The 123,116-nt window shown below is 38.6% G+C and overlaps 11 protein-coding genes, 2 long non-coding RNA genes and 3 pseudogenes across 14 annotated transcripts in view; 4 read left to right on the forward strand and 12 right to left on the reverse strand.

The window, feature by feature from the left end:
• The first annotated feature begins 10,171 nt into the window (after positions 1-10,171).
• On the forward strand, positions 10,172-11,780 carry LOC137720890 (transcription factor bHLH36-like). The gene is made up of 3 exons (XM_068460011.1): positions 10,172-10,620; positions 10,776-11,150; positions 11,278-11,780. Exons 1-3 carry the CDS (start codon positions 10,321-10,323, stop codon positions 11,350-11,352), a joined length of 750 nt encoding a protein of 249 aa, XP_068316112.1. The 5' UTR covers positions 10,172-10,320; the 3' UTR covers positions 11,353-11,780.
• Positions 11,781-13,363: 1,583 nt separating this feature from the next.
• On the reverse strand, positions 13,364-17,517 carry LOC137720891 (receptor-like serine/threonine-protein kinase At4g25390). 2 transcript variants are annotated; one of them, XM_068460012.1, is made up of 2 exons: positions 15,490-17,517; positions 13,364-13,763 (listed from the first exon to the last, which is right to left on the reverse strand). In XM_068460012.1, the coding sequence occupies exons 1-2, from the start codon at positions 17,394-17,396 to the stop codon at positions 13,745-13,747; spliced, it is 1,926 nt and encodes a 641-aa protein (XP_068316113.1). In that variant the 5' UTR covers positions 17,397-17,517; the 3' UTR covers positions 13,364-13,744. The 2 variants fall into 2 exon arrangements, with proteins under 2 accessions (XP_068316113.1, XP_068316114.1); XM_068460013.1 differs by lacking the exon at positions 13,364-13,763 and adding an exon at positions 14,268-14,585.
• Positions 17,518-22,322: 4,805 nt separating this feature from the next.
• LOC137720780 (disease resistance protein RPV1-like) lies at positions 22,323-27,530 on the forward strand (annotated as a pseudogene).
• Positions 27,531-29,200: 1,670 nt separating this feature from the next.
• LOC137721133 (uncharacterized) lies at positions 29,201-37,118 on the forward strand. Its single transcript, XM_068460246.1, has 3 exons — positions 29,201-29,370; positions 29,729-29,971; positions 35,654-37,118. The coding sequence occupies exons 1-3, from the start codon at positions 29,201-29,203 to the stop codon at positions 37,116-37,118; spliced, it is 1,878 nt and encodes a 625-aa protein (XP_068316347.1).
• Positions 37,119-37,500: 382 nt separating this feature from the next.
• On the reverse strand, positions 37,501-40,027 carry LOC137721134 (probable protein phosphatase 2C 75). Its single transcript, XM_068460247.1, has 4 exons — positions 39,566-40,027; positions 38,875-39,261; positions 38,166-38,283; positions 37,501-37,892 (listed from the first exon to the last, which is right to left on the reverse strand). The coding sequence occupies exons 1-4, from the start codon at positions 40,025-40,027 to the stop codon at positions 37,501-37,503; spliced, it is 1,359 nt and encodes a 452-aa protein (XP_068316348.1).
• Positions 40,028-41,447: 1,420 nt separating this feature from the next.
• LOC137721562 (uncharacterized) lies at positions 41,448-42,817 on the reverse strand. Its single transcript, XR_011066653.1, has 3 exons — positions 42,519-42,817; positions 41,915-42,344; positions 41,448-41,829 (listed from the first exon to the last, which is right to left on the reverse strand). It is a non-coding gene; the product is annotated as an uncharacterized lncRNA (long non-coding RNA).
• An 8,880-nt stretch (positions 42,818-51,697) lies between these two features.
• LOC137721136 (disease resistance protein RPV1-like) lies at positions 51,698-54,912 on the reverse strand. The gene is made up of 4 exons (XM_068460249.1): positions 53,935-54,912; positions 53,597-53,814; positions 52,205-53,375; positions 51,698-52,030 (listed from the first exon to the last, which is right to left on the reverse strand). The coding sequence occupies exons 1-4, from the start codon at positions 54,910-54,912 to the stop codon at positions 51,698-51,700; spliced, it is 2,700 nt and encodes an 899-aa protein (XP_068316350.1).
• A 4,048-nt stretch (positions 54,913-58,960) lies between these two features.
• LOC137720130 (TMV resistance protein N-like) lies at positions 58,961-60,571 on the reverse strand. Its single transcript, XM_068459141.1, has 3 exons — positions 60,108-60,571; positions 59,454-59,954; positions 58,961-59,367 (listed from the first exon to the last, which is right to left on the reverse strand). Exons 1-3 carry the CDS (start codon positions 60,560-60,562, stop codon positions 59,289-59,291), a joined length of 1,035 nt encoding a protein of 344 aa, XP_068315242.1. The 5' UTR covers positions 60,563-60,571; the 3' UTR covers positions 58,961-59,288.
• Positions 60,572-61,940: 1,369 nt separating this feature from the next.
• On the reverse strand, positions 61,941-63,337 carry LOC137721138 (disease resistance protein RPV1-like). The gene is made up of 2 exons (XM_068460250.1): positions 62,850-63,337; positions 61,941-62,463 (listed from the first exon to the last, which is right to left on the reverse strand). The coding sequence occupies exons 1-2, from the start codon at positions 63,335-63,337 to the stop codon at positions 61,941-61,943; spliced, it is 1,011 nt and encodes a 336-aa protein (XP_068316351.1).
• A 1,554-nt stretch (positions 63,338-64,891) lies between these two features.
• Positions 64,892-67,318, forward strand: LOC137720131 (uncharacterized). Its single transcript, XR_011066468.1, has 3 exons — positions 64,892-65,092; positions 65,428-65,668; positions 66,970-67,318. It is a non-coding gene; the product is annotated as an uncharacterized lncRNA (long non-coding RNA).
• Positions 67,319-71,290: 3,972 nt separating this feature from the next.
• On the reverse strand, positions 71,291-76,008 carry LOC137720129 (disease resistance protein RPV1-like). The gene is made up of 5 exons (XM_068459140.1): positions 75,043-76,008; positions 73,867-74,956; positions 73,398-73,718; positions 71,930-73,309; positions 71,291-71,833 (listed from the first exon to the last, which is right to left on the reverse strand). Exons 1-5 carry the CDS (start codon positions 75,519-75,521, stop codon positions 71,363-71,365), a joined length of 3,741 nt encoding a protein of 1,246 aa, XP_068315241.1. The 5' UTR covers positions 75,522-76,008; the 3' UTR covers positions 71,291-71,362.
• Positions 76,009-84,641: 8,633 nt separating this feature from the next.
• On the reverse strand, positions 84,642-95,834 carry LOC137720809 (disease resistance protein RPV1-like; annotated as a pseudogene).
• Positions 95,835-96,701: 867 nt separating this feature from the next.
• On the reverse strand, positions 96,702-107,411 carry LOC137721140 (disease resistance protein RPV1-like; annotated as a pseudogene).
• Positions 106,815-113,714, reverse strand: LOC137720808 (disease resistance protein RPV1-like). Its single transcript, XM_068459915.1, has 5 exons — positions 112,818-113,714; positions 111,581-112,685; positions 111,100-111,432; positions 108,097-111,011; positions 106,815-107,996 (listed from the first exon to the last, which is right to left on the reverse strand). The coding sequence occupies exons 1-4, from the start codon at positions 113,294-113,296 to the stop codon at positions 108,510-108,512; spliced, it is 4,419 nt and encodes a 1,472-aa protein (XP_068316016.1). The 5' UTR covers positions 113,297-113,714; the 3' UTR covers positions 106,815-107,996; positions 108,097-108,509.
• Positions 113,715-116,656: 2,942 nt separating this feature from the next.
• LOC137719994 (subtilisin-like protease SBT1.3) lies at positions 116,657-119,392 on the reverse strand. Its single transcript, XM_068458984.1, has one exon. The coding sequence runs from the start codon at positions 119,247-119,249 to the stop codon at positions 116,898-116,900; it is 2,352 nt and encodes a 783-aa protein (XP_068315085.1). The 5' UTR covers positions 119,250-119,392; the 3' UTR covers positions 116,657-116,897.
• A 3,658-nt stretch (positions 119,393-123,050) lies between these two features.
• Positions 123,051-123,116, reverse strand: part of LOC137719630 (3-ketoacyl-CoA synthase 5-like) — a 1,969-nt gene continuing 1,903 nt past the window's right edge. The window contains exon 2 of the mRNA XM_068458672.1: positions 123,051-123,116. This exon is cut by the window's right edge and continues 663 nt beyond it. The gene's annotated coding sequence lies outside the window, so the exon portion shown is untranslated.

Genomic DNA, 123,116 nt, shown 5'->3' on the forward strand with positions numbered 1-123,116 from the left:
AGCTCTCTCCACTTCTCTCCTCCGGTTCTCCCTTCTTCTTCCTCCTCGTAAACCCCTTTTTCTTTTCTTCCTCCATTTCTTTTCCAACCATCCCTAATAATAAATATAATAATAATAATATGAAATGAATGAAATAATAAATATCAATCCTTACCAACATACTTTTGGAATACAGTAAGGTAATCGTTCATACGCGTCGTGAACTAGCGATCAACGAAAATCAATACCCTCGCTACTGGGGTATTCTCGTAAATTCACATGTTAAAATTTATAAAATTGTAAAAATTAGGGACGGGTTATCACAAGAAGGGATGGGTGAACACCCAGAATTTTTTTTTAAATTTTTTAAAATTTTAAATATTCACGTGGGCCTATATTGACATGTGGCGTCCAGTCATTGCCACGTGAGCACCACGTCATCAGTTAACGGCTGATTTAACAGCCAGACTAACAGATGTACGAGACTATCCCAAAATTAACACTTTAGGTATGACTCTGGGAGGAAAAAAAAACTTCATGTACCAAATGTTGAAAACCACGAAACTTGAGAGTAGTAAACTGAGATTTACCCTAACTTTTTAGTATCTTATATTTTAGGATTTTTGCCATTAAATGTTAGTTGTTGTATCTTTGACGAATAATCTGATAGTTAAAACTCTAGAGTATAAGTGGAAAAAATATTGAGGTTCCACCATAAAATCAACTGGAATATGGGGAGTAGCCTTTGCAAGGTTCATTCTTCCATCGACGTGAGATTCATTCTTAACAATAAGATCTTCCAAAGCATATTAGAAAATTCCTACATAATGAGCGAAAATTAAATACCCAAACTGAAGATGATATTTACATATTAAGAGACTTTGTATCTTCACTTAGTCTGTAAAGTTTTCTTTTTTATATTTGAAGTGAGGTTGACTTTGTGGTTAATTTGAACGAAAAAAAAAAAAAAAAGTTGTTCCCTTATGTATATGTTTCCAAAGCATGAGAACATGACTTAACAAGAGAGGTTCAAAGTTGACTTAACAAGAGGTTTAAAGTTGAAAACCAATTCACAAGGCCCATGTGATAGATCACTTGCATGATGACGTTGTCATAGCCTCCCTTCCTAGTACTAGGCTGAATTAGGAGTGGTTTGGTATGGGATCCAAATTGAAAATGGGGTTCCGAATTTCAAACCAAAAATTTTTGGAATGAGAATTTGAAGACCAATTCTGAACTTCCAATTTCGTTATTTCAAATTTTCAAGATTCTTGAAATGTTTTCGGTATTTCAGGATGGATCGGGATTGGATTTTGGGTTTTGGGTAGAAATTTGAGATTTTGGTTTGTGGCCTAAAATTTGGCCGGGCTTTTGGCTTGAAATTTTGTTGCCCAATTTCATATCAATTGAAATTTAGGCTTTTTACCTATTACCAATTTGAAATTTCACACAAATTCATTCTTACCAAGTCAAATTGATGTTCCAAAGTTTCATACTACTTAATTTCATACTTCTATTTCTAATATAGTCTATTATCAAATTACTTAAATTCAACATTCAACATGCATGCAACTAAAAAAAAAAAATATATATATATATATATATGTATAGATTTTCGGTTCGGTTCAGGATTCTTGAACTATTGAATATGTAATCCCAATTCCCGTACTGAAATGCTCGGTATCGATTCGCTATGAATCCCAAAATTTTCGGTATTATTTGTTTGGGAATTTTTCGGTAAGGGATTGATTTTTTTTTTATTTGATTTGGAATTTTCGAAAAAAAATTCCAGCCTTAGGCTGAATCGATGGTATGAAAACGTTTGATTAAACGGCCGAATTGAACTTATAATTTGTTAGTTAGGTGCCATATAAATCCCTCCAAATTCAGAACCCAAGTTGACATTGATTAGAATTTAGGGCTGGGCACGGGTCGGGCCCAATTTTGGAGGAACCATACCTTACCCGTTTTAAATAGTAATGAGGCGGGCATGATCGAGTAAAAGGATTTTGAGTTTGGAAACCAGACCTAACCCGGCCCGTTTAAAACTGGCCGATTCGGCACGAGTCCAATTACTTTTTTTTTTTTTTTGGTTTTGATACAGAGCTCTAGAATGTTCCACGGTTCCAGATTGCTCCCTCTACTCACACCAGTAGCTGAACGATGGTGAATCACTGAATGTGGTGGTCCCCATCTCTCTTGTTCATATATCCCAATCCTAAATCAAGGTCTCTGTCTCTCGACTCTGATATGGTGCAAGGTGAGAAGATAATTTGGGTAGAGTTTCCTCAATGCCATCAGATAACACTCTGGCCAAAACTGGTAAATCAACGCCGTGGAAGGAATAAGAGTCGGAAAGTAAGAAAGCGGCCTCAAATTTTTCTTTGAGGCCATCACACAAATAGCATCCAGGCTTGGAGTAGAGAATGAGTGCTCATGAAGGATTTGAAGAAAAAGAAGAAACAGCAAAAGGGGTGAAGACTCACCTCACCAAATGAACACCAACCAGAAACTGATAGACTTGCAGATCGGTTCATGAAGGAATGCGTGAACTACACATAACACGTAGATCGACATCAAGATTTTGTGATTAGCGAGATCGATTACGATGCCGCCCGTGGACCTGAGTTGCAGACGATGCAGATGTTGGACCTGATTTGCAGACAGTGCAGTCGTTGGAGTTTCACGCGTTGAAGTTTCAGATGATGCAGATTGACATCAAGTTTATGGTGAATAGGAATTTGGGAGGCACCGTCGCAGTTGAGCAGGATGAGGAAAGAAGGAAATAGTGTGGTGTCAGGTGGTGTTATTTTGTTAGATGGCGAAGAGCAAACGAAGCGAATGGAGGCTTTAACAGTTCTATGGTGGAGGAGATGATGTCGGAGTGGTGGTGGTCACCAGGGCCCAGACTTACGACGTCAGTGATGTTGGGATGGTGGAAGGGATGATGTCGGGGTGGTGGAGGGGATGACGAAGCGAGATGGCGAAAAGGAATCAAGTTGAGTTCGAGGACTGCAGACTTCAGTGATAGAGTCGAGCTCGAGGAGACCTAGGTCTTAGGGTAAAACTAACGGTTCATATTAGATGTAGGTTACTCTTCAATCTCATCCGTCCATTACAATTACAATCGGGCCGGGCCGGGTACCTGTTTTTCTATATATTTGGACTCGGCCCGCCCCTAAAATTTCAAAGCCCCACCCCGCCCCACCATGTTTCTCTTTTTAAAAATTAGGAATCGGCTCGTACCCGCCCCAACTCGTAGTTCCTATACCCATTTGCACACCCCTACTGGAATTCACATGGTTGATAGTTGGTAAGGATTACAAGTTACAAGAATTCAATTAAATATTTGGATCATGGGACTCGTGGGTATCTCATATTATATATAAGTACCAATTGGTTTTGATAGTTTTCTTTCATTTTCTCTGTAGCCTTTTCTACCCCATTTATGCTATGATAGGGCTTGCAACTATGGTTGAGAGTATGAATTTCATATTGGAGAAAGAATGGACATTATATGTGTTTATGGGTAATTGGACTACTTTATATGTTACCAATTGGTTTTTATGTTGAAACTTTGACTCTTTTATGTTATCGGAGCATGTTGACTCATGTGTGAAGCTCAACAGCCACATGTGCTCCACATCACTCAATTTGTATTGTCCACGTAGAATTATGACTCCTTGTATTGATTTGTGTAAAGTATTAAAATATATAGGGTTATATCAATACCTATTTAATTAGGTAGGAATCCTACACTAGTAACAATTGAAGTTTACATTCCTTTAATACATGCAATAGCCCTTCCCGAAAAACTGAACGAGCCTGATCAGACAAGTTTGGAACAAATTAAGGACACACCATGCCGAGATTGACGAACATAAAAGAACGCCAAACGAGATCGTGCAAAATAAAACAAATCCAGGCAGTTTCGACATAAGCAGGAGCAAGAGCATGGTATTTTGATTCACCACTTGATCAAGACACAATAGGTTGCTTATTAAAGCACCGAGATATGAGATTAAAACAAAGATCAACCAATGGTGAAACGACGAGTGTTTGGACGGTGGACCCAATCAGCATTGGTAGGCATATAAGGTAGCATAAGCCAGCCGAGGAGTCAATGTGATGCCAAGTTTCAAAGTACCTTTTACATAACGGAGAATTAGCTTGGCGGCAATCATAAAAGCAGTGTGAGGGTAGCCCATAAACTGAGCAACAATATTGAGAACAAAGAAAATATCAGGTCGAGTGAGAATGAAATACTGTAAGGAGCCAAACAACTTACGATACAGAGTATAAAAGCCAAGTCACAAGCATACTTAAGTTGATTGATGTGAAGTCCAGTGGAATTTCGTATAACCTATAAGCCTAAGAAATAACTGAGGGGACCCAAATCTTTGATGTCAAACTGTAGGCTAAGAAAAGTAGTGAACTGAGAAATAAGAGCATCAAAACTGCCAGTGGTAACAACATCATCAACATAGAGTAAGAAATAAATAGTGACGAAGACATTGTGAAAAAAAAAAAAAAAAAAAAAAAGCGAAGAATCAGTGTGACCTTGCCAAAAGCCAAGACAAAATAAGAAGGAACTGATCGGGTGGAACCACCAACAAGGAGCTTGTTGAAGGTCACATAAAAATTTCTAAAGATGAAAACATAATGCAAATGAGCGGGATCGACTAACTCTGGAGGCTGAGACATTTAAACATCTTCTTGAAGATACACATGAAGGAATGCAATTTCACATCTAATTGTCGAAGCGGCCACATGTGAGAAATAGCAAGACTCAAGACAGTGCGAACGGTGGCTGATTAGGCAACGGGGTTAAACACTCGGAATAATCAATGCTATGACATTGATGGAAACCCTGAATGAAGAAAGTTGATGTTCCACTATAAATATATTGGAAGTATGGGGTGTACCTCAATTACTCATGAGTACATGCAAGATTACTCATTTTTCCGATGTGGGATTCACACTCTCTATATGCCTTCTTACTTGTGGCGAATTTAATTTTTAAGCATAGCACATGGACAAGACAAGTTGGGTGACGTGGAGCATGTGTGGCCGTTGGGCTTCAAATATAGGACAATCTACTATAATATTATCTAGAATTCTTACTCCTTTTATTGATTGGTGTAAACTATTTACAATATATAGAGAGGTTATATCAATCACTATTTAGGTAGGAATCCTACACTAATTAGAATTGGAAATTACATTTCCATAATACATGCAATAATTACCAAGAAGATTCCAGATTACATAACTTTATAACAATCCACGTGGTGGGTTTGAAAATTTGTCACATGTGAAAGTACGTGTTGAGAGTTGAATTTCATGTTAGAAAAGGAAGAAACCTTACATGACCTTACATCTGATTTTACTTACCATATTGTCAATTAGTTTTTATAAAAGAACCTCAACTTTTTTATCTGCAACACTCAGTGTGGGAGTATGTATCAATGAAGGCTATTATCCTAACCAACAACTAGGAGGGTCATATTGTAAAACCTTATTTGTGAATATCAATGAATTCTCGTTAATATTACTTGGCCCTCAAGTAACTTGAATATCGAGTTACTTGGCATACAAATGATCTTAAAATCCTAATAGAGTAAGAATCGTGCAGTCTTAAACTTAAACTCTGTGCCATTAATTTATCGTAAACCCTATTAAATCTGACATAAATTGATATCATGATGGGACATAATTGATGTGATTATGATTTGATTAATATCTTTCTTATAATAGGCTAGACAAAGAGAAAAACATATAAGTAGAGGCGTCTCTACTCTCACACATATCGTTCTCTCCATTGCTATACCCTATTCATAAAGCATAAAACACCTGAGTGTTCAGAGTAGAAGACTTTCAGTCTACTGCTTATCATCATACTGATACATATTTGTCTACATCATCTACTGTAATCCTATATACATGTTGATGATTTAGTTTAATGTCTTATACATGTAATGCTTTTGTTTAATGTATGATACATATAGCGCCTCAAATCGTGATGATTTAAATATACATTCACAATGGAAATCTCAACTGTTGTTGATCTGTAATATATTCATTCTTATATACCACAATAAACAATACATGTTTGACATTTAATAATACAGTTATATCGTGGAAATTTTAAATTACAATATTTGCTTGATAGTAGTCAACATTTTGCTTTTGATCAATATAAAAGTGGATTCTATGAAGATATGCTCACAGCATGCTGTCCCATTGTGCCCATACCAGAGAATCAATCAAGAACATGACCTAGTATACAAAGTATAATAATATAATTGATTAAAAATCTTAAAATAATATTTTTAACTAATTATATTATTAAATTTAATATACCGGATCGTATTCTTGATACACTAAAAAAAAATCTTCAAGGCAAGTACGTGGGACATCGGATTGAATTTATTTTGAGGACAACAAGATCTTGCGGCCCATTTTAAGTTGAAGGGACTATAGGGCTTGCAACGGGACCCTGACAAGCTTACTTAATTTGGTAGGTTACTAGAGCACTAGGGCCCATGACTAGGCATTTTCCATCAAGAGATGGTCGAAGAAATCCTAAGCGCATGATATCAATATCGATCCCCTTTGTAGGTTTTAAGCCTCTCTCTCTCTCTCTCTCTCTCTCTCTCTCTCTCTCTCTCTATTTTTCTTGTTTTATTTTTACTTTTTACAGAAAGTAATGCATATGTCTTTAGCATTACCTTGGCGGCTTGGCCCGTCAAGAGATGGTCGGAGAAATCCTAAGCGCAGGATATCAATATCGATCCCCTTTGGAATCTTTTGTAACCAAATGAGAAAAATTAATAGACATGTTTTGTCTATGGGATAATCTATGATTTGGTATGATAACTATGCTTTGATGACAAACAAAAAGTCTTAAAGTGGACAGTACCACCTTATATTACATCCCATCAACTTGTTGGATACATCACAAGACCAAATCCAACTCATGGTCTAAAACCTATAATTTCCCTTCTATTCCCCCCAATCTATTCCAACCCTAATTCTAATTTGGGCCTAAAAATAAACATAATAAAAAAAAGGGCTAGAAACCGGCCAGGATTTAGCCCAGAAAATGATGTGGGCCCCACCAGCGCAAGTGAAACTGGGCAGTTGGAAGGCAGACGCCCCCTTGTGACGCGCCCAAGGTAGAGACCGGCATGACCCCACCCACATGGGCCTGTCGGCCACCTGCGTCAGAGAGCCAACGGCTAGTTTCGTGAGCAACGATTGAGATCAACAGGCCATTGGTTGATCCAACGACCTACATTCCTTTTTTTTTTTTAGTTTTATATTTATATTTATATTTTTATTGAATCCAACGGCTGATATTGAATATAATCAAACAGTGGGGAAGATTATTTCATGGTGAAGCCGCATAGACAAATGATGTCAATGAAGGTGTCGATTCGTTGACCCCAACTTCTTCTTTTGCAAGGCCCCTGGGAAGAGATAAGCAAAAGGAAGCAAAGAGAAAAGGGAAGTTCCAAGATCCGATTAGTGCACAAATTGTTGCCGGATTTGCAAGATTGGCCAAAAGTCATAGCTCTTGGGAGGAAGAAGCGGTCCGAATGGGTTTGGCCATTACGCACGAAAGGGATAGAAAGCAAGAAAGGTTCGAATGTAATTTCATGATGGAGGACCTCAACAAATACACTCTAGAGAGGAAGAAGTTCTTATGTGATAAGCAAAAGGAAATTTTGCGAAGGCATTGCCACAAGGAGTATATTTCAAGATGATGATTCATCTCAAGGCTATATCCCAAGTCCACCATCAAGTCAAGATGGTGGATATCATTATTAAGTTTATATAGTTTATGAATTATCGATTGTATTAAGTTTATGTGGTTTATTAATTGTAGTTTGTATTAAGTTTCATGTATCGATTTAGTGATTTTCAAATATTTATCGGAATTTAAATATTTTAGGTTAAAATGTTCATAAAATTAGTTTAGGATAGTCTACATAATTTTTTTTAAAGTTAATTAAAAAAAGAGCATAAATTCATTCTTTAATAATCTGGGGCTAAAATTTTAGGTCATAATGGTTAGAGCAGAAAAACCATTTCTGGGTCAAAACCTAAATTTTTTGGGCTAAAAATTTTAGGTTTTAAGCCAATGGTTGGAGATGGTCTAAGACTGAACATTGAACAGTAGTAGTCATCGTTGTCTTTCATTTAATTATAGGAGAGGACAACATAAAACCCATCAAACCCACGACTCCAATAATATGGATAATATAGGTAGAGAGCATTATTAATATATCATCCTAGCGTTAATCATTATTTCTATGGTCTTGTCTCCGAGTGTAGAAATTTGATCATAGAGAATTAGAGTTGCAATTGCAACATGTTCATAAAGAACATAATCTTGCAACTAACAGGTTAGTCAAGTTGAGTTTAAATAGCGAGATGGATTTTCAAGAGCTTGCGAAGCCACCTCATTGTTTAGTTCAAACTCTTTCAAATGATTGCTCTAGAGTTGCTAGAGCTAGACTAGTTGTTCCTTTAGTGTTTCATTTCTCTTTTTCTTTCATGTTACTGAGAAAAAAAAAATTATATTAATATATAATTACTTAAAATTTAAACTCCAATAAACAAAATTACGTACTTTAATTGAGCAAATAGACTATATCAAATAATAATTATACTGAATGATCATTTAATTCCTCATGAAGGAGACATGGAGAAAACCTAGCTTGCTCAATTTACAATCAATCATGACAAGTTGCCTATAACCAAGTAGTAATCTTTTGTAACCAAATAGGCACTTAGCTGATCCAATTATGTCTATATTGCCCATAACCAATTAGTCATTGTTTAGAAACCAATAAATTAATGACAATGAACTTCAAAAGTTTTGTTCTTTTAATTAATTATCTCAATGTACTATCCTTCTGTACCCAACCCTTCAAACCTAAAAATTGTTTAATCCTAGTGAGCTCGAAGAAAAATTATTTAAACCTTGCCTGTCTACCACCCGAAAAGGCTCAAAATTTCGTGTACATATTCCTTGTACAGTGTACTGATTAAGGACGAATTAATAATTAATTAACAATAATCAAAATTCTGAGTGCTTCATAACAATTATTCCCTCGCATACGTTTATATATCTCGCAATTATAACCACTACAATTATATATTATAGTAGATTTGATGCTTGATTTTGTCAGGAAAAATAAATAGGGAAGCAGCTAAGCTGTTTCTCGACCATTACAATACTATTTTTTCAAGATGCACAGTATCAACAACTCCTTTGGCCAACTCATAAAGTAGAGCTCAAAGTCAAAGTGATCTTCTTCTTGATACTATTGGTAGTTATGCTGTATTATCAAGTACTGTTTTAAAACATGCATGTTTTAATTATCATCCATGTTATAATTAAATTACATACTTAATTAACAATTTATGCATTGTATCACATTTTCCAAATGGGTGAGATGAGATATGGATATGATGAGCTTCCTGTCTTTTGGGTGCGTGTTTTCACATAACGCTTACCCTAGCTCGCTAATAGTTTTATCTTCCAAAAAGAATATATCAATCAAAATTCCTTCTAATTAAAAACAATAAAAATTAAGGGGTGATGCTAAAAAAGACTATCATTTTAGATCATATTTTATAGATCACATGATACACGATTGATAGTTTCTTTCTTCAAATCATTAAAAATAATATTTAATTATCAATCGTCACATCGTGTGGTTTATAAAATGGAGGTGGATTGCCTGCCCTTTCATTTTCATACTCTCCTCATGCCCTTCTGTTTGTGTAGTCACGGTTAAGCCATATCAACATTTTATATTTCTATTACTTTTTGTTTTATTATTTTTATAAAAAATTAATATAAAATGTTAACGTGGCTTAACCGTGACCATACATCACATGAGAACATAAAAAGAGTATGAAAATGAGAAGTCAGACAATCCACCTCTTTGTAAAATATGGTCTAAAATTATTGTTTCCTGACATTTTAAAACATTTTTATGAGATATAATGATCATTCATAAGTGACTTTCAATTTTAAAATATATATGATTTAGGTATGTGATCCCACCAAATGTGAACGCAATTACTTTTGTACATAAGAACAGTGCCCACGAGCATAATTAAAAATTTTAAAGTGGCCGGTGAGGTCACTTCTTCTTTCTCACCTGTACTCAGTCTTCTTGTATCTGAAGAGAGTGTCAATCTTGAAGAAAAGGAATCTTTGGCATCTGAATTAGGCCCATCAAATATTGCTCATATCTAGTTCTTTAATCCTCCATTGCAAAATTCACAGAAAAAAGCTGTTCAATCTCTTTATTTTTGGTAATGTTTCCTTTACACCAAAGCAAGAAGCTGGTCTTCCAGATTTCATCTAATCCTCGTCATCACCATGATCACACAATTTCAGAAGATCGTAGAGTTCCGGAGCATGGCAACATGGGAAAAAGCCGGCGACGGAAATTAGCTGTTACTTTGGACTATATGATGGATGATGATCACAAGTCTAATGATCATAACAAGAAGAAGAAAATGTTTATGCACAGGGAAAGTGAAAGGCAAAGAAGGCAAGAAATGGGTATCCTACATGCTTCACTTAGATCCCTACTCCCTCTTGAATTTATCAAGGTTTAGAACCAATATGTGCCCTCTCTGTCTCTCTCTCTCTCTCTCTCTCTCTCTCTCACACACACACACACACACACACACACACACACACAAACACATGGTTAGCTGAAAGAACGATGACTAGGGTTGCTGACATATATTCGTTGCGAAAGCAGGGAAAGCGTTCGATATCAGACCACATGAACGAGGCTGTGAATTATATAAAGCACCTCCAGAATAGGATCAAGAGATTAGACGCCAAGAGAGCTGAACTGAAGAAGGTCTCCGATCGAATTAACTCTAGTACTAGCACGGACGACCATGGTGGTGAAAGTTCCCATGGGGGATCGCCAAGCTGTTTCACAGTCCACCCATGTTGCGGTGGAGTGCAAATCGTGATCAGTACTGCCATCGGCTTCAGATCTGGAGAGGAAGGGTTACGCTTCTCAATTTCTAGGGTTTTAGAAGTGCTTCTTGAACAAGGGCTTTGTGTTGTGAGCTGTGTCTCCTCCAAAATAGATGACAGACTCCTTCATACTATCCAGTCCGAGGTACTCTATCAAGTACTCCTAATTTATTGGTCAATATTAGGTTTAGGGTTTTGTGTGTAAGTATGTATGTTTGAAGTTGCTGTTTTGTGCGTGTGTGTGTTTAATTATTTAATTTTTTTTTTCTCAGGCGAATGATCCAGAGAGTATCGATCTTTCTGCGCTGGAACATAAACTACATGAAGTGCTTCCACGATGTAAATGAATATCCGAGTAACTTAATAGCTGTGTTGATTCATTTGGCCTTGGACTCCCCCAGTATGCTGCTCCCAATCTTAATTTTTGTTTCCGAGAAAATTTGAGCATTGGTCCTTGGACTTTGACCCAATTGGAGATTTGGTTTTCGAACTAAAATTCCATATGTATTGGTCTTTGAACTTGTCACAGTATAGAGCAATGATATTTTGGGATCAAATTTCAGTAACCAATACTTCAATTGGGTCAAATATCATGGACCAATGCTTCAACTTTCTCTTTTATTTTGGGATCAAATTTGGTGATGACTCAAACGTAAATTCTTACAATTTACTATGTGTTATTTTGTTTAAGTACTTACTGATATCGTTTCAGTTAGCTCTACTTGAATATAAATATGGGAGGGATGCAAAGTCTTGTAGAAGAACCTCAATTTGACCGTGCAGCGTGTATATGTTTGTGTATCTATCTGTATATTTGTGTGTGACTTTGATCTATTATTGCTGTCAAGTTACAAAATATCAGATTACAGATTTATTTTCGGGTATTATTTTATTTATGAAGGACAAGACTACAATTATAAATGGACCTACATATATCATCAGATTGATATTTCTGGAAATGACTTATTGCTTCTTGCATCAAACTTATAGCCGACCTCTGTCTTAGGTTAAGGTTAACGGTTTGTGCTCTTTGCTCTGAAGGGCTTTTCATGTGCTCTTCGTTGAAGGCACAAAGCACCCACTTTTAAGTGGTCGATTACTTCTATTGCCGTGTCCATTAATCGAAGAGCATGAACATAAAATCTGTCGCTAACCTAAGACATCAATTTAGCTACTGTTGTTGTCCAGCCGACTTCAAGGGCATGCGTGTATATCATTTCATTGCCTTTTCTTTTTTCGCGAACTTCATTAAACCACAACTTGTAGGAATTACAATGATGGGAATACAAACTGAAATTATTTAAACTACTAAAATTATGGTAAATTCAAGTTACATGTCTTTTTCATCACTAAAAGAAGCATGAATAATATTACCAATACGTTCCTTGCACCTTCTAAAATCATCATAATTTTTTCCCCCACTAAACTGCAGTGGCGGCAGCTGCACCGGTGGGCCTTAGCTCCCTCCATCTATTTATATGTGCAAGGGCTCGATTGTTTTAGCATATAGATCCCCAAGTTGGTTGAACACTCGTATGCATAAGCCCTTAAAAGTCTAAAAATATAGAGTTTCTAGACTCTTCAAACCATTATTTTCTTTATAAGTACAAACCCCAAAATAATTATCACACTGCCATTTTTTCACCTAATCCAACTCTTAACATGCTTATCTCGATTCCATTCATGATTATATAATAGTACAAAGTTATTTTGATGTAATTTTTACAAGTTAGGAATTGATTTTCGTACCCCTTTCATTTTTCAGCCTTTGAATTTTGATTATAAAAAATCAAATTACGAAAACAAAAAAAAAAAAAAAAAAAAAAATTGTGCAGAAGAAAAAAATAGGGTATGAAAATCACTTTCGAAGAAAGGTCGTTTAATCAACACCTCGTTTGCGACTTTCCAGAAAGCCAACTTAAGGGCCCATAACTACCAACTACAAAATCAACATGCCATTGGGCCCATAAGCCCCTGTTTGCATTGCCAAGTTTGGGTCCACTCCATGGACTTCCATTGGCTGCCATTTAGCAATTTTTATCTAATGCACATAACCACATTTTACATACACATTGAATAAAAACCGTTAGATTAAAATGGACGGACAAGATGAAACTTTAACCTACTCACCCAAACCCATTCACTCTCTCACTGTCCGACCCTCCTTAGTCTAGATAATATTGTTCAATTAAAAATTTATATATATATATATATATATATATATTAAGGGGTTAAATTTTGGCTATTTATAATTAAAACAAATCCAATAACACAAGATATATAAAACACTGAACGAAAAAAAATTATATTTCTCATTATATTGATATTTGAAACACACAAAAAAATTACAGAATTGTCTGAATTGGTTTCCCTGCAATCAATAAAACATGTTCAAATGACAGAAATGTTCATTGCTTCCAGTTTCTTTCCCTGCCATCAATTACATCGGTTCTTCGCTGTGAGTCATCAGCAAGTCCATCCATGGCCTCTCAGAGAGCTACCTTGGTTAACATTTATCAAAGATAGAATCCCACTTTGCAGATCCATGTTATTAGCTTCACAAGGCACCTCAGATCTGTCGATACTCGATAAATGAGACATTCGAGATGATAGCGTAGTCGGAAACCTGCTCATGGTCGGAAGACGGAGAGAACCCTCCAAACCTGCTCAACTCTTAAACCCCTTCCCCACATATTTCATATCCTTTTCTCTTATTTTAGCTACTTACTTGACCACAGATCAGAAGCCACCGAGCTTACTTGAAAAAATTGCAAATAAGAGCATATACAATTCAGATGAAATGCTTGAACAATTCTTATTAAGCAACACAATATTAAGTTAACTACATTTTCTTTAAAATGTAAGCGTCAATCTTTGCCGGGTTTTTAGTCAAAATGGTCCTTGAGATTGACATAACTCCTCACTTTAGTCCCTAAGTTTGTCTACCGTCAATCATTTTGATCATTCCTTGAAAAATCTCCGTTAAATGGAAAAGCAAGTGGAAGGGTTAATTTGACAAAAATACCCTCAATTTTTACGGAATGATCAAAATAATTGATAGTGGACAAACTCAAGGACCACTTCTATTGATTTTCAATCTCAAGGACCAAAGTGAGGAGTTATGTCAATCTCGATGACCATTTTGGCTAAAAAGCCATCTTTCTCTGTATGCATGTGAAATGTTATCAATGATCTGTATAAAGGCCATGGGAAGTATACTAAACTATTCTACAAGGAGTTGTCTGCAACTGCAAGCATCATGTGCGCATGGTGACAAAGCTCAATCATAAGATGGGCAAGTGAACAAATAATTAGTAGCACAAATGATTCATAGGCTATACATATCACTTCTGCTTGTAACAAGCTCTACCTGTAATAAATTGTTTTTAGTAGACAGAACTTCACCGTAAAGTCTTTATACGTTAAAATATCAAATTCTAGGCTTCAAGCTGGCAAAGGTTGAGTTGGGTCAGTTGACCTGTATATCTGTATTCGCAACGAACCAGCTACGGGGTGAAGTTATAAGCAGAATCTTTGATTTGTACGTTCAAGCTAAAAGAATCACCATCAGCAAGCATACCTTGGCACCGAAAGAAAGAAATCACTTGTGGAGGACATGATCTTGAAACATAGAGACAACAAAATGTTTACCCAATTTCTCAGTAATAAACATGCCAAATCTCTAAACTAGAGCATGTCTAAGAAAATTGCACGAGTGTCGTGCCTTTTTCTGCACAACCGATGAAGCTGTGCAGGAAAAAAAACCTACTTACTAACCATCTTAGAAACAGGGCCAAGCATCGTCACGGGACAAGTTACATCCATTCTCCGTCCACGTTTGCATTTGTATTGGCCTTTTTCGGTTTTTCCAATACCCGGGTTTATCTGAAATTTCTCCCTCCCAATCATTACCAACTACCAAGGTGAAAAATGGAATATATGCAAAAGGTATAGCCAACCTCCAAAAAGCTGGAGACAGGAACCACAACTACCCTGGCCAAAATTTCAAATGATGATAAAAAGCAAGTTGCTTTCTTCTTTGTTTTCCCTTTCCTTTTCTTTAAGGGGGGAGGGGTCAACTAATCGAATTTCACTAAGCAGGTAGTAGTTCAATTTCTAGGAAACCTATTCAAATGAGTAGGGCTGGCCTCGTTGTTAAAAGCACGGGGCCGGCCTCCGAGAAAGTAAACTCGAAATTCCTGAAAGTCAGTGCAAGAGGAATGTGACAAAGTGACAGTGTTTCCATCTTTACACCAAACTATGATTACATACGAAATCGAAAACAGTTTGATTTGTAGGCCTACCAGTAAAGACATGAGCAAAATAAAGAAATTCCGATAATTCAAATTCATTGATGAAATCATAAGTTAATACAAGTAAAAACTGTTCCTTTTCCTTTCTTTCGATACACAAATCATCCACAAAGAATGACGAAGCAATGATCTATAACGAAAAAGACACAAAATCATACATTAGAAACTCACCGGACATTCGCCTGAGACTTAAATGGGAAGCGTGACTTAGCTGAAGTGGATAATTCACGCGGTAGTTTGGGTGGCTCCAACTCACCGGTAAGCATCCCCACAACCTCCTTCATCGAGGGGCGGCGAGAAGGCACTTTTTGCAAGCAAACCAATGCCACGGTAATGCAAAGGACTGCTTGTTCTTGATCCAGAGATTGAATGGACTTATCAACGAGATCAACGAGCTTCCCTGAGCGGGCAAGATGGCGCGCCCACGATAACAAATTCGCCCTTTGGAATTCGGACATAGGCGAATTTGTGACCTCAAGTGGGCGCCTTCCGGCTATAAGAACCAATAAAAAAATCCCAAAACTATAAACATCCCACTTCTCAGACGGATCACCACCATCACCGTATTCAGGGGCAACGTAACACACTGTCCCTCTCATGCTCGGAGTACTACTCATGGCGCCACTCTTTGGAATCTCCCCGGAATCATGGCTACCATTACGCCGCATTCCGTCCAACCACCAATCAATACTACTCACACTCCCCCAACTCCTGCTCCTACTCCTCTTCTTGATCTTCTTCTTACTCTCCGCATACAATTCCTCATCGCGTGACCACCAGTTGTCATCATTGTCGTCAAAGCTCATTCCTTTCGGTTGCTTCTTGTCCTTCTTTTTCTTCTTCTTAGCAAGCTCATCACAGTACTCCTCCTTCCACCATTCCCTGGCAGGCCTTTTCCTCTCCTTATTCGATTTCTTCACATTCTTTTCCTCGTCCATCGACACCCACCATTCCAATCTCCTCTTGTTCTTCCTCTTCTTCTTAACTTTCCCAACCGTTTCACTACTCGAACAGGAGGCAGTAGTTCCAACCGGCCTATCAGTCCCAATCTCATTCCCAATCCACTCCATCACATAGTCCTTCACTCCACTGTCCTGCCTCCACCACCAATCCTTATTTACCCTCTGTTTTCCTCCCTCCTCCAAAGTCCCCCCTGGAGACACCGGGGACGGTGGTGTCACCGAAGTCTCCGGCGAAACCGAAACAGGACCCTTCGCTAAATCCTCCGGCGACTGATCAACAGCCACGTTCAAATCATCAAACCCAGCGGTGGTCACACTCTCAGTTTCCTCCACCACCGACCCATAGTCGCACCCGCCATTGCTCTCAAGCTCCTCCTTCGGCACGTCATCAATCTCAATCACAACCTGATCCTCCGATTTCAGCCTAGCGAGCCCGAAATCGGCGATCTTGGCGGCGAAGTCGCCGTCCAGCAGCACATTACTGGGCTTCACATCGCCGTGAATTAACGGCGGGTCCAACCCATGAAGATATCTGAGCCCTTTCGCTACATCAACGGCAATCGAAAACCTTTTTCTCCACTCCATCAATTCAGGGCACTTTCTCTTCAGCAGCGCGTCCTGCAAATTCCCGTTGCTCATAAACTCGTACACCAGCACCATACGCCGCCGTTTCGGGTCGGAGGAAAATCCGAGGACCGAGACGACGAGCGAAGAATCGAGCTTAGAGGCTAAAAAGAGCTCGTTCTGGAACTCGCGCTCGCTCTGTAGCGAGCCGGAGTCCATGAGCTTGACGGCGACATCTTGTCGGGTGTGTGGGATGGTGCCGAAAAACACGGAACCTGAGCCGCCTTGGCCAAGGCGGCGGGTGGGGGAGAAGGAGTCGGTCGCGCGGCGGAGCACGGAGTAGGAGAACCGGTGGGGGGGCTTGGAGTCGGATTCCGGGGTGGTCCGCTTCCGGGTGATTTTTCGGAAGCAGACTACGAGGAAGAGGAGGAGAGAGAAGGCGGTGGTGGCGGAGGCGGCGGCGATAGGGTTGGGGAGGCGGCTGCTGACCCGGGGTTGGGGCTGAGGAGAAGCTGCGGGCGATTGCGATGGGGATTGAAGGAATTGGCGCATCGTGGGTACTACCAAAACGACATAAAGGTGGAGACTTTAGAGTTCGTTGAAGAGATCACTCTGCGAATTGCGACAGCGAGAGTTGGAAGGGAGAAGAAAATGAAAGTGCTTTGAGTTGTTCAGCCGTGTTTAATGTCACTGCAATTTTTATGTCTTTCCGTTTTGGTGCGGGAGGATTTTATTTATCTTACTTTTCCTTTTACTCGTCACTTGTCACATTTTACTTTTTCCTTTCCAGCGCAGTTGGCGCCCCGGCGCTGTTGAGTTATTTTGCCTTCCACTTTGTATTGGTTTTAAACATGTTTTCTTTTTAATAAATGATATATTTTTTTGTTCGTTGATCTTTTTTATTTTATTTAATCTTACAATAAAAAATAATATTGAGATGTGAATGCGTAAATAATGATGTTGAATTTCTCCTTTCCTATGAACAATAGTATTTTTCTTACTATTTGTAAACTAAATTTTCAGCTAAATAAAATTTTGACTTATTTACTTACTTATAATGATAGTCAAATAACGCGTAGAAACCAAGAACAATGTTTCTGAAAAAATTGAACCACATCTTGTTTCGTTGAGTAAATATTTACAAAAACAATGGAAAGTACTAAAAAGTATATAAATGCGACAATAAAATGCATGATTTCATACTTAAAAATTCATGAACTAAAGTTATGGAGGTAGTTAATTTCATCCTCATTGTTTCTCACTTATATGTTGATGCTATATATCAAAATAGTTGTAATTGGAGAAGCCAGTCCTTCTCTTCGACGACAACAAGTCGATTTTAGTTTGGATGATTAAGTAATTTGTGGTCAGATTAGAGGTTGTGATGGAGTTGAGTCAATGGGGTCGACAGAATCTGCTATGCTGTTTGGAAGGAGGGGAAGAAGGATGGTGATTGGTTATAGGTTCAAATGGAGGGGTGGATGTTTGGTCAGCAAGACAGGATGGTGTTTGGTGAATGGTTATGATCTCATATTACATGTGTTAAATTTTTATTGGGTCACGCAGGATGGTCGGTAGATTAAGTATTTTTCCGTGAGTAACTAAGTTTTGTCCATTTACGATTACTTTGTGATGAATTGATATTTTGGCATAGCTCGTTTTAACTTAATTTAGATTACATAAGCTTGCTTGTGTGATTGACTTGCGTACCTTGAGCAGATTACAAACCCATTGAAATTGCCCAAAATCTCACCCACCCCCTCCAAAAAATAAGTTTTGTCTAAATGATCCTCCAAGTTCCCAACTACTCCACCACATTAATTTACACTAATAATTGTTTCTTACACGACTCTTACATAATTCTAACGTATGTCGCATGGTTTATTTTTATTTATTTATTTTAAAAGATAACTAGTGACAAACTATTGGTTTTCTATCATTTCTTAACCCGAAAGAGGCTAGTTGGAATATGACACTGTTTATTTGATTACTTAGAACTGTTATTCAGACTCTTAAAAAACTCTCTTTTTATGTTAATGGACTCGACCTTGCTTAAGAATCTGAATAACAATTTGCAAGTTGAGAATATTTTTACTCACCATCCTCACACTACCACTTGATGCCCATGGACGGAAAGTCAGAGGCCAATGCTCATGAGCCCTTCTCGGACTCATCATCAATGGACCTTACACATTTCCAAACAACAGAATCTGCTAAGTTTTTGGGCCTCCAACTCCGAAAGCATACGTTTGCCAACACACCACAGTGAATAATAAACCAATTTTACAAAAGAAAATAAAAATTTTGATTCATCGACTTCCCGGGTGCCAGTTTATCAGATAATCAACACCTTGACATTATATGCTTGCTAAAGGCCTAGGACCAAAAAAAAAAAAAAACAAAAAAAAAAAACGAAGAGACAAAAGCCGAACAAGATGACACATTGCAGACGATGATTCCGAGGGAATAAATTCCTTGTTAGAAACTTGGAGTTGATGGTTCCAGGGATGAAACATGAGATATAAATCAATTTTGTGCTTCGCATTGCCACTAGTAGGCTAGCCGATCACCTTTCACCAGCTGCACTCAATCTTGTGCTTGCTAATGGCTTATCCTTCTTCTTCTTCGTCTGGCCCTGCCCGCTGTTGGAAATATGATGTCTTCCTTAATTTTAGTGGCGAGGACACTCGCAAGATCTTTATCAGCCATCTATACAAAGCTCTGGTTCAGTATTCAATCAACACCTTCATCGATGATGAAGAGCTACGAAAAGGCAACAACCTTTCGCAGCTGCTGTCTAGCTATTAAGGGCTCAAGGCCTTCGATTGTAGTTTTTTCTCAAAACTACGCTTCTTCCACATGGTGCTTGAAAGAACTTGTCCAAATCCTGGAATGCATGGATACACAGGAGCAGATTATGGTGCCCGTTTTTTACCAAGTTAATCCAAGTCAGGTTCGTAAACTCGAGGAAGGTTTTGCAGAAACTTTTTCTAAACATGAGCAGGATTCTAACGCCAGCATGGAAGAGGTGCGGCACTGGAAGTTCGCTCTAACTAGGGCAGCCAATCTATCTGGCTGGGATTCGCGAGATTACAAGTAACTCTCACTTCTTTATAATCTAATTAATTAGTTTTAGGCTTTTAGTTTAGCTAAAATTAATTGTTTATACTGTTGATACATATCTATGATGCTAGTAAAACATATAAATGATGTAATCCGCCTAGATCTATGCCATCTGTGAAAAGTTAAGAGCAACTGATTAATACAATAGTCACAAACATAAAAATTGACAAATATGCAGAAATTTGTATGCAGGTTAAAGTAAATTCTAACTTGATTTGAAGAACAAAATTAAGTTTTAGCTCAGTGTGATCAGTGTGTCAATACATATTTTGCTAGCGGCCGTAGGACATTATGGCTTGCTCTGACTCCTTTTTTATACTCCTTTTGAAATTTCATAGGGATGATGCCATGCTTTTTGAGAACATTGTACAAGATACTTTTAAGAAATTGATAAACATCTCATCAAGTGAAAATAATGGCTTGATTGGAATGTATCCGCTTACAGAAAATGGATTCACTATTATGTCCTGAGGCGGGTGGCGTTCGCTTTGTCGGAATATGGGGTATGCCCGGTATAGGCAAAACCACCATCACCAGAGCTATGTATGACAAAGTTAATCATCATCACTTCGAAGGTCGTTGCTTTCTTGAAAATGTCAAGGGACATTTTCCGTCAACTGATGCTGGTGAGGCATCACTGGACATACAGGCAGAAATTCCATCTCGTATCACAAATACGAAGGTGGGGAGTTCAGAGATTTAAAGAAATGGTTTCCAGAAGATGATGGAAAGAGTTGGTACGAAAAAAGTTTAAATTGCCCATGATAATGTGGAGAATTCATCCCAAATTGAACCCTTAGTTGGAAAGCAACCTTCATTTAGTGGCGGAAGTCGAACCATTATAACAACTAGAGAAACAGTCGCTAAGTAGATTTGGTGATCAGATATATAAGCCTGAGTTGTTAAATGAAGATGATGCTCTTGAATTGTTTATGCAGTATGCTTTGAGTACAATGCAGTCCACAAAAGAATACATTGATCTGTCAAACCATTTTATATTTATTAAAATGTGCAGCTATGGTCTTTTTTTCATTAATTCCGTTAGAACTTCCGTCAAAATATTCAATATTATAAGCTATACTCAAGTCAAATTCTTTCCTCGTTTCCTTGATTCCTTCTCCTAGCTAAACCATCAACTCTTTAGGGTTACCTAACTACTTGACAACCATACTCATTACAGCCCGTAAACATAACAGTATGTTTGGATGAGGGAAATAAATTTAGAATTTGTAAATTGACATGCACCAATTCCTTTGTTTGGATTTATAAACATAAAAATTTAGAATTTACGCGTGGAAAAAAAAAACATGGAATTTGGGACCTTCAATTCCCAAGTTTAAATTCCATGTAAATAGGTATTATTTCTCAATTTCTATGATTGAAGGTTTAAAAATAACAAATTCCGTATTCAATTCTATTGTTCTTTTATGTTAACCAAACAAGAAGATTTACAAATTCTAGAAAATAAAATTTCGTCATTTCAATTTCTGTTATTTTAAAGTTCCATAGTAAAATTAAATTTCTTCATCTAAATATTGTGTAAAGGTAAATAAGATTTATGGGACATGATTGGTTTCTAATATTTTGATCAACAACTAGCCTAGCCACATGATTAGATGCTCCCTTCACATTATGTTTAATTAATATAACATATCGATGTAACTTATTTCTTTGTTTTGTATTGGTAGGTGGACTTCAGCCAAAGCTGACCCTTAAATTACAACAAACAATGCTTTTGAATTTTAAAGCGATCATGGTTAAAAAACAATCTGGATTCTAGTTCCGGAGCACCGTCATGTCCCTCTCAGCGAATAGCGATAACGTCCTTGTCCCGACAGTTTATACATATACCGAAAATATTAATCTAGTTACCTCAGTCATCAACCAGAACCATGCACTTAAACTTGGCATGAAATTATCAGGCTCCCTGTAAATTTAAAGTCCCAAATAGTAAACTTAATAATAATATGGAGGTAAAAGTATAATTAAGATTTATGAGACAGCTCATTAAGGGTTGTTACATGTGGTTGCAACTTGCAAGTTATTGCAAAATATCAATGTTATTTTATTTATTTTTTTTTTTGTAAAACGATAGATTAATCATTAATGGAGTTCAAACTCACGCCGTCATGTAAGGACTTAACATTTTTCACTACAGTGTAGTAAAGGGCACTTGCTCAATCTTATTTTTTTGAGAGTTTTAACGAAAAACTATATTTTTACACTAAAAAGTTAATCTTAGTACTATTCACTTTATCTTTTATTTTGTCTTTATTGTTAAAACTCAAAGTTTTCAATTTCTGTTTTTTCTTTATTTTCTCTGAATTGTAGTGGACTTTCGGCCAAGTTGACCGTTTGTTTATGCGAACATTCCGAGATGCCCCCTTGAAGATGCATCTCCTTCTCCTTCACCGAGGCAACTCTTCCTTTCGGATCATTTTCCAGAGAGAACCGTGAAGGAGTTCAGTCGTTGAGCATCCATCTAATCCAACGTCATTTTGAAAGTCGATCTTGTTCTTCTCAATGGCTTATCCTTCGTCTTCTTCATCTGTTCTCGATTGGAAATATGATGTCTTCCTCAATTTTAGAGGCGAAGACACTCGGAAGACCTTCATCGGCCATCTGTACAAAGCTCTAGTTCACAACTCAGTCAACACCTTCGTTGACGCTGAAGAGCTCAGAACAGGCAACGACCTTTCGCAACTACTGAAAGCTATTAGCGAGTCAAGGCTTTCGATTGTTGTTTTTTCTCAAAACTACGCTTCTTCCACATGGTGCTTGAAAGAACTCGCCCAGATCCTGCATTGCATGGATCAGAAGCAGCAGATTGTGATCCCCGTTTTCTATGAAGTAGATCCTTCTCATGTTCGTAAACTCGAGGGAAGTTTTGGGGAAGCTTTTTCTAAGCACGAACATGATCCTAACGCTGACATGGAAGAGGTTCAGCACTGGAGGTCCGCTCTACAAAGAGCTCCCAATTTATCAGGCTGGGATTCACGAAAATACCAGTAACTCTCACCCCTTCATAATCTTATTAACTTACTAGTTTAGAAATTTAGCTAATTTCATGTTTTGGTCTTCTTAATTTTGAAGAAAATTCTTATTTCGTTTATAGACTATAATTCTAATTTTCTTTGTAATTTGTGATATTATTCATACGTAAATTGTTGAAATGTTAATGTTAAATTTGTTATTAATGTTAATACAACTAGAACCAAAAGATTTCCTAGGTGTTAGGATGGCCACATTGATGAGCCTCTCAACCTACTGTCTAGAAAATTGAAGACTCACCAACTCTCTACAAACTCTCCACCACCACACCTATCTATGCCATGAGAAGGGAAGAGGAAACTGATTTAAAAAATTATCGCAAATGAAAGGTTGATTTGTAATCTTTGGAGCCACTGATATAGATCTCGCGATGAAGAATTCAATTGTTTTTAATTTACTTTTCACGTGGGACGACATCATTTGTATATTTTCTACTTCTTTCAAGATGAGGAAAGGGCAGGTTTTACTTACTGCATGTTTTTCAAAATTTGCAGGGATGATGCCAAGCTTATTGAGTTGATTGTAGATGATATTTTTGATAAATTGATCAACAACTCATCAAGTGAAAAGAACGGTTTGGTTGGAATGGATTCCCGCTTACAGAAAATGGATTCACTATTATGTCATGAGGTGGATGATGTTCGCTTTGTTGGAATATGGGGTATGGGTGGTATAGGCAAAACCACCATCGCCAGAGCTATGTATGACAAAATCAATCATCATTTCGAAGGTCGTTGCTTTCTTGAAAATGTAAAGGGACGTTTCCCGACGATTGATGCAGGTGAAGCACCATTAGATATGCAGGCGGAAATTCTATCTAGCATCACGAATGCTAAGGTGGGGCGTTCAGAGATTTTGAAAAATGGTTTTCAGAAGATGGTGGAAAGAGTTGGTAAGAAAAAGGTTTTACTTGTTCTTGATAATGTGGAGAATCCATTCCAAATTGAAGCTTTAATTGGACGACAACCTCCATTTGGTGGCGGAAGTCGAATCATTCTAACAACTAGAGATAAACAGTCACTAAGTAGATTTGGTGATCAGATATATAAGCCAGAGTTGTTAAATGACGATGACGCTCTTGAACTGTTTATGCAGTATGCTTTCAGTACAAAGCAACCCACAGGAGAATACAATGATCTTTCAAGCCAATTCATAAAGTATGCCCAAGGTTTGCCTTTAGCACTTAAAGTCTTGGGAGCTTTTCTCGATAACAAAAGTGTACTTGTGTGGAAAGACGAGTTAAAGAAGATAGCGAGAAACCCGCACCTGGGAATTCAAAAAGTCCTTCGAACAAGCTTTGATGGACTAGATGGTTTACAGAAGGAAATATTTCTTGATATTGCATGTTTCTTTAAACAAATGAAGAAAGACTATGCAACAAGGATTATGGAGGGTTGTGGCTTCCATCCCCATACCGGATTAGACGTTCTAATTGGTAGAGCTCTTGTAACTATCTCATCTGACGACATACTCGAGATGCATGATTTACTGGAGGAAATGGGTTGCGAAATTGTACGCCAGGAATCTATAAGAGAGCCTGGGAGGCGTAGTAGGTTGTGGAGCTATGAAGACGTTCATCATGTGTTAACTCAAAAAACGGTGAGATATATAGGATATTCAACTTTGACCAACCAATTCATGAGAAACATGCACTAGCTTTATAATCTTAAATAAGTTTACATTCACTCAATTTGCCAGTTTTGGTTTTTTAGGCTACAGAAGCAATTGAAAGCATGATTGTGCGTTGGCCGGACTCAAACAATGTGGTAGAATTAGATGCAGCTTTTGTTAAAATGACGGAACTAAGACTACTCAAAGTCCACTCATACAACTTACCAACAAAAAAAGACGCCTCAGATGTTGCTCAAGAACAATGTGAGGATTTGAGGTTTCTATCTGGAAAGTTAAGTTGTCTCTTCTGGCCCAATTGCCCCCTAAACTCTTTGTCATCCAATTTTAACCCGGAGAACTTGTTGACCTTGACATGCAATATAGTCGTGTTGAACACCTTTGGAAGGGAACTAAGGTACAATCATCATTTGCATATGTTTTTTTTTTTTTTTTTTTTTAAGGAAATGATTTGCACTCTTAATTTTTCTCCTTCTACACACCCCGTTTATTTTAGTACATTCATTCTTTGTTGATTTATTCAATTTGATGGCAAAAAGTTTTAAAAAGGGGGTGCATAGGGAGAAAAATTGAAAGCCTTATCGCACATGCTTTCTTTTAAATGGGTTTAGGTCTTGGATGCCTTGTAACATTTATTTTCGTGGATGTATGTTGACAGCCTCTGGAAAGGTTGAAAGTTATCAATTTAAAAGGCTCTCAACTTAAGGAAACTCCCGACTTCACTGAGGCAAAGAATCTTGAGAAACTAATTCTTGAGGGTTGTAGATGTTTATCTGAGGTTCACCCATCTATTTCAGCCCTTGAAAAACTTGTCGTCTTGGATCTACGTTGGTGCGACAAACTCAAGACTATTTCAAGCATCAGCCGTATGAAATCTCTTCAAACCTTAAATCTTTCTTTTTGCTCATTCATTGACAAGTTTCCAGAGATTTCAGAAGTTATGGTGAAGCTTTCAGAGCTTTATTTGCAAGGTACCGCAATAAGAAAACTTCCCCGTTCAATTAACAACCTTACGGGTCTTGTTACTTTGAACCTTGAATACTGCAGAGAGCTTAAGATTCTTCCAAGCAACATTGTTCAGCTCAAGTCCCTTAAATCTCTTAATCTTTCTGGTTGTTCAAAGCTTGAGACCTTTCCGGAAAATGTAGGAAATATGGAAGGATTAAAAGAGCTTCGCTTGGATGAGACATCTGTTAGAGAGCTTTGCCCATCGATTTGGTCTCTTGAAAACCTTGAGAGTTTGAGTCTAGAACAGTGCACAAAACTTCATAGTCTTCCAATCAGCATTCATATGAGATCTCTTCGAATCCTTAATCTTTCGGGGTGCAAAAATCTGGAAAAGTTTCCAGAAATTCCTGAAGTTATGGAGAACCTATTGGAGCTATATTTAGATGGGACTGCAATTAAAGAGCTACCCTCGTCCATCAACAATCTAACAAGGCTTGTTACTTTGAACCTGAAGGACTGTAGAGAACTTAGGGTTCTTCCAAGCAACTTTCATATAAGATCTCTCCAAACACTTAAGCTATCTGGCTGCTCAAATCTGGAGCAGTTTTCAGAAAATTTTGAAGTTATGAAGAACCTATCAGAGCTTCACTTGGATTGGACTGCAATTAATGATAAGAAGAATCCATCAAGGTTTCATTTAGAAGGGATTAAAGTTATAGAATTGCCCTTGTCAGTGTATACTCTTAGGGGGCTTGTTACCTTGACGTTGCGGTATAGCAAAGACTTCAAGCGCCTTACAAGCAGCATTTGCCAACTCAAGTCCCTAAACTATCTTTCTCTGTCTGGTTGTACAAAGTTTGAGGTGTTTCCAGACCTTTTGGAAAACATGGAACGATTGGCCAGCCTTGATTTGGATGAAACATCTATCAGAGAGCTTCCCCCATCAATTGAACGGCTTCAGGGGCTTGTGTCGTTAAATTTGAAAAACTGCACGAGCCTTGTCTCTCTTCCGGACAATATCTGTAATTTGGCAAGTCTCGAATGGCTGACTCTCAACGGGTGCTCAAAACTTTCTAAGTTGCCTAAGGACTTGTGGTATTTGAAGCGCCTTGACGTAAGGGGAGCTGGTATACGTAAAGATAACAATCATGGACCAACAGGCTATTACCTCCCAAAACAGGGGTTTTTTAGCACTTTGGGGGATTTGGCTCAGTTTCGAAGCACTGCACCTTTGATTGATATTATGGGCTCAAACTATGAGCAAAAAGAGGCGACGGCTGATGAGGAATCCTTTCTCACCTGGGTCGATGATTCAGAAATTCTGATGAATCGTGAGGAGTCAAGCTATAGAGAGAGAATGTTGCAAGATTTGGAGTCCGATGAGGATTTGGAGCTCCTAGAGGAAAATGCTATACATCAAGATAACAATAATGGACCAAAAAGTGCACCCTTGCTTGATATGGACTCAAGCTACGATGAGAATGTGTTGGTGGCTGATGAGGCAATTTTGAGTGATCTAGAGACATCAAGACATGAAGAAGAGAACGAGGACAATGAGGAGAAGGCCGTGGCAGCCTCCAGGAGAGGAAGGAGGATATGGGGTTGCATCTGTGGGTCACAGGTTAAAGGGGATTAAGGTATTTGGCGCATCGATATAATGGTAAGACTTGGGACATGGGAGGAGGAAGAAATGGTGATTTTCTTTTGTGGAGTTTGCGACTCTTTCAAGTTTTGAGTTGGTTTCTGTATTCTGAGAGCTCTTCTATTTAGTTATGTGCTGTATGTGGTCAGTATTTACTTGTTTGTATGTATTGAAAAGTTTTTTTCTTTCTTTTTGATAAGGTATGTATTACGAAGTTGGCACCTGTTCAACTGATGATGATTGTATTATTTGTCTGTTGAGTTAACTATAATTTTATCAATTTGTGTTCTTTCTGGAAACTGGTCAGTAAACAAATCTGGATTCTGGTTCGGGAGTATAATCATGTTCCTAACTTTCTATCAGCGAAAACGTCCTTCTCCAAGCAGCATATAATACAGATACTAGAAATATATAAATCTAACCTGAAACAACCAGAACCGTTCAATTCTAGCGTCTACAGCTTTAGCATTAGTTGGTACAAGGGGCAATCTTTCGGAGAGAGATGAAATCGTTGAGGCACTTAATTATTCCTCCTCTTTCTGTGCCCTTTTAGACTGCTAATTCCAGAAGATCCAATCTCATACATCTTCCCTGAAAAAGTATGTGTGCCAGACTTCAGGATCAATTTTTTCCAACAAAAGAAATAATCATACTTGTCAAATAATTCTTGGCATGAAGACTGCCAAAACACCGTACGGAATAAGTTGGGTTGGTAACATAAAGGGATTTAAAATCTTGACATCTTAGTGGCAGATTTTATGTGAGCATACAACTAAAACTGGCATCACTATCAATGGTGCACAAAGATTGGCAAAAAATCGTATAGGGAAGCAATCACAACACAACATGTACCAAGTAATCTGTCCCCAGATTGAGAAATTTTAACACTTTGAGTTGTATTTGTTAAGGCGAGATGGATGTCAACTATGCAATGCTCTGTAAAACTTAAAAGGCTGCTAGCAGATCTCGTTCGTTGTATTGAATACCATGGTTTCACCCAGCGAGAAAGACTTCGTTTCTCTATGGTAATTTGATTTCCTTCACAGGAAAAGGTGCTTAAAATTTTTACATCTACCTAAGCTACTGATGAATGCGAAAACCCCACTTACGCCAAAAAGCAAATTTTTACATCTACCTAATCTAGACTAGTGTAGTCTTTTCGACATTTGCACAAATTCAGCGGGCTTATCCACTGTAATTTTCAGATAAAGACATGTCAAGATAAGGACATGCAAAGTACCTTGACCCAAATTGGAGGAGGAACGGTGGCAATAGGAACGAGCAATGACATTGCGATATCTTAACAGTTTCTGCACAAGCACAGAAAATCAAAAGTACAAAAACGTAGCGCACAAGCAATTGAATCCCGCAAACCCAAACCAAAAGATCGGCAACAAATGTATTCCACATGTAGAATACCTCTCCCTGGTCCTGGTGACATGATCACGAATCGATGAGGGCATATTGTAAGTATACAAATCCAAGTATTTCCTATGAAAGAATGGATCGTTTGGTAGAAGCATACTATAAAGGCAAAAGTTCTAGCTTCCTTATCAAGCATTGCATTTGAGGAACAAACCCGACAACGGCATTGCACTCAGATTGCCAGACAGCGAAAGCGAAATGCAATGTGGGGACGCGGGACTTTTACATCATCGTCGACGGAGAATACTTTCGTTCGGTGAAAGTCCCTGATTTGGCTTAAACCTAGTGTTCAAATTGTCTTCTTGGTTTATGCTGAACTTAAAGTTACGGTTTTTTAGCTGCTTGTGACTTGGAAAATCCAATATTTTCGAGATGGGATTTCGGACAATCCGACGGCGGTTCGCCGTCAGACCCGCCACATGAATTGCATCAGACCAGAGCTGAGCTTCCATGTGTTTATCAGCACCTATTAATTATGTTTCCCATATTTCCGAATTTAATTCCGAATCAAAAAGTTGAATATTTTTTTTTTTGTCAAATGACCATCGCCGTCATGCAAGGACCCACGACGGAGTTGTGGCTGGAGGCGACTAAAACGACGACGGAGAAGATAAAACCGCACACAATGAGCTTGAACTTAGTGGCGCCCACCAGGCTTCAAAGCTGCCGAGAGGTCCCGCCGTGGATGCCGATGATTTTTGGAATGTTGTACACGTGTCAAAATGTCAGTACGTCTATTATTTTTATTTTATTTTATTAATAACATTTATTTTTCCACAAATATATAGTTTCCCATTTCCCATTCAATCTAGGATTTTTACTGGTAAATTCAAAATAAGTACCAAAACGAAGAAGGAAAAGGCATAAAACGACATTGTTTTCCCATTCCCAAAGGGGAATGCATGCGTCTCTCCCAGAGTGCTTAGGAAAACAGAAGCAAACACCTCATCCGATTCCATCTAACTCACAACCGGGTCATCAGAAATCTAATGGCTCCTGCTGCTGTTTGGGTTTTTCAAACAAGGATGACCCTTTTTTTCTCTTCACTTATGCTTACTTTGTTCAGATTCTTCAGCAAAATCTTCCTCCTGAGTTTTCGTCCCGACAAGAGTTCTCCGCTGAGCAATTCCCGTTGTTCTAGCCCTCCTCCTTCGGGAGAAATCAATGAGATTTCGAAGATTGATGATGTTGGTGATGGAGAGGCGTCGAAACCGAATTTCGTATTCAAGTTTGAGTTCCAGACTAAAGAATTATTGAGTAGAATCAATGAAGGGAATAATGTTATTGGTGATTCGGCTCTCTCGGAAGAGTACGAGATAAGTTTAACCAAATGAAAGCTGCAAAGAATGTTAGTTGTTTCATGGAAGAAGCTAAAGCCGCAAGCTTTAATGTTGAAGAAGCTCATGAAGAAACTCCTCAGGATTTTGGACATGGTGAATGCGAGAAAGATGAGTCCCGTGAGATGAAATTGTTGTGCTAGGATAGCACCAAAATCTTTTGGAACCAACTCAAGCTAGCCCACAGGAAATTTATCAAATGAAAATGCAAGAACAAAATATAAAATGACACCAAGATTTTAACGAGGTTCCTCAACAGTCAGTGTAACTGGAGTACGTCCTCGGAGCAGTAGGAGCTCACCCAATAATCCACTATCAACCAAATGAGAGTTTACAAAGTGTTGGCAATCTCACAACCCAAAAGCCCAATACACCCAATAGCTCTCACACACCAAAGAAACAAATAGAGGAAGAAATATAATGAATAATTTCTTCTCTATACATATAGCTCAAAGCTATTACAACAACAACTACTTTGGTGGATGATTACTAACCAATTGAAGCAGCAGCTTCTCTTCTCTCTTTGCAGCTCCTTTAGCTCTCTGCAACTCTCCTTAGCTCTCTGCAAAATGAGCTATTTTCTTCTCAGCCGAACAATAAATAAGCTCTCACTTTTTCTCTTTTCTTCAAAACCAACTTATATTTTCTTTAATGAAACAACACTCACGGGTTGAAGACAACAAAACAACTTTTCCCATTTTCCTCCCCAAAACAAGGAATGTGTTGTCTCCACCTTTGGTTTGTTTAATCTAAAGTTTTCTTAGACTTGTCCACTTGGCCACTTGGCCAATTATTCAACAATCTCCACCTTGGCCAAGTTCCGAAAACGCCATGATAAGCCAACCAACACAATCAACACAAAAAAAACTCCCAATCACTAGCAAGAGAACAACTCATGCCGAGCCAAATGCTCCAAAACTCCTACTGCTCAACGCCTTCTTTATATAGGCAAAATGTGAGCCAAGTTCAAGCAATGAACAAACTTGGCTACACCAACAACCTTAGTCAACATATCAGCGGGGTTGTCTTTAGTTGGAATCTTCTGGAGAATGATTTCTCCTTCACCAACAACTTCACGAATAAAGTGATAACGCACATCTATGTGCTTGGTCCTCGCATGATGAACCTGATACTTAGCCAAATAAATGGCACTCTGACTATCACAATGCACCTCCACCTGCTTCTGATCAACCCCCAAATCTCTAATCAGCCCATGTATCCAAATGGCCTCCTTTATAGCTTCAGCAACTGCCATATATTCAGCCTCTGTAGTAGACAAAGCAACAGACGACTGCAAAATGGACCTCCAACAAACTGGCCCTTTAGCCATAGTAAACACATAACCTGTAGTAGACTTCCTTCCATCCAGATCACCTGCATAATCTGAATCAACATAACCAACTGCAAAATGACCAATACCAGAGTCATCTCTCTCAAAGCATAAACCAACGTCTCGAGTACCATGGAGATATCTCAATATCCACTTAGCTGCTTGCCAATGCTCTTTACCTGGATTATGCATATATCGACTCACCATGCCAACTGCATGAGCAATATCCGGTCTAGAGCATACCATTGCATACATCAAACTACCAACCAAATTTGCATATGGTATATCTTTCATTTGCAGCTTCTCTTTATCAATTTTAGGACACTGTAGAGAACTTAATTTAAAATGAGGAGCCAAAGGGGTACTAACCGGTTTGGTTGAATCATGAACTCCAAACTTCCGAATCAACTTCTCAAGGTATTGTCTTTGATTCAAGCATACCAAACCTTTCTCTCTGTCTCTAGTGATCTCCATGCCAAGGATCTTCTTTGCTTCACCAAGATCCTTCATCTCGAACTCATTCTTCATTTGCTTCTTCAATTTCTCAATCTCTTCGACATTCTTTGAGGCAATCAACATATCATCAACATATATCAATAAATAAATGAAAGACCCATCTTGCAACTTCTTGAAGTACACACAATGATCATATTGACTTCTAGAATAATTTTGGCCTCTCATAAATTTATCAAACCTCAAATACCATTGTCTTGGAGATTGCTTCAAGCCATAAAGTGATTTCTTCAACTTGCAAAACAAATTCTCTTTCCCTTTCACTTTATACCCATCCGGTTGACACATATAGATCTCTTCATTCAAATCACCATGTAGGAAAGCCGTCTTCACATCAAGTTGCACAAGTTCAAGATCATATTGTGCAACAAGAGCTAACATAATGCGAATTGAGGAGTGCTTCACAACTGGAGAAAAGATTTCATTGTAGTCAATGCCCTCCTTTTGTGCATACCCTTTAGCAACTAATCTTGCTTTGAATCTGACATTGCTTTTCTCAGCAACATCTTCCTTCTTGGCATACACCCATTTGCAACCAATAGCTTTCTTACCCTTAGGCAATTTAGCTAACTCCCAAGTCTTGTTCTTCAAGAGAGAATTCATCTCATCACCCATGGCATTGCACCACTTCTCCTTTTCCTCACTCTCAATGGCTTCCTCAAAATTGGATGGAATCTCATCAGTGATAATAGGAAGAGCAAAAGCAACATAGTCACTATACCGAGCTGGCTTGGTAATATTTCTCTTTCCTCTGTTCTTAGCAATAGACTCTTGAGGTGAAACTTGCTCTTCAACTTGAATAGAATCTTCAAGTTCAACTTCTTCAACATCCTCATGGTCTCCCACTTCTTCACTTGTAGTAGCTTCGACATCAGCGGAAATAGGATTTGAAGTACTAGAGGCAACTTTCTCAAGCTCCACCTGTTGGACATCTTTCACATTCTTTTCAGAGTCTCTAAACATATTTTCTTCATCAAATGTCACATCTCTGCTGATTACAAGTTTCTTCATCTCCGGGCACCATAACCTGTAACCTTTGACACCACTACTAAAACCAAGAAAGATAGCCTTTTTGGCTCTAGGATCAAGTTTATTTTCAGTTACATGAAAATAAGCAGGTGAACCAAAAATACGAATATAGTCATAATCAGAAGAGGGTTTTCCAAACCATACCTCCATTGGCGTCTTACCCTGAACAGCAGCTGAGGGTAATCGGTTGATGATGTGACATGCATAAGTAACTGCCTCTGCCCAAAACGACTTGCTCAAACCCGACTGAGACAACATGCATCTAACCTTCTCAAGCAAGGTTCGATTCAATCTTTCTGCAACTCCATTTTGTTGTGGAGTTCCCCGGACACTAAAATGTCTCACAATCCCTTCCTCTTTGCAAACTTTAAAGAAAGGGTCGGATGTGTATTCACCACCATTATCCGATCTCAAAATCTTAATCTTTCTCCCAGTCTGGTTCTCAACCATTTTCTTCCAACCCAAGAAAATGCTCAACACCTCACTCTTGTGCTTCATAGTGTAGACCCAAGACCTTCTTGAATAATCATCAACAAAGGTCACGAACCAATGTCTACCACTCAAAGAGGGAGTCTTTGTAGGACCCCAAACATCCGAATGCACATAATCAAGAATGCCCTTCGTCTGATGTACAGCAGTACCAAACTTCACTCTAGTTTGTTTTCCCAAGACACAATGCTCGCAGAAATCAAGCTTACAAGTCGTGGCACCTTTTAGAAGACCTTGTTTCACAAGCCCTTGTAGAGCTTTCTCACCGACATGGCCTAATCTCATATGCCACAATCTAGTAGTATCAGAATCGGATGTGCCCATATTTTCTGAGACTACAGACGCTTCACCTGTCACAGTGTTTCCTTGCAATAAATACAAATGGCCACATCGAGGAGCTTTCATCACAACAAGTGCACCATAAGTCACTTTCAATGTCTGCCCATCTGAATGAAACCTGAAGCCCTTGGCTTCTAAAGTTCCCAAAGAAATAAGATTTTTCTTCAAATTCGGTACATACCGAACACCTGTCAACTCTTTAACCATGCCATCATGCAACTTCAAACGAACTGTACCAATCCCTTTTGTTGTGCAAGGATTGTCATCTCCCATGAACACAACACCGCCATCAAACTCTTTCAAGCTTGAAAACCAATCCTTGTGAGGAGTCATATGATGAGTACAACCCGTATCCAAAACCCACTTAGTAGCACAATCAAATGATGAGGAAGTGGTTAAAGCAAAATCAGAAAAATCTGTTTCAACCTCAGCAACATTAGCTTCAGAACTTTCTTTGCCTTTGGTCTTCAATCTAGGACAATCTTTCTTCCAATGGCCCTTATTACGACAAAAGGCACATTCATCCCTTTCCAAAGGTTTTCTACCTTTAGAGTTTCCTCTAGGTCGAGACTGTGATTTTTTCCTGCTAGAAGAGGATCTCCTCTCCGATGATCTACCTCTAACAAATAAAGCTTCAGAGGTACTATCATGATTTTTATCTCTATGCCTCATTTCATAATTCATCAAGGCATTTGACACATCTTCAAATTTCACAGTTTCTTTACCATGCATAATAGTGGTAACAAAATGCTCATAAGAGTCCGGCAAGGAATTCAACAATATTAAGGCCTTATCTTCATCCTTAATATCCTCATCTAAATTTAACAAGTCGGCAATCAACTTATTAAAAGCATCAAGGTGTCTAATCATTTTTGTACCTTCTTTGTATTGGAAGCGGTAGAGCTTTTTCTTCAAGTGTAGCCGGTTCTCTGCACTCTTCGTCATATACTTGTCTTCCAATTTTTGCCACAACACACTTGCCAATGTCTCCCGCATCACAAAATACTTTTGAGTTTTTGCAAGGCATAACCGAATTGAAGAGCAAGCCCACAAATTTAATTTCTCCCATTCCGGCTTCGACATAGCTTCCGGCTTCTCTCCCAAAGCGGCAAGTAGATCTTGTTGAGCCAACACATCTTTGACCTCACATTGCCACATCCCAAAGTTGTTTGTGCCATCAAACTTTTCAACTTCGAACTTTGCATTTTGCACCGTAGTTCTTGCAAATCCGGAGCTGCTTCCAAAAGGATTCTCATCTTGCCCGTCTGACATTTTTTGGCAATTAGACAGTACCCAAGAGCAACCAGTGCTCTGATACCAATTGTTGTGCTAGGATAGCACCAAAATCTTTTGGAACCAACTCAAGCTAGCCCACAGGAAATTTATCAAATGAAAATGCAAGAACAAAATATAAAATGACACCAAGATTTTAACGAGGTTCCTCAACAGTCAGTGTAACTGGAGTACGTCCTCGGAGCAGTAGGAGCTCACCCAATAATCCACTATCAACCAAATGAGAGTTTACAAAGTGTTGGCAATCTCACAACCCAAAAGCCCAATACACCCAATAGCTCTCACACACCAAAGAAACAAATAGAGGAAGAAATATAATGAATAATTTCTTCTCTATACATATAGCTCAAAGCTATTACAACAACAACTACTTTGGTGGATGATTACTAACCAATTGAAGCAGCAGCTTCTCTTCTCTCTTTGCAGCTCCTTTAGCTCTCTGCAACTCTCCTTAGCTCTCTGCAAAATGAGCTATTTTCTTCTCAGCCGAACAATAAATAAGCTCTCACTTTTTCTCTTTTCTTCAAAACCAACTTATATTTTCTTTAATGAAACAACACTCACGGGTTGAAGACAACAAAACAACTTTTCCCATTTTCCTCCCCAAAACAAGGAATGTGTTGTCTCCACCTTTGGTTTGTTTAATCTAAAGTTTTCTTAGACTTGTCCACTTGGCCACTTGGCCAATTATTCAACAGAAATTGGTCACGGGAGAGGAGCCTCGTTCGGGCGGAGAGAAATTGGGGAGTCACGAAAACGATTCGGCTTCAGATTCTGATTACGATTCTGTTGGGTACGAAACTGATTGTTTTGAGGATGAAGGAGAAGATATGAAGGAAGAAGTTCAAGAAACCGAAGAGCTGCAGAAGAATGATCATCACAATCCTGAAGAAAAGCCAACGGAGGGTTTAGATTTAGAAGATTCTGAAAAATCCAATTGTCATAACAGTAACCAGACAGCCAAAGATTATGTGGATTCATACACATTGGAAGCTTTGTGGGAGCACCAAGAATTGATAGAACAGTTAAAAATGGAGTTCAAGAGACTCAGAACTGATGCTCTATCTACTATTCCCGAAGATTACGAGTTCTTGAATTTGGATGATTTGAAGCCAAGGAAGGTTGATGAAATACTCCATGGTAGAATCGGAGAGTTTGACGAATTCTACAAGAGCTACAGCGTACGTATGCGAAATTTCGATATCTTGAATAACCAGAAGTTGAATGCACTACGTTTATTGCAGTCCAAGAAACCACCTAAGTCGTTTTCGAGTAGCAAGTCCTTTCGCTCATGGAACCTTTTGGGATGCAAATCAAATAAAGATTCCGATTTTTTTGACCCAATTTCGGCGAAGTTTAGAGAATTGCATAGTGAGTTAGAAGTGGTGTATGTGGGGCAGTTGTGCCTTTCGTGGGAGTTCCTTAAATGGCAGTATGGTAAGGCCTTGGAGCTGTGGAAGTCTCCATATAAAACTGCTACATATAATGAAGTCGCGGGTGAATTTCAGAAGTTTAAAGAGTACTTGCAAAGATTTGTGGAGGGTGAATGTACTGAAGAACGGACAAGGGTTGAAAATTATGTCAATAATCGATACAAGATGTCTCTACTTCTTCAAGTTCCAGTGGTTCGAGGGGACAGTTTAAAAGACAGAAGGAAAACAAGAAGAAAAGGTAGAGATGATGGAGAAATAATTTCGAGTGATGATCTAGTAGAGAAACTGGAAGAATCAATTACGACAATGTGGCAATTCATTCAAGCTGATAAATATGCTAGCAGTGCGATTAATGCAAGTCAAAAGAGAAGACGAGAACACCTTCAAGAAACGGATTTGAATCTTTTAGCTGAGGTCCAAACTGATCTTCACAAGAAAAATATGAAGCTCAAAGAGATACTGAGGAGTAGGAACAGCATGCTCAAGAGATTCAGAAAGCATGAAGAAGAAGAAGGTACAGATGATCACCTTTACTTCTTCTCTGAAGTTGACATGAAATTAGTTTCTAGGGTTTTGAACATGTCAAGTGTAACAACAGACCAACTAGAGTGGTGTTGCGATATGTTGAGCAAGATCTGTTTTGTGAACCGAAAGCTTTGTGTAGATCCTTCAGTCTTGCTATTTCCATGCTAATTTTTAGATGTCTTTCACTTAAATTGTAACATGTGTATTTGTTTTTTATGAACTGAAAGATTCTTGTAGTTCGACTATTATTCCTTCTTTCTATTTCCATGCTAGCTAAATTAGCCCTATTTTTTCTTACCATCAACACTAAATTAATCTAAACAACATGATCATCATGAGGGTAATTCAAACTTGGCTAAAATAAGAACTAAAATTTTGGAATATATAAAGTTGAAATAAGAAAATAAAGGAGACAACATTTCTAAGCATTTTATTCCTGCCATTGGATACCATTATAAGAGACTTTCTCGAATCCAATTAAACAGCCAAAGTATTCAAAGCAAACGATTGCAACTTCCCATTTGCCCTCCCCTTTTCATTCTTCTACCCCTTAGCCACTTTTCAAATCGACAACCATGACACTTATATCGCCATGGCTTCCACGAGCTAATGCAAGGCGGCACAACAATGTCGCTGCAAGGTTGCTTTTTGTCGATAGGAACACACCACCCGTCGCATTCTCATGGCCACCTGTGTTTGGAGGACAAAGACAGTGCTCCACGTTCCTCGGATTTGAAGCTGTAGCTCGATTCATATGGCCGCTGTTGCCACCACCTCCACCTCCTCTAAGACACGTACAAGCTACCCTGCAGGCCATGTCATCGGGCACCACACCCCAGAGGCCGTCGTTGGCTAGAATCAAGAACTCATCTTGATCCCCTTCTCTTTTTATTATGGAAATATGAGGTTCCAATGTCACAACCGGTTTATAAATGTGCTCAACTGTTCATTAATTTACAATCCATCAAATAATTCGCACCAAGAAATAACTTAACATTGAAGAGGCAGGAAAGCTTTTCAGAATGACATTTTCTTCAGATGATGTTACCAATTCACTCATGTTATCACTTACCAGATGTGCATTTATTTACATATTCCCTACTTATAGTATAACAAGTTCATTATTAACACTAATAACACCAATTGTGGCTCAACATCTTTTCAGAAACTTAATTACACTAATTTTTAATTAGAAGAGATATAACTGAAGATTACTTGGGTATGGGGAAAGAGACATGTTGAGAGTTCCATATACACGAACGCCGTTGTGATAGAACATCCGACCATCGACTGCACGCATCCTTTCTTGTTCATTCCACCTCTCAGATTGCAACTGATAGATAATAAAATTAGAATGTAAAATTCTAATATTTTTTCTCTCTTTTATGCACTTTTTTAATATTTGGTCCATTGATGTTTCTTTGTTTTATTAAATACCAGGGTTAGGAATAAAAAATGAAAGGAGTGCATGTGGATGATAGATTAGAGCGAATTGTAACTTGAACTTGCACCTCAAGTAGATTTCGTCAATGAACCAAATAGCCGTTATTTTAAGGTCTATGAATTTAACGAGCATTATTGGTCCCTCCACGAGATTTTTCGGCAATGTGATTATATGCAATGACATAGGACCTACAATTAGTCTCTAAACTTTCACTCTAATTTAGGGGATTTTTTAGGATGATTCAGAGTGTCGGATACTATTTGGATTTTTTAACAGTTAAATCTTTAGTCGAAAATATAAAAATCATGATCTAACGGTTAAAAAGACGGGATTATATGATACTAGAGCTATAGTCTACGTTTTGTAAAATTCAAAAACCTCAATTAACAGTTTTAGTTCAGAAACTAATTGTAAACTAAACTCAGTGATCAATTTTAAATAATTAAATTGTAAGGCAAATCAAATGTATACAAAACCAACCTTATGACAGTGGGAGAGTGGGAAAGGACGCCCAGCGCGGCCAAGAACGGCGTGTGAGAAACCACAATTGGCAACCACTATATGCTGAGCTGTCAATATTGCCACAACAGCAGTGGACCCCGCAACAGGCAGTGCGTTGATATTGGGCTTGCACCCGCACGCGTGCCCAATGTTCCCACACGGGCAAGTGTCCTGGGCCAGTCGATGCATCCTCTGGAAACTCCTTTCTAGGGCCGTCGGTACCAGAGCAGGCCACCTCGCCTCCTCTTGCCCTTGCGAAGCAAAGTTCATGTTTTCATCACCATTCGCACACCCTACGGTGGTAAAGACGCGCCGCAGCTCCTCGGCTACGAATTCGTGCATCCGTTGTTTGCAGACGGTGGATACCTATACATGTGAATTTAGCCACAACGTTCCCTTCTTCTCAGTTCATAAGTAGGAAAATTATCACATTAAACTAAGATCTTAAATTAAATTTTAAATATTTTGCTATAGCTTAATGTAGAGGGTACGAAATTAAAAGTATATAACGTTCGTTCTCTTGTCAAATTTATACAATGAGAGCGTCTTATGATATAAGTCTGACAAGAAAATGTTATATGCCTGACAGGAAAACAATTTGTCTCAATGAGACAAATATGTTTTCACCATAAAAAATCCTTATATAAATATATAATTACGTAATACTTACATGAGGGTGTCCATGACCGTCATATACAGCAAAGAAATGAATAGGCTGGCCATGGAGAACATGATCGAGCCGGCAAAAGTCCTCTTTCACAAACACGGTATCGTTTAGTTCCATACTCATCTGATCTGGACGCCGACTGAACGACATTGTCCTGAATTCCGGCATTGGGTTCCTATGAAGCAAATAACAGGGAGGTGGTACTGCAGGCTGCACCGCCACCTCATGATCAGTTGGCCCTCCATTCTCCTCGTCAGATAATATTAGACAGGTCTGATCATGATCATTTGAGATGTGCTGAGCACCACGTACTGGGGGTGGGCGGTAGCGGGAGCTGGACCACCTGGCCCGCCTCATCTCTATTCTTCGACGGCGGCGCTCTCGGCATTGCTCCGGAGTATCAAACATCCACTCCTTCCTCAGCCTCATCTTCCACGAAACAAGTTCAGCTCGCTGCCGGGTCATAATTGTTTGATTAGGGTTTCAAAGAGAGAAAGAGAGAGGGGAAGATCTAGACAGAGAAAGATACAGAGAGAGTGATGAGAGAGGGGATAAACCAGAGAAACGTGAAAGTTGAAGGTCCTGGAAAATGTGGTGACTCGTGGAAGGAGAGAAAGGTTGGGAAGCGCCACGAGAATGCTCTGCATGAGCTATGAAGCCACTACGTGGGGCCTTCTTGCTATTGTTGCAACCGTCGATGTCAGTAACATCTTTGTCAGCTTGTGTGGCATTGAAACAGAAAATTAATGATTTACTGAAATTCCATTATTTTATGGTAAAATCAAACAAAGTAAGCACAAAATGAAAATTACATGATTAATATGTATGAATACAATGATTAATATGTAAGGTGTAAAACTACCTTAATTACAGAAGGTATCTACAATTTTGTTAAAGATTTCAAATACGATGTGCAATGTGAAACTATACTTAAAAACGCAATTGGTAGCAAAACCATTTAATATAAGAAGGATTTAGTCTTGTCCTACAAACAATATAATCTGAATAGTTTACTTTTTTATCATCCTCTAAAAGTCTTCTATAAAAAAAATTGATCTGATTTAAAAACCGTTTAGTCATCTATATCAATCAACAAACTGACAATTCATGATGATTATACCACAAAAACATGTGATTTGAAATCAATATGGAAACGGCAAGTGGCCCTTTATCATAGTAATAGAAAGGTGTTCAGCCCTTGCATGATAACGTGGGTTCAAATTTGGTCAATGGCTAATCTAACATCTAATCTAACAAAATCTATGATTTGACAAAAAAAAAAAAAAAAATCAATATGGAAACTGAACAATTATGAAGTTATTGTAATCTAGTTTTGATCAACATCAATGTGATTTGAATTTGAACATGGATAGTTCTACATTTCGATTTCAGCGTCTGAGGCTCCGACTTTCACGAAAGCACCTTCCAACGGCGAAACTATGGCGTGGTAATTCGGAACCGGAGGGCTAACGTTGGCGACAGTTCTGTGAAGTGTCAAAAGCAGGAACAAGTTGGTAATCTGCAACAACCTCCCTTTCCATCTGCAACCTGTGTTTACCCAGATCATACCGAGTCCCCATGCATCTCACACCACCTGTCCCTTCTGCGTTTCGGACTAATCCCACGGTCACAAATCACAATCCTCCCAGCAACAACGCAGCAATTCAAAGTTGCTTCCAAAACAAGGAAGTGGGATCGGGGCATGGTGAATTGCTACCAGTATACACAATACCAGTATTTTTCGCTATCAATTGAGTGAAACCCCGCAGTGACTGAAAAAACAAAGCCTACTTTTATCAATTGAGTAGACTTAATGAAACAGACATAAAGCAAGATAAAAAGACACAACCCACCTGAAATATTGGTCAGCAACTCTTACCTGTAATTTGCCAAAAACACGGAGTTCCACTTCAGGGTTTTCATGATGATTTTTTAGGCTGCGCCATGCTTTGGTTTGCACCTCCTCACGATTGGTATATAAAGAAACGAACCCCGCATCTTCTGATGTGATGCAGCTGTGTTTGCCAAAATCATATACCTAGTACATCTTCTCCATCTTTCACCACCAGTCCCTTCTATGAATTACAATTAACCACACGGTCACAGATCACAATGTTTCCGCCAACAGAGCGTGGATTCAAAGTTTCCTCCGAGCTCATGGAGCTGGGATTAGGGCTTGTTGACTTACTACGGATATACACAATAGTCAATAGACAACACACTGCCCTCATCAGCCAAAGCTTATGACCGCTGACAGAATATCAGAGCTGAAGGAACCACCAACCCAGAAAATTTAAAATAAATTTGAAAAATAGATTGATACATAAATTAGAAATTTCCCTTCTATTTTACCTTCTATTCTTGGCAATGGCATCACAAGCGTCCCCGCATCTCTATAAGTTGCAAGCTTCCAATTTGAGAGTTGTTAAACAACATATCGATTCAGTGTCGCAGGTAAGCTCTCAAAAAGATTTCTGCAAGCTTTAATATATATTTACAAGGAAGATAAATGGGGAATACGATCCGAAACCTCCAACAGTCACTTAAATCAAGAATTTCAGGCCAAATTTCACATTAAAAGTAGGTACCTTTTATTCTCGGAATCAGAAGCGTTCCTACATTTCTTTGAAGCTTATATGAGGGTAAAGTAGAGAAGAGTAGATATTACAACCTTGTATTAAACCAATCAGGCAACGCATTAAATGATTAAGTCTATTGGAAGATGTTTCCAACTCCAACAAAGTATACGTGTCTACAATTGTTTTCCCCTTCATCAAGCAACCTGCACAAAGTATAAATCCACATTGAGTTACTGCCTCCCCAAGAGAGGATGAAACCACCATCAATTGCAAGCTGCAAATCAAATTTTCTTTTGGGTCAACAAATCAAAATAAAAATTGGTTTGCTAGGAATGAACACAGAGACAGCAGAAGGTGACAGAGATAACGACACTCACAGAAGGCTCTTTGATGAAACAACTTCTTTTCTTGACATTGTTAATGTGAAACTGAAGAGGTAACCAATCTGCAGGGTTGCATCACCACCATTCCTCCCGGGACATCAACAATTCCCAGTGAAGCTATTTCACTATGGTCATTTTCAGATGCATAATTTCTTGAAGGATGTTGCACCTCTCGCTCATAAGAAGCATTCCTCCGCTTGACCATCCAGCCTTAGTATAGCAGCTACCCTGACTGTTCCTCTAAGCATATTTAGCAACTTCTGTCGCTGGTTCACTACACACTTCCTGATGGGCCATTTGTTGGTATTTGACAGTTTACTAACTCAATACCAAAATATGTGGGTGATAAGTTTACAAACTCTATCACACCTCTTTCACTTTGTACTCTCAAATAAAATTGGACAAAGAAAGAAATAGAGAAAGGAGGGAAGCAACAAGCTTTGGCAAAACACTTGGACTTTGATATATGAAAAGGTTTACAAACTATTGGAATAAGAAAGCTTACAAGCTTCTTCACAATTGGAAGTGGGATGGGATGATTTACAATGCTTGAGAACTTGGGTATTTATAGGAAACCAAATGATTAAACTAAGATTATTTATTACAACACAAAACACATTAATTGCACCTAATAATTTTTATTCAACCATACCTAACATTGCCTAACTTTCAATGCCTAACTTTGACATTGATTTTCAACAATGGCTAGCACCAACTTGTTTTGAGTTGAATTTCCAACACACCTCCTCAAATCAAAACGCTTTCATTCCTAGCATTTCACGCAGTAGCCGGAATGTTTCAATTGGCAATGGCTTTGTGAAGATGTCTGCCACTTGTTCCTTGGTGTGACAGTAGACAAGTTCAATTGTCTTTTGCTTCACATGGTCCCTTAGAAAATGGAACCTGGTATCAATGTGCTTGCTCCTTCCATGTTGAACAGGATTCTTTGCAAGTTTGATTGCAGACACGTTATCTACGTGAATCACAGTCGATTCCACTTGTGGATGACACACTGACTTCAACAGATTTCTTAACCAAATTGCCTCACACACGGTTGAGGCTACAGCAACATACTCGGCTTCACATGATGACAAAGCAACAATTGATTGCTTCTTTGAAGTCCATGAGAAAGCTGTTGATCCTAGAAAAAACACATAGCCAGTTGTGCTTTTCCTTTCATCTTGGTCACCTCCCCAATCACTATCTGAATAACCAAATAATTTTGCATCTTCACCAAAATTATAAAATAGACCATAGTTTAGAGTACCTCTTATGTACCTCAAAATTCTCTTGGCGGCCAGCCAATGAGACTCCCTTGGTGTTTCCATGTATCGACTCACGAGTCCAACACCATAAACTATATCAGGTCTTGTGATTGTAAGGTACCTTAGGCTTCCAACGAGGCTTTTGTACACTGTTGAGTTTACAAACTCACCCTCTCCTCCTTTGGACAGCTTCAATCCAGTTGCGACTGGGGTATTGACAGTGTTGCACTTGTCCATATTGAACTTCTTCAATATGTCTCTCATGTACCTTTGTTGAGAGATGTAGATACCATCACTTTCTTGCTTCACTTCTATGCCAAGAAAGTATGACATTAATCCATTGTCAGTCATCTCGAATTCACTGAACATGGATTGCTTGAACTCATGGAACATTGCCTCATTGTTTCCTGTAAACAATAAATCATCTACATAGAGACAAATAATTAAGAACTCCCCTTTTTCACCATTCTTCATGTAAACTGAATGCTCGTATGGACATTTCTGAAATCCATTTTGGTGAAGGTAGTTGTCGATCCTTGAGTTCCAAGCTCGTGGTGCTTGCTTGAGGCCGTACAAAGCCTTCTTCAAACGATACACCTTATCTTCTTCTCCTTGTACTTGGAAGCCTTCCGGTTGTTCCACGTACACTTCTTCCTCAAGTACTCCATTAAGGAAGGCTGACTTGACATCTAGTTGATAAATTTTCCATTTATGATGTGCGGCAAGAGAGATTAGCAATCTTACCGTGTCAAGTCTCACAACTGGAGCATAGACTTCATCATAGTCCACTCCATACTTCTGTTTGTAGCCCTTTGCTACAAGCCTTGATTTGTATCGATCCACACTCCCATCTGCAGTGCGTTTGATCTTGTAAACCCACTTGACACCAATAGCCTTCTGATTTGGTGGGAGCTTTGTCAGCTCCCAAGTGTCATTCTTCTCGATGGCATGGATCTCTTCTTCCATGGCTTTCTTCCAACAATCTTCTTCCACAGCTTCATTGAATGAGAAAGGCTCGTGGTCTGCATACAAGCAGAAAAGGTTGGTTTCTTCTTCTTCTTCTTGTCCATAAATCTCTGTGAGACTCCTTAACCTCACTGGAGTTGAGGAGCTGCTTTCCTCACTAGATGTAGGACCACTCCTTGCAATTCTGTGCACTGGAGTTGTTGTGATTGTTTGAGCAGGCTGTTGCTCAATCGGTGGTACAACTTCTGGTTCTTCAAAATCAGTGGAGACGATCTTCTCTTTACTGACTTCTTTGTTGTTCCACGTCCATGTCTCTTCCTCACTGAAGATGACATCTCTACTAACCACTAGTTTGCCAGTTAGTGGGTTGTAGAGCTTGTATGCCTTGGACTCTTCACTATAGCCCACAAACACACACTTCTCACCTCTATCATCAAGTTTCCTCCTCTTGGCTTCTGGAACTTGAGCATATGCAACACACCCAAAAATTCTTAGGTGTGTAACATTCGGCTTGTATCCACTCCAAGCCTCTTGTGGTGTCATCCTCTTGACACTCTTTGTTGGACATCGATTCAACAAATAAATCGAACAAGCTACAGCTTCTGCCCATAACTCTTTTGGCAAATTCTTCTCCTTAAGCATGGACCTTGTCATGTCAAGGATGGTTCGATTCTTTCTTTCGGCTATCCCATTTTGCTGTGGGGTATAGGCAGCAGTAAGTTGATGCCTAATTCCTTGCTCCTTGCAGTATGCTTGGAAAGCATTGGAGGTGTACTCTCCACCTCTATCTGATCTCACAGCCACAAGTTTGTGGTTACTTTCTGCCTCTGTGAGTGCCTTGAACTCCTTGAAAATTTTTAGGGCAGCTGACTTCTCCTTGAGAAAATAGACCCAAGTCTTTCTACTGAAATCATCAATGAAGGTAATAAAATACCTATTACCTCCATAAGACATGGGATCCAATGGACCACATATATCTGTGTGCACCAACTGCAGTGGTGCCTTTGCTCTCCATGTATCACCAACAGGGAACGATAGTCGTGCTTGCTTGCCAAGCACACAACCTTCACATACTTGGCGTGTGGCTTCAATCTGGGGTAGACCACGAACCATTCCTCCACTTGACAGCAACTTTAGGCCATTGAAATTAAGATGGCCAAATCGAAGATGCCATTTCCATGACTCATCTTCCATTACACCGATGTTGCAGCTTCCAATCTTTGTGTTCAAATTCAACGGAAACATCCGGTTCTTTGACATTCGAACACGTGCAATAAGCTTTCTCCTTGCATTCCTGAGAGTGAGAAGCATGTTCTCCATATGTATAATGTACCCTTTCTGGAGCAGTTGACCAATGCTCAGAATGTTGCTCTTCATACCTGGTATGTAGTAGGTATCGGAGATGTATTCTTCTCTTCCATCCTTCTGGATGATCTTGATCTTCCCTTTGCCTTCAACTGGCAACTTTGAGGAGTCACCAAGACTTACAGATCCATAGGCCCCTTTTTTGAGTTCGGCAAAAAACTCCTTCTTTCCACACATGTGATTGCTTGCACCAGAGTCCAAATACCAAACATCTTGTTGGCTACTGGAATCATGGTGTGCTAGTAAGACTGTAAGTTCTTCATCAGTATTTCCACTTGATTCTGCCATGTTGACATGCTCACCATTTTTATGTGAACATTCATTGGCATAATGTCCATATTGCTTACAGTTGTGACACTGGATATGCGCATTTCCTCGAGTAGATCTCCACTCCTGAGACTGACCTTGATTTTGTGCATAGCCTCGACCTCTTCCTCGGGCTCGTCCTCGGCTACGGTTGGATGAGCTCCCACGACGTGAGTTCCACTGCCCACGACCTTTATTTGGTTTGTCAATATTCAACTTTGACTCCAAAGCTTGCTCTAGCGTTGTGGGGCTTGCATTCTTCTGAATGCGTTGCTCGTGAACTATGAGGGATCCTAGTAGCTCTTCTGCGCTCATCACCTCCAAATCCTTGGATTCCTCAATGGCAGTCACCACATGCTCAAACTTAGATGTGAGTGACCGGAGTATCTTCTCCACAACTCGTACTTCATCGAGTCTCTCGCCATTTCTCCTCATCTGATTTACTATCACAATGAGCCTTGAGTGATAGTCGGAGATGCTCTCCCCTTCATTCATATGAGCAGTTTCAAAATCTGCTCGAAGTGATTGTAACCTCACTTTCTTGACTCGATCTACTCCTTTGTAGATTGTACTGAGTGTATCCCATACTTGCTTGCTCGTTGTTGCTTCTGCAACCTTCTCGAACGTTGAATCTTCCAAACCCTGGTATAGAAGATACAGCGCCTTTTGGTCCTTCTTTCGTAAGTCCTTGAGAGTGTTCCTTTGATCCGCAGTATATACGGCTTCTTGCTCGGCAGTGGGTACAACATACCCACTACTGACAACTTCCCATAGCTCCTGTGATCCAAACAATGCTTTGAATTGGATGCACCATCTTTCATAATTTTCTTTCTTCAATGTGGGAACTTGGAGTTGCACTAAGTTGGACGCCATAACTGCTGCTCCTACCAGAATGGTATTCTGGCTCTGATACCAATTGTTGGTATTTGACAGTTTACTAACTCAATACCAAAATATGTGGGTGATAAGTTTACAAACTCTATCACACCTCTTTCACTTTGTACTCTCAAATAAAATTGGACAAAGAAAGAAATAGAGAAAGGAGGGAAGCAACAAGCTTTGGCAAAACACTTGGACTTTGATATATGAAAAGGTTTACAAACTATTGGAATAAGAAAGCTTACAAGCTTCTTCACAATTGGAAGTGGGATGGGATGATTTACAATGCTTGAGAACTTGGGTATTTATAGGAAACCAAATGATTAAACTAAGATTATTTATTACAACACAAAACACATTAATTGCACCTAATAATTTTTATTCAACCATACCTAACATTGCCTAACTTTCAATGCCTAACTTTGACATTGATTTTCAACAATGGCTAGCACCAACTTGTTTTGAGTTGAATTTCCAACACCATTTACTCATGATTTGCATAAATAAAATGAACTCCACACCTTCTGATGGAAGGGTATCGTACTGCTGCTCTAAAATCACGTATGTAGCCTCCATCTTTAACAACAAATTTGAATGTGGCCTCAGTGTAACAACGTTCATAGGCCTGCTTTCCCGTTTCAATCAAGTCATACTTAGACCATGGAACTGTTGAGAATCAATGTCAATTGTAGGTGAAGTAGGTGGATGTTGTAGGTGAAGTAAGTGTGTGAGGTTGGTGAAGTAAGTGGAGGTTGTAGGTGAAGTAGGTGGATGTTGTAGGTGAAGTAAGTGTGTGGTGTAGCTTTCATTTGGTTTGCTATAAATACCCAAGTCCTCAAGCATTGTAAATCATCCAAGGAAAAACAAAGCCTAGAGCTAAATAAGAAAAGCTTTGCTAATTAGTTTGTTTTGTGAGCTTTCTTTAAGAGTGTGCTCTATTTTCTTCTTCTTGGGATCATTAGAGTTATCTTGGATACTCTTCTTATTCAACAATTGGTATCAGAGCCAAGTCGGTCAGGGATCGTTCTTGGTAGAGCATTGGTTGTAAAGTCTCTTGAATTTCCGAGTATGCTCTGTGGTTGCAGTTTTGACTGATCTTCCACATCAGAAAAGATTTCTTGAGATTATTGCTGGGGTTATCACAAACCTTGAGAGGGAGCTTCTTTGTGTCGAGAGTAGTGTATTACTCTGCACGGTAGTCACTCAAGCTTGTTCGGTGTAGTCAAAGTATTGCCGATACGATGGGTGATCTTCAAGTTGTTGGAGGAATCAAGAAGCTCAACAACCAAAACTATAACACGTCGGCAACGTGTATAGAGTCTTACCTTCAAGGTCAAGACTTGTGGGAGGTTGTCGGTGGTAGTGAAGTTACACAACCGGCAGCGGAAGATGCTAACGGCGTCTTGCGGAAGTGGAAAATTAAAGCAGACAAATCAATGTTTGCCTTAAAGACCACAATAGAAGAAGAAATGTTGGAGCACATTCGGGATGCTAAAACGCCAAAGGAAGCATGGGACACTTTTGTTACACTCTTTTCGAAGAGGAACGATACAAAATTGCAACTTCTCGAGAATGAGCTGCTATCGATGGTACAACACGACATGACGATTGCCCAGTACTTTCACAAGGTGAAGTCGATATGCCGCGAAATTTCAGAATTAGATCCAACAGCTCCTATTGGGGAAACCAGGATGAAGAGAATAATTATCCATGGTTTGAGACCCGAATATCGAGGGTTCATTGCCGCTATACAAGGATGGCCGACCCAACCATCACTTGTTGAGTTCGAGAATTTGCTTGCCGATCAAGAATCTTTGGCAAAGCAAATGGGAGGGGTCTCGTTAAAAGGTGAGGAGGAAGCGCTCTACACCAAAAGTAAAGGCAGCTTTAAGCAGCGTTCTGGTGGTGGATCTAAAAGAAATGGTGACAAGGAAAAAGGTCATCAAGGAGGAGGGAGTTCTCGGCCAGGGGGAGCTCTGAAGTATCACGGCAACCGTGGTCAGTCCCAGAATAATAAAAGATTTGAGGGCAAGTGTTACAATTGTGGAAAGAAGGGTCATATGGCGAATGATTGCTGGTTCAAAAAGCCAGTAGAAAGTAATGTTGCCAACTCAGAGAAGAAAAGTGAAGATGATTGGAATGCCATAGCATATCTAGCTATGGATGAAGAATGGGATGTTGAAGCATCTTCTTGGTGGTGCTCAGAAAAGGAGGCGTTGCCTGATTCAAGAGAGATAGAAGATAAGTTGCAGCAAAAGATAAGGGAGCAAATTGTTCGAATCCAGTCGAGACCTGATGAGTCTGAAGATTTGCTTGATGGTGATGATGTTAAGCAAGCAGTGCCCCAAAACCCTTGCCAAGCTAACATATATCAACAACCAGAAGAAGATAGACCTAGTGAAGTGGAAGTATCAACACCACGATCACAACTAAGGAGGTCAACAAGAGCACGGAGACCAAATCCCAAATACGCCAATGCAGTCATAATTGAAGAAACAACTGCAACAGAACCTGAGACGTTCGAAGAAGCATCGCAGAGTTCTGAGTGGATGATAGCTATGAAAGAAGAGCTTGATGCACTTCAGCAAAATCAGACTTGGGATCTCGTGCCAAAGTCAAGAGATGTGAAACCCATATCCTGCAAGTGGGTTTACAAGATAAAGCGTCGTCCAGATGGGTCAATCGAGAGGTATAAGGCACGATTGGTAGCTCGTGGTTTCTCTCAACAGTACGGACTAGACTATGATGAAACGTTTAGTCCAGTGGCGAAGCTTACAACAGTACGAGTCTTACTTGCACTTGCAGCCAACAAAGACTGGAATCTGTGGCAAATGGATGTGAAGAATGCTTTTCTTCATGGAGAGCTGGATCGGGAGATCTACATGATCCAACCAATGGGATTTCAGAACCAAGATCATCCTGAATATGTGTGTAAACTGCGGAAAGCACTCTACGAATTGAAACAAGCACCCAGGGCGTGGTATGGTAAGATTGCTGAATTTCTAACACAAAGTGGTTATTCAGTAACACCCGCAGATTCCAGCTTGTTTGTCAAAGCCAATGAAGGAAAGCTAGCTATTGTGCTAGTGTATGTGGATGACTTAATCATAACCGGTGATGATGAGGCAGAAATTCTTCAGACGAATGAGAATTTATCAGTCTGTTTCCAGATGAAGGAACTTGGTCAACTCAAGCATTTCCTTGGTCTAGAGGTTGATCGCACACAAGAAGGAATATTTCTCTGTCAACAGAAGTATTCCAAAGATTTATTGAAGAGGTTCAGAATGCTCGAATGCAAGCTGATCTCTACGCCGATGGAGCCAAATGTCAAAATGAGTGCACATGAAGGAAAAGATTTGGAAGATGCGACGATGTATCAACAATTGGTAGGTAGTCTGATCTACTTAACCTTGACTCGACCTGACATTTCTTATGCAGTTGGTGTGATGAGTCGGTACATGCAAAATCCAAAGAAGCCTCACTTGGAAGCAGTTCGACGAATACTAAGATATGTGAAGAGTACAATTGACTATGGTCTTTTGTACAAGAAAGGTGAAGACTGCAAGTTAGTTGGTTACTGTGATGCTGACTATGCGGGAGATCATGACACCAGGAGATCAACAACTGGGTATGTGTTTAAGCTTGGTTCTGGAACCATCTCTTGGTGTAGCAAGAGATAGCCGACGGTATCATTGTCAACCACTGAAGCAGAGTACAGAGCAGCAGCAATGGCAGCTCAAGAGAATGCATGGCTAATACAGTTGATGAGTTATCTACATCAACCAGTAGATTATCCAGTACCATTGTACAGTGATAACCAATCGGCAATTCGCTTGGCGGAAAATCCAGTCTTTCATGCAAGAACTAAACATGTGGAAGTGCACTACCACTTTATCAGAGAAAAGGTTCTACAAAAAGAGATTGAGATGAGACAGGTCAAGACGAATGATCAAGTTGCGGACTTGTTCATAAAAAGTTTAAGTACAGGCAAGCTCGAAAATTTTCGCTGTCTGCTCAGCACAGTGCAAAGAATGAGAGCTGACATTGAGGGGGAGTGTTGAGAATCAATGTCAATTGTAGGTGAAGTAGGTGGATGTTGTAGGTGAAGTAAGTGTGTGAGGTTGGTGAAGTAAGTGTGTGAGGTTGGTGAAGTAAGTGGAGGTTGTAGGTGAAGTAGGTGGATGTTGTAGGTGAAGTAAGTGTGTGGTGTAGCTTTCATTTGGTTTGCTATAAATACCCAAGTCCTCAAGCATTGTAAATCATCCAAGGAAAAACAAAGCCTAGAGCTAAATAAGAAAAGCTTTGCTAATTAGTTTGTTTTGTGAGCTTTCTTTAAGAGTGTGCTCTATTTTCTTCTTCTTGGGATCATTAGAGTTATCTTGGATACTCTTCTTATTCAACAGGAACATATCCTAAGAACATGTGATCCGACTCAAGGAATCTGTCAGTTTTGAAATCCCAATCCAGCATATAGATATTGGAGCTGTACTCATGGTGATTTCCTTTGAAGGTGCAAAAGCATTGAACAGATAAATTAGATGCACAGTAATGAGCGCTCTTGAAATTACTAACAGCGCATATAGCAAATCCCAGTAACTTGTTGTGGAACAAATTCAGTTGTAGCCGCGCAGTTACCGAAGACCCTGTACACTGTTGGCTAAACCAATCTGGAATATCACTTCCAGGAAGAGACATATTAAAGGAAAATTGCCGGAGATGATTACCCTGCAACAATGAAAGCTCACTTAATTGGGTTTACTTTTGTGTTTTCATGTGTTTGTGTACGTACTGGTAGCATTGCCTGTGTGTGTGTGTGTGTGTGTGTGTGTGTGTGTGTGTGAGAGAAACCTGATCATGACAATGAACTTCCACAATATCCCTGAATGGATTTTTTTGTACCAGCCGGAGGCAGTTAGAAAATATGAAGTAAAGATTCATATAATGAGGGTTTGGTGTTGAAACTGTTTCCAAAGTTGTGCAATCATGTGCATCTATCTTAGTAATATTTGATGAAAGCTGTGGTATTGATATTAGTCTCCTGCAAGCTTCCAAGTTGAAATTTTTTAAACGACGAAGTCGATCCATAGTTGCAGGTAACCTCTCAAAATTGTTTCTGCACAACACTAATGTTATCAAATGAATTAGATTCGTAACAGAATCCGGTAATTCTATCAGTTTACTGTCACTTAAATCAAGCCATACAAGGTTTTCATAGTGTCTATGAGCCGATGGTTTTGGTAACAATGATACAAATGGGACATTCTTTGCCTTCCATCTACCAGATAATGTTGCAGGCATGATTGAACTCGACATAGAGAATGGTTGTTCTATACCACTTCCCTCTACATCAACGTCCCTCAACGATTTTATATTCCCCAAGTCCTTAGGCAAATAATAAAGTTTTGAACACCCAGAGAGAGCAAGACCGGTAAGGTATTCCAATTTACAGATACTGTTCGGAAGACAGACAAGGCTTTTGCAGTTTTTCATAGTTAATAACACGAGCCCCTTAAGACGTTCAATTGATGGGGACAGCTTTTTGATAGGTGTTCCATCCAAATGAAGCTCTCTTAATCCTTCCATATCTTCTGCAATCACTGGAAACCTTTTAAGCTTTGAACAACTAGAGAGAGTAACATATCTGAGGGACTTTAGTTGACAAATGCTGCTTGGAAGACTTTTAAGTTTTGTGCAATCATTCAGGTTCAAAGTAACAAGCCCCATAAGAATACTAATCGATGAGGGAAGTTCTTCAATTGCTGTCCGATCTAGATAAAGCTCTGATAGCTCCTGCATACTTCCTGAAATCTCTGGAAACTTATCAAGATTTGAGCAGCCAGAAAGAATAAGGGTTTTAAGAGATTTCATGTGAATTCTTCTTGAAAGAACCTGAAGTTCTTTGCACTCTTTTAGACTCAGAAAAACAAGGTTGGTAAGATCTGAAACCGATGGGTGAACTTCAGTTAAACTTGAACAACCTTTAAGATTTAGAATCTCAAGATTTTTTGCTTCAGTGACATCCGGGATTTTGTTAAGGTATTGAGAATAACTTAAATCGATGAATTCCAACCTTTCCAGACGATGCAACAACAACCAGGAAAACATCCAATAAATAATAAGGCATCTGACAACTTAACCATTCAAAAGAAACATATGAAAAATGAATATTGTACCTTGCTTCCTTCCCAAAGTTGTTCAATCTGACTATAGGGCATTTCAAGATCAATAAGATTCTTGGGGTGGAAATTGGATGGCAAGGACTTTAAGGGGCACCCATGCCAGCATAGACACCTCAACTCATGAGAGAGAAATTTTAAATCCCCACTCATATTTTGTTTACAGTCATCATTTGGATGGGATCGGTCCTCCCATGATGCGTTTACCATGGATCGGCTGCAATGGATCTTGAGAAGTCTTAGTTTTGTCATTCTAACAAAAGCTTCAGCTTCGAAGTATACCTCTTCTGAGTTGGCCAAGTCGAGGATTATGCCTTCAACTGCTTTTGTAGCCTAGATAACCAAACAGTAGAAATTCAATGTGTGAAAATATCCAAATTTGATTTTTGTCATACTTCCGCTTTCTACTCAATATTACATGCTTAAAAGAAAGAGGTAATGAATATATCTCACCATATTTTGCGTTAATGCACGATGAACATCTTCATAAATCCATAACCTGCTTCGTCCTCCAGGATCTTTATCAGATTCTTGGCGGACTATTTCCCACCCCATTTCTTGCAGTAAATCATGCATCTCAAGCGTATCGTAATCTGATATAGTGATGAGAGTTCTGTTAACTAGCACTCCTAATCCACTATGGGGATAAAAGCCACAACTATCAAGAATTTTAGTTACATAGTCTTTCTCCATCCCTTTAAAGAAACATGCAATATCTAGAAATATGTCCTTCTCTGATTCATCTAACCCACCAAAGCTCTTTCTAAGAACATCCTGAATTCCCATGAGCTGGGTTTTCTTTGTTTTCTTCAACACATCTTCCCACTCCCATACACTTCTGTTATCAAGCAAAGCTCCCAAGACTTTAAGCGCTAAAGGCACACCATGAGCATGTTGTATGGCAAGCCTCAAGAGATGATCATAATCTCTTGTGGGTTGGTTGGTTTTGAAGGCATACAGACTGAAGAGTTCAAGAGCTTCTGGCTCACTTAAGTTCTTGGGCTTATATACAGCATCAGCTCCACTTAGTAATTGCATATCTCTTGTTGTTATAATGATTCTACTTCCACCACCAAATGAAGGCTGCTTTCCAAGTAAGGCTTCGATTTGGGATAATTTGTCAACGTCATCAAGAACAATGAAAACTTTTTTCCTTCGTAGCCCTTTCATTATCATTTTGGAACCTCGATCCAACGTGCCAAAACTCCGCACCTTTTCCTTCAATATTCTAGAAAGAAGCACTTCCTGCATATGTACTGCACCATTATTCGAGAAGCCTTCCTTAACATTTTCGAGAAAGCAGCAAGCTTCAAATTGACAAGCGATTTCATCATAAACAGCACGAGCGATGGTGGTTTTGCCTATACCTCCCAAACCCCATATTCCAACAGCAAAAACATTACTCGCCCCAGGACGTAATAGTAACTTCATTTCATCTATGTGGTAATCCATTCCAACCAAGCCATGTTGGGGTTTAAAAATGCTTCACTACTTGGAGAGGTTTATCTTACAAAGAAAAATGTAACGCAACGGAATTGATAGGCAAGAGAAAGAAAGAATTCTCAAAGTATTACACAAGGTTTTTATTTACTCACAAACTTAGTACAAAAGGAAACACTCAAACACTCTTAGAAGCTTTGTTGCTTCTTCTTACTTCTTACTTGACACTCTCACTTCTTGCTACTTGCTCTCTTGGTTGTTCCAAATGGTGTGGATGCCTTCTCCTTTTATAGGCATGGATGGAACCTTGGAGAAGCATGAAAACATCATGCTAGAGATATCTAGATAATTCCACTACCTTCCTAAGCTAGAATTATCTATACTAATCTTGTATGTTGGTGGAATCCTCACCATTCTTCTAGACTCTTCCACCAACTTGAACTTTGCTAGAATTCTCTAGCATGTGCATGGATCTTTCTTTGTGTATGGGCCGGATCAATTATCTTTGGGCCAAGACAAGATTACAATTCAACAAGCCATCGGCTTTGCTTGATGAGATATGGATCAATTTGCTAAAGACATCCTCTACAATATCTTCAATAAGATTGGCATCATCCCTGTGAAGTTTTAGAACCAGCATCACGAAAGAGTCAAAGCAAAGTTAAGTTTTATAACAAGCCCAAAATAGAAAACTAAAACTGAACAATTAGAAGGGCAATACTTGTTGTGACTAAAACCCCGGATTTGTACAGTAAAAATATGTTAATTTTCTTGATCATAAATACGCAAAAACTAATCAAATTGGTGAACGCTTAGCCATCTATATGTAAGGAAGTTAGTTGTGATCAAAACCGTGGATTTATACAGTAAAAATACATTAATAGCAAATGCATGCGAACAAATTAAACTTATAATTTTTTGAATCCCAACCGGATAAATCGGTGGCTCTAGCAAGAGCGGACCTCCAGCTATGCACCTCCTTCACATCAACGTTAGAATGGCTTTCATGTTTAGCAAAAGCTTCTGCAAAACTTCCCTCGAGTTTACGAATATCGGATGGATCCACTTCGTAGAAAACAGACACCACTATCTGCTTTTGTGTATCCATGCATTCCAGTATCTGGACGAGTTCTTTCAAGCACCACGTCGAAGAAGCGTAGTTTTCGGAAAAAAACTACAATCGATAGCCTCGAGTCGGCAATAGCTGTAAGGAGCTCCGAAAGGTCGTTGCCTTTTCGAAGCTCTTCGCCATCAATGAAGGTGTTGATTGCTTTCTGATTCAGAGCTTTGTAGAGATGGCCGATGAAGATCTTGCGAGTGTCTTCCCTCTAAAATTCAGGAATACATCATATTTCCAACTACTGTCCGATGAAGACGAAGAACAAGAAGAAGCAGCCGCCATGAACATCCGATGAAAGTGAAATACCTGGTCTTCAGAAATTGTTTGAATTGGAGGGATGCTGAGATTGCAGGTCAACGCCCTCCCTCACTCCCTCCCTCCGTTGTCGGCAAAGCGATTCAGATTGGACTTGGTTGAATGGGCTAAAGTGCGCACTGGTGTCATTTGGAAACATGTAAGGCCCAAAGCCCGTGTGCACTTACCATCCAATGGTAATTTTCTCCTCTTTCCTAGAGCTCATGATTTCAGACGTGACACGTTAACAAGAGCATTTCTGACGTAGAACAAATGACTGAATGAATCGAGGAGGAGATGAACTGTCAAAAGACAAAAGGATGCAGTGTGAATTTGTCTATTTGGCATCCAAGCTCCGAATTAGACACTTAGTACCTTTTAGGAAAAAGAACGACGCCACGAGTCAAACTCATGAATTTTGGCCATTTGGAATTGTTTCAGCCTCCAAAATACAATTTTAAGTTTATAATAAAAATTCAGACTTTTTGTTTGTTGTTCAATTTATGCCAACAGATGTACTATATTTATTTAAGCCATTTGGCTGTTCATTTGTAAGCATCAAGTTAATCAATTAAACAAAACAACCTTTGGGTTTTCAACCAAAATCTGGTGGACTCAAAAATTGTATTCTTCGAGGGCTTACGTGTGTATCTCTCGTGCTTCGTCCTGCGTCACTTCCATAGGTTATTGCAACTCTACAAAGCTTCTTGCCTGATCTCTTATATTCTAAAATCAATTGGGAATTGAGAAATTATGAATAGTTCTACATTTCAACGCACGTTGTTGTTTTGATTTTGTTCTGAGGTTGAGGAAGGAGGCTAACTATTGAGGTGTGCACCTTCATCATACAGGGTTGAATCCGCAGCTGTTGAGGCGTCTTGCAGAGGCTTACGCGTGTTGTCATGAAAGGCAGACTTTATTGCAGGCGGACTCCAACTGAGTCCCAAGAAATGCTAGAGTTGCAGAGGTTCTTGGGCCAGTTAAACATAATGCTAGAGTAACAGTTGTGCGAAGTGTCAAAAGCAGGAACAAGTTGGCAATCTGCCACAACTTCCCTTTCCACTTGCAAGCTGTTTTGCCAAGATCATGCCTACTAGCTCCCACCTGTCCCTTCTGCACTCCCGAACTCATCCCACGGTAACAAATCAGTCTCCCTGGCAACAACACGGCAATTCAAAGTTGCTTGCAAAACAAGGAAGTTGGATCAGGGCTTGGTGAATTGCTACCAGTATACACATACCGGTATATTTTGCTTATTTATTGACGGCATCATTCTTCCTCTGTAGAGTGAAACCTGCCACTGACTGAAAATTCGAAATACTGCTTTTATCAATTGAGTAGACATAAAGAAAAACACAAAAAGCAATATAAAGAAACAGAACACATCTGAAATATTGATTGGCAACTCTTACCTGTGATTTTGCCAAGAACACGAAGTTCCACTTCAGAGTTTTCATGATGATGTTTGGGGCTGCAACATGCTTCGGTTTTGCATTTCCTCACGATTGGCATATATAGAAGTGAAACTCCGCATTCTTAGGTGATGCAGCTGTGTTTGGCAAAATCATACCTACTCATCCTCCTCTTCCTCCTCCATCTTTCACCACCAGTCCCTTCTGCACGTTAGGTTTATTCACTGTCACAAATCACAATATCCCCAGAAACAAAGCGTGCATCCAAAGTTTCCTCCGAGTTCAAGGAGCTGGGATCAGTGCTTGTTGACTTGCTACCGCTAAACACCATAGTCTATAGAGAACACATTGCCTCCATCAGACAAAGCTTATGAACCACTGACAGATATCAGAGCTGAAGCATCCACCAAGCCGGCAAATTTGAATAAATTTGAAAAATAGATTGATACAGGAATTAGAAGTTATCCTTCTGTTTTAAAACATAAGTGTTGAATAACATGATATTTATATAAAATGTAATGAAATCTCTCTGCATTGTACCTTCTATCAAAAGCGTCGCTCATTTCTGTATATTAACCGGTTGAGAACCTTTGAAGTTATACTTGATGAAAGCTCTGGTATTGATTTCAGTCTCTTGCAAGCTTCCAGTTTGAGAGTTGTTAAACAAAGAAGTCAATTCATTGTCGCAGGTAAGCTCTCAATAAGGTTTCTGCAAAATTTTAATATTTTCAAGGAAGATATATGGCTAATACAATCCGATACCTCCAACAGTCACTTAAACCAAGAATTTCAGGTCAGAGTGACAATAATTTTTCACAGCAGAAGTAGGAACCTTTTATTGTCGGCGTCAAAAGCGTTCCTACATATCTTTGAAGCTTATATGAGGGTAAGGTGAAACAAAAAGGCAGAAAGTTGTTCGATGTCATTATATTTCATGCTAAGATGAACAAAATTATGTGGGTTAAAACTGGGCGGCAAAGACTCTAGAGGACATCTACGCCATAGAAGACACCTTATTTCAAGAGAGAAATTTTATACAGAAAAAAAAGGAGCACAACCACACAACCAGTTACAAACTAAATTCCCTACCGCATCCACACTCATACAATCAAAGATACAAGCATTATGCGCCAAAACAATTGTAATAGTACGATCATAGAAATAAGATCCCTACCGCATCCATACTCATACAATCAAAGATACAAGCATTACGCGCCAAAACAATTGTAATAGTACGATCATAGAAATAAGATCTGTCCACATTAGGAAGTTCACCTCCCTAAATACATGCTTTCGGGGGATATTCTAGTGAGTGGCCTAGCCAGTCGATGAATGTCCTCAATAACAGCACCTAATTGACACTCTCTACTGTTTTACAGAAATTTGTTTATTCAAAAGCAATAAAACCCACAATATATCCCTCAACGTAATTATGCTTTGGTGTTGAAAGTTGAAACTATTTCCAAAACTGTTCTTGTTCATCCATGTAATTTATACTCGGTGAAAAGCTCTGGTATTTGATTACAGTCTCATTCAAGCTCTCAATTCAAGATCCGTTCGAAGCCACGGCAGGCTCTCCAAGTATGTTGTACAATGGCCTCAATAAGCTCGGCATCATCCCTGTGCAATATGAAAAATAGTATGCTTAGATTGAAAAGGTCAAAATTAGAACCTAAAAATATTAAGATTTTGTAAAGAAAAATTACTTGAAATTATTGCGTACAAATCCAGGATAATTGGCGGCTCTAGCTAGAGCGTAGCGCCAAAGCGTCACCTTTTCCTTATTGTATCTGTAACGTTCCATGTGTCTATCAAAAGCCCCAAAGTGCCCTTTGACTTTACGAACATCAGATGGATCTACTCCATAGAAAACGGGAAACACAATCTGATTGTTTGTGTCTGCACATTCCAGGATTGCGACCAACTCGTCTAAGCACCAACGGGAATAAGCATATTTTTCGGAAAAAATTACAATCGAAATTTTTGACTGTTGAATAACTTTGAAAAGACTGCTGAATTCATCGCCTTTAATATCCGCTGAAACATCTCTAAAGGTGCTGAGTACATTCTGATGCAGAGCTTTGGAGAGATGGGCGGCAAAACCCTTGCGAGTGTCTTCACCTCTAAAAGAGACGAAAACTTTGCTGAATTGGAGTAACTGATTAAAAATATCTTGCACAACTCCCTCAATAAACTTGGCATCATCCCTGTGGAATTTGAAAAGCAGTATTGCACAATTTCCTTAAGCCGTAATGCCATATATATTCTAGTAAAACACGTACACAAAATATTGTGACACCGATTTAACAGATCAAATGGTATGAAAAGCTCAAAGAAAGAAAGTAGCTAAATAAAATTACCTATAATCTCGTGAAGCCCAACCGGAAAAATTGGCGGCTTTAGTTAGAGCGGACCTCCAGCTCTGCACCTCATCGATGTTGGCGTTAGGGTCGTGATCATGTTGAGCAAAAGCTTTCGCAAAACTTCCAGCGAGTTTACGAAGATCAGACGGATCTATTTGATAGAAAATGGGCACCACTATATGCTTCTTTGTATCCACACGATCTAGGATATGTACAAGTTGTTTTAAGCACCGCGTGGAAGAAGCATAGTTTTTAGAAAAAACTACAATCGAGAGCCTTGACTCTTGGATAGTTGTCGGGAGCTCCGGATCGTCACCATCAATGAAGGTGTATATTGATTTCTGAACCAGCGCTTTGTAAAGATGGCCGATAAAGATCTTGCGAGTGTCTTCGCGTCTAAAATTGATGAACACATCATATCGACCACCGGATGATACAGAACAAGCAGCCATTAACAAGCACAATATTAGTACCCCTATAAAAGGACCGCTGGATAACAACTGAAATACTGGATTGATTAGTACCCTATAAAAGGACTGCTGGATATTGGTCCGATCGATAGGAAGATGACTGGTCTCGGTCAAAAGCGTGTAGGTGTGGACATGAAATATCAATAAAATCCAAGTCAGGCCAGGCCAAACAATATACTTAAAAAATAAAACATCTTGAATTTTGGTACAAAAAATAGGAAAAGGACTCTTGCCGGATCATTTTTCTGGAGATCATAGGGATTTTGTGATCTTATTCGTTCATCATATATCGTACGGTCAATTTGTGTTAAATACTATTCATATTTAATTTTAAATTTTAAAATGATTTCTAATCGTACGATGTACGATGAACGAATGAGATCACGAGATTCCTAAGATCCCTTGGAAAAAGATCTTGCGAGGATCCTTTTCCCAAAAAATAAACCTTCAAGTTACATTTTACTACCACGGTGGAAAGAAGTTGAAGACATAAGTTCAATCCCGATTAATGACTAAATCAAACATCTAAACAAAAAACGAAAAAGAAATGCTTTATGTGTGTTCTCATGTCTTCTTCTAGTAATGTATCAGGGAAATTCAATGGCAACGAAGTAGCACGTTATTATTTTTTTCTTTTTATAATTTTTTTAATTTGCAAAATGAGGAAAAAATTACAAATGGCTTCATTTGTTATCACCATCTTCTTCCGGGTTAGTCCTGGACTAAAATATGCCTACACATTTCGTGTCTCTAAATATTTTTTATTTTTGTTTTTAAAATGGGAAGGAGAGATGGAGAGAGATAACATGAGATTGGGAGTGGGAAGAGAATTTTTTTTTTAATATTAGATATATGTAAAAATCACATATAGGTGAGGGTTAAATAAAAATAGCAAAATTGGATTTTGTGAAATTACATTATTATACATAATTTTTTTTGTGATATAAAACTAAAGAGTCTTTTCATCATCTTTTAATTGAAAAATAAAGTTTTGTTAATATGTAGTTTCGACATAACTTCAGTTTGTGCTAATATTCCAACTTTGGAGGTCCAAGAATGTGCGAAGACATTGATTTAGCTCGGATTGATCTGCAACCAGGCTTGTATCTCATCAGAATCGTCCTCTATCTCAACAGAATCATTATCAAACATGACCCATCTGCGGTATGGTAAAACGGGAAAGCTCTCTCGAAATATGTTGTACAATGTCCTCAATAAGCTTGGCATCATCCCTACGGAAGATGAAAAACAGTATTGGTAGGAGAATGTATACTGACAACTCAAATTAAACTAAATGTTATGTAAAGCTCAAACCCTTAATAGGTTAAAAGAAACTACGAATATAATTAGTAAACAAAAATTACTCATAATTTCGTGAATCCCAGCGAGGTAGAGTTAAATTGGTGGCTCTTGTTAGGGCCGACATCCAGCTCTGCACCTCTTCCTTCTCCACCTTAGAATCGCGATCGTGTTTAGTAAAAGCTTCCGGCTTACAAACTTGAGATGGATCAACTTCGTAGAAAACGGGGATCACTATCTGATTTTGTTCATCCATGCATTTGAGGATCTGCACGAGTTCTTTTAAGCACCATGTGGAAGAAGCGTAGTCTTCAGAAAAAACAACAATCGAAACTCGCGACTGTTTAATACATTTCAGGAGCTCCGAAAGGCTGTTGCCTTTTCTAAGCTCTTCATCATCCATGAAGGTGTTGATTCGTTTTTGATACAGAGCTTTGTAGAGATGGCTGGAAAAACTCTTGCGAGTGTCTTCACCTCTAAAATTGAGAAAAACATCATATTTCCAACCACCCTCAAACGATGACAAGCCGATCAATTTGTTAAAAACAAATTGTACGATTTCCTCAATCAGCTCGGCATCATCCCTGTAGATGTGAAATTTTAAAAACAGTACTGCACAATTTCCTCAAGTAGTAATGTCATATAAATATTTGTGTACGCATGTCTGTATGTACATTGTACGGTCTCTTTCTATTGAGGGATCTCTTATTCAGTACATATTTTTTTTCAACAATCTAAACCATCTATATTGTAATATTACATCTTTCATAATCATTTTTGCTACAAATTAGATTAATCCGACCCCCTTAATGCTCTTCCAAAAAACACTAAAGTGATCACTATAATTCAACAGTCATATGATTTTTTTGCAAAAATTATCATTGAGTAAGACCTAGAAGGTATATAAAAGGTTTGGACATATACATATACTATGCGTATGATAAGATGTGGAATATTTAATCAAAATTACCTATAATCTTGTATATTCCAGCCAAAACGATCGGTTGCAGCAGCTAGAGCTCCCCTCCAAGTGCGCACTTCCTCCTGTTCCATTTCGCAGTCATATCTTGCAAAAGCTGCACAAAAAGCTCCCCTGGCTTTACGAACATCAGACGGATCTACTCCATGGAAAACGGGCACCAACACCTGGCCAGTCATCTTCACTTGTTCCACCATTTGAACCAGTTCTCTGAGGCACCACCTGGAAGAAGCGTAGTTTTTAGAAAAAACTACAATCGAAAGCCTCGACCGTTGGACGCGTTTTCGGAGCTCCTCCGAAAGGCAGTCGCCTCTGCAAATATCTTCAGCATCCACGGATGTACTGATTGATTTCTGCTTGAAAGCTCTGAGCAGATGGCTGACAAAACCCCTGCCGGTGTCTTCGCCTCTGAAACTGACGAAGACATCATATTTCCAACGAAGGTCGTCAGATACCGAAGAAAAAGAAGAAACAGCCATTGATGTAAGAACTGCAATACTCGATTGTTGGAGCTAGGAGTTCAACGATTACTGGAAAATTGTACCCGAACGGAAACAATTGTTGACCGGAAAATATGGTCCGAACGATAGGAAGATGAATGGCCTCGATCAAAAGAAGCGTTTTCTCAGGAAGGAAAAAAATGTGGCCTAAGAAAGTCAATGAATCAGTGACGATGATAATGCGCGTTTTTCTAGTAAAAATATGAACGTTGTTCGACGGTGTACCTTTTGTTGTAATTGATCGAATTTAGGTTGAAAGTACGAAGAAAGAGTGGAAAGGGATCCTCTACGGATCCTTTCTCCCTAATTTATCAAGTTCAGAGATCCGGATCATTAAAATTTAATTCAATAATTAAAGTTATTATAATTTTTAGAATGGACATCTATTTGTATCTGTTTGATCAAATGTTAATAGTCCAGATCTCCGATCTTGATGAATTATGAGAAAAAGATATGAAGAGGATGCCCTTTCAAAAAGAGTAGGAGTGAAAATGTAAAAACGAATTTGTTTTTTTTATAAAAGGACTGACCGGTGGCAAAGCCATAAAATTTATCCTTTTATTGCCCCGAAGATTAACAGAAATATTTCAAACAAAACAAATTTGTTTGGGTTGGGCATAATTGTGTCAACCCATTTAACATAGTTAATAAGGGTTTGTGTTTCCAACCAACCCACCTAATTCAGAAACGAAGCACATTTTAACACGCTTACATAATCACGTAACTCGATAACTCATGTGCGATCCATTCACGTCAAACGTGAAATGATAATTTTAATCTTTTTCTTTTATGTCAATTTTGTATGCGTATTAGTAATTAATCATATCGCCTTTATATTGTGTTCATGTCAACACGAACCTGAGACATCCAGAAGAGTAATTAAGGATACTTGATTATGTCTTGTGGCTGCAATGCCACTACAACTCTACAGAGTGCTTATAACTTTTGAAAACACCACCTGGTCAGCGATGATGGAGCAGCTAAGACTAAAAGTAATGTAAGAAACAGAAATACTAACTCAACTGATCTACAAATTGGATCACTGAAAAATAGTCTGATCGATACGAAGTCAATGAGTCAATGCAAATTGGATTATTGCGTAAAAAGGCAAAAGAAAATTATGCTTTTTGTGTTCACATCTTCGAGGAAATTTGAGGAAAATAATCTTCTTGCACGCAAAATTTATGTTACTGTTCATCATGTGAGAGAGCGTGCTGTTTGTTAACAGTGAAAGGGCAAAAATACCCTTGGTTTCTGCTTTGGTCCCTGTACTGTTTACAATTTTATACAGTAAAAAGTCTGTTTTGTCCTTCCCGGCCTCGCTTCTCTCATCAGCTTTGGACTCGGTTGGTATTACCTGCTTTGTACAGCGAAAGGGGTAAAGTAATGGGTTGTTGGACAAAAAAATAAGATTATAAAATGTATCACATGATTTCTGGCACCGAAAAGGATAAAAATACTTGGTTAGATGGCGTGGTGTGTTTGGTTTTTGTTTTCTAATATTTTCTCTACCCCACTCCCCCATCTCCCAAGACTGTCACTCTCTCTCATCCCTCACTGTTCTCTGCCTCTCCCATCTGTCCCCCTACTCTCTTATCTCCCATCCCTCACATCCTCATTTGCATTGATCGTCTAACAATGGTTGCTAAAACACCCTTTAAATGAATTAATTGTACAGGAATGCCTGTTCCATCCTGATTTGAAGAAAATTTCTTAAGCGACTGTAATTTCATGGTAAGTTGGCTTAAAGCAGTCCCAAAATTTGGGATTGTCTGGAATATTTATAGGTTTTTCTGATTCTTGAAAAAAAACCATGGCTAAGAGTAAATTAATTACATTTTCATTTTCATTTAATTCAAGTAACCGTCTTCAGTTTTTTGGTTTGAACGCTGGAACAAGTGATCTTTGAAAAAGGTTGGTTCGTGAATATTTTTATTCATATCCTTTTGGTTGTTTGAATAGACTTCCAGTAATCTAAATGAAGCTAAATTGAATTTCTGTTTTTGTATGCTGTATTTGCTTTGTTAACTTAGTTCCTTTTTGTTGAAAAATGTTATTTGGTTTTGCAGATCAAAGGGGTCAAGGCGGTGGAGTGGGTTAATGGTTATATGTTCTTGAGTATCTTATTTCATTTTAGTTTTCCTAGCCCAGTGAATTTGTGCAGATGTTTGTTGGAAGAGGAGCAGCTCGCATTAGAGACCTTTTCAATATGGCAAGGAACCATATTGAATCAGGTAATATAAGGTTGATGCGGTTGGAACGAAGAGTGGCAGAAGTTTCAATGATGAGCGTAACCAAGCATTGAATCAGGTAATATAAGGTTCATTTCTGGCTTCAATCCTGCATTTCTCGCATCCATTCAAAGTTTAAGCGGTCACATTCTGAATGTCTTCTGGAATTGTTAGCGTATAATTTGATCTGTGGGCCATTATTTGTATTTCCAAACTTTTTGAAAATTGTCAAATCACTGTAGTTGGGAAGACTCTTTTGTCATCTCCGGTTTGATTTTGTTTGATGGGAAAATAATGTTGGTCCCCTTCAAAATCTTGCCAACTTTTCTTGCTTATTTGCTGTGCGTTTAGCTTATAAAAACAACGCAATTTTCACTTAGTTTTGAGTAGAATAATGGTGTTTTAAGTAGAATAGTGGGAGATTCATTTGTGATCATTTGAAAATAAATTCTGAATACTACACTACCATTCTGCTTAAAGCGCCCCAATACATGCATAATTTGAATGAATATGTAAAGGTTACTTGAGAAACTAACGGCATGCAAAATTTAAATGATTCTATTTGTTTCTATCCTTTTCTGGATTTGTCTGCTATTACGATTTGTTTTGGCTTTTTTTTTTTTAATTCAAAAAACTTAAACTGATTTTGTTTGCCGACGATTTGTTATGAGGTATTGCTATAACATGGAGAAATTGACACTGATTCTATTATTATGTGTACATCAGTTTGTAATGTCCAATCTTTTATATATATATATATATCTATATATATATATATATATTTTTTTTCATTGTCAGAACGAAGAAGAAGGCATTCAAATTAAAATCATAACTTGCATCAATATAGAAGTATAAATTTATCCAATTGTAAATAGGAATGTAAGCCCCATCGTTGAACACCTAATATGGTTGTACATATGTATCAAACTCAGCAGAAAAGCGTACAAAACATGTATCAAACTCAACAGGTACATATGTATCAATCTCAGTAGATATAATCTCTGGTTTGATTTGAAATTCATTACAAATATCTATTTTTCTGTCTGCTTTGTCAATCTCTCTTAACAATTTTTTTACACCCTTTGTTGAGTTATGTTAAGATTTATGTTTAGAATAAAGTGGTTCCACAAAACCTGTAAAGTGGTTCCACAAAACCTGCAAAGTGGTTATGTTGATTGCAGCAGTAGATTGTTAATTAGTTTGAGGTTGTGTGTAAATTGCATTGGTTGCATTGGCGTTAGTAACTCAATTTTTCACTCGAACGTTGTTTATGAAAATTGCAGTTGTATAATCTTTCATATAATTTTTAATCCCGTAGCAATGTGTGGGTACAAATTCTAGTTGACTTCTAAAAATAAAAAAACAATAACGTTCTTCCAGGAATGGATATAAAAAATTTCTGTGTGAAACGAATCTGCACACTTCGGCTTTGACCCAAGAAATGCGAAGGAAGGGTGGTTTAGCAGCTTTGCACGAAGGTACCAGGCCAAAGTACGCTAATCTGGTTTTGAAATTCAGCAGATCTTAATGCCCCTTCTTTTATTTATTATTAAATTTTAGAGTAGGGCGGTATTGGTGGTTTAGGTAATTAGTTATTAAAGAAGAAAATTTGTAAAGATCGACGCTCCAAGCTGTATAAGCATTATTATTTTTTGTTGTTGTGGTAAAGCGTCATCTACAAGTCTTCATAAGTTTAATTCGTACAACTATGTTTTTTTTAGTAAATAACATTCTACAATAATCTACACTTCTATTTTTTGTCAAAGAAACCTCGATTGTGCAAGGTGAAATTTTATTGAAACTAAAAGGCAAATACACCTGAAATAAAAAAAATAATAGTCTGTACGAATCTACACTAAGCGATATTTGTTCAACTATGCTGAATCTGCACTTGCATCCCTAACACCTTCTTTATGAAACGAAAATAATCTCAATCTCCCCAATCACACGAAAAATGAGTTAAGGTGACGGGAATATCTCCGGTTAAGTGTAAATATCTAACATACGTGTCATATCCAATCGTATAGCAGACAAAAAGCAGATGATTAATGGTTCTTAGACTTTTAATCTAATGAGGGTAATAACGATACTACTATGAAATCTTTGATATATATGCTGTTAGCTACAAAAAATTGTTTACTCAATAAAAACACACATTGCAATTAATTCACGACAAAAAAAAAAAAAAATAAATAAATAAATCCAGTGCAGGATTTATAGTGGTGGCAGCGACACTACAACAGTAGGGCTTCTCACCCTGTGCACTCCTATCCTAGCGCACCAACCCTTCGAAATAAAAACCCATTGCAGGAGAAAAATGTAGCCTCAGAAAGTCGATGACGAGAATAATGCGAGTTTTTCTATTAAAAATATGAAAGTTGTTGGATGAGTACCTTTTATTGTATTTTTGTTCGGATGTACCGTTTATTGTTTTTGATCGCTTTGACCCGTTTAACATGGTTAATAAGAGTTTGTGTTTCCATCCAACCCACCTAATCCGAAAGTGAATTACACTTTAGCACGCTTACACAATTGCGTAATTAGATAATTTGTGTGCAAGTCATTTAAGTTGAACGTGAAATGATAAGTTTCATCTTTTACTTTCACGTAAACTTTGTATTCTTATGGGTAACTAATAGTGATGCCTTTGGGTTGTGTTCATGTCGAGAAGTTTTTTCGCGTGGTCGGCACAATACTTGGGACACAAGAATGATAATACAATTCGTTAGATTTTTTTTTTTTCCCAAGTTTTCAACCAATTATATTATTAAACTTAGTTTACCAAACCATATGACCATCACTCTAAAAAATCTCTCGTTCATGCACGAACTAGACATTTGGAAGAGTAATTAAGGGTACTTGGTATTTATGTCTTGTGACTGCAAAGTTACTCCAGCTCTACAAAGTGCTTAGGACATTTGAAAACAACGCAGGAACACGTCCTCCATATTCAAAATTCATATGGAATTTGGATTTCATCCGTTTTCAAAATTATAAGAATTGGGTTTCATCAGTTTTCAAAATTATAAGAATTTTAGAAATCCTTACATCTTAGATGTTCTTATACATTGTGTAGTTAAAAATTATTTTGAATTTTTTTATTTAAAACTAAACACAAATAGTATCTAACGAAAATTGCTCTCACAATGTACAATGAATGATTAGAATGTAAAAATTTATAGGATCCCCACAAAAAGAATCCTCATCCCTTACTCTGACGAGGCTATAAGAGTCAATGAGTCAATGACGAGGTTAATGCACATTTTTTTAATTAAAGAATAATACTAAACTCATCCCATTGTCTTCTTTTTCCATCCTATTTTAATAAAAATAATAATGACATATTTATACTTTTAGTTAAAAAGACTTTTAGACACCTATTTATAAATTTATTATAAGGAAAAATAATAAAAAGAACTTGAAAACTTTGAGTTGTAACGATAAGTACGAAATAAAAGGTAAAGTGAATAGTACCAGGATTGACTTTTTAGTGTAAAAAATATGATTTTTCGTTAAAATGAACAGTGTCGAGAGTTTTTAGTTAAAGTTTCCTTTATTGTATCTTCCTATCCAAAAAATGGAAACGAATGAAAAAACTGAAAAAGCTTAGCAACCTTTCACCTCCCCCAGCCCGTTTCTCTCTCTCTCTCTCTCTCTCTCTCTCATCTCTGTGTGAATTTCTTTTACCATCTTGAAGAAAAGCTCAAAGGGGTTGCAGCATGAACAAATCTAATTTGAATTTCTAGGGTTCTAGTTAGTGAAGAAAAACTAAATTCGATTGAATCGGTTTTATCTTGGATGCTTAGTTGTGAGAGAGAATGGCGTTATTTATATATATATATATATATATATGAAGAAAGCTTCAACAACTGAGTTTCTGTTTGTACCATACTTGACCAATCCCGAAACTACTAAGCACCGGTTAACAGCATACCGTCAAGGATCCACAAAATTTTTCCTCCAACCAGGAGGCCAATCATAACACGACACATGTCGGTATCAGTGGCCAATCATAGCGCGACACGAGTCGATATCAAAGGCCAATCACAACACGACACGTGTCAATGTCAAAATAAAGCTAGAAACTCTCTTCTATAAAAGGGGATCATTATCCCACAATAATCCCTAATGTCATTTGTACTAAACTATTCACTAGAACTTACAAAAAGAGAGCTTGAACCTATGTATTTGTGTAAACTCTTCACAACTAATGAGAACTCCTCTACTCCGTGGACGTAGCCAATCTGGGTGAACCACTTACATCTTGTGTTATTTGCTTCCATGTCTCTATTCATTTACATACTTATCCACACTAATGACCAGAGCAACCTAGCGAAGGTCACAAACCTCACACTTTCTGTTGTACCAAAATCCTCGTCGATTTTGTGCATCAACACTTTCTTTCCAATTAGACCAGAATTTGCAAGATGGCATGCTGCTTTCTCTGAAGATAGTCATTTGGATACAGCCTAGTGCTTGGATGAATCCGATGGTGGGGTCTGAGAATTCTTGTTAGGTTGCTTTAATCCAAATAGCAAATTCGATGAACGAAATCAACTCAGGCAGTACCATAGGAAATATATAAAAAATTACAAAAAAAAGGTTATTTTGGAAATAATAGTGGGTGGGGAAATAACATTTTAATTTTTTAAGTTTCTATGATGGGTGAAATGATAATACAAGTGGAAAAATAGGATAATGAGATGGATCTAGTAGCATTCTAATTAAAAAAGAAATAATTAAAATCCACCACTGCTCTTGATCATGTTTTAGATTGGACATTAATTTTTGATTCAGATTTTCAAACTTTGATTAAGCTGCTCCAACTAATGCCACCTCAGCATTTTCAATTTATTCAAAATATTGAAATTAAAATGCCTTTTATTGATTTCCTAATTTGGCCTTCTATTTACAGGTGTTTTATCCGATTTATCTCTCACTTTTTTATTGAGGATTTTGGGTCTATCGCATCATTGACATCTATGGTAGTCAGGCACAAGGGCTTTAAAGCCTTTTCATTTTCTTTTAACCCAAAATAGTAATTGTGCCTTGTAATTTTTTGGATATAATATGTGCGAAATAATATTATTTTATGTACCTAATGAGTGGAACGTCCCAAATATACATTACATAATGTATCAAAATAATATTATGTTTCTTACTTTCATTACATAATGTACCAATATAAAGCAACTGAACTAAATTTGACAACACATAACATGTACGTTTTTTTGCATCTCGAGAAGTTGTACAAACCAAATGACTAGTATGTGTCTATAAAATTCAAAAATCAATCACCTACTTCAAAACACCCCCAAAAAATATGAAAGTTGTTCGATCGGGTACTTTTCATTGTATTTATTCGAATTTAGCTAGAAAGCGCGAAAAGGGAGTATTATAAAAGGACTCGCTAGTGGGAACGACACAGAAGTCTATCTTTTAATTGACTAGAAGATTTACAAAGACATTTTAAACAAAACAAATTTGTTTGAGTTGGGCATAATCATATAAACCCATTTAACATAGTAAGAGTTTGTGTTTCGATCTAACCCACCTAATCCGAAAGTGCCGTACATTTTAGCACGCTTACATAATCGCATAACTTGGCAAAGCGATCCATTTAAGTTGAATGTGAAATGACAATTTTAACCTTTTTTTCTTTATGTAAAATTTTTGTTCTTATGAGTAATTAATCGTGTCGCGCTGTGTTCATGTCAACACGAACCTGTAAGGATCGAGAATAGTCAGAAAGCGGCTTTCCAGATCGCTCCCCCTAACAATTGGCATAAAAGAGACGAACTCCACACCTGCTGATGCCACACTGCTGAAGTGGTACCCCAGGATACCTTGATAGGCTTCCATCTCTTAATTCAACCCTAAATGTCACCTTCGTGGTATAGCGCTCACTTGGCTGCACTTCTTTTTTCCATGGAAGATATCCCATGAACATGTGATGTGACTCAAGTAACCTGCCCCCTTGGATGCTCAAATCAACCGTATAAAATCTGAAACTGCGCTCGCCGTGCTCTCCTTCAAAGGTACAAGAACACAGAGCAGATAGAGCAGATGTATAATTTGCACTCTTGAACTCAGTAACACCGCACACAGCAAATCCCAAAATCTTATGATCCCAGACTGGTGGTAGATGCAGAGTTATTGAAGATCCCCTACACCGATAGCTGAACCAATTTGAAACCATAATTCCAGGAAGATACATAAGCAAGGAAAGAGGTTGCAGATTAACCTGCAGAATGAAAACGAAGGTAAACTGGACTTGCATTAGATATGTCTAGTACTTTTGCACGTAGAGAGAGTGAGAGAGTGAGAGAGAGAGAGAGACCTGATGAGCTTCCACAATATCTTCAAATAGATTTTGCACCAGCCGGAAGCAGTTTGAAAATGTCAAGTAAAGATTCTTGTGAAAAACCTTGCTTGGTCTTGAAACAAATTCCAAAGCTGTGCAATCATGGGCATCTATGAACCTTATAGTTGATGAAAGCTCTGGTATTGATTTCAGTCTCTTGCAACCTTCCAATTTGAGTGATGTTAAACAATGAAGCCGATTTATTTCTGCAGGCAAGCTCTCAAAATGAGCATTATCCCACAATTCCAACACCTCAAACATTGGGCAACGAGAAAGACTTACATACTGAAGGAACTTGAGATCACAAATGCTGCTTGGAAGACTCTTGAGTTTTTTGCATTCTCTTAGGCTCAACGTAACAAGCCGTGGAAGATTTCTAATTGAAGATGGCAGTTCTTTAATTGCAGTCCCATCTAAATATAACTTTGATAAATTCTCCATAACATCTGAAATCTCTGGAAACTTCTCAAGGTTTGAGCAACCAGAAAGATTAAGGGTTTCAAGAGATCCCATATGAATGCTGCTCGGCAGGCTCTTTAGTTCTCGACAGCCTCGTAGGTCCAAAGTAGAAAGGCCCGTAAGTTTATTAATTAACGAAGGCAGTTCTTTAATTGCAGTCCTATCTAAATAAAGCTTTGACAGCCCCTCCATAACTTCTGAAATCTCTGGAAATATCTCAAGGTTTGAGCAAACAGAAAGATTAAGGATTTGAAGAGATCTCATATGAATGCTGCTCGGCAGGCTTTTGAGTTTTAGACAGAATCTTAGGTTCAAAATTGTAAGACCTGTGAGTTTATTAATTGAAGAAGGCAGTTCTTTAATTGCAGTCCCATCTAAATATAACTCTGATAAATTCTCCATAACATCTGAAATCTCTGGAAACTTCTCAAGGTTTGAGCAACCAGAAAGATTAAGGGTTTGAAGAGATCTCATATGAATGCTGCTCGGCAGGCTTTTGAGTTTTAGACAGAATTTTAGGTTCAAAATTGTAAGGCCTGTGAGTTTATTAATTGAAGAAGGCAGTTCTTTAATTGCAGTCCCATCTAAAGATAACTCTGATAAATTCTCCATAACATCTGAAATCTCTGGAAACTTCTCAAGGTTTGAGCAACCAGAAAGATTAAGGGTTTGAAGAGATCCCATATGAATGCTGCTCGGCAGGCTCTTGAGTTCTTTACAGCCTCCTAGATTAAATATAGCAAGGTTTTTCAGAGCTGAAATGGATGGGTGAACCTCATATAACCTTCTACAACCTGCGAAATTCAGTTCCTCAAGACTTCTAGCCTTTGTGAAGTCCGGGGTTTTCCTAAGATATTGACTATAACTTAAATTGATGTATTTCAACTTTTCCAGAGGCTGTTAAAAAGTCCAAGAAAATATGCACAACACATCTCAGAATCTAAACATTTAAAATAAATATATTTACGTAAATGAAAAATCGTACCTCAGCTCCTGTCCATAGTTGTTCGAGGTAACACCTGCTCATGTCAAGGTTTACAAGATTCTCGAACTGAAAGTTGGATGGCCAAGACTTTAGGGTGCAATCATGCCAGATGAGACACCTCAATTGAGAAGATTGGAGCTTTAAGTCCACAATCCAGTGTTCTATGAAGCAATCCTTTGGACTTCGACCAAATGAATATTTATAAGCCTTACCACGGATCATGAGCAGTCTTAGTTTTGTCATACTAAAAGCCTCAATATTTGAGCATGCCTCTTTGAAGATTGCAGAATCCAGGATTATGCCTTCAACTGCTTCTGTAGCCTGGATAAACCAACAATGTAACTTAAAGTGAAGGAAAACACTGAGAACCTTATTCAATATTATAAACAATGCATGTTTGCTATAAAATAGGTTTTGGTCAAAAGCTGAAGCTTTCTACCAAACATTGCATAAGAAAAAGATATCTCACTGTATTTTGAGTTAGCACATGATGAACATCTTCATAACTCCACAACCTACTTCTTCTCCCAGGCTCTTTGATAGATTCTTGGCGAACGATTTCCCGACCCATTTCCTCTAGTAAATCATGCATCTCCAGTTTCCTCTTCTCTGAGACAAATATGAGAGCTCGATCAATTAGAACTCTTATTCCAGTATGGGGATAGAAGCCACAACTGTCCAGACTTTTTTTTGCGCTGTCTATATCCATTCCTTTCAAGAAACATGCAATATCTAGAAAGATGTCCTTCTCTGAATCATCTAGTCCATCGAAGCTTGTTTTAAGCACATTATGAATTTCCCATTGCGGGATCTTCCTTATTTTTTCCAACACATCTTCCCACTCGCGTACGGTTTTGTTATCAAGAAAAGCTCCCAAGACTTTGAGTGCTAAAGGCAGACCTTGAGCGTATTCGATGACACGTCTTGAGAGCTGATCATAATCTCTGGTGGGTTGGTTTGTTCTGAAGGCATACTGTTTGAAGAGTTTAAGAGCTTCTGGCTCACTTAAGTTCTTGGGCTTATATACAGCACCAACTCCACATAATAATTGTATATCTCTAGTTGTTATAATGATTCGACTTCCACTGCCAAATGAATGCTGCTTTCCAAGTAAGGCTTCGATTTGGGATAATTTATCAACGTCATCAAGAACAATGAAAACTTGTTTCCTTTGTAGCCTTTCCATTATCACGCTGGAACCACGATCCAACATGCCTAAACTCTGCACCTTTTCCTTCAAGATTCTAGAAAGAAGCACTTCCTGCATATGTACTGCACCATTCTTCGAGAAGCCTTCCTTGACATTTTCGAGAAAGCAGCAAGCTTCAAATTGACAAGCGATTTCATCATAAACAGCGCGAGCGATGGTGGTTTTGCCTATACCTCCCATACCCCATATTCCAACGGTGAAAACATCATTCACCCCAGGACGTAATAGTGAATTCACTTCATCCATGTGGTAATCCATTCCAACCAAGCCATTATCTTTGCTTGACGAGACTTGGATCAATCTCTTAAATACGTCATCCACAATTTCCTCAATAAGCTTGGCATCATCCCTGTGTAATATGAAAAACAGCACCGAATTAAACTAGATGCTCTAAAAATCCCAATTCAATTAAGAACATAATTGAACAGTAATTACTCGTATTTTCGCGAATCCCAGCCGGATAAATTGGTGGCTCTGGTTAGTGCGGACCTCCAGCTCTTCACCTCTTCCATTTCGGCGCTCGATTCGCGTTCATGTTGAGCAAAAGCTTCTGCAAAACTTCTCTTGAGCTTACGAACTTCAGATGGATCAACTTGGTAGAAGATCGGCACCACTATCTGCTTCTTTGTATCCATGCACGCCAGGATTTTGACCAGTTCTTTCAAGCACCAAGTCGAAGAAGCGTAGTTCTGGGAGAAAACCACAATCGAAAGCCTCGACTCTTCGATAGCTGAAAGTAGTTCCGAAAGGTCGTCGCCTTTTCTGAGCTTTTCGGCGTCGATGAAGGTGTTGATTGCCTTCCGACCCAGAGCTCCGTAGAGATGGCCGACAAAGATCTTGCGAGTGTCTTCGCCTCTGAAATTCAAAAAGACGTCGTATTTCCATGAGGAAGAGGAAGAAGCAGCCATTGACATCTGACAGGGACAGTATCCACAGCAGATGGGCAGCTACCGACTCGCCTAATGAAATGTAAAAGCTGCAATGCCCGATTGAGCGTCAGCTTTTGGAGTTGGGAGTTAAACGATCGGCTGGAAAAATTGTACCCAAAGATATGATTCTGTTTGGCTCACCGGTGCGGCGATGTTGGGTTCGTGGAGGATGATCGAGCATTCGTGTCCTGCACTTTTTGGGCTGTCTTTGTTTATCTCTTGCATCTGTTGGAGGTGCTGTGTTGGGAGTTTTTTTGCTTGACCTTATCTTCTTCTGGATCCCTGCGTCTGTTCATCCGTTTGGCTCACCGGTGCGGCGATGGGGACGACGACTTCAACAGTTTCTCTGCTGCTAGGTTTTGTTCTTCTTTGAGCTTTGTTTCTGTTTGGGCATACTCTCCGTTTTTCGGGCCTTTGTTTCGTTTCTCTTGTGTTTTTTTGTTTTTTTGTTTTAGAGAAATATTAATGGAATGTTCACAGTCACTTGACCAAAACCAAGAGAAAAAAAAAAGAAGGCTTAAATTTGTAAATTAAATTTTGTATTTGTAGATGATTAGATTATTTAATGGTGTTTTTAATTGATGATATATTATTTAGTTTGTAAATTTGATTTAAAATTTTAATTTTCTTAACAGTATCCAAAAAAATTTATTTCTATAAAATTTAAAAGAAGAAAATTGTAAAATGGTCTAGAACTCAATGAGTCAACGAAAATGAGTTTCTTTTTAATAGGTGGTTTCCTAGCACTATCCCAACAAAAACAAATTGTAATTCTATAAACACACATTGAAATTAATTTACGACAAAAAAAATAAAATAAAATAAAAACCCATTGCAGGATTTATAGCGGTGGCACACTACAACAACAGGGCTTCTCACCCTGTGCACTCCATCCTTTCACACCAACCCTCCGAAATAAAAACCCATTGCAGGAGAAAAATAAAAAATGTAGCCTAAGAAAGTCAATGAGTCGATGACGAGAATAATGTGCGTTTTTCTATTAAAATTATGAAAGTTGTTGGATGACGTATCTTTTATTGTATTTTTTTTATTTTTATAAAATAATTAGTTGGTAGCTTTATTATAGCAGTTCACTAATTCAAAGACCGAAAAGACTTTCAAAAGCATTTCGGCCTTCCTTTGATCATCATCATGCGATTCATCAGTATCAAAAATTGAATATAAAATGTGTCATGTGAAATACAAGCTTGAAAATCGTCTCAATCACTAAACCATCATGTGGTGGTTTTTTCTTACCTTTCATTGTTTTTGTTCGAATTTGCGTAGAAAGTGCCAAGAAAGAGTAGAGGTAACAATTTTCGATAGATTTGACAATCCGACTTGAAAAGACAAAAAATAAATTTGTTTCAGTTGGGCATAATCAAGTTGACCCATTTAAAACGGTTCCTAAGAGATTGTGTTTCCATCCTAATCCGAAAGTGACGTACACTTTAGCACACTTACACAATCACGTAATTAGGTAACTCGTGTGCAAATCATTTAAGTTGAACGTCAAATGATAAGTTTAATCTTTTCCTTTCATGTCAATTTTGTATTCTTATTAATAGTGACACCTTTGGGTTGTGTTCATGTCGAGAAATTTTTTCGTGTGGCCGACACATTACTCGGTACACCAAAGAATCATAATACAACTCGTTAAAATTTTATTTTTCAAATTTTCAACCAATTATATTATTAAATTTGATGTACCGAGCCGTGTGGCTAGCACACTGAAAAATCTCTCGTACATGTCAACGCAAACCTGAGACATTTGGAAGAGTAATTAAGGGTACTTGGTATTTATGTCTTGTGGCTGCAAAGTTACTACAACTCTTTCAGCACATCGAGCTATTTCTCTTGTTCTAATGTTGAATTAACATTACAACAAGCTCCTCTCCACCTTTGTCAATGTCAAATTGGACGACTCAAATTGTTTGAATCGGCACTTCCAAATACAACAAGATTCTCTCCACATTCACTGGGTTCAGAGTGTTGTGCGGAAGTGCTAATTTGAAACCATTAAACTAATACGAAAATATATGACAAAACAAACAATTCAAAATGACACAAAGATTTATATTAGTTCGGCGTAAGTCGACATCCAATTCGGAGACAGCAAGGAAGTTACACTAATAAACAAAACGAGATTACAAAGAGTGTTTAATCTCTCAAACTCAAACACAAAATACACCCAAATACACTCACAAATAGAAGAGGCAAAAAACGAATTACAAACAAAATATTTGTCTCCCTACAACTACAAGAATCTCTAATTGGTTTCACTCTTACAGAACCTTAAATGCAGCAGTTCCGAATTTTATTTCTCTCTTCTATTGGGGCGTCGGCTCTTCTCTTTCCCTCTCACTAGTGCAGTTGCTTCTATTCTCACCCTCTCGCCCAAAGTGCAAAATGCGAGATATACGAGCAGTAAAAAGACCTAGCATGTGATCCGCATATGCCAACTAAAGAGCCACATCAGTTTGGGTTTAGGTCCGCGTAGAAAGGGTCGAGACCCAATAGAACTGAGCCATCAAATCCAACACACAGGAATTATTCTCTTCAGTTTGCCTTTTGCACCGTCAGGAAGTATCAATCTTTTAGGATATAAATCCTCCGCGTCAGGGGTATCACCTCCACTTTGTTCAGCCTCGTTATAGCAACAGCCCTCAAGGTTCTTCTTAGAATGAGCAAATTAGATCATTACGTAAAGTACACTAATCTGGTTTTGAAACTCTGCAAATCTTAAAATGACCCTTTTTTTTAAATTTATTATTGATTTTTACAGTAGAGCAACGGTGGTGGTTTAGGTAATTAGTTATTAGAGAAAAGGAAAATCTGTAAGGATCAAATTAACATCAAATTCGTAAGAATCGAATTCGCATTAAAGTGTATACGCATTATTGTTTTTTGTCACTGTGGTAAAGCGTCATCTGCAAGTCCCATGAGTTTAATTTGTATGAATATGTTTTTTTAGTATAAATGATATTCTATACTAATCTACACTTTTCCTTTTTGTTAAAGAAACCTCGATTGTGCAAGGTGAAATTTTATTGAAATAAAAAGGCAAATGCACCTAGTGTAACTAAACAAAAAAAAAAATGATAACTAAACAAAAAAAAAAAATTATGATATTCTACACTAAGCGATATAGTTCAACTATGTTGAATCTGCACCTGCATACCCAACAACTTCTTTGCAAACCGAAAATATCTTCCGATCTCCCTATTCAGATCACAAGTGAGTTAGAGTGATTGGAAATATTTCTAGTTAAGTGTCAGCTTCTCACATTGTGTCATATCTAATAGCATCGTTTGGATTCTAATCTACTGTCACGTTAGTAACGGTGCTACTCTAAAATCTTTCATATGTATGATGAGGATAATATGTGTTTTTCTTATTAAAAAATATGAAAGTTGTTGGATGATGTACCTTTTATTGTATTTTTGTTCGGATGTAGCTTTCATTGTTTTTGTTCGAATTTGGGTAGAAAGTGCCAAGAAAGAGTAGAGGCAACAACTTTAGACAGATTCAACAATCAAACTTGAAAAAGACAAAAAATAAATTTGTTTAAGTCAGGCATAATCATGTTGACCCATTTAACATGGTTAATAAGAGTTTGTGCTTCCATCCAACCCACCTAATTCAAAAGTGACGTACATTTTAGCATGCTGACACAATTGCATAACTAGGTAACTTGTGTGTAAGTCATTTAGGTTGAACGTGAAATGACAAGTTTAACCTTTTTTCTTTCATGTAGAGTTTGTATTCTTATGAGTAACTAATAGTGATGCCTTTGGGTTATGTTCATGTCGAGAAGGTTTATAGCGTGGCCGGCACACTACTTGGTAAACCAAGAATCATGATATAATTCGTCAGAATTTTTCTTTTCAAGTTTTTAACCAATTATATTATTAAACTTGATGTAACGAGCCGTGTGCCCAGCACACACTGAAAAATCGCTCATTCATGTCAACATGAACCTTGAGACATCTGGATGAGTAATTAAGGGTACTTGGTATTTATGTCTTGTGGCTGCAAAGTTCCTACAGCTCTACAAAGTGCTTAGAAAATTTGAAGACAAACACGTCCTCCATATTCTAAATTCATATGGGGACGGAATTGGGCAATTAAAAACTTAATTATTCAAATTTATCTTGTTCTGATGGGCAACATAAATGTGTTGTTTGCAACTGAATTCTTCAATTTCAGCACATCGAGCTATTTCTCTTGTTCTAATGTTGAATTAACATTACGAGAAGCTCCTCTCCATCTCCGTCGATGTCAAATTGGATGACTCAAATTATCTGAATTGGCACTTCCAAATACAAGAAGCTCCTCTCCACCTTCACAAGGGTTCAGAGTGTTGTGCGGAATTGACAATTTGAGATCAATAAACTAATACGGAAAAATATAACAAAACAAACAATTCAAAATAACACAAAGATTTATATTGGTTGAGCATAAGCCTATGTCTAGTTTAGGAAGAGTGAGGAAGTTTCACTAATAAACAAAACGAGATTACAAAGAATGCTGTGAAACTCAAACCCAAAATTCACCCAATTACACTCACAAATAGAAGAGGGAAAAAAAGAATTAGAATAATGCATTATTTTTATTTTTTTTATTGTTAAATGATATATTTTATTAAATTAGATTTTAAATTAAAAAATCGATAAAATTCAATCTACGATGTGGTGTAAAGATAACATTCCTCTTCTTCCAATGAAATAAAAAGCCACTTGCATGCGTGTTTTTCTATTAAAAATATGAAAGTTGTTGGATGATGTACCGTTTATTGTGTTTTTGTCCGGATGTAGCTTCATTGTTTTTGTTCGAATTTGGATAGAAAGTGCCAAGAAAGAGTAGAGGTAACAATTTTAGACAGATTCGACAATCCGACTTGAAAAAGACAAATAATAAATTTGTTTGAGTTGGGCACAGTCGTGTTGACCCATTTAACATGGTAAATTAACGTTTGTGTTTCCATCAAACCCACCTAATGCGAAAGTGATATGCATTTTAGCACGCTACATAATCGCGTAATTAGGTAATTCATGTGTAAATCATTTAAGTTAAACGTGAAATGATAAGTTTAATTTGTTTCTTTCATGTAAACTTTGTATTCTTATGAGTAACTAATAGTGACACCTTTGGGTTGTGTTCATGTCGAGAAATTTTTTCGTGTGTCCGGCACACTGCTTGATACATTAAGAATCATAATATAATTTGTTAGAATTTTTTTTTAAAGCTTTCAACCAATTATATTATTAAATTTGGTGTACCGAGCCGTGTGCTATCAAACTAAAAAAAATCTCCCGTTCGTGTCAACATGAATCTAAGACATCTAGAACAGTAATTAAGGGTACTTGGTATTTTTGTCTTGTGGCTATTTGAAACACGTCCTCCATATTCTAAAGGTTTGTTATACTAACACCCCATATATAGTTGAATGTACCTCACATACTTAATATACCTCACATTTGCTTTTTTAATTAAAATGTATCTTAATACACCCCACATACTTTCTCACAATACCCTCACACCCCAACTTTCAACATACACTGTAAATTCCCTACATAAACCCCACATTTTCTACATACACCCCACACTCTTTGCATCTTAAGTGCAAATACATAATATCAACCAAAAATCTTACTTGTTTCTTCGAATAGGTGGTTTCTATGTTATTTCTCGTTGCTTTAAAAAAAAATAAGCATATAGATTTGAGAATCCACCATTAACGGAAAAAAAATATTTTACAATCCATCACTTTGTAACCAAAAGGGATCTAGAAATGCTGAACATAAATGAATTCTATTTTTGAATTGCTTCATACTTTTCCAGAAGCTAGCTTACTCTTTGATAATGAAAAAACCATGAAAAATTTCGGCAAAAAACTACAGAAAACTACTATAATATTTCGCATGAGATTGTCTAAACCTTTTAAAATTTGCTACTTCCCTCCATTGCTTTACAAAATTCTAACCACATCAGAAGAAATAAAACATTAATATTAGTTTCCTCCCCTACCATTAGAAATTAGTTACTGTGAAACCATGTTTACCCAATTTTTTTATTTATTAAAACCACTAATAAAATAAGGGAATAAAGCATATATAAAAGATTGTTGTATGAAACATTCCGAGGTATTTAAAGGGTCTGACAGAAAGTAAGCCCAAACTAATCTTAAAAATCTGCAAATTGACAATTGTATGCTATTTGTACATGTCTAATAAGAACGATTTTTTTTATTTTTTATTATATATGATTCTTGTGACAAAGTTACAAGTTTTTGACGAATAAGCTAGCATGTCTCATTGCCAAATTTGAGACAGCAATTTAACACGGTAAATTGTTACATCTAACGGAGGAAGGTAATAGTGGTTTTGAGAGTTGAAGAAGATAATTAATCTTAGGATATACATGTTAAAAGTGATTTTGGGTGTATTTAGAGTTTTTTTAATTTTATTTTTAAAACTTTATGAGGTCGGAATTGTCATTCACATTAAGGTATATAACTTATTAAATATTAAATTTTAAAATGTGGTGTATTCAACATAATGTGGGGTGCTAATAAAAAAAACCCTATTCTAAATTCATATGGAAACGGAATTGGGCAATTAAAAACTTAATTATTCTATTTACTTCTGATGGGCAACATAAATTTGCTTGCAACTGAATTACGCTAGAACGTTATGTACAACGCAGAGAATGAACGCGAAGGCTCCAGCCCCGTGGCATCGGGTTCGCTTGCATATCTATCGCCCCCTCGATCGCTTTAAAGCGCGTGCTCCCATAACGCTAATTCTTCAATTTCAGCACATCGAGTTGAATTAACATTACAACAAGCTCCTCTCAACCTCTGTCAATGTCAAATTAGATGACTCAAATTATCTAAATTAGCACTTCCAAATACAACAAGCTTCTCTCCACTTTCACTGGGGTTCAGAGTTGTGCGGAAGCGCTAATTTGAAACCAATAAAATAATACGGAAATATATGACAAAACAACCAATTCAAAATGACATAGATTTATACTGATTCTGTGTAAGCCTTCATGCAGTTCGAGAACAGCGAGGAAGTTCCACTGATAAACAAAACAAGATTACAAAGAATGATGTCAAACTCAAACCCAAAATACACCCAAATACACTCACAAAAAGAAGAGGGAAAAAACGAATAGATACAAAATATTTGTCTCTCTGCAACTACAACAATCTCTAATTGGTTTCACTCTTACAAAACCTTAAATGCAGCAGCTCCCAATTATTTCTCTCTTCTATTGGGTTTCGGCTCCTCTTTCCGCCACACTAGTGCAGCTGCTTCGGTTCTCAACCTCTCGTCCAAATAGGGTTTGGGTTTGAGTGGTGGCAGCGACACTGCAACAATAGGGCTTCTCACCCTGTGCACTCTTATCCTTCCACACCAACCCTCCGAAATAAAAACCCATTGCAGGAGAAAAAATGTAGCCTAAGAAAGTCAATGAGTCGATGATGAGAATAATGCGCGTTTTTTTATTTTGTTTATTTTTTTTAAATGATAGATTTGTTAGATTATATGTTAAATTAGACCATATCTAATTAAAAATGGTCATAGCTACTTTTAGAATTATAGCCTTGTAAAATATTATTTTTAAATAAATGGTATCAAATCATACTCATCTACAATCTCCAAGGCTAAACATAGCCCGCTCAATAATTTATTAGTTTTAAGTTTATACTTTAAATTTATTTGTTAATTTAACTAAACCACCGTTTGACGTTTTCAAATTAGCCGTTGAATTTGAGTCAATTATTTGAAGTGAGAAGATGGGGTCCCAAAAAAGGCTATATTTGGTCATCTTGATGCTCATTTAGCCAAAAAGTGGTCTAGTGGGCTCAATAGGTTATAGTCCAACCATCGGTTGGAGATAGATTTTTGAACAAATCAAACCATTTTTTAGCTTTTGAACCTTTAGCCCTCTTCATAAAATGACTCTAAAGAGCCAACAAAGTTTGAATCTACTCCGTAGTGTAAGAGCAACACTTTTCTCTTCCACTATAATAAAAGCTACTTGCATGCGTGTTTTTCTATTAAAAATATGAAAGTTATTGAATTATGTACCTTTTATTGTTTTTGCTCGAATTTAGGTAGAAAGTGCCGAGAAAGAGTAGAGGTAACAATTTTAGACAGATTCAACAATCCAACTTGGAAAAGACAAAAAATAAATTTGTTTGAGTCGGGCATAATCGTGTTGACCCATTTAACCTGGTTAATAAGAGTTTGTGTCTCCATCCAACCCACCTAATCTGTAAGTGACGCACACTTTAGCACGCTTTACATAATTGCATAATAAAATAACTTGTGTGCAATTCATTTAAGTTGAACATAAAATGAGAAGTCTAACCTTTTTCTTTCATGTAACCTTTGTATTCTTATGAGTAATTAACAGCGGCGCCTTTGGGTTGTGTTCATGTTGAGAAATTTTTTCATGTGGCCGGTACACTACTCGAACATCAAGAGTCATGATACAATTCATTAAAAAAAAATTGAAGTTTTCAACAAATTATATTATAAAACTTGATGTATTGAGCCGTGGCCAAATACACTAAAATATCTCTCGTTCATGTCAACACGAAGAGTATATGAGACATCTGGAAGAGTATATGAGACATCTGGAAGACTAATTAAGGGTACTTAGTAGTTGGTATTGATGTCTTGTGGTTGCAAAGTTACTACAGCTCTACAAAGTGCTTAGGACATTTGAAAACAATGCAGAAACACGTCCTCCATATTCTAAATTCGTATGGGACGGAATAATTGGGCAATTAAAAACTTAACTATTCTAATTAATCTTGTTCTGATGAGCAACATAAATGTGTTGTTTGCAACTGAATTCTTCAATTTCAGCACATGGAGCTATTTCTCTTGTTCTAATGTTGAATTAACATTACAAGAAGCTCCTCTCCACCTCTGTCAATGTCAAATTGGACGACTCAAATTATCTGAATTGGCACTTCCAAATACAACAAGCTCCTCTCCACCTTCACTAGGGTTCAGAGTGTTGTGCGGAAGCGCTAGTTTGAAACCAATAAACTAACACGGAGAAATATGACAAAACAAACAATTCAAAATGACATAAATATTTATACTGGTTCGGCGTAAACCTACATCTAGTTTGGGGACAGCGAGGAAGTTCCACTAATAAACAAAACGAGATTACAAAGAAAGCTCTCAAACTCAAACCCAAAATACACCCAAATACAAACACAAATAGAAGAGGGAAAAAAACGAATTAGAAACAAAATATTTGTCTCTCTGCAACTACAACAATCTCTAATTGGATTCACTCTTACAAAACCTTAAATGCAGCAGCTCCCAATTATTTCTCTCTTCTATTGGGTTTCGGCTCCTCTTTCCGTCACACTGGTGCAGCTGCTTCGGTTCCCACCCTCTCATCCAAATTGCAAAATGTGAGGCTTTATATACGAGCACTAAAAAGACCTAGCATGTGATCCGCATATGCCAACTAAAGAGCCACAACAGTTTGGTTTTAGGTCCGCGTAAGAAAGGGTCGAGACCCAACAGAACTAAGCCATCAAATCCAACACACAGGAGTTATTCTCTTCAGTTTTCCTTTGCCCCATCAGGAAGTACCAATCTTTTAGAATGTAAATCCTCTTCATCAGGGGTTTCACCCCCACTTTGTTCAGCCTCATTATAGCAACACCCCTCACGGTTCCTCTTAGAATGAGCAACTCTTACCAGTGATCTGCGTAAAGCACGAAGTTCCGCTCCAGAATTTTCATGACGAAAGTCGGGCTGTGTCATGCTTTTGTTATGCAGCTCCTCATGATTGGCATAAAAGAGACAAACTCCACACCTTCTGATGCGATGCTGCTGCACTGGTGCCCAAGAATCACGTGATTGGACTCCATCTTTTAGTTCAACTCTAAATGTGGCCTCGGTGGTATAGCGCTCACTTAGCTGCACACCTATTTTCAATGGAAGATATCCCATGAACATGTGATCTTACTCAAGTAACCTGTCACTTGTGACTCCAATCAAGCAAATCAAATCTGAAACTGAGCTCGCTGTGCTCTTCTTTTGAGGTACAAAAACACAGGGCAGATAGATCAGACACATAATGCGCGTACTTGAACTTAGTAAAACCGCATACAGAAAATCCCAAAATCTTATGATCCGACACCGGTGGTAGATGCACAGTTACTGAAGATCCACTACACTGATGACTGAACCAATCTGAAAGTTTACTTCCAGGAAGGTACATAAACAAGGAAAGAGTTTGCAGATAACCCTACAGAACGAAAACAAAGTAGACTGAACTTGTATTAGATATGTTTCGTACTTTCGCACATGGAGAGAGAGAGAGAGAGAGAGAGAGAGAGAGAGAGACCTGATGAGCTTCTATAATTTCTTCAAATAGATTTTGCACCAGCTGGAAGCAGTTTGAAAATGTGAAGTAAAGATTACTGTAAAGAAGGTTTGGTCCTGAAACAGTTTCCAAAGCTGTGCAATCATGGGCGTCTATGAAATTTATGCTTGATGAAAGCTCTGTTATTGATTTCATTCTCTTGCAACCTTCCAATTTGAGATCTGTCAAAACGATGAAGCCGATGTTAGAGTGTGAGTTTGATTCTTGTAAGACTTGTAATGATCATTAAAGTGTTTTGAATTAATATGAAGAAGTCTATGCGTAATTGGAGTTGTTCTATTTTATAGAATTGAGACTCATCAACTTACTTGGATTAAGACTCATGCTTGGATAAGGATTATGGTTTAGTATTCCTTATAGGATTGTAATAGGGCGATCAAGTTGTTTTTCGCAGTATAAATAACATGGGCTGCTGCTCTCACAAGATACTGACTCTATTGGGAATCAAATACCTATTGTTTGATTGAGCATCGAGATCTTGCAAGAGAGGAGAAGTTTTTGTGTCAGGATGGTTTCTACATCATCTTCCTCATCTACAGGCTAGTCATGTTCTTCTCGTTCTTGATTTCAACAGACTTGTTGTGGTTTGATTGCTAGAACAATTCCTAGTATTTTGAGTTTAGATTAACATGTGGTATCAGAGCCTTGTGGTTCTTGCAATTGAATTCAACGAATTTGTTTTGTTAATTAACAATTGTTAACTACGTTGACCTTACGAACAAAGGAGACGGTGAAAGATAGGAGAAAACTAAAAAATAAAAAAAAATAAAAAATAAAAAAAATAAAAAAAACAAAAAAAAACGACGTCGTTTTCTCTTAATTAGATATTTTAAACTTTTGACCGTTAGAACAAGGAGAGAGAAACATCAAAAAGGATTCTCGTTTTTGACCGTTGCATCAGTATGGTGTTCTTTACACTTTCTGGTACTGAATGACTTCGACCTGGAGAATTCTTTCTCTAATTCCTTTATTTCTTGACGACAAGTGATTCAATAACACTATATTTATGCTTCCGCTGACTATCATATTCTACAAAGGTAATCTCTGATTAAAATTTAGCATATTTTGTTAGCTGGGTGATTCACATCAGAAATTCTCTTCTTCAACTTTTTAAAATTTTCTGATAAATCACATGGTGATGAATATGACGTTTTGTTATTTAAGATTCACTTGTTTCCCTTTTTGCGACTTCTTAAATTTCCCCTTCATCTGTTCTGATCAAATGTTGACTGATGACTATTGTTTTCTTGGATTCATGCCAGATATGGTATGGTGACTATCTTGATAATATGATGAGTTAATGATCGATGTTGAGCTATTTAATCTATGTATGCTTTTCATATATCATGAAGGGACTATATATATGACTAAATTGACTCTACATTGAAACATTCAGTGAAAGTAGATTGAAATCAGGAACTTTAAGTTTTTGTGATTTCATTATTGTTCATCTACAGTTTCTCTGAAGACTCTAAATCTGGCTAGTATTCCTATCCACACTGGAGGAAGCAATTACAAGAAGTGGAGAAGAGAAATAGGGTAGCTGTTGACTCTGAATGAAATTGACATTGTACTTGACATGCCTCAACCACCAAAATTGACAGATAAGAGTACTAAGTCTGAGAAAAATGAGCATGAAAGGTGGACAAGAGCCAACAAAATTGCTCTTTCTATCCTTGAAAGTGGAATGACAGATACTGTGAGAGGGGGAATTAAGAAACAAGATCTTGCAAATGACTACCTCAAGGCCATTGAAAATAAGTTCAAAGAATCCGAGAAGGCAAAAATTAGTCAGTATATGTCTATGCTAACAACCTACAAGATTGATGGGAATGCTTCCATTAGGGACCACACCATGAAGATGACTGATGCTGCAGAGAAACTCAACTCTATGGATGTCAACATTGGGGAAAAACAGCTAGTCTTCATGATTCTAAAGGCACTTCCTACAGAGTACAGCCAGTTAAAGGTGTCCTACAATACTCAGGACAAAACATGGACTGTTGATGAGTTAAGAGCCCAGTGTGTTCAAGAGGAGACTCGTCAGAAACAGGAAAAAGGCAAGGAGGTTGAAGCTATCAATTTTGTGCAAGCTAGGAACAATGAGACCATTATTGCTTCTGGTAAGGCCTCTAAGTCTTTTGGCAAGTCTGCTAAAAATACTAAAGCCTTTAAATCTAACAATCTTAATGTCAAAATTAAGGATGTCTCTAAAATCAAGTGTCATCATTGCAAACTCAAGGGTCATTATAGAAAAGATTGTGAACAATTTAAGGACTGGCTGAAAAGTAAAGGTAGAACTGATGTCTATGTTTGTGTGGAGTCTAATCTGATTGAAATCCCTATAGATTCCTGGTGGTTTGACACTGGATCATCTGTGCACATTATAGATACATTGCATGGTTTTCAAAAACAAAAGCAACCAAGTAAAGATTCTTACAATGTTTTTGTAGGTGAAGGGACAAAAGTGAATGTAGAGGCCGTTGGGGTCATAAGACTTAAACTAAAATCGGGTTTTATACTGAAATTAAATGATGTGCTTTATGTTCCAGCTATGAGGAGAAACTTACTTTCAGCATCAAAATTAGTCAAACAAGGTTTTGCTTTTCTTGTGAATGATGACAACATCAAATTTTTTCGAAAAAACAGATTGCATTCATTATTGGGATCAGCACTTATGCATGATGAATTATGGAAATTGGAATGCATTGTTGATCAAACATCCTTACCTGTTATGAATGTTAATACTAAAAGGATGCATGAATCTGAAGTTTCTTATATTTTGTGGCATAAAAGGTAGGGACACATTTCAAAAGAAAGAGTTTTGCAGCTGTCTAAAACAAATTTGATCCCTTCACTTGATTTCAAATTAGTTCCTCAAGACTTGTAGCCTTTGTGAAGTCGGGGGTTTTCATAAGGTATTGACAATGACTTAAATTGATGAATTTCAACTTTTCCAGAGGCTGTTAAAAAGTCCAAGAAAACATGCACAACTCAGAACCTAAACATTGAAAATAATAAATTTACGTAAATGAAAAATCGTACCTCAGCTCCTTTCCAATGCGAGGCTTTATATACGAGCACTAAAAGGACCTAGCATGTGACCGCATATGCCAACTAAAGAGCCACAACAGTCTGGGTTTAGGTCCGCGTAGAAAGGGTCGAGACCCAACAGGACTGATCCATCAAATCCAACACACAGGGATTATTCTCTTCAGTTTTCCTTTGCCCCATCAGGCAGTACCAATCTTTTAGAATACAAATCCTCTGCGTCAGAGGTATCACTTCCATTTTGATCACCCTCATTATAGTAACACCTCTCACGGTTCCTCTCAGAATGAGTAACTCTTACCAGTGATTTGCCAAAAGCACGAAGTTCGGCTTCAGAATTCTCATGATGATAGTGTTGTTCTTGAAAGTGGAATTGATCCGGCTGTATCATGCTTCAATAACGCACCACCTCAAATTTGGGATAAAAGGGACCACACGGCTTACAATTAGCTTCCTCTCACAATTGGCTTAAAAGAGATTATGCACCTCCTCACAATTGGCATAAAAGAGACGAACTCCACTCCTTCTGATGCGATGCTGCTGAACTGGTACCCCAGAATCACATAATCTGACTCAAGTAACCTGCCCCTTGTGATGCTCAAATCAAGCAAATCAAAGCAGAAACCATGCTCGCCATGCTCTCCTTTGAAGGTACAAAAACACAGAGCAGATAGATCAGATGTATAATATGCAACTTGAACTTAGTAACACCGCACAAAGCGAATCCTAAAATCTTACGATCCGAGACTGGTGGTAGATGCACAGTTACGGAAGATCTGCTACACTGATGGCTGAACCAATCTGAAAGTTTACTTCCAGAAAGATACATAAACAAGGAAAGAGGTTGCAGATTACCCTGCAGAATGAAAACAAAGGTAAACTGGACTTGCATTAGATATGTTCGTACTTTCGCACCTAGAGAGAGAGAGAGAGAGAGAGAGAGAGAGAGAGAGAGAGAGAGAGAGACAGACAGACAGACAGACAGAGACAGAGACCTGATGAGCTTCCACAATATCTTCAAATAGATTTTGCACCAGCTGGAAGCAGTTTGAAAATGTCAAGTAAAGATTCTTGGGAAAAAACTTGCTCGGTCTTGAAACAGATTCCAAAGCTGTGCAATCAGGGGCATCTATGAACCTTATAGTTGATGAAATCTCTGGTATTGATTTCAGTCCCTTGCAACCTTCCAATTTGAGACTTGTTAACCAATGAAGCTCTCAAAATTGTTTCTACAGAGTTATAATGTATTCAATAATGATAAATGAGCAATACCCAATAATTCCAACACCTCAAACTTTGGGCAACCAGAAAGACTAAGATAGTGAAGGGACTTGAGATCACAAATGCTGCTTGGGAGACTTGAGATCACAAATGCTGCTTGGGAGACTTGAGTTTTTTGCAATCTCTTAGGTTCAACGTAACAAGCCCTAGAAGAAGATTCCCTAAACAGTAAGGCCCATGAGTTTACTAATTGACAAAGGCAGTTCTTTAATTGCAGTCCCATCTAAATATAACTTTGATAGATTCTCCATAGCATCTGAAATCTCTGGAAACTTCTCAAGGTTTGAGCAACCAGAAAGATTAAGGGTTTGAAGAGATCCCATATGAATGCTGCTAGGCAGGCTCTTGAGTTCTTGACACCCAGATAGGTTCAAAACAGTAAGGCCCGTGAGTTTATTAATTGATGAAGGCAGTTCTTTAATGGCAGTCCCATCTAAATATAACTCTGATAGATTCTCCATAGCATCTGAAATCTCTGGAAACTTCTTAAAGTTTGAGCAACCAGAAAGATTAAGGGTTTGAAGAGATCCCATATGAATGCTGCTCGGCAGGCTCTTGAGTTCTCGACAGTGTCTTAGGTCCAAGAGAGTAAGGCCCGTGAGTTTATTAATTGACGAAGGCAGTTCTTTAATGGCAGTCCATTGTAAATATAACTCTGATAGATTCTCCATAACATCTGAAATATCTGGAAACTTCTCAAAGTTTGAGCAATGAGAAAGATCAAGGGTTCGAAGAGATCCCATCTGAATGCTGCTCAGCAGGCTCTTGAGTTCTCGACAGCCTCTTAGGTCCAAAATTGGAAGACCCGTGAGTTTATTAATTGACGAAGGCAGTTCTTTAATTGTAGTCCCATCTAAATAAAGCTTTGACAACTCCTCCATAACTTCTGAAATCTCTGGAAACATCTCAAGGTTTGAGCAACCAGAAAGATTTAAGGGTTTGAAGAGATCTCATATGAATGCTGCTCGGCAGGCTCTTGAGTTCTCGACAGCCTCGTAGGTCCAAAACAGTAAGGCCCGTGAGTTTATTAATTGACGAAGGCAGTTCTTTAATTGCAGTCCCATTTAAATAAAGCCATGATAGCTTCTCCATACCATCTGAAATATCTGGAAACTTCTCAAAGTTTGAGCAACCAGAAAGATTAAGGGTTTGAAGAGATCCCATAAGAATGCTGCTCGGCAGGCTCTTGAGTTCTCGACAGCCTCGTAGGTCCAAAACAGTAAGGCCCGTGAGTTTATTAATTGACGAAGGTAGTTCTTTAATTGCAGTCCCATCTAAATAAAGCTTTGATAGCTTCTCCATAACATCTGAAATATCTGGAAACTTCTCCAAGTTTGAGCAACCAGAAAGATTAAGGGTTTGAAGAGATCCCATAAGAATGCTGCTCGGCAGGCTCTTGAGTTCTCGACAGCCTTGTAGGTCCAAAACAGTAAGGCCCGTGAGTTTATTAATTGACGAAGGCACTTCTTTAATTGCAGTCCAATTTAAATAAAGCTCTGATAGCTTCTCCATAACATCCGAAGTATCTGGAAACTTCTCCAAGTTTGAGCAACCAGCAAGATTAAGGGTTTGAAGAGATCCCATATGAATGCTGCTCGGCAAGCTCTTGAGTTCTCGACAGCCTCGTAGTTCCAAAACAGTAAGGCCCGTGAGTTTATTAATTGACGAAGGCAGTTCTTTAATTGCAGTCCCACCTAAATAAAGCTTTGATAGCCTCTCCGAAATATCTGGAAACTTCTCCAAGTTTGAGCAACCAGAAAGATGAAGGGTTTGAAGAGATCCCATATGAATGCTGCTCGGCAGGCTCTTGAGTTCTCGACAGCCTTGTAGGTCCAAAACAATAAGGCCCGTGAGTTTATTAATTGACGAAGGCACTTCTTCAATTGCAGTCCTACTTAAATCAAGCTCTGATAGCTTCTCCATAACATCCAAAATATCTGGAAACTTCTCAAAGTTTGAGCAACCAGAAAGATGAAGGGTTTGAAGAGATCCCATATGATTGCTGCTCGGCAGGCTCTTGAGTTCTCGACAGCCTTTTAGGTCCAAAACAGTAAGGCCCGTGAGTTTATTAATTGACGAAGGCACTTCTTTAATTGCAGTCCCATTTAAATAAAGCCCTGATAGCTTCTTCATAACATCTGAAGTATCTGGAAACTTCTCCAAGTTTGAGCAACCAGAAAGATTAAGGGTTTGAAGAGATCCCATATGAATGCTGCTCGGCAAGCTCTTGAGTTCTAGACAGCCTCGTAGGTCCAAAACAGTAAGGCCCGTGAGTTTATTAATTGACGAAGGCAGTTCTTTAATTGCAGTCCCATATAAATAAAGCTCTGATAGCCTCTCCATAACATCCGAAATATTTGGAAACTTCTCCAAGTTTGAGCAACCAGAAAAATTAAGGGTTTGAAGAGATCCCATATGAATGCTGCTCGGCAGGCTCTTGAGTTCTCGACAGCCTCGTAGGTCCAAAATAGTAAGGCACGTGAGTTTATTAATTGACGAAGGCAGTTCTTTAATTGCAGTCCAATCTAAATATAACTTTGATAGCTTCTCCATAGCATCTGAAATCTCTGGAAACTTCTCAAAGTTTGAGCAACGAGAAAGATTAAGGGTTTGAAGAGATCCCATATGACTGATGCTCGGCAGGCTCTTGAGTTCTCGACAGTCTTCTAGATTCAATATAACAAGGTTTTTCAGAGCTGAAATGGATGGGTCAACCTCATATAACCCTGTACAACCTTTGAGATTTAGTTCCTCGAGACTTGTAGCCTTTGTGAAGTCGGGGGTTTTCTTAAGGTATTCACAATTACTTAAGTTGATGAATTTCAACTTTTCCAGAGGCTGTTAAAAAGTTCAAGAAAACATGCACAACACATCTCAGAACCTCAACATTGAAAATAAATATATTTACGTAAATGAAAAATCGTACCTCAGCTCCTTTCCAAAGTTGTTCGATGCAACTATAACTCATGTTAAGGTTTACAAGATTCTTGAACTGAAAGTTGGATGGCCAAGACTTGAGAGGGCAACCACGCCAGATGAGACACCTCAACTGAGAACATTGGAACTTTAAGTCCGCAATCCAGCGTTTTATGAAGCAATCATGTGGAGCTCGATGGTCAGAGTACTTGGTGTAAGTATAAGCACCATCACGGATCATGAGCAGTCTTAGTTTTGTCATACTAACAAAAGCTTCAGTATTTGAGCATCCCTCTTTAAAGATTGCTGAATCCAGGAATATGCCTTCAACTGCTTCTGTAGCCTGGATAAACCAACAATGTAAATTAAAGTGAAGGAAAACACCAAGAACCTTACTGAATATTATAAACAATGCATGTTTGCTATAAAATAGATTTTGGTCGAAAGCTGAAGTTTTCTACGAAACATTGCATAAGAAAAAGACATCTCACTGTATTTTGAGTCAGCACATGACGAACATCTTCATAACTCCACAACCTACTTCTTCTCCCAGGCTCTTCGATAAATTCTTGGCGAACGATTTCCCGACCCATTTCCTCTAGTAAATCATGCATCTCCAGTTCCCCCCACTCTGAGACAGATATGAGAGCTCGATCGATTAGAACTCCTATTCCATCATGAGGATAGAAACCAAAACTGTCCAGAATTGCAGTTGCATAGTCTTTTTTCATTCCTTTAAAGAAACATGCAATATCTAGAAAGATCTTCTTCTCTGTTTCATCTAATCCATCAAAGCTTGTTTTAAGCACATCATGAATTCCACTTCGTGGGATTTTCCTTATTTTTTCTAACACATCTTCCCACTGGCGTACGGTTTTGTTATGAAGATGAGCTCCCAAGACTATGAGTGCTAAAGGTAGACCTTGAGCATATTGTATGACACACCTTGAGAGCTGACCATAATTTCGGGTGGGTTGGTTTGTTCTGAAGGCGTGCTTCCTAAAGAGCTCCAGAGCTTCGGAATCACTGAAAATCTCAGGCTTATAGATCGCATTAGCTCCACTTAGTAATTGCAAATCTCTCGTTGTTATAATGATTCTACTACCACCACCAAAGGAATGTTGCTTTCCTAGTAAAGCTTCAATTTGGTCTAATTTGTTCACATCATCAACAACAATAAGAACTTTTCTCTGACCTAGGCTCTTTAACATCACCTCGAAACCTTTACTCGAAATGTCCGAACTCACCACCTTGTTATTAGAGATAGTTGATAGAAGTTGTGTCTGCATATGTAGTTTGCCATGATTCTTGAAACCCTCCTTGACATTGTCAAGAAAGCAACAAGCTTCAAATTGACAAGCGATTTCATCATAAATAGCTCTAGCGACAGTTGTTTTGCCTAGACCACCCATACCCCATATTCCAACAATACGAACATCATCCTTATGCAACCCAGGAGGATCAGGATATAACAATAAATGCATTTTACGCATATGAGAATCCATTCCAATCAATCCATTATCTTTGCTTGACGAGATTTCGGTCAATCTCTCAAATATATCATCCACAATTTCCTCAATAAGCTTGGCATCATCCCTGTGTAATAAGAAAAACAGCATTGCCAATTTTGTTAAGAAAATATACATTATACAGTGACACCCAATTAAACTAGATGCTTTAAAAATCCCAATTCAAAAGTAATTAAGAATATAATCGAACAGTAATTACTCGTATTTTCGCGAATCCCAGCCGGATAAATTGGCAGCTCTGGTTAGCGCGGACCTCCAGCTCTCCACCTCTTTCATTTCGACGCTCGATTCACCTTCGTTTTGAGGAAAAGCTTCTGCAAAACTTCTCTTGAGCTTACGAACTTCAGATGGATCAACTTGGTAGAAAATCGGCACCACTATCTGCTTCTTTGCATCCATGCACTCCAGGATTTTGACCAGTTCTTTCAAGCACCACGTCGAAGAAGCGTAGTCCTGGGAGAAAACCACGATCGAAAGCCTCGACGACTCGATAGCCGCAAGGAGTTCCGAAAGGTCGTTGCCTTTTCTGAGCTCTTCGGCGTCGATGAAGGTGTTGATTGCTTTCCGACGCAGAGCACTGTAGAGATGGCCGACGAAGATCTTGCGAGTGTCTTCGCCTCTGAAATTCAGGAAGACGTCGTATTTCCATGAGGAAGAGGAAGAAGCAGCCATTGACATCTGACAGGGACGATATCCACAGCAGATGGTCAGCTACCGACTCGCCTAATGCAACGTAAAAGCTGAAATGGCCGATTGAGCGTCAGATTTTGGAGTTGGGAGTTAAACGATCGGCTGGAAAAATTGTACCCAAAGATATGATTCTGTTTGGCTCATCAGTGCGGCGACGTTGGATTCGTGTCCTGCACTTCTTGGGCTGTCTTTTGGTTTATCTCGTGCATCTGGTGGAGGTGCTGTGTTTGGAGTTTTTTCTGTTGCCCTTATCTTCTTCTGGATCCCAGCGGCCGTTCATCCGATTGGCTCACCAGCGCGGCGATGGGAACGACGACTAACAGTTTCTCTGCTGCTAGGGTTTTGTTCTTCTTTGAGCTTTTTGCTTCTGTTCGGGCCTAATCTCTGTTTTCGGGCCTTGTTTCGTTTCCCTTGTGTTTTTTTATTTTTATTTTTTTCTTTTGTTTTAATGAAATATTAATGGAATGTCCACTTGAGCAAAACCAAGAAGAAAAAAAAAGTAATGTTAAAGAATACTAAATTTTTAAGTTAAATTTATAAATTATGATGTAGTTATAGTTGTAGATGATTAGATTATTCATTAAATGTCGATTAATGTAATATTTTTAATTAATAATATATCATTTAGTTTATAAATTTAATTTAATTTTTTAACTTTCTTAACATTTAGTTAAGAAATAATAATAATTTATCTTTACTGTTGCAACTTAATATTACAATCTAGTGGTATTTCTTTTTACTTATAATTCTTAGTTTCAATTCTCGCTACAGGTGAATTTGAACCACATTATTACTAACTCATTGTGAGGCTAACCTCACCATTCATATTAGCGCTAATAATATCGTTTGTTAAAATAAAATATTTTTATTAAGGGAAAGAGGCCCTTGCAACAATGAAAGCTCGCTTAATTGGGTTTACTTTTGTGTTTTCACGGGTTTGTGTATGTACTGGTATCATTGCCTCCGAGTGTAATTCTTAGTTTCAATTCTCGTTAAAGGTGAATTTGAACCACATTATTAATAGCTCATTGTGAGGTTAACCTCACCATGCATCTTAACGCTGATAACATCGTTTGTTAAAAATTTTATTTTTATTAAGAGAAAGAGGCCCCTGCAATAATAAAAGCTCACTTAATTGGGTTTACTTTTGTGTTTTCACGTGTTTGTGTATGTACTGGTATCATTGCCTCCGAGTGTGTGTGCGCGCGAGTGTGAGTGAGTGTGTGTGTGTGTGAGAGAGAGAGAGAGAGAGACCGAGACCTAATCATGACAATGAGTTTCCAACAATATCCCTGAATGGATTTTTTGGTACCAGCCGGAGGCAATTAGAAAATATGAGGTAAAGATTCATAGAATGAGGCTTTGGTGTTGAAACTGTTTCCGAAGCTGTGCAATCATGTGCATCTATCTAATATTTGATGAAAGCTGTGGTATTGATATTAGTCTCCTGCAAGCTTCCACATTGAAATTTGTTAAACGATGAAGTCGATCCATAGTTGCAGTTAAGCTCTCAAAATTGTTTCTGCACAGCACTAATGTTATCAAATGAATTAGATTCGTAACATAATCCGGTAACTCCAACAGTTTGCGGTCAATTAAATCAAGAAACACAAGGTTTTCATAGTGTCTATGAGCCGGTGGTTTTGGTGACAATGACACAAATGGGGACTTCTTTGCCATCCATTTACCAGATAACGTTGCAGGCATGATTGAACTTGACATAGAGAATGGTCGTTCTATACCACTTCCCTCTACGTCAACGTCCCTCAAGGATCCCACATTTCCTAAGCCCTCAGGCAAGTGAGAAAGTCTCGAGCACCCAGAGACAATGAGACGGGTAATGTATGCCAAATTACAGATACTGTCTGGAAGACACACAATGCTTTTGCAGTTTTTCAAATTTAATATCACAAGCCCTCGAAGCCGCTCAATTGATGGGAAAATCCATGTGAAAGATGTTCCATCCAAATGAAGCTCTTTTAATCCTTCCATATCTTCTTCAATTTCTGGAAACTCCTTAAGCCTTGGACAGCCAGATAGAGTAAGATATCTAAGGGACTTGAGTTGACAAATGCTGTTTGGAAGACTCTTAAGTTCTCTGCAACAATTTAGGTTCAAAGTAACAAGCCCCGTAAGAATTGTTGATAGTTAAGTTGTTTTCAGATTTCCTTAATTGTCTTTGTATTGTCTTATATGACAAGTTTAGGTTCTGGATCCATTTACTTTTGAAGGTCTCATAAGTCCTTGTAATAGCCATGTGTCATCATCATATTGATGACCTACTATGTACGGCTAAGATTGGATTTAGTGCTTAAAAGAATGTAAAGGGAATGTTGGTTTTATTCTTTGAAAAGAAACAGAGCAGCCGCAATTTTTCCATTAAGAAAGAAAGAAAACAAACAGCAAGTCTTCCTTTCTTTTCCAGAGAGTTTCAGTTTTCTTTCTTCTTCTTCATACTTCAAAACTAAACCCAGAAATTAAACACTCCATCCATAAACTTCAACATGGTATCAAGAGCACAGGTTTGAATTTAAATCTGGGCGTTGTGAAATCGCGAAGCTGAAAAGGGGAAATCAACGAAATACCCCAATCTCTGACGGTTTAGTCTCAGATGGCCGGAGCCGGAGGTGGTGAGCTACGAGCTCCCATTTTCAATGGAAGTAACTATGATTTCTGGATGATCAAGCTGCGTACGATCTTCATCTCGCAGGATCTCTGGAGACTAGTTGAAAAAGGGTATGAAGAACCTGAGAAAGAGCTTACATCAGCTGAAAAACTAGCACTGAAGGACAACGTCACCAAAGATGCAAAAGCACTAGGACTGATTCAAAATGCAGTCTCAGATGATATCTTTCCTCGCATAGCTCAACAGGTAACCTCCAAAGCTGCTTGGGATATTCTAAAATCAGAATTTGTTGGTGATAAGAAAGTAAGATCTGTGAAATTGCAAGGGCTTAGGAGGGAATTTGAACATCTTAGAATGAAGGATGATGATTCTTTATCTGGGTAAGTATCTAAACTATTTGAGCTTGTGAATCAAATGAGGTCATATGGGGAAGAACTTTTTGATCAAAGAATTGTACAAAAGCTTTTGATTAGTCTACCTAGGAGCTATGATTCAATTGCAGAACTTATAGAGGAAACCAAAGACACAGATACAATTAGTGTGCAAGAAGTTGTGGGTTCCTTGAAGTCACATGAACAAAGACTACAAAGGCATGCTGACTATGGTTCAGATAAGGCTTATTCATCCTTGAGTATCAATCCCAGAGAAGGACCAAGTTCCTCATATGGGGGTAGCTCAAAATTCAAGAACAATTGGAAGAACAAAGGCAAGAAAATGGATGTAAAATCTGCAAATGTCCCAAAGAAGGAGAATCAAGGTGAAGGAACAAAGATTTCCTGTGTTCACTGCAACAAACTACATTATGGAACCTGTTGGTTTAAGGGAAAACCCAAGTGCCATAAATGTGACAGATTTGGTCACTTGGCAAAGGACTGCAAAAGCAAAATTGTACCTGCAGCAAATTATGCAAATGAAGTAGAGGAAGAAGGAACTATGTTTTATGCTTGTCATTCAGCCTCTGTGGTGAAAAATTCTAGTGTATGGTATGTGGATAGTGCATGTAGCAATCATATGACTGGCCATGAATCCCTCTTGATTGAAGTGAACAGGAATGTGACAGCCAAAGTTAAGATGGGTACTGGTGACTTAGTTCAAGCTGTTGGAAAGGGAACATTGGTTATTGACACCATACACGGAAAAAGATACATAAAGGAGGTCATGCTAGTGCCAGGACTAGATGAAAACCTCTTGAGTGTAGGCCAAATGGTTGAACATGGGTACTTCTTGGTATTTGGGGATTATCTAGTGGATATCTTTGATGACAAAACCTTTGAGAACCTCTTGGCAAGGGTGCAAATAACCAGCAATAGGTGTTTCCCTATGACACTTGAATATGGAAATGAAGTAGCTAGAAGAGCAACTGTTGAAGAGACCACTTGGAACTGGCATAGGAGATTTGGGCATCTGAATTTCCAAAGTCTAAAATCTCTACAACAAAAGGAAATGGTTTATGGGCTACCTGAGATAAAAGATACATCCAAAGTTTGTGAAGGGTGTGCTATGGGTAAAGCTCACAGAGAGGTATTTGACAAGGAGAAAGCATGGAGAGCCACTGTACCTCTAGAATTGATCCATATTGATGTATGTGGACCAATGCAAGTCTCTACTATAGGAGGTAACAAATACTTCCTAACCTTTATTGATGATTACACCAGGATGTGCTGGGTATACCTGATGAATCTGAAATCTGAAGTTTTCAGTATCTTCAAGAAGTTTAAGGCCATGGTAGAACTACAAAGTGGATTCAAAATCAAGAAGTTGAGGAGTGATAGAGGGGGAGAATACACCTCCACTGAGTTTTTGAAATTTTGTGAAGATGTTGGTTTGGAAAGACAACTCACAATTGCATATTCCCCTCAGCAAAATGGAGTGGCTGAGAGGAAGAATAGGACAATTGTTGAGATGGCAAAGGCTATGATACATGAGAAGCATTTACCATATAATTTCTGGGGTGAAGCAGTAACAACTGCAGTCTACATTCTTAATCGATGTCCTACCAGATCACTTCATGAAGTAACACCTTTTGAAGCCTTTAGTGGCAGGAAGCCAGGAGTCAAGCACTTGAGGGTCTTTGGTTCTATATGCTACTATCACGTGCCTAGTCAACTGAGGCACAAATTGGAGGAATCTGCAACGAAGGGAATCTTCATTGGGTATGGAAAATGTGAGAAGGGGTATAGAGTGTATGACCTGCATTCCAAGAAAGTAATATTGTCTAGGAGTGTCATTTTTTATGAGAACTTAGCTTGGAATTGGGAAACACAAAGGGAAATGCCTATTTCAGTTCCACTGAATGTTGAGATCAATGATAGAATCACTGAGCAAGTGGAATCAGCACCTGCTTCTGATCAAATACAAAGTGAAGACACTACTGGAACACAAGATTCAAGCGTAAGGGTCCAGAATTCAGCAACTCCTACCTCTACACCGGTTAGGCTAAGAAGCTTAACTGAAATCTATGCAAGGTGCAACATGTGTATCATAGAACCAGAAAATTATCAAGAAGCATGGCAGACAGCTATGGATAATGAGATCTCCATGATAGAAAAGAATGAAACTTGGGAGTTGGTGGACAGATCTACATCCAAGCCGGTCATTGGAGTTAAATGGGTATATAAGATCAAACTTAATCTTGATGGTTCTATACAAAAACACAAGGCAAGACTAGTTGCTAAGGGATATTCTCAAAAGCCCGGAGTGGATTTCAATGAGACCTTCGCTCCGGTAGCAAGGATGGATACTATTAGGACACTAATAGCTCTTGCAGCCCAGAAAGGTTGGAGATTGTTCCAACTTGATGTCAAATCTGCCTTCTTAAATGGAACTCTACATGAAGAGGTCTATGTAGACCAACCTGAAGGTTTTGTAATTCAGAATGCAGAAGCAAAGGTTTATAAGTTAAGGAAGGCATTATATGGCCTGAAACAAGCACCAAGGGCCTGGTACGAAGAAATTGATGCATATCTCATCTTATGTGGATTTGAGAGGAGCCCCAGTGAACCTACACTTTATGTTAAGGTAAGAAATGGTACTGAAACTATAATCATCTCAATCTATGTGGATGATATAGTTTACACTGGCAGCAGTGAAGAATTGATGTCAGAATTCAAGTTTGATATGATGAACAGGTATGAAATGACAGACTTGGGACTGCTGCACCATTTTCTTGGCATGGGGATTCTGCAAAGTGAAAAAGGGATCTTCATTGGGCAAAAGAAATATGCTCTATCTCTGCTAGACAAGTTTGGTTTGCAGAACTGTAAACCAGTGAGCACACCACTAGCTACAAATGAAAAACTTTGCAGGAATGATGGAAGTGAATCCACTGATGAAGGAGTTTACAGGCAGATTGTGGGCAGCTTGCTATATCTAACTGCCACTAGGCCTGACATTATGTTTGCTGCATCACTGTTGGCAAGATTTATGCACTCTCCCTCCAAGAAACATCTTGGAACTGCCAAAAGGGTCCTAAGATATATACAAGGGACCATTGATTTTGGAATTGAGTTTGAGAAGGGAAAGAAAGTTGTACTTATAGGATATTGTGATAGTGATTGGAGTGGGTGTGAGGATGACATGAAGAGCACTTCCGGATATGCATTCACATTTGGAAGTGGTGTGTTTTCTTGGGCCTCTGTGAAGCAACACAGTGTTGCTCTCTCAAATGCAGAAGCCGAATACGTCAGTGCAGTTGAAGCAACAACTCAAGCCATTTGGCTAAGATTTGTGTTAGAAGATTTTGGAGAAATGCAGGCAGAAGCTACTCCACTTATGTGTGACAACACATCAGCTATAGCCATGTCTAAAAATCTTGTCTTCCATCAAAAATCGAAACACATAAATAGAAGGTACCATTTTATCAGAGAAACACTGCAGCAAAATGTGATTGACATCATGTACTGCAAGAGTGAAGACCAGCTTGCTGATATTTTCATTAAGGCTCTTCCTAAAGCTCGTTTTTGTTTTCTCAGAGATCTCCTTAGTGTGAAATCAGTTAACAACTTAAGAGGGAATGTTGATAGTTAAGTTGTTTTCAGATTTCCATAATTGTCTTTGTATTGTCTTATATGACAAGTTTAGGTTCTGGATCCATTTACTTTTGAAGGTCTCATAAGTCCTTGTAATAGCCATGTGTCATCATCATATTGATGACCTACTATGTACGGCTAAGATTGGATTTAGTGCTTAAAAGAATGTAAAGGGAATGTTGGTTTTATGCTCTGAAAAGAAACAGAGCAGCCGCAATTTTTCCATTAAGAAAGAAAGAAAACAAACAGCAAGTCTTCCTTTCTTTTCCAGAGAGTTTCAGTTTTCTTTCTTCTTCTTCATACTTCAAAACTAAACCCAGAAATTAAACACTCCATCCATAAACTTCAACAAGAATGCTAATCGATGAGGGAAGTTCTTCAATTGCAGTCCGACCTAGATAAAGCTCTGATAGCTCCTGCATACTTCCTGAAATCTCTGGAAACTTAACAAAATTTGAGCAGCCAGAAAGAACAAGGGTTTTAAGAGATTTCATGTGAATTCTGCTTGAAAGAATCTTAAGTTCTTTGCATTCTTTAAGACTCAAAAAAACAAGGTGCTCAAGATCTGAAATCGATGGGTGAACTTCAGTTAAACTTGTACAACCTTCAAGATTTAGAATCTCAAGATTTTTTGCTTCAGTGATGTCGGGGGTTTTGTTGAGGTATTGAGAATGACTTAAACCGATGAATTCCAACCTTTCCAGATGCTGTAACAACAACCAAGAAGACATCCAATAAATAATAAGGCATCTGACAACTTAACCATTCAAAAGAAACATATGAAAAATGAATATTGTACCTTGTTTCCTTCCCAAAGTTGTTCAATCTGACTATACGGCATTTCAAGATCAATAAGATTCTTTGGGTGGAAATTGGATGGCAAGGACTTTAGGGGGCACCCATGCCAGAGTAGACACCTCAACTCATGAGAGAGAAATTTTAAATGCCCACTCATGTGTTGTTTACAGTCACCATTTGGATGGGATCGATCCTCCCATGATGCGTTTACCATGGATCGGGTACAGTGGATTTTGAGAAGTCTTAGTTTTGTCATTCTAACTAAAGCTTCAGCTTCAAAGTATCTCTTTTGAGTTGGCCAAGTTGAGGATTATGCCTTCAACTGCTTCTGTAGCCTGGGATAACCAAACAGTGGAAATTCAGTAAGTGAAAATATCCAGAATTTGATTTTTGTCATACTTCAGTTTTCTACTCAATATTACATGCTTAAAAGAAAGAGTTAATGAATATATCTCATTGTATTTTGAGTTAATGCACGATGAACATCTTCATAAATCCATAGCCTACTTCTTCTTCCAGACTCTTTATTGGATTCTTGGCGGACTATTTCCCATCCCATTTCTTGCAGTAAATCATGCATCTCAAGAGTATCATAATTTGAGATAGTGATGAGAGTTCTGTTAACTAGTACTCCTAATCCACTATGGGGATAAAAGCCACAGCTATCAAGAATTTTTGTTACATAGTCTTTCTCCATCCCTTTAAAGAAACAAGCAATATCTAGAAATATGTCCTTCTCTGAATCATCTAGCCCATCAAAGCTCCTTCTAAGAACATCCTGAATTCCCATGAGCTGGGTTTTCTTTGTTTTACTCAACACATCTTCCCACTCCCGTACACTTCTGTTATCAAGCAAGGATCCCAAGATTTTAAGTGCTAAGGGCACACCATAAGCATGCTGCATGGCAAGCCTTGCGAGACGATCATAATCTCTTGTGGGTTGGTTTGTTTTGAAGGCATACTGCCTGAAGAGTTCAAGAGCTTCTGGCTCACTTAAGTTCTTGGGCTTATATACCACAACAGCTCCACTTAGTAACTGCTTATCTCTTGTTGTTATAATGATTCTACTTCCACCACCAAATGAATGCTGCTTTCCAAGTAAGGCTTCGATTTGGGATAATTTGTCAACGTCATCAAGAACAATGAAAACTTTTTTCCTTCGTAGCCTTTTCATTATCATTAATAGCAAGTGCATGCGAACAAATTAAACTTACTTATAATTTTTTGAATCCCAACCGGATAAATCGGTGGCTCTAGCAAGAGCGGACCTCCAGCTCTGCACCTCCTTCACATCAACGTTAGAATAGCTTTCATGTTTAGCAAAAGCTTCTGCAAAACTTCCCTCGAGTTTACGAATATCGGATGGATCCACTTCGTAGAAAACAGGCACCACTATCTGCTTTTGTGTATCCATGCATTCCAGTATCTAGACGAGTTCTTTCAAGCACCACGTCGAAGAAGCGTAGTTTTCGGAAAAAACTATAATCGATAGCCTCGAGTCGGCAATAGCTGTAAGGAGCCCCGAAAGGTCGTTGCCTTTTCGAAGCTCTTCGCCATCAATGAAGGTGTTGATTGCTTTCTGATTCAGAGCTTTGTAGAGATGGCCGATGAAGATCTTGCGAGTGTCTTCCCCTCTAAAATTCAGGAATACATCATATTTCCCACTACTATCGGATGAAGAAGAAGAACAAGAAGAAGCAGCGAAGAGCTAAAAAGAAAAAAAAACGTAGTGGGTGAGCAAAAAGCAAATACCAATGAAGACCGGACCTGTTTCCCAGGGATTTTGATAGCACAACCTTAATTCCACTCTGGGAGCCACCATTAACATCCGACGAAAGTGAAATACCTGGTCTTCAGTAAATGTTTGAATTGGAGGGATGCTGAGATTGCAGGTCAACGCCGTCCCTCACTCCCTCCCTCCATTGTCGGTCAAAGCGATTCGGATTGGACTTGGTTGAATGGGCTAAAGTGCGCACTGGTGTCATTTGGAAACATGTAAGGCCCAAAGCCCGTGGGCACTTACCATCCAATGGTAACTTTCTCCTCTTTTCTAGAGCTCAAGATTTCAAACGTGACATGTTAACATGAACATTTCTGACGTAGAACAAATTGATGAATGAATTAAGGAGGAGATGAATTGTCAAAAGACAAAAGGATGCAGTGTGAATTTGTCTATTTGGCATCCAAGCATCGAATTGGACCCTTAATACCTTTTAGGAAAAAGAACGACGCCACGAGTCAAACTCATGAATTTTGACCATTTGGAATTGTTTCAGCCTCCAAAATGCAATTTTAAGTTTATAATAAAAATTCAGACTTTTTGTTGTTGTTCAATTTATATATGCCATTAGTCCCTTGAGTTGTCCCAACAGATGTACTATATTTATTTAAGCCATTTGGCTGTTCATTTGTAAGCATCAAGTTAATCAATTAAACAAAACAACCCTTGGGTTTTCAACCAAAATCTGGTGGACTCCAAAAATTGTACTGTTCGAGGGCTTACGTTTGTATCTCTCTTGCTTCGTCCTGCGTCACTTCCATAGGTTATTGCAACTTGATTGGCAATTCTTACCTGTGATTTTGCCAAGAACACGAAGTTCCACTTCAGAGTTTTCATGATGATGTTTGGGGCTGCAACATGCTTCGGTTTTGCATTTCCTCACAATTGGCATATATAGAAATGAAACTCCGCATTCTTAAGCAATGCAGCTGTGTTTGGCAACTGTTTTAAAACATAAGTGTTGAATAACATGGTATTTATATAAAATGTAATGAAATCTCTCTGCATTGTACCTTCTTTCAAAAGCATCGCTGCATTCCTGTATATCCACCGGTTGAGAACCTTTGAAGTTATACTTGATGATAGCTCTGGTATTGATTTCAGTCTCTTGCAAGCTTCCAATTTGAGAGTTGTTAAACAAAGAAGTCAATTCATTGTCGCAGGTAAGCTCTCAAAAAGGTTTCTGCAAAATTTTAATATTTTCAAGGAAGATATATGCTAATACAATCCAATACCTCCAACAGTCACTTAAACCAAGAATTTCAGGCCGGAGTGACAATAATTTTTCACAGCAGAAGTAGGAACCAAAGCTCGTTTTAAGCACATTATGAATTCTTTTGTGCGGGATTCTCCTTGTTTTTCCCAACACATCTTCCCACTCGCGCACGGTTTTGTTATGAAGAAAAGCTCCCAACACTTTGAGTGCTAAAGGCAGACCTTGAGCATATTGTACGACACGCCTTGAGAGCCGAATCAGCTGATCATAATTTAAGGTGGGTTATTGTTACACCCCACCCCCGATTTTAAAGGTAGTTTTGGGCTCCGACCATTCCCTCAAGGTTTTGTTTCTGGGAACTCACACGAGAACTTCCCAGTGGGTCACCCATCCTGGATTGCTCTTGTCCGAACTCGCTTAACTTCGGAGTTCTGATGGAACCGGAAGCCAGTGAGTTCCCAAAAGACCTCACGCTATATGGAGGTGGGCATGTATGCTATATGGAGGTGGGCATGTATATACAAGGGTACTTGGTATTTATGTCATGTGGCTGCAAAGTTATTACAGCTCTACGAAGTGATATTCTAAATTCATATGGAACAGAATTGGGCAATTAAAAACTTAATTATTCTAATTAATCTTGTTTTCATAAGCAACATAAATGTGTTGTTTGCAATTGAATTTTTCAATTTCAGCACATCGAGCCATTTCTCTTGTTCTAATTTTGAATTAACATTACAACAAGCTCCTCTCAACCTCTGTCAATGTCAAAGTGGATGACTCACGTTATCTGAATTGGCACTTCCAAATACAAGAAGCTCCTTTCCACCTTCACTGGGTTCAGTGTGCTGTGTGGAAACGCTAATTTGAAACCAATAAACTAATATGAAAAAATATGACAAAACAAACAATTAAAAATGACAGATTTATACTGGCTCGACGTAAACCTACATCCAGTTCGGGGACAACGAGAAAATTCCACTAATAAACAAAAGGAAAAGGAGATTACAAAGAGTGCTCTCAAACTCAAACCCAAAATACACCCAGATACACTCACAAACAGAAGAGGGAAAAAACGAATTACAAACAAAATATTTGTCTCTCTACAACTACAACAATCTCTAATTGGTTTCACTCTTACAGAACCTTAAATGCAGCAGCTCCCCATTTTATTTCTCTCTTCCATTGGGTGTCGGCTCTTCTCTTTCCTTTACACTAGTGCAGCTGCTTCTATTCCCACCGTCTCATCCAAATTGCACAATGCGAGGCTTTATATACGAGCACTAAAAAGAACTAGCCTGTGATCCGCATATGCCAACTAAAGAGCCACAACAGTTCGGTTTTAGGTCCGCGTAGAAGGGGTCAAGACCCAACAGGACTGAGCCATCAAATCCAACACAGAGGGGATTATTCTCTTCAGTTTTCCTTTGCCCCATCAGGAAGTACCAATCTTTTAGAATACAAATCCTCTGCGTCAGAGGTATCACTTCCACTTTGTCCACCCTCGTTATAGCAACACCCCTCATGGTTCCTCTCAGAATGAGCAACTCTTACCAGTGATTTGCCAAAAGCACGAAGTTCGACTTCAGAATTCTCATGATGATAGTGTTGTTCTTGAAAGTGGAATTGACCCGGTTGTATCATGCTTCAATAATGCACCACCTCAAATTTGGGATAAAAGGGACCACACGGGCTTACAATTAGCTTCCTCTCACAATTGGCAAAAAAGAGATTATGCACCTCCTCACAATTGGCATAAAAGAGACAAACTCCACTCCTTCTGATGCGATGCTGCTGAACTGGTGCCCCAGAATCACATAATCTGACTCAAGTAACCTGCCCCTTGTGATGCTCAAATCAAGCAAATCAAAGCAGAAACCGCGCTCGCCATGCTCTCCTTTGAAGGTACAAAAACACAGAGCAGATAGATTAGATGAATAATGGGCATACTTGAACTTAGTAACACCGCACACTGCAAATCCCAAAATCTTATGATCCGAGACTGGTGGTAGATGCACAGTTACGGAAGATCTGCTACACTGATGTCTGAACCAATCTGAAAGTTTACTTCCAGGAAGATACATAAGCATGGAAAGAGGTTGCACATTACCCTGCAGAATGAAAACACAGGTAAACTGGACTTGCATTAGATATGTTTCGTACTTTCGCACGTAGAGAGAGAGAGAGAGAGAGAGAGAGAGAGAGAGAGACCTGATGAGCTTCCACAATATCTTCAAATAGATTTTGCACCAGCTGGAAGCAGTTTGAAAATGTCAAGTAAAGATTCTTGGGAAAAAAAACTTGCTTGATCTTGAAACAGCTTCCAAAGCTGTGCAATCATGGGCATCTACGAACCTTATAGTAGATGAAATCTCTGGTATTGATTTCAGTCCCTTGCAACCTTCCAATTTGAGACTTGTTAACCAATGAAGCCAATTCATTTCTGCAGGCAAGCTCTCAAAATTTTTTCTGCAGAGTTCTAATGTATTCAATAATGATAAATGAGCAATACCCAATAATTCCAACACCTCAAACTTTGGGCAACCAGAAAGACTAAGATAGTGAAGGGACTTGAGATCACAAATGCTGCTTGGGAGACTTGAGTTTTCTGCAATCTCTTAGGTTCAACGTAACAAGCGCTGGAAGATTTCCAAAACAGTAAGGCCCGTGAGTTTACTAATTGACGACGGCAGTTCCTTAATTGCAGTCCCATCTAAGTATAACTCTGATAGATTCTCCATAGCATCTGAAATCTCTGGAAACTTCTCAAGGTTTGAGCAACCAGAAAGATTAAGGGTTTGAAGAGATCCCATATGAATGCTGCTTGGCAGGCTCTTGAGTTCTTGACACCCAAATAGGTCCAAAACAGTAAGGCCCGTCAGTTTGTTAATTGACGAAGGTAGTTCTTTAATGGCAGTCCCATCTAAATATAACTCTGATAGATTCTCCATAGAATCTGAAATCTCTGGAAACTTCTCAAGGTTTGAGCAACCAGAAAGATCAAGGGTTCGAAGAGATCCCATGTGAATGCTGCTTGGCAGGCTATTGAGTTCTTGACACCCAGATAGGTCCAAATGTGTAAGGCCCGTGAGTTTATTAATTGACGAAGGCAGTTCCTTAATCGCAGTCCCATCTAAATAAAGCTGTGATAGCTTCTCCATAACATCTGAAATATCTGGAAACTTCTCCAAGTTTGAGCAACCAGAAAGATTAAGGGTTAGAAGAGATCCCATATGAATGCTGCTCGGCAGGCTCTTGAGTTTTCGACACCCCGATAGGTCCAAAACAGTAAGGTCCGTGAGTTTATTAATTGATGAAGGCAGTTCTTTAATGGCAGTCCCACCTAAATAAAGGTTTGATAGCTTCTCCATAACATCTGAAGTATCTGGAAACTCCTCAAAGTTTGAGCAACCAGAAAGATAAAGGGTTTGAAGAGATCCCACATGAATGATGCTTGTCAGGCTCTTGAGTTCTTGACACCCAGATAGGTTCAAAACAATAGGGCCCATGAGTTTATTAATTGACGAAAGCAGTTCTTTAATGGCAGTCCCATCTAAATATAACGCTGATAGATTTTCAATAATATCTAAAATCTCTGGAAGCTCCTCAAGGTTTGAGCAACCAGAAAGATTAAGGATTTGAAGAGATCCCATATAAATGCTGCTGGGCAGGCTCTTGAGTTCTCGACACCAAGATAGGTTCAAAACAGAAAGGCCCGTGAGTTTGTTAATTGACGAAGGCAGTTCTTTAATGGCAATGCTATCTAAATATAACCCTGATAGATTCCCCATAACATCTGAAATATCCGGAAACTTCCCAAGGTTTGAGCAACCAGAAAGACGAAGGGTTTGAAGAGATCCCATATGAATGCTGCTCGGCAGGCTCTTAAGTTCTTGACACCCATATAGGTCCAAAACAGTAAGGCCCGTGAGTTTATTAATTGACGAAGGCAGTTCTTTAATCGCAGTCCCATCTAAATAAAGCTTTGATAGCTTCTCCATAACATCTAAAATATCTGGAAATTTCTCAAGGTTTGAGCAACCAGAAAGCTTAAAGGTTTGAAAGGATCCCATATGAATGCTGCTCGGCAGGCTTTTGAGTTCTCGACAGCCTGTTAGGTCCAAAATTGTAAGGCCCGTGAGTTTATTAATTGATGAAGGCAGCTCTTTAATTGCAGTCCAATCTAAATAAAGCTTTGACAGCTCCTCCATAACTTCTGAAATCTCTGGAAACTTCTCAAGGTTTGAGCAACCAGAAAAATTAAGGGTTCGAAGAGATCCCATATGAATGCTGCTCGGCAGGCTCTTGAGTTCTCGACAGCCTCGTAGGTCCAAAACAGTAAGGCCCGTGAGTTTATTAATTGACGAAGGCAGTTCTTTAATGGCAGTCCCACCTAAATAAAGGTTTGATAGCTTCTCCATACCATCTGAAATATCTGGAAACTTCTCAAAGTTTGTGCAACCAGAAAGACGAAGGGTTTGAAGAGATCCCATCTGAATGCTGCTCGGCAGGCTCTTGAGTTCTTGAAACCCAGATAGGTCCAAAACAGTAAGGCCCGTGAGTTTAATAATTGACAAAGGCAGTTCTTTAATGGCAGTCCAACCTAAATATAACTCTGATAGATTCTCCATAACATCTGAAATATCTGGAAATTTCTCAAGGTTTGAGCAACCAGAAAGCTTAAAGGTTTGAAGGGATCCCATATGAATGCTGCTCGGAAGGCTTTTGAGTTCTCGACAGCCTGTTAGGTCCAAAATTGTAAGGCCCGTGAGTTTATTAATTGATGAAGGCAGCTCTTTAATTGCAGTCCCATCTAAATAAAGCTTTGACAGCTTCTTCATAACATCTAAAATCTCTGGAAACATCTCAAGGTTTGAGCAACTAGAAAGATCAAGAGGTTGAAGAGATCCCATATGAATGATGCTCGGCAGGCTCTTGAGTTTTTTACAGTCTCGTAGATTCAATATAGCAAGGTTTTTCACAGCTGAAATGGATAGGTCAACCTCAGATAAACTTGTACAACCTTGTAGATTTAGTTCCTCAAGACTTGTAGCCTTTGTAAAGTCGGGGGTTTTCTTAAGGTATTGACAATGACTTAAATTGATGAATTTCAACTTTTCCAGAGGCTGTTAAAAAGTCCAAGAAAACATGCAGAACACATCTCAGAACCTAAACATTGAAAATAAATGTATTTACGCAAATGAAAAATCGTACCTCAGCTCCTTTCCAAAGTTGTTCGATGCAACTATTGCTCATGTCAAGGTTTACAAGATTCTTGAACTGAAAGTTGGATGGCCAAGACTTGAGGGGGCAACCACGCCAGATGAGACACCTCAACTGAGAACATTGGAACTTTAAGTCCGCAATCCAGTGTTTTATGAAGCAATCATGTGGAGCTCGATGGTCAAAGTACTTGGTGTAAGTATAAGCACCATCACGGATCATGAGCAGTCTTAGTTTTGTCATACTAACAAAAGCTTCAGTATTTGAGCATCCCTCTTTAAAGATTGCTGAATCCAGGATTATGCCTTCAACTGCTTCTGTAGCCTGGATAAACCAACAATGTAAATTAAAGTGAAGGAAAACACCAAGAACCTTACTGAATATTATAAACAATGCATGTTTGCTATAAAATAGATTTTGGTCGAAAGCTGAAGTTTTCTACGAAACATTGCATAAGAAAAAGACATCTCACTGTATTTTGAGTCAGCACATGACGAACATCTTCATAACTCCACAACCTACTTCTTCTCCCAGGCTCTTCGATAAATTCTTGGCGAACGATTTCCCGACCCATTTCCTCTAGTAAATCATGCATCTCCAGTTCCCCCCACTCTGAGACAGATATGAGAGCTCGATCGATTAGAACTCCTATTCCATCATGAGGATAGAAACCAAAACTGTCCAGAATTGCAGTTGCATAGTCTTTTTTCATTCCTTTAAAGAAACATGCAATATCTAGAAAGATCTTCTTCTCTGTTTCATCTAATCCATCAAAGCTTGTTTTAAGCACATCATGAATTCCACTTTGTGGGATTTTCCTTATTTTTTCTAACACATCTTCCCACTGGCGTACAGTTTTGTTATGAAGATGAGCTCCCAAGACTTTGAGTGCTAAAGGTAGACCTTGAGCATATTGTATGACACGCCTTGAGAGCTGACCATAATTTCGGGTGGGTTGGTTTGTTCTGAAGGCGTGCTTCCTAAAGAGCTCCAGAGCTTCGGAATCACTGAAAATCTCAGGCTTATAGATCGCATTAGCTCCACTTAGTAATTGCAAATCTCTCGTTGTTATAATGATTCTACTACCACCACCAAAGGAATGTTGCTTTCCTAGTAAAGCTTCAATTTGGTCTAATTTGTTCACATCATCAACAACAATAAGAACTTTTCTCTGACCTAGGCTCTTTAACATCACCTTGAAACCTTTACTCGAAATGTCCGAACTCACCACCTTGTTATTAGAGATACTTGATAGAAGTTGTGTCTGCATATGTAGTTTGCCATGATTCTTGAAACCCTCCTTGACATTGTCAAGAAAGCAACAAGCTTCAAATTGACAAGCGCTTTCATCATAAATAGCTCTAGCGACAGTTGTTTTGCCTAGACCACCCATACCCCATATTCCGACAATACGAACATCATCCTTATGCAACCCAGGAGGATCAGGATATAACAATAAATGCATTTTACGCATATGAGAATCCATTCCAATCAATCCATTATCTTTGCTTGACGAGATTTCGATCAATCTCTTAAATATGTCATCCACAATTTCCTCAATAAGCTTGGCATCATCCCTATGTAATAAGAAAAACAGCATTGCCAATTTTGCTAAGAAAATATACATTATACAGTGACACCCAATTAAACTAGATGCTTTAAAAATCCCAATTCAAAAGTAATTAAGAATATAATCGAACAGTAATTACTCATATTTTCGCGAATCCCAGCCGGATAAATTGGCAGCTCTGGCTAGCGCGGACCTCCAGCTCTCCACCTCTGTCATTTCGGCGCTCGATTCACCTTCGTTTTGAGGTAAAGCTTCTGCAAAACTTCTCTTGAGCTTACGAACTTCAGATGGATCAACTTGGTAGAAAATCGGCACCACTATCTGCTTCTTTGCATCCATGCACTCCAGGATTTTGACCAGTTCTTTCAAGCACCACGTCGAAGAAGCGTAGTACTGGGAGAAAACCACGATCGAAAGCCTCGACGACTCGATAGCCGCAAGGAGTTCCGAAAGGTCGTTGCCTTTTCTGAGCTCTTCGGCGTCGATGAAGGTGTTGATTGCTTTCCGACGCAGAGCACTGTAGAGATGGCCGACGAAGATCTTGCGAGTGTCTTCGCCTCTGAAATTCAGGAAGACGTCGTATTTCCATGAGGAAGAGGAAGAAGCAGCCATTGACATCTGACAGGGACAATATCCACAGCAGATGGTCAGCTACCGACTCGCCTAATGCAACGTAAAAGCTGAAATGGCCGATTGAGCGTCAGATTTTGGAGTTGGGAGTTAAACGATCGGCTGGAAAAATTGTACCCAAAAATATGATTCTGTTTGGCTCATCAGTGCGGCGATGTTGGATTCGTGCAGGATGATGGAGCATTCGTGTCCTGCACTTGTTGGGCTGTCTTTTGGTTTATCTCGTGCATCTGTTGGAGGTGCTGTGTTCGGATCCCTGCGGCCGTTCATCCGTTTGGCTCACCAGTACGGCGATGGGGACGACGACTTCAACAGTTTCTCTGCTGCTAGGGATTTGTTCTTCTTTGAGCTTTTGTTTCTGTTCGGGCCTAATCTCTGTTTTCGGGCCTTGTTTCGTTTTCCTTGTGTTTTTTATATATTTTTTTTTGTTTTAATGAAATATTAATGGAATGTTCACCCGACCAAAACTAAGAAGAAGAAAAAAATTAATGTTAAAAATACTAAATTTTTTAAGTTAAATTTATAAATAATGTTGTAATGGTAGATGATTAAATTATTCATTAAATATCAATGAACGTGATATTCTTAATTAAAGATATATTATTTATTTTGTAAATTTGATTTAAAATTTTAATTTTCTTAATATTATTAAAAAAATGTGAGGTTAATCTCAGCATTCCTCTAAACGCCTGTAATATCGTTTATTAAAAAAAAATTATTTTTATTATTAAAAAGCCAGAACTTTAAAAATTGGCTAGGCAGCCGCTAGGCGTTACACGGCTGACTGCCGTTTCAATTATGGCCTAATCGTTAGAAAAGTCGGATAACCTATTCAGCGGCGCTAGACGGGCAAGGCTCACTGAGTTTTCTGGGAAACTTTGTACTACAGCCGCATATCTTCAAAGCGTTTCTGGGTATAGAAAAGCTGCGCGGTCGCGATAAAGGAGGAAGATGACGATAATGAATAGTAACATTTTAAAATAACCTACACTAAACGACATCGTGGTCGTGGGTTGTGTTTATAAGTGAAATAGCATAAAAGCATCTTTTTTATTTGAACCTTAAATATATGGACTTTAGCAATGTAATGGGCTTGTCCACTCAACTTTTAAAGTCCAAAATGAACCTAATTATTTTATGAATTTTTTGAGTCAATTAGTGGTATTTTTATATTACCTGTTAATTGAACACTCTTTATCAATCAAAATTTAAGAAAAATGCAAGTATGATTTTTTCAAGATATAAATAGACACTTATTTATACGATATATATTAAATTTATTTAAATATGCCTAGTTCGCCTAGGTTCCCGCCTAGTCCCTGCCTAGCTGCCTAGGCGCTAGATCCCAGTTCACCGCCCAATTAGCGCCTAGCATCTTTTAGAACCTTGCTTTAAAGTCACAAGGTTTCACAAGACAATTGGACTAAAAAAAACCCCTGAATTAAAAAAAAAAAAAAATCCAAACTAACGTGAAAACTTGATTTCTCATCTCCAAGGGTATTTTTGTACAAAAACATTAAACATGACATGTCCCGATCCCGATGTCCTCGGGACATCGGGATGGTCATGTGTTGGCCAACACCCGAAGGTGATGCAAGCCATTTATGAATGCAAATGCTAAGAATATGTGAAATATGCACCAGAATTGTAGCAAGATAATACGATGTGACTATTCATGCAGTAGTAATGTATTACCACAATAACAATATTCAACTGTCAACAATGAATTATTATGATAATGCATGACATATTCAGAGTATACATCTAATACATAGTACAAGCGAAAAAATGCTATTACAATCGATGTTGAAGCAAAGGTAAAATAGCACGATGTCACTGGTAAGGGAATGCCTCGTAACTCGGGTTGTCACATCCCGGCCCGGGCGGGACCACTTCCGGGGCCCGCTCCACCACCGTAGCACGATATTGTCCGCTTTGGGCCCCGACCACGCCCTCACGATTTTGTTTCTGGGAACTCACACAAGAACTTCCTGATGGGTCACCCATCCTGGGAATGCTCTCGCGCGCTACTCGCTTAACTTCGAAGTTCCTATGGAACCCGAAGCCAGTGAGCTCCCAAAAGGCCTCGTGCTAGGTAGAGATGGGAATATACATATAAGGATCACTCCCCTGGGCGATGTGGGATGTCACAATCCACCCCCCTTAGGGGCCCGACGTCCTCGTCGGCACACCACGGCCAGGGTTAGGCTCTGATACCAAATTGTCACATCCCGGCCCGGGCGAGACCACTTCCCGGGCCCGCTCCACCACCGTAGCACGATATTGTCCGCTTTGGGCCCCGACCACGCCCTCACGATTTTGTTTCTGGGAACTCACACAAGAACTTCCCGATGGGTCACCCATCCTGGGAATGCTCTCGCGCGCTACTCGCTTAACTTCGAAGTTCCTATGGAACCCGAAGCCAGTGAGCTCCCAAAAGGCCTCGTGCTAGGTAGAGATGGGAATATACATATAAGGATCATTCCCCTGGGCGATGTGGGATGTCACACGGGTCATATTCCTCGTCCCTATGTCTTGAAGGGGCGCAAAACAAACATGAGTAGACCAAATTGCTATATATATATATTACTGAAACAGTTACCAACATACTAACCCCCAAAGTTTTATGAAAACTAATAGCATAATATGTAATATGTTTCCGAAACCCTAGCATGCCATAAAACCTTTCCATAAACATCTCGTATATAGTGTGCTAACCAGTGATATCGGTATTTCTTTTCTGCACAAAATAGTGTCCTACGCATGCCCACCTAAAGGCAATATAAGTATCATCTTCCATATGCACATAACAATGCCTTACACACGACCGGCCGAAGGCAATGTAAGTAACATCGCCCGAAGGCAAAACAGTGACCACTAGATACGCACAAAACCATTAAATATAGTCTTTCTAAATATAGATACATATATCTCAAAAACATCTTCATAGTATAAAGTCATCCATCATCTATACTATAAAGAAGCATAAGCTGTTCATGACGGTATTGATCTAATTTGTATTCAACAGTTCAGAGAAAAACTTAAGTATAACTGGAGACATATCTGAATTGAAATATTCATACAATCAATACGACATCTCGAATATCAAATGCACTTGATCTTTGGACATGTTGAAATATCGGTAAGGTATAACCTACCATAAAATCTTCATATTTATGCGGCTACAAATATCGTGGATCTCGATTCCTACAACATGTCGTGTTTAAATTTGTTTTGTTTCGTGCATGTCTGAAATTGTCATCCTCGCAAAAACTACTAGAACTCCTACTAAGTGCTTGTGAGTCGTGACATGAAAATAGTGCAGAAACATGTGAATCAATATGGAAATTGAGAAAATTAAGAAATTATTCTAATCTAGTTCTGAATCTTCTAATTACCTACATCAATGTGAATTGAACTTGCGTAATCTACGTTTTCACTGCACATCGTTGTTTTGCTCGTGTTCTAAGGTTGACAGTAGCTAGAAGATCACAGTAAGAAGCAGAGGAAGGATGCTAACTATTACAGAAAATTTGTTTATTCAAAAGCACTAATAAAAACACACATTGAAATTAATCCGGTGCAGGATTTATAGTGGCGGCAGCCACACTACAACAATGGGGCTTCTCACCCTGTGCACTCCATCCTTCCACACCAACCCTCCGAACTCCGGGACCGCCTGCCGGGATTTCGTAGTGAAGATGATTTTGTATGACAGCTTCTGATTGGCTTTGGTGAATTTCAGCGTCCGAGGCTCGACTTTCACATAAGCACCTTTGAACGGTGAAACAATGGCGTGGTAATTCGAAACCGCAGGGCCAACATTAGTGACAGTCCTGTGGAGTGTCAAAACAGAAACATTTGTTCTGTCCGGGAACACAACCGATAGTGCCGGATAGTTCAAGTCCCCGGGACTGGCTAGATTGTTCTTGCAACTTCTGTTTGAGTACTTGGTAAAAACTTTGAGCTGTGTTGGTGTTAGCCTTTGTGTGCAGAGAAATTCAAGATAGTCCTGCGCCTCAATGTCGTAAATCAATCCCGGGTCAAGAGCCCTCCCCGGGTTGATGTGCCCTGCACCGTGATCATACGGGGTTGAAATTGAAGCTGCCGAGGAGTCTTGTAGAGGCTTTCGCGTGTTGTCGTGGACATAAGCGGTTGTCATCAAGGCGGACTTTATTGCAGCCGGACTCCAATCCGGGTGCCTTGCCTTGAGCAGAGCGGCAATGCCGCTCACATGGGGGCAGGACATTGAAGTCCCGGACAGTATATTGAACTCCACCCTTCTACGATCCGCTGGCAAGCTGGACGGGCCTAATGCGCCTGTCCAAGCGGCGAGGATGTTCACTCCTGGTGCCACCATATCCGGCTTCAGAATCTCAAGGCTTACCAGATTAGGCCCTCTGGATGAAAACGCTGCCACCACGGGCGACGGTCTAACCCCAACTCTAGTTCCGAGAAACGTTAGAGTTGCGGTGGCTCTCGGGCTTGTTGAAGCATAATGCTTGATTCCCCTTGCTTCGTTCTCTCCCACAGCAACCGCCGGAACAAGGTGGCAATCCGCCACAAGCTCCTCTCCGTTTGCAGCTGTATTTGCCAAGATCATCCCAACTCCTCCGGCTTCTTTCACGACTTCTCCCTTCTGCACTCTAGGACTAATCCCACGGTCGCAAATCACAATCTTTCCAGCCACAACTCGGCGATCCAACGTCCCCTCCAAACACAGCGAGCTCGGATTAGGACTAGTTGAATTGCTTCCTAAATACACAACAGGGTATTGCTTGTTTGTTGACAGCTTCATCCTTCCCCTGTAGAGCGAAACCCCGGTAATAGTCCTGCCATTTCCGAGCTTCACAGTAGCTGGAAAATCCCTATCCATGGTGCTAGCTCCAACCGTGGTTATCCAGGGGGACACATTGGTCAGACTAACAGGATCCGGTCCTCCATTTCCGGCGGAGCAGGACACGAAAATTCCCATCTCCATCGCCCCAAAAGCCGCCACGGACAAACTGTCCCGGTAATAAGAAGACACACCTCCTCCTAAAGATATTGACAACACATTGACTCCATCCGTCACCGCTCTGTCCACCGCCGACAGAATATCCGAGCTGAAGCAGCCGCCGACCCAGCAAACCTTGTACGCCGCAATTCTCGCACTCGGCGCCATTCCTCTGGCCGTTCCACGAGCATACCCGAGAAGATTAGCACCGCGCACCGGAGACCCGGCAACTGTGGCAGCAGTGTGGGTCCCATGCCCGTCCTGATCTCTCGGCGACTTAAACTCCGTCTGCTCGTTGATCTTCCCCGTGGCTGCCTCATATCCGTGGTAAAAAATTCTCGCTCCAACAATTTTTTTGTTGCAGTTGCTTTTGGTGAAGCCGCGGCCGGTTTCGCACGCTCCCTTCCATTGGGCTGGCACCGGGGTCATGCCAGTGTCGTTGAAGCTCTGGCTCTCCGGCCAGACACCCGTGTCCAGCACGCCGACAATGACGTCGTGGTCGGTGACTCGTTGTGACCAGACATTGGTGGTGCTGGCTCTGACATGCGGTTCAAGCCCAAGAAACAGGGGACTCCTTGTGGTGTGGAGCTCGTACTTGGTCTCTGGGAAAATCGCTAAGACTCCGTCTTGCTCCTCTAGCCGCTCGGCTTCTTGCTCGCTTAGCCGGGCGGCGACGCCGTGGAAGGCGTTCTGGTAAGTATAGATTACCCTTTGTTGATCTTCGCCTCCGTCTTCTTGATTCTCCGGTTTGATGAGTACGGATTGCACTTTTGACGAGTACCAATCTATGTGGTTGGAGAAAGACTCTGGCTTGGCTGACTTGTCCATCTGGACAATGTAGGTCTTTTTTGTCAATGGGGTTTTTGCAGAGAGGGCAATGTTGAAGAACATGAAGATTGTTAAGGTTAAAACCTGCCATTTCTCTGGTTTTTCCACCATTTTCATAAGGCAATGAGGAGGAAGAAGAAGAAGAAGAAGTTTTGAGGAAGAGATAGTGAAGTGGGGGAGCGAGCGAGCGAGCGAGTGAGGGTTTATGGAAAATGGTACTTTGGAGGGTAGAAATATCAGTGAGAAAGGAGGGAGAGGGACATCTGCTGTGGCAACATGTGCGCGTATTAAAGATGGTTGGTTTTTTCATGAATGCACTATTGCTAAGTAGATATGGGAGAGCTGGCTAGCTGCTGTCATGGAACAAGTTGAATTCCTTTTGATTGTTGTGGTATCGTTACTTACGGTACGGTAAATGAGAATTGAAACCATTTCGATTCTTTACTTTCGCGAGTTTACTATAATGTGGATTTTGAAAATTATTGAACTCAATTGTCTTTCATGAAATACACGCAGTAAAAAACAGTGCATATTCCACGATAATATACACAATCGATTACTTATGTTAATGAATTTGATAATATACCAATTCCTTCTTATCATCTCCCGATTGATGACTTTCCTCGTTCAAAAAGAAATCGGGTCTTCAGCGAGAGAGAAACTTACTTATACCTGAGATGTCACTATGTTCCATCCCAATCATGCACGATCATGTGTTTTAATTTTCTTGCATGGTATAATTTGTATGCTTGATTGAACCATATGATTTGCATGCATAAATCACAAATATTAAGTTTGCATTTGTAGACTTGTACAGTACTAGAGTTAAATTCACCTCCAGAATCAACGGTATAAATCTCATATTCTTAACAGTAAAGTAAAACAGAAACATTATAATTTGGTCTGTAATATTGAATGCCACGTTGGCATTACTGGTGGTAAGTAAGGTGGGCAGTTGGGAGGAGAATATTACGAGGCAAGAATAACAAATGAAGTGCACAGAATTGCTTTAATAATAGTGGGACTGTAACTTCGTGTAGTATGTTATGGGCCATCCAGTCCCACAAAAATGGAACTTGATCTCAGCACCGCAAAAATCGAACCTAAAGAGTTTGGATGATGCTGCATTTGGTCCATGATTAATATTTTTTATCACGGATTTGAGTCGTGAAAACAATCTTTTTGTAAAACGAGAGTAAGGTTACATATCATAGACGTTCTTTTCTCAACTCTCGCAAAGCAGGGAGCCTTATTGATTTAAGATCGACCTTTTAAATAGTTAATAAGTTAGATAATCTAGGTAATCGTATATATTCAAAGAGAATGACTTGTATATTATGAAAATGTTACTGTAATAGTATTCTAAATCAATCAAATATTGTTAAATGAGAAAATCAAATTGTAGAACAATACTGTAATTAATTTAAAATACCGTCATAGTAATCTGACTGTAATTTGACCATTGTAACCTTATAGGCGTAATAGTAATCTGGCTGTAATTTAGCCGTTGTAACCTTATAGGCGTAAGTTTTTGGAACATAGGGAAGGATGGTGAAGGCTTTTCCATGCATTGGTATCCAACTTCTGTGAATTTCGATAATCTAGTCAAATACTGCCATTCTACAAAGCTGGCTCCTCTAGTGGGGAGCATGAAAGAAATTGATGCCCTTGTCCCAATTTTCAAACAATTGTGCGTGTCGTGTAGGTTTATTCTAACTTTAACGTCGTATCAAATTTCCAAGACATTGCAGAATCTTAATTGAGGTTAAATTATGTTGTGCAAAACTAACATCTAGTAATTTGATCTTGTCCCCAGGAATCCATGTCTACCATGTCAGACCAAATTATCAATGTAATGTCTTCTCTAATCATGAAGGGTTAACAGTAGCCTTGATTATATCTTAGTTCTCTAAAAATTAATATTTTAAATGCTATTTCAGCACTAAATTTTTCTATCTCCAACCATGCAAGGTTATATTCTATTTTCCCTCATATTATATTATTTTTGGGGGCCAAACTTAGTCTGCCTAAGCTACATGTTGCCTGGGTTGGGGCTAAACTTAGCATGATTTTTGTAGCCCAATTCCCTTTAGCCTTTTGATTGGAGGCTGATATTGTCAATTTTAGAGTTGAACACGAGATACAGCCCTTGGTTAGAGATGGCCTGAATGTCACACTGCAAAGTAGTATTACTCATATGCTCATGTCATAACACATGGATTTGACTATTGTCACAAGTTCACTGCAATAGTCTGTTTCAAATTCTAACGCACGGATCGGTAACATTGCGTGATAATGTGCATGTAAAAGATTTCTCAAATGTAACCAAAAAGATCATTAGTCGTTGTAATTAATTTTATTGGCAAATGATTTTTGTTTGTTTATATATATCAAAGAACAAGAAAAAAAAATTATTTGAAGGGCATCTATCTATTTGAAGCAAACAAAATTCAATTATTGTTCTTGGTGTGGAAACTATCTATTTGAAGCAAACAAAATTCAATTATTGTTCTTGGTGTGGAAAAAAGGATGAGGTTGGATGGGGAGCAAATATGTATGACAACTCAATGGCACTGGTCAGTCCATCTCAAAGGAGAAAAAGGTACATTAAATCCTTTGTTTTTTTTTTTTTTTTTTTTTTTTGGAAAATTACATTAAATCCTTTGTTCTGAGAGCAGAGTAAATACACACATGCGAGTCAGAAAGTCCCCAGCTTTTTATGTTTGTGGAGGGAAGAAAATTTTGGAAACCCCATCACTACGGCAAGCTCAGCCACCCACTTGGCCGTTTAATTTCGATGGTGATCTCTATAAAGGTGGTTGCTAACTTGCTGCATCTGCATGCAGTGGTTACTACAGCGGTCGCGGTGGACCGGTGGTGTTAAATTTACCAGCAATGCTGGTGGCAGTAAATGCTGTACAAAAAAGAAGAGAAAAAGCAGTGTTCAAGTTCAACCACCAACGAGGTTAAAATCGTCCATGAAGTTACCTTACTTTTTAATTAACCGGGTAGGTTTAGGTTTAGCCGCTTAAACTCATAATTGAAGGTAGGAGAAGCTGTTTTGTTGACTTGATTAAGAGCTCCTACTACATAAGTTGATAATTAATTAGACCAAATGCACAAGGTGATGTGTATATATAGCTTAGGCTTTAGAGGTTGATATACAAGTGGAGTGGTAATTGAAAAAATGACGATTCAGATAGTTGAAATACAGTGCGGAGATAGCCCTACAAAATATCGCTTAAACGAACTTATTTGATATAACCTCCATGGAAGGGAACTATATATTGTACATAACACAAAATGCTCCATCGACAACAGGTTACAGATGGCACCAGTGATCACTATCACAGATGAAAGGAATGCCATGATCATCGTCGATTCACCACCGTTACAGGTAACAATGGCGCTATATATGGTTTTACTTGTGTACCCTTTTGGTCCCGTTTCTAAAACCATAAATATTTGCCCCATATATTTACTGCTCCCAACGTCTATATTTTTCTTCTTCTTCCAGCATTCAAAGCTTATCCTTTTGGGGGAAAAAAATATCGTCGTATAGGTTTGTGTAATTTGAGGACAGTTGATAAGGACAGATTTAGATGAGGTTCATAAATTGGGTTGGTACTTGGAATCGGAATGTCATAAATTTACATGAATGTTATATAGACACAGAATAGTGGAGTGGTAATATACGTGAAGATGCTTCCGGCTCGCTTAGAGAAAATATATGTCTTATCGTCAATTGTATACAATCGTTCATTATGGAATCTCTGATGTTCGTCCCTTTACTTCAAGGACATCCTTCAAGACTTAAAAACTTGTGAGTATTAAACTTTCAATTTCATGGCCTTAAATATGTTGGGAGTATAAAACAAATTTTCACATTTTTACTTTGTTGTCTGTAAGATTTGAACTCTTAAATTTGTAGGAACCAGTGATATCCAATACATCTAGAATTAATGTCACATAAAAGACAATAAG

The sequence above is a fragment of the Pyrus communis genome, chromosome 16 (genome assembly GCF_963583255.1).
Source record: "Pyrus communis chromosome 16, drPyrComm1.1, whole genome shotgun sequence".
Classification (NCBI taxonomy): domain Eukaryota; kingdom Viridiplantae; phylum Streptophyta; class Magnoliopsida; order Rosales; family Rosaceae; genus Pyrus; species Pyrus communis.

What these genes read in the sequence shown, in the direction of transcription:
- LOC137720890 (XM_068460011.1), top strand. Translation starts at nt 10,321, where the DNA reads ATGTTTCCTTTACACCAAAGCAAGAAGCTGGTCTTCCAGATTTCATCT. An exon ending in TCCCTCTTGAATTTATCAAG is followed by an intron (nt 10,621 to 10,775) that starts GTTTAGAACCAA and finishes TTGCGAAAGCAG; the next exon opens with GGAAAGCGTTCGATATCAGA. An exon ending in TTCATACTATCCAGTCCGAG is followed by an intron (nt 11,151 to 11,277) that starts GTACTCTATCAA and finishes TTTTTTTCTCAG; the next exon opens with GCGAATGATCCAGAGAGTAT.
- LOC137720891 (XM_068460012.1), bottom strand. Translation starts at nt 17,396, where the DNA reads ATGCGCCAATTCCTTCAATCCCCATCGCAATCGCCCGCAGCTTCTCCT.
- LOC137721133 (XM_068460246.1), top strand. Translation starts at nt 29,201, where the DNA reads ATGACCATCGCCGTCATGCAAGGACCCACGACGGAGTTGTGGCTGGAG. An exon ending in CCGATGATTTTTGGAATGTT is followed by an intron (nt 29,371 to 29,728) that starts GTACACGTGTCA and finishes TACTTTGTTCAG; the next exon opens with ATTCTTCAGCAAAATCTTCC. An exon ending in GATTCGGCTCTCTCGGAAGA is followed by an intron (nt 29,972 to 35,653) that starts GTACGAGATAAG and finishes AAGTTTTCTTAG; the next exon opens with ACTTGTCCACTTGGCCACTT.
- LOC137721134 (XM_068460247.1), bottom strand. Translation starts at nt 40,027, where the DNA reads ATGACCCGGCAGCGAGCTGAACTTGTTTCGTGGAAGATGAGGCTGAGG. An exon ending in ACGGTCATGGACACCCTCAT is followed by an intron (nt 39,262 to 39,565) that starts GTAAGTATTACG and finishes TCACATGTATAG; the next exon opens with GTATCCACCGTCTGCAAACA. An exon ending in CACTCTCCCACTGTCATAAG is followed by an intron (nt 38,284 to 38,874) that starts GTTGGTTTTGTA and finishes ATTATCTATCAG; the next exon opens with TTGCAATCTGAGAGGTGGAA.
- LOC137721136 (XM_068460249.1), bottom strand. Translation starts at nt 54,912, where the DNA reads ATGAAGTTACTATTACGTCCTGGGGCGAGTAATGTTTTTGCTGTTGGA. An exon ending in TTTCTCTCTCATGAGTTGAG is followed by an intron (nt 53,376 to 53,596) that starts GTGTCTATGCTG and finishes TCGTCTGGAAAG; the next exon opens with GTTGGAATTCATCGATTTAA. An exon ending in TTTCTAACTGCCTCCGGCTG is followed by an intron (nt 52,031 to 52,204) that starts GTACAAAAAAAT and finishes TCATTGTTGCAG; the next exon opens with GGTAATCATCTCCGGCAATT.
- LOC137720130 (XM_068459141.1), bottom strand. Translation starts at nt 60,562, where the DNA reads ATGGCTGCTTGTTCTGTATCATCCGGTGGTCGATATGATGTGTTCATC. An exon ending in TGGGCTTCACGAGATTATAG is followed by an intron (nt 59,955 to 60,107) that starts GTAATTTTATTT and finishes CAAATTCCACAG; the next exon opens with GGATGATGCCAAGTTTATTG. An exon ending in TTTGTACGCAATAATTTCAA is followed by an intron (nt 59,368 to 59,453) that starts GTAATTTTTCTT and finishes CATATTGCACAG; the next exon opens with GGATGATGCCGAGCTTATTG.
- LOC137721138 (XM_068460250.1), bottom strand. Translation starts at nt 63,337, where the DNA reads ATGGCTGTTTCTTCTTTTTCTTCGGTATCTGACGACCTTCGTTGGAAA. An exon ending in TGGAATATACAAGATTATAG is followed by an intron (nt 62,464 to 62,849) that starts GTAATTTTGATT and finishes TCACATCTACAG; the next exon opens with GGATGATGCCGAGCTGATTG.
- LOC137720129 (XM_068459140.1), bottom strand. Translation starts at nt 75,521, where the DNA reads ATGTCAATGGCTGCTTCTTCCTCTTCCTCATGGAAATACGACGTCTTT. An exon ending in ATGTGCTAACTCAAAATACA is followed by an intron (nt 73,719 to 73,866) that starts GTGAGATATCTT and finishes TGGTTTATCCAG; the next exon opens with GCTACAGAAGCAGTTGAAGG. An exon ending in AACTATGGACAGGAGCTGAG is followed by an intron (nt 73,310 to 73,397) that starts GTACGATTTTTC and finishes ACTTTTTAACAG; the next exon opens with CCTCTGGAAAAGTTGAAATA.
- LOC137720808 (XM_068459915.1), bottom strand. Translation starts at nt 113,296, where the DNA reads ATGTCAATGGCTGCTTCTTCCTCTTCCTCATGGAAATACGACGTCTTC. An exon ending in TGGGATTCGCGAAAATATGA is followed by an intron (nt 112,686 to 112,817) that starts GTAATTACTGTT and finishes CTTATTACATAG; the next exon opens with GGATGATGCCAAGCTTATTG. An exon ending in ATGTGCTGACTCAAAATACA is followed by an intron (nt 111,433 to 111,580) that starts GTGAGATGTCTT and finishes TGGTTTATCCAG; the next exon opens with GCTACAGAAGCAGTTGAAGG.
- LOC137719994 (XM_068458984.1), bottom strand. Translation starts at nt 119,249, where the DNA reads ATGAAAATGGTGGAAAAACCAGAGAAATGGCAGGTTTTAACCTTAACA.